This window comes from Rhinopithecus roxellana, chromosome 13 (genome assembly GCF_007565055.1).
Source record: "Rhinopithecus roxellana isolate Shanxi Qingling chromosome 13, ASM756505v1, whole genome shotgun sequence".
NCBI classification, from domain to species: domain Eukaryota; kingdom Metazoa; phylum Chordata; class Mammalia; order Primates; family Cercopithecidae; genus Rhinopithecus; species Rhinopithecus roxellana.
This window is the reverse complement of record NC_044561.1, coordinates 28635513-28774927: the sequence shown is the minus strand read 5'-3', so window position 1 is coordinate 28774927 and position 139415 is coordinate 28635513. Positions and strand designations below refer to the sequence as shown.

The 139415-nt window shown below is 49.3% G+C and overlaps 2 protein-coding genes across 9 annotated transcripts; one reads left to right on the top strand and one right to left on the bottom strand.

Moving 5' to 3' along the window:
- Positions 1 to 29120: 29120 nt before the first annotated feature.
- PPARA (peroxisome proliferator activated receptor alpha) lies at positions 29121 to 132189 on the top strand. Of its 5 annotated transcripts, none has more exons than XM_030915028.1 (8): positions 29121 to 29237; positions 30463 to 30544; positions 87966 to 88212; positions 102341 to 102501; positions 105463 to 105601; positions 107325 to 107527; positions 119675 to 120122; positions 123625 to 132189. In XM_030915028.1, exons 3-8 carry the CDS (start codon positions 88005 to 88007, stop codon positions 123870 to 123872), a joined length of 1407 nt encoding a protein of 468 aa, XP_030770888.1. In that variant the 5' UTR covers positions 29121 to 29237; positions 30463 to 30544; positions 87966 to 88004; the 3' UTR covers positions 123873 to 132189. The 5 variants fall into 5 exon arrangements, with proteins under 5 accessions (XP_030770888.1, XP_030770889.1, XP_030770891.1 ...); XM_030915029.1 differs by lacking the exon at positions 29121 to 29237 and adding an exon at positions 29596 to 29748; XM_030915031.1 differs by lacking the exons at positions 29121 to 29237; positions 30463 to 30544 and adding an exon at positions 31241 to 31355.
- Positions 132190 to 132445: 256 nt separating this feature from the next.
- On the bottom strand, positions 132446 to 138264 carry CDPF1 (cysteine rich DPF motif domain containing 1). Of its 4 annotated transcripts, XM_030915034.1 has the most exons (5): positions 138093 to 138264; positions 136601 to 136713; positions 135531 to 135646; positions 134327 to 134452; positions 133537 to 133669 (listed from the first exon to the last, which is right to left on the bottom strand). In XM_030915034.1, coding segments are annotated over exons 2-5 (357 nt in total). In that variant the 5' UTR covers positions 138093 to 138264; the 3' UTR covers positions 133537 to 133667. The 4 variants fall into 4 exon arrangements, with proteins under 4 accessions (XP_030770893.1, XP_010364843.2, XP_010364912.2 ...); XM_030915033.1 differs by lacking the exon at positions 134327 to 134452 and having other exon boundaries at positions 132446 to 133669; XM_010366541.2 differs by lacking the exon at positions 134327 to 134452 and having other exon boundaries at positions 132446 to 133669; positions 135535 to 135646.
- Between the last annotated feature and the right edge of the window lie 1151 nt (positions 138265 to 139415).

The following is a 139415-nucleotide window of genomic DNA, read 5'->3' as shown; positions in this document are numbered from 1 at the left end:
CCCTGCCCTCTGAGGAGATGAGGTCTCAGAGAGACTCGAGGGGGCTCCTGGGCTATCCGGAGTGGGCCCTTTGAGAGGCCCCTGAGCCCTAAGGTTCAAAAGGGCCACTGCTGACCTTGGGCTTCCTAGGAGGGATGCAGAGCCAGCCCACCTCTTGAACCCGGCAGCCTGAGCACCAAGGGACAGGGCCGCCATCTAGGGCCAGGGCTAGGACAAGGCCAGTGGGGTGGCGGCCAGTGGGGTGGCAGACAGGGAGCATCTTGGTGGGGGGCTTTCTCGGGTCACGCATCAGCACGGGGCACAGAGCTGAGGGCCCAGGAAGAGTCTTGTCTCCATTTCTTTTGAAACAGGAAGGGAAAATGGCCCCTGGAATATTGAATGTGGAATGTGGAATGAGTATGTTCTAGAATGGGGTGGATGACGGGTGAAGACAGCGCGAACCCAGCCTGGGCCCTGGGTGTCTTCTCACTACCCCGCACGGGGGTGCAGTTTGTGATTTTGTTGTGAATTGTGGAGGAAGGCCCAGGAGGGCCACGTGCCCTGCCAGGGAAGCCGTAAAGGACCTTGCCCCGGGAGGTCAGTGCCTCCTTCAATGGCTGCCATCTCTCACCCTGCCCTGCTTCCCCCACCATCCGCCCCTCCTGGGCAGCCTGGGCCCCTGCCTGCCAGCCACCCCCGCCATTGGACTGTGCATTTCCCGACAGCGACACTGTGTGGCAGCAGCCCCCACCTCCGAGGCCAACGCTGGGACTAGGGTGACCCCTTCTGGGCTGTGGAAGCCTTGGGTTTGAGGACAATCCTGGGGAGGGACACCAGGGCGCTTCCCGCTCCCCTGGCATGTATGTGATTGAAGGGGAGGTGTGAGGGCCTCTGTGCCCACCATAGCCAATGTCATTGTCCCGAGCCAGTGACATGCCTGGCAGCCTCCTGCCCGGGCGCCTGTAATACCAGCTACTCAGGAGGCTGAGGCAAGATAATCACTTGAGCCCAGGAGGTGGAGGTTGCAGTGAGGTGAGATCACGCCACTGCACTCCAGCCAGCCTGGTGACAGAGTGAGATGCCATCTCAAAAAAAAAAAAAAAAAAGGCCCACTGAATGAACAAACAGGTTAGAGTGAGGACTCAGTCAAGTGGAATAGGGTGGAACCTAGCACCATGGGGGCAAGTGGCAGAGGGGGCTGCAGGGCAGGCCAGCAGCAGGGGGCAGCCCCTGGGGGACCCTGGGGACCCAGGCTGAGGAGGTAGCTGGCTGGCTGTCCCTCTCAGGAGCCTGGGAAATACTCTTGGATGGCACGTTCCCTGGACAAATGCCCCACAGTTGCTGCTGACAATGCCCTCTCTTGGATCCATGCTGTGGTGAACCTATTGAAGGCTCTGACAAGGCCTGCAGGGAGGAAACAAGTCCATGTGACTTGGTTTACCCACAGTTTCCTGGGCTAGCCGGACTGTACCAGCTCTGGCTTTTTAAGTCAGACCCAGTGGCTGTCCCACAGTGCAGAGGCCAACACAGGACTTGAGCGCAGCCCGGGCTGGCAACCCTGCATTGGCCACCATGAAGAGAGAGGAGTTGTGGGGGTGTAGAGCTCTGAGAGGGTGGCTGCCTGGACTCAGACCAAAGGATATGTTGAGACGACAGTAATGACCAGGGAGTGTTGGAGGTGTCAGATTTGAGAGGCTGTTGAAGGGTGACATAGCTGGGACCTGGGGACCAGCTGGGGCAGAGACGGGGGTGGCGGGGAGGCCCAGGTCTCTCCAGGTGGGTGGGTGGGTGGATGGCCACTGGGACAGAGGAGTCAGGCTGGGGACAGGTCTGGGCAGGTGAGATTTAGGACCTGTCATGTGTGAGGTGCCCCAGGGACTGAACTTGAGGGCTGGAGGCCAGGCCTTTGCTAGCAGGGGAGCCACCTAGACCCACCCCGTGACACCAGACTCAGTAGCTGCCGGTACCCCCACCCTCCCTGCCCACCCTGCGCTAGGGGCTTCCAAAGAGAGGCCTGGCTTTCTTACCCTGTCGCCTGGGGCCGCAGAGTCAGAAAGCGCACCTCACACCCTGCCCCCATGGGACTCAGCGGGCTCCGGAGCAGCAAAGGGAACAGCAGCCAGGCCCCAGACAGGACTCAGAGCTGGGCAGTGCTCTGAGCTGCTCCGTGAGGCTGGCTCAGGGCTGGGACCTCTGAGGACAGGCACTGACACGTGGTTGTTGGTGCTGCCGCTCTAGGCAAAGCTCTGGGCCATTGTGGGCTCCCCCTCTCCCCAGCGAGGTGGACCTTGGGCCTGGGCAGGGTCTGGCTCCTAGGTGTGAACCCCAGACCTGATCCCATTTCCTTGCTATCAAGAGTGAGGCCAGTGTCTCCTACAAAGATGCTGCCGCACGTGGGCCCTGGGACCCGTGCTGGGGAAGCAGGTGGGACCTGCCAGTGTTCATGGCTCCCAGGCCTTGGCATGGCCAGGGCAAGTGCACTGGACCTCAGGCTCTGGGCTCTGTCCTCCATCCTTGCATGGCCAGGCCCCTACATCCCCTAAGCCACTTAAGCCCAGCTGCAGGCGTTGGACAGGCATCAGGAGCCCTGACCTCTGTCCCTAGTCCAGGCCCTGCCTCTATGAGGGACCTGGGGAGATCCGATCCCTCCCCAGCCTCAGTTTCCCCAAGCTCACAGGAAGAGGACATTGAGGGTTTGGGGATGCTTTCCACGCGGCTCCGGTAGCGGCGGCTTCTGGCTTGACCACCAGGTGGCGCCTGGCGCCCAATGAAACGCGTGGGTCTGGGAAGGGGCGGCCATGTGGACACCGCCCCCCGCTGGAGAATCAGTGTCAGGGAGGCCGGGCCCCGCCTACACTGGCCCCTAGGCTGAGCGGCCCTCCGGTCAAGAGCATGGAGGTGGTGGGGTGGGTGCACAGCGTTTCCAACACTGGCCTGGCCACCGCCACCACTGTGGGGGGCATCTCCGGCTCCAGCAGCAACATCCCCCGGTGGGCACGGTGCTGGGGAAGGCTGTGGGCTGTGGGTGGAGGGGTGTGCAGGAGGCTGGCCCCTCAACCCTCCAGTGGGGTTGCAGGAATTCTGGCGGACTGGGGTCTCACCCCACCTCCCTCTGTGCTCACTTCCACTTCACCCTGGGCTCCACTATCCTCTGCCTCTCCCAGCCTCAGTGTCCCCATATGTAAAACAGGTAATAATTCCACCCCTTCCGTGGGTGGGTGAGGCTGGCCACAGGCCAGACCAGGAGGCCCTGCCCATCCCCGTCCTGTTTGCACCACCCTCTGCTCCCACTGCCCCCACCGTGGTGCCAGCCACTGCACACAGGGTATCCCCACCAGGGCCGCCGGCAGAGCAGAGGGTACTGCCCCATGCCCGGCTGCAGAAGGTCGTGTGGCCCGAGGTCACACCTAGCAGATTAGATGGCGAGAGACAGGAGCAAAGAGGAAGCCCCGGTGGTCCGGCACTTGCCAGGTGTCAGGAGGCGTCTCCAGGCGTCTCCCGTGCTGTCATCTCATCCCAGGAGAGGCCGAGGTCCAGTGTCCCATCCCTGTGCTCTAGGTGAGAATACAAGACGCAGAGACGTGAGTCCAGGTCACACTGTGGTGTCCCTCAGGGATAGGGGCCTTCCCTGCTCCCCTCTGCCCTTGGGCCAGCCATAGGAGTGGGGGGCAGTAAACACTGTTGTCTGTTGTGCCCAGCACGGTGACAGCTGGGTGACCCTGGTCAAGTCTCCAACCTCCTAGAGCCTTGGGGAGACATCCTTAAGGGAGTCTCGGGGGGATCAGGGGCAGACAGCAGCAGGGAGGGGCCTGGGTGTGGGAATGGCTGTGGGCAGGAGGCCCTGGCAGCTGATGGGAGCTGGGACCCCAAGGGCAGGGAAACCACCGGCTCTTCCAGCTGGAACGACCCATGCCTCAGTGAGGGGCAGGTGGCCCAGGGGTGAGATTGCCTCATCAGCAGTGGGCAGGGTGGCTGCTGGCTGGCATAGCGGGAGCCTGGTGGCAGGCAGAGAAGTGGGCTAGGAGTTGCGGCCAGGCCTGGTGGGCACGCCCCCAGCTAGGCCGTGCGTCCTCAGGCAAGGCCCCCACTGTCTCTGGGCCTCTGCTGGAGTTAGTAGCCACACAGTGAAGGGTGGGGCTGGGGCTTGATAAAGCTTCAACACCGCAGCTGATGGGGGACAGGCCCCAGGTGCCCCTCCTCTGGTTCCCTGGCCCCAGATCACCTAAATCACTCCCTCCACTTCTCCTGGCACCGCAGCCCTGTGTCTCCACAGCCAGGATGGGCCTCTCCTGGAATCAGTTGAATCAGATGGAGCCCTATGGACAGGGCCAAGGCCAGGGCTTGGTGTGGTGCTGGGCCCACCTGGCCTTTGGTAAACAAAATAGTAGCGAGGGGAAGGAGATGGGGAAACTGAGGCACAGAGAGTGAAGTGCCCAGTCCAGGTCAGCATGGCCTCAGGTTCCACACGGCTGCTTTCATCCCTGATGCTCACTCGTGCACCCCAAGCCTGTGGTGGCCCCCAGTGTCTTGCCCCAGAGCCTGTGTCGCTGGAGGGGCTCTCAGCCTGGGCAGGGGCTGGCGACCAGCTACCTGAGGTGACCTGCAGCTGCAGAGGGGTGGTCTTGGTGCTTCTCTTGCTGCAGGAGGAGGAGGAGGAAGAGGAAGTGGCCTCTCTGCTTTACGGGACCGTAATTCCAGTGCTAAATGCAGAAATACGGCTTGGCTGAGTGCCGCGTTCAGCCAGGGCCAGCTCCCAGGAACAGCTGGGCTGCCAGGCCATGACCCGGGGCCTGGGAACACAGTGAGGCCTGGCCATGCTGCGAGGCCTCAGAGGGGCGGACTGCTCAGGAGGCCAACGACCTTCCCAAGGGTGGGCAGTCAGGGAAGGGCCAGCAGCATGCCCGCCGTGTCCTCATGCGGGCCCTCCTTCCCCTGGGACCCTCCCAGTGCCAGCCTCCCACCTGGGCTGGGAGCTCCCTGACTGCTCTGGTGCCTGGGCTGTTCCCGCGAGCCGGACTCTGACGGTGCATGCTGCACATCATCCGCATCATCCGCGGAGTCCCAAGTTCTGGCCCCTGCAGTCATCCCCATTTCACAGCCAGGAAACAGAGGATGGAGGAAGTCAACCCGAGGTCACGTGGTGGTGAGTGACAGAGTTGGTGTTGCAGGCAACCGCTGGACGGAGCCACAGCCACACTGTCCCCAGCACACCCCACTGCCCCTGTGCTGTGGAACTGCTCCCCATTTCACAGACGGGGAAACCAAGGCTGAGGGGAGGAGCAGCAGGAGCACATCCGTGGACTCTAAGCATCCGGCCTGGACCCGCAGCCCCAACTCCCGTAGTGAGGTTTGCCTCCCTGGCATGAATCAGGAATGTCCAGCCTTATCGGGAGGCTGGCACCAAAATCCATTCTGTGTGGGTGAAGGCACCCACAGGGAGCATGCATGGGCCATGGGAGGCATGCCCTCATCAGCCTGAGAATCACGGACTGTTTCCTGACCACTAACCTGAGTCCTGAAGGCAAAGAGCAGAGATAAAGCAGGGCTGTGGGGTGAGGAAAAGTGTGCACAACATGCACAGGTGAGGAAGCCCCTGCCAGGGACGGGGCCTGGGGCTCAGGGGAGGGTGGGCAGGCCACCAAGGGCCTTGGGCACCCGTGGGTCCCTGAGGGCCACGGGAAGTCATTGAAGGCTTTAGCAGGTGAGTGATGAGATGAGAGGAGTGTGGTTATGGTTGTTGTTGTTGTTGTTGCTTTTTTGAGAAGGAGTCTCACTCTTGTCACCCAGGCTGGAGTGCAGTGGCACAATCTCAGCTCACTGCAACCTCTGCCTCCCAGGTTCAAGCGATTCTCCTGCCTCAGCCTCCCAAGTAGCTGGAACTACAGGCGTGCACCACCACGCCCGGCTAATTTTTTTCGGCTAATTTTTTTGTTATTTTTAGTAGAGACGGGGTTTTACCATATTGGCCAGGCTGGTCTTGAACTCCTGGCTTCAAGTGCTCCACCCACCTGGGCCTCCCGAAGTGCTGGGATGACAGGTGTGAGCCCCACGCCTGGCCCAGAGGAGTGTTTCAAAGTTCCTTCTGATTGGGTGTAGATTCTGGATTGGGGTCACAAGGGTTGGGGCAGAGAGGACAGGGTGGTAGGTGGGGGCTTCCCCAGGCAGGTGCCCTGCAGTGTGGAGGGGCAGCCGGTGGAGATGGGACATGAGGGAGGGGCTACTCCCCACGGCCCTGAACTCTCTCTCCAGTGATGGATGAGGGGTGTGGACTCAGTGGCCCCCTGCCTCTGCCAGAGCCCAGATCTGGGGCTGGTGCTGCCGGGCCTCTGGCCCCCATTCCCACGCCCAGTCCCTCTGCCCTCCCGGGCTCAATCTGCTGTCAGCCCCCACACAGGGATTCACACCGGGAATGGGCCTGGCTCAGACTGTGCCCCGCTCCTAGCCCACATCTAAGCAAAGAGCCATAAGAGCAGTGAGAGCGTCCGCTCCTGGGAGGTGCCAGAGCTGATGCCACCCTAAGGGTGCAGGGCAGGGGTCACTCCTGCTAGGCCCCAGGGAAGCCCCTCCCTGCAAGTTGGGTCCCAGGAAGCAAGGGCAGGAAGGGTGTTTTGGGCACAGAGAACAGTATGTGTGAAGGCTGAGGTGGAGGGAAGTGGGTGGGTCCGGCAGGGGGCATTGGTGGATGTGGGGTTCAGAGAGGGAGCCCTGTGTTCAGTGTGGGCCATGGAAGGAGGGAAAGTGTTCCAGGCGGGCAGAGGGGAGGGAGGCAGCAGAGGCTGGGAAGAGACTTGGGCCCTGTGCACATGAGGGGAGGGGACAGAATGAAGATGCTGAGCTGGCCACAGAGGTCACCGAGGTTGTCCAGAACACGCCCGCCATATCTGTGTGACACCTCCTGAGACCCGCAGGCCTATTTCAGTGCAGGACCTTCAGTGCAGGACCCTGGGATCAGCAGCGAGCAGCACAAACGAGACCCTTAGTTCAGGGAGAAGCACAGGAGGGGAAGACGAGGTGTGGTTGGGGGCAGGCTTCCAGAAGCACCTCGCCTACAGGAGCGTGGGTTGGGGGACCGGGTGGAGACAGGTCCCAGACTGGGGCAGCAGTGGCAGGAGCTAAGAGTGTGGGTGGTCAGGGTGACTGGGCCAGGAGCAACCTCATCACCTCCAGGTTTCCCGAGAGCCATCAGCACCCACACCTGGGTACTTGTGGCTCCCATATCTCAGGACCAGCAGCAGGATTCAGACCCAGGGCGCTGGGGTCTGCAGCCCCACACTGGACGCTGAAATTTGCATGGCCTCAGCACTGGCTGCTCTCAGCCATCAGGTCACCCGTGAAGCGGTGTGCAGGGACCTGGCACTCTCCACCCGACAGAGTGGACTTAGGCTCCTGATCTGCTGATGGCCAGCCAGACCCAACACAGACACTCATCTTGTAGTTGTTTTTTTGTTGTTGTTTGTTTGTTTTGAGACGGAGTCTCACTCTGTTGCCCAGGTTGGAGTGCAGTGGGGTGATCTCGGCTCACTGCAAGCTTTGCCTCCCGGGTTCAAACGATTCTCCTGCCTCAGCCTCCCACGAAGCTGGGATTACAGGCATGTGCCACTAAACTCAGCTAAGCTTTTGTCTTTTTGGTAGAAATGGGGTTTTGCCATGTTGGCTAGGCTGGTCTTGAACTCCTGACCTCAAGTGATCCACCTGTCTCAGCCTCCCAAAGTGCTAGGATTACGGGCGTGAGCCACTATGCCCAGCCTCATCTTGTAATTAATGCTGTCTGTGTAGCTGGCCTGTGCTGGCTAGTGCCATGGTGGTAGCCACCCACCTGACAGCAGCTGGAAGGTCCCTGGGCACAGGGGGAAGAGGTGACCGGGTGGAGGAGCTTGGTCTTGCACAGTCCTGAGGTGACACAGCCACCCTGGGCTGCACACCATTGACCTGGCCCTGCAGTGGAGGCATTTACCCAAGTGCTGGCTGGTGCTCTGAGGCAGAGGGCATAGTGGGGTCCAGCTGGGTCGGGGGCCACTGAGGGCCAGGGAGCAACAGGGGGCTGGGTGGCTGTATTATCATGGGCACAGCCATCCCCTAAAGCCACTAGGCCAAAGGGCCTCCTCACTCCTGTGTGACGTGGCCCTGAGAGTCCAAAGGCCAGGCCAAGGTCATGCCATGGTCAGTGTCGGCCAGGGCTGGAAGCTGAGCCTCCTGACCCTTGCACTGAGCCCTCTCCTCTGTTCAGGCCACAGCTTCCAGGCCTGGGGCCATGAACCTGCAGTTTTCAGCTGCCAGGGCTGGGCTCCGAAGGGCTGTGGACTCATGGGAAGGAAATGTGAGCTCTGTGACATCCTAGCAGGAGTCCGTGGCATCCTCAGCTCTTTGGGTATGCTGGTTACAGGGGCAGATGGCTGGCATGCTGGGGGGCCTCTGGCTCTGGCAGGGTGACTGGGCACAGCCTAAGGGCCTGAGTGCCTGACCCCCAGGGAAGGGATGGCTTTGGACCACCTTTGAAGGCCTCCTGCCCCATAGATGATGCAGCCTGCAGCCACCTCGGTCCACTCAGCAGGCCCTTTCCAGCCTGGCACTGGGTCACAGGTCCCATTGGCCCCTGAAGTGCCAGCCCACAGCTCCAAAGAGGGCTACAGGGGAGCATTGGCTGGTTGGGAACTCACAGAGCCCCAGGCAGCACTCAGCTCCCTCCCTGGCCCTCCCACGGGGCCCTACTGGCCTCTTCACCCCAGACCTCCCTGTCTGTCCTCCTTCCAGGGCAAAGGCCCCAGTTCTCACTTGGGGCTCAAGCTATCCTGGGCTCCTCACTCTCTCTCGGTCACTGCCCTCCCCTCCCAGACACCTGTCTCCCAGTCACTTGTACCTCCCCAGCCCTGCAGTGCAGTGTGAAGCCGGCCCTGGCACCCTGTGGTTGTCCCGCCTCACCCTTGACCCCCCGAACCCCCCAAGTCCCAGAGGCAGGACTGCATGACCCTTAGGAGCCCAGCCTCCAGAGCTGAGTCCCTGGTTCAAATCCTGGCTCCACCAGTTTTATCTGTAACCCCTCTGCCTCATTTTTCTCACCCTCAGAGTGGGGATCACTGGTGCCATCCCACAGGGCCAGGATGGAGATTAAATGAGCAAGTTCTTACAAAACCTGAGAATGGAACACCGGCCATTGCTCCAGTCTGGTCTAGGTGTTTCTCCCTGCTAGAACATTCCTGGTGCTCCTTCTCCCCACAGTGCCTTCCCCACCCCACCCCTTCCACCTGGAAAGCAATGGGCCTCATGCCTGGGAGGGGCCTCCTGACCCCCAACCCCAACTGCCCAGGCCATGAGCCAGAGCACTCACCACTGGCCTGGTGATCCTGGGGTCAGGGCCAGAGATGGGGTCACCTCTGCGTCCCCCACCCAGAACAAACCTGGTCCCTGCCCAGCCCCGGCCAGCTCTGCAGTTCCCTCCTCCTGCAGAAGGCAATGGTAATCCTCAACGTGCCATTCTTCTGTCCTCTTAAGATTCTGTGGCCTGTGATGTCTGAAAAACTTTGAATTCCATGACAGGGGCCAAAAACAATGAGTGCACAACACCAAAACCCCCGCAGGAGGCCTGGGCAGCCAGGACACTCATCTGTGCAGGACCCTCAGCGGAGGTGGGGCCGGGGACCTGCACTACAGCTCCTGGCATGCCCAACCCTGCAGGTTCAGTGTCCTTGCATTCCCCACGAGCCAGAGGCATGTGACGCTGGGGGCTTCATCCTGCGGCCACAGGGAGGCTCCAGAACGTTTTAGGCAGAGTGACAGGGTCAGAGGTGTTTTTATTTTTATTTTTTAATTTTGTTCAAGATAGAGTCTCGCTCTATCACTCCGGCTGGAATGCAATGGCATGAACTCTATCCACTGCAACCTCTGCCTCCTGGGTTCAAGAAATTCTCCTGCCTCAGCCTAACAAGTAGCTGAGATTACAGGCATGCACCACTACGCCTGGCTAATTTTTGTATTTTTAGTAGAGACAGGGTTTTGCCATGTTGGTCAGGATGGTCTGAACTCCTGACCTCAAGTGATCCACCTGCCTTGGCCTCCCAAAGTGCTGGGGTTACAGGTGTGAGCCCCTGCGCCCAGCCCAGAGGCACTTTGCGAGAAGGGCTGGGAGGGGCAGGGGAGTGCAGTGGGGAGCTGTTTTGGGAGCAGGCAGCCTGCCAGGGCACAAGTGACAGTGATAGTGTCGAGGGTGGTGAGGTGTTGAGGAAGCCACTCCTAGGAGGTTGTCACAGGTGTGGAGGGCGAGGGGCTGTTAGGCCATGCACAGATTTCTGGCAGGCCATGCCCTACGCCAAGACGGGGAGCACTGAGAGAGGTCAGGCTTTAGGGCAGTTTGGGGGCTCCTGGGAGGCACCCCAGTTGGCAACTTGGGAGGTAAGGGGCAGCTGGAGGCAGCATAGGAGACACTGGTGCCCGGGGATTCGGAGAGCACCCAGGGAGGGTGGCAGGCCGGGAGGAGGCTGAAGCCAGCAAGGGGCCTGGAGAAGGAGATCAGGGAGGCTTGTGTCGGGAAGGGAGAAAGAGAGGCCAAGGGTGTCCCACACATGCACATGGGCCAGGCATGGGCCATGCAGGCTAGGATGGACACCCGGAGGCACTGCGGGGATGACCATCCCGCCCCCTGCCCCAGCTCCTCCCTGCAGCTTCGGAATTCCCAGGCAGCCCATGGGCCTGGTGACCCCGCTCGGATAAGGGAAGAAAAAATACATTCTTTGTGTCCCTTTCCCACAAGCCGCTACAATCATCATCTTTGTTCCCCAGTTGCAGCAAATGATAGGGAAATGGACGGCCGTTCAAATTCCTGTCGAGCCTTGAAGAGAAGTCCCCTCAGAGCCCTGGGGAAGGGCGGCAAGCTCCGGGTGATGGAGCCTGGCCGGCGGGGAAGGCTCCGTGGAGCGCTGGCCTGCATGCGTCCGTGGGGAGCTAACTGGAAAATGAAGCTTCCACAAGGCATGCGGCTGGCTTTTAGAATGGGCTTGAAACCAAAAGACACAAGCAAGACGCCCTCCATGGGGAGAAGTTGGGAAATAATTGTCAGAGAAGGACAAAGGTGCTGGCGCCATTGTCCTGGGACGCCTCCTGGCTCTGCTGACCTTGGCTCTGCCGACCTTGGCTTTGTGGAGCTCAAGGTCTCAAGGCCTTCCTGGTGCTGAGTTGGTGTAGGATGGGCCCCAGGCCTGGGACATCTGCTTCTCTCACTTCTGGCTTTATCTCCACCTCTACTGCTCCTGATTGTCCGAGGGAGTAACAAGAAACTCACACAGACACACACACACAGACATGTACATGTGTGCACACGAATAGCACACACACACCTATATGCGTACACAGAGACATGCACAGGTGCTTACTCACATATACATGCAACACACATGGGTGCATTCATCCGTGCACACACAGGCATGCGTGTACACAGATGTGTGCAAGCACATATGCATATTTGTACATGTGTATACACATGTGCTAACACAAGTGCCACATACGTACACACAATGCCTGCTCACATGTATGTATGTACACACACATGCCTGCTCACACGTATGTACACGCACGCCTGCTCACATGTATGTATATATACACACATGCCTGCTCACATGTACGTATATATACACACATGCCTGCTCACATGTACGTGTGTGCACACACATGCAGACACAAGCACACTCCCTTGTGCACACAGGTATGGCAGGCCCCAGGTGGCAGGCAGGCTTCACCAGAGACTTGAGGAGGTGGAGCTGTGGCCTTGGGGAACTCCCAACTCCCATCTGTGGGTGGCACACACACTCCTGCTGAAAGTCGGACAGATATGCTCACTCTGGTTTCCGGGATTCCAAGGGGAGACTGCAGGGTCCTCCCAGTGACGTGAGAGAACACAACCCTGACAGACACGCCAGTCCTCTTTCTGTCAACCAGCGGAATCCAAGCAAAAGCAGCCCCTTGCCAGCCATGTGGCCACGGCTGGCTTAGGCCACCTTCCTGCCCTCCTGTCCCTCTCTCCAGGGTGTGCCAGGCGTGTTCTGAGTGTGGGTGCAGGCAGCGCCGGGCTCGAGAAGGAGTAATGTACAGGTGGACAGCTGTCCTGTCTACTGGCCTAAGTGGTCAGTCCCTCAGCTACATGGGCCAAGGCCATGGGAGGCTCCAGAAACATGGCAACGGCCCACAGCACTGGCATTTGCAGTAGGTGTGTGGCAGTAGCTGCAGGCCAGAGGCGGGAGCCAGGGAAATGTGGCGCCCCAGGCCAGCTCGTGACCTCTGGGCCTCCATCTTCCCACCCACGCCATGGCTCAGTGGAGCAGGACATCTCCCTGTGGGTGGCAGCCATGCTGCCCTCCCACCAAGAGCCTCATGTGAGCCCCAGGGCACAGGCCGGCTTCCCTTCAGGACTGTACATTTGCCTTTCAGGGACCAGAGTTGAGCAGCCCTCTGGCTGCGTGTTGGGAACCTGCCCCAGGCCCATGGACAGCACAGCCAGCCTCTTGGAAGTCTCAGAAAATGTATCACCCATCACAGGGATGGTTTCCTGTCTCTGCAGATACTTCACTCTCCCCTCCCCCGACTCCTCCTCCTTGGGCCATTTCCTGGAAGTGCTCATCCCCATGCCCACCCAAACACAAACCTCCACCCAGCACTGATGAAGAGCCAGGCCCTACCCCAGGACCTCACAGATGTTACCTTAGCCATCCTTTCAGCAACCGAATGAGGTAGGACTATCATTATCCCCTCTTCACAGATGGGGAAACTGAGGCACGGAGCTGTGAAGTGACTTGCCCAAGGCCCCACTGGCAGCCAGTGGCAGAGCCAGGTGTCCCCAAGATGTTCGTGCCCTAATCCTCAGGATCTGCAAACATGTCACCTTTCATGGCAAAAGGACTTTGCAAATGTGATGAAGCATCTTAAGATGGCAAGATTCTCTTAGGTGATCTTGGTGTCCAAGGTAAGCACAGGGTCCTTATGAGAGGAAGACGGAGATCCAAGTGAGAAAGGGACACGGGCCAGGTGCAGTGGCTCACAGTTGTAACCCCAGCACTTTGGGAGGCCGAGGTGGAAGGATTGCTTGAGCCCAGGAGTTCGAGAACAAGCCAGGCAACATAGCAAAACCCCATTTCTCCAAAACTAAAAATAAAAAATAAACAAAAATTAGCTGGGCATGGTGGCACGTGCTTGTAGTCCTACTTACTTGGGAGGCTGAGGTGGGAGGATTGCTTGAGCCTGGGAGGTCAAAGCTGCAGTGAGCTGAGATCACACTGCTGCACTCCAGCCTCGGCAACACAGTGAGATCCTGTCTTGAAAGAAGGAAGGAAAGGAAGGAAAGGAAGGAAGGAAGGAAGGAAGGAAGGAAGGAAGGAAGGAAGGAAGGAAGGAAGGAAGGAGGGAGGGAGGGAGGGAGGGAGGGAGGGAGGGAGGGAGGGAGGGAAGGATGGAAGGAAGGAAGAAAGGAAGGAAGGAAGGAAGGAAAAGAGAGAAGGAGGGAGGGAGGGAACCTGAAGATGCCACACTGCTGGCTCTGAAGCTGGAGGAGGGACTCACAAGCCAAGGAACTAGGCAGCCCTAGAAGCTGGAAATTGAAGAAAACATCCTTCCCTGGAGCTTCCAGAAGGAACCAGCCCCACCAACACTTTAACCTTAGCTCTGGGAGACCACTCCAGGCTGTGACCTTTAGTACTGCAGGAGAATAACACTGGGGTGTTTGAAGCCACCAAGTCTGTGGTCATCTGTTACAGCAGCCACAGGGAATGCATGCGAACACCACAGTCCTGCCCGGCATTCCTCTCTCCCCTCTCACTTCACAACTTTCCCTTTCCCTTGTGCCTTCCCACAGTGCTCCAGGTGCTCCATATCCCATCTCAGTGGACAGGGTTGGCACTAAGGAGCTGGGCCCGGGGCACTGTCTCCCTCCACTGTGGGAAGCGATGCTGCTGGAACTCCTCCTCCCACGTGGTCTCAGGCAGGAGATTCCAAGAGGGGCTCTCAGCTCCCTGCTGTCTGTGGGGCTCGAGGACCCCTGCCTTCCTGGGAAGGAAAAGCGAAAGTACAGCCCTGGAGCTTCCTACCTCTCCATGGAGGCCCCTGCCCACTTATCCTCTCACCTGAGCAGACCCCAGGCTCAGCAAGTCCAAAAGGACCCAAACGAGGAGGTGTGGCACCTCCAAGCCATGGAGACCTGCCTTCTGGAGGCTGCTTGAAGGCCACCTCAGCCACCAGCCAGTGGAGACACCAAGCGTGCCCCTTCCTCACCGAGCCTCTGCTTTCTCGTCTGTGCCCCACGGTGCCAACAAGTCCTTCCAGGACGCTTGTGTGGACTGCATGAGAGAATGACCCAGAGAGCAGCCTGGCTTCTTAGCAAGGACCACGGTGCCATGGAGTAAATTCTTGGGGACAGCCACCCTCTGCTCAGCCAGCCCCTCTGCCACCTTCCTGTGTGGGGGGACAGCCACATGGCACCTCTCCTTCCATGGCGCCTTCCTCTGTGGGATGAGGGGCTTCCCTGATTTAACCCTGGCCTGAGCACCCTCCCTTCAGATGTGTCCTCAGGACCCCAGGGGAGAAGAGACAGTGGTACAGGCTGTTCAGTGCAAATGTGCTGAGCACCACTGAATTGTGCCCTGTAACAAGGTGAATTGCATGGTATGTGACTCACACTGCAAAAAAGCTGTTGTATTAAAGAAGGAAGAAACATCCACATGTTGAATCTGGAGGAAGGATCAAAGAATCCCCACGATGACCTGAAACCGGGGCTAAGATTCCTGCCCTCTCCTGCCCACCATGCGTATGAGGCTAGATTTCTTTTATAGATGTCAACCAAAACAACACATTGCGGCAGATGGAACGTCGAAACAGTTGTGAGAATCCAGCATCTTTGATTAAACCAGACATTAAAGAGATTTGCAAAAATGCTTTAAATTTTTTTTTTGCTTTAGGCTGGGCGCGGTGGCTCACGCCTGGAATCCCAGCACTTTGGGAGGCCGAGACAGGTGGATCACAAGGTCAGGAGATCGAGACCATCCTATCTAACACGGTGAAACCCCATCTCTACTAAAAATACAAAAAATTAGCCGGGCGTGGTGGCGGGCGCCTGTAGTCCCAGTTACTCAGGAGGCTGAGGCAGGAGAATGGCGTGAACCCGGGAGGCGGAGCTTGCAGTCAGCCGAGATCGCGCCACTGCACTCCCAGCCTGGGTGACAGAGGGAGACTCTGTCTCAAAAAAATAAAAATAATAAATAAATAAATAGAATGTATTTAAATATAGTTTATATTATATGTATTATAATAAAAACAAACAAAATTCAAGCACATATGTGATTTATTTAACTATAAAGTAATTTTGTATCCCATATAGTCCAGCAGCTAGGAAAAATACTAATAATATTACAGGATGAATAAAAGCAACCACTAAAGAATAATTTCCTGCACAAAATAGCTATGCTTGTTAAATCTGCACATGTAGGATTTAAAACACCAAACCAACCAACAAACAAAAAATGTTTGAAGGATCTGAATGATGTACTTGCATTCTGCTGTCATGATTTTTCATCTCCTTTAATCTGAAACAGCTCCTCAGCCTGTGTGTGTGTGTGTGTGTGTGTGTGTGTGTGTGTGTGTGTTTCATGACATTGACATGTCTGAGGAGTGCAAATCAGTTATTTTGCAGACTATCATGATGAGATCCGGTTACCGTGCTTGGCAGGAAGACCACAAAAGGACCTCAGGTTCTCAGTGCATCAAGCAGGAGGTATTTGTTGCTGTCTCTTTCATTCCTGGTGATCACTTGGTAAATTACCGAGTTGGCCAGATTTCTCCATTGAAAAGTTACTATGTTTCCTTTTGTCATTAACAAGTATCTTGTTGGGCGATACTTAGAGACTTTGTAAATATCCTATTACTCAAACTTTCACCCAGTAATTTTAGCATCCTTAGATGACTCTTGCCTGGATCAGTTATTATTATAATGGTTATTAAATGGTGATTCCATCAGTCCTGTAGTTATTGTTTTTAATCACCTCAGATGAGATCCAGATTCCCAAGAAGCTTCCAGTCTAGTGAGGGAGATGACTTAGTCAACAAATGTAATAAAGTGAAATCATCAGGAGACACTGGGCTGAGGGAGTCAGGAAGAGGAACACAACACAGGAAGGAGTGATCAGGGAGGCCTTTCTGGAGGAGGTGGTACCTGAAGTAAATCCTTAAAGGAAAAACAGAAGTGAAGGGTGGAGATGCCTTACAGAAGGAAAAGCAAGTGCAAAGCAATGGGATGGAAGTGGAGAGCTAGAGAGAGAGGAAGAGACATGACCATGGCCAACTCCAGGTGTTGGGCCCCCGGGCTCTGCCCAGGCCTGCGGAGCCATCAGCAGTGAAGGGGTTGGCCACGGGGGTGGGCTGTGCGGGTGAATAAATGAGAAATGGAAGGGCAGGGTGGGCAGAGCAGGGGCACAGCCAGGGCGACAGCTTGTTGACATGGGCCCCATTGACCTTCGTAACCTCTGACCCTCACAGTGACCCTCCGAAGGTAGCCTTCTTCTTCCTATGGAAAACAGGCGCAGAGAGGTGAGGCGATCTGTGCAGGTCCCCAGCAGAGCCAGGATTCCAGCTCAGACTCTCAGAACAAGGGGTGAAGGGGAGGTCGGGTGCGGTGGCTCATGCCTGTAAATGCCCGCACTTTGGGAGGCTGAGGCAGGCAGATCACTTGAGGTCAGGAGTTTCAGACCAGCCTTGCCAACATGGTGAAACCCCGTCTCTACTAAAAACACAAAAATTAGCAGGGTGTGGTGGTGCTTGCTCCCAGCTACTCAGGAGGCTGAGGCAGGAGAATCATTTGAACCCGGGAGAAGGAGGTTGCAGTGAGCCTGAGATTGTACCACTGCCCTCCAGCCAGGGTGACAGAGTGAGATTCTGTCTCAAAAAAAATAAAAAGAAAAAAGAAAAAGAGAAAGAAAGGAAAAAGGCAGGGAAGGGGAGAGGGTACCTCTCTCAGCTGCCCACATCTTTCTTATGGGCTTGAGCCTGGCCCTGAGTACCCAGAGAGGATTCCATGGGGTCCTGTCCCCAAGAAACCCCCCAGAAAGTTCCAGTCAGGCCTCAGGTCCCGCCAGGAGGTACCCTCCCTAGCTGACTTCTTGGGCTCCCTCCCAAAGCGGGCAGAAGGGACTGGGTGAGGGACCCGAGCCTGGTTTTCACTTCCCTAAGCCCGAAGGTCCTCTTCCTGGCACAAGGCCTCGAGGACGCATGGGGAGCCAGCCTTCAGGTCCTGCTGTTTTGGTATTTTGCCAAAGCATGTCCCATCCGTAAGTTTGCCCCGTCGGGTCACTTTCTTCACCTTATCAGCAGGGCCCATCATTCCTGCTGCTTTCCAACAAGACGCCAGAGCATATTTTTAGACCAACGAAGTCGGTGGGACAGTGGGTGGGACCCAGAGAGCAGCGGACAGTGAGTCGGCCTGGAGGGTGGGAAGGCAAAGTGAGTTCGCCTCCCAGGACGGGGCTGGAAGGGGACATAGAATGGCCTGTCAGCTATGAGTTTGTGGAAGGCAGAGTCGGTGACTTTCAGCTGACCTGCCTCGGCCTGGAAGATTCCGGTAGAGAAAGGGAGGGCCAGGGGCCTGGAGGCTGGTTCCAGGCCTGGGTGCTGGGCCTGAGAGCATTTTCAAAGCCCTGAACGTGGGACTGAAGGTAATTCACCACGAGGGCTCAGCTGGGGAGGACCATGTGTGTGCTTCCCCCACCTCCCAGTCCCTCAACTCACCCCCAATCCCCCCACTGGCCTTGACTCAGGAAAAAGGCTTCCCTCATGAGCACTGGCAGCTGCCTTCAGAGGCATGTCGCAGTCACACCCCAGGGCACAACGCAGAATCCCAGGCTGGCAGGGGATGTTTGAGATCAGCCAGCCCAGCCTCTCATTTTACAGCTGGGAATGGGCGCAGGACGGCCATGGCTGCCCAAGGTCACAGAGCCCAGGAGGGAGCAGCAGGCAGAGTGGAAAAAGCAAGGTCACGTGAGCCAGGTCTGGGCACCGGGTCCAGGCCTGCCACTCCTAGGCATGCGGCTCAGGGCGGTGGCTCAGCCTCTCAGCCTCAAGTTCACAGCTGGAAGGAGGCAGCGGAACAGCTGTTTGTGAGGCTGCCTGGGGAGGAGCGGGGCTGGGTGTCCTGTATGCACAGCGGACACTTCATTAGCCACTCTGCAGGCAGCCAAGCCAGGAGGGCCCTCCGGGCACCTGGGTCTCTCCCCAGGAAGAGGCGCAGGGACCCACTACCCTTTGGGTCAACGATGGCCTTAAGCAACAGGTTCGAAAATCCCTGATTAGTGACCACCTCCTGTTGCTAGGCAAGATGGGGACAAAGACAGGTCCAGTTCTCCAGCTGTTAAACATCTGTCTCATCTAAAAGATGGGGCAGCACGTGGAAAATAAATGTCTGTGGTTGTTATAAGCAGCTTCTCTGTGCAGTAATGGCAGACCCCCTTTCCTTCTGAAAACAAGCACGAATTTTGGATAAAACAATAATTTAACAAAATTATGTTAAAAGCATCAGAGGGCTGCTAAGCTGGTGGGAAACCTCCAGGCCAAGTTTTGGGGGGAAACCAAGAACCTTGACAGAAACGCTGGGGCCGTCATTGCCTGCAAGCATTTGCCAACCTGACAAGTTGGGCTTCGACCTTGGAGGGAATAGGGGGGTAGACAGAGGCCAAGGTATGAGGAGCCTGATAGGGGATTCACCCCCATATCAAGCTGGGAGCCTGAAAGGCCTCACCTAGGGTGCAGACTGAAGCAGAGATAACCCTGGCCCCTGCCCCAAAACAAGGAATTCATAAGCATTAAAAGGAGCAGAGGAAAAAAGGAAAGGAAACACACAGATTCGAGCACAAAGAGCCTCCGAGTTCCTGCGGACTTGGACCCTCGCCCGTCACACCTGGGAGGCCCGGGGATGGCGGGGCTTCTGTGCACTTGGTTCCAGGTGGTCCGGGCTGTCCATGTAAAAGCAAACACCAATCCTTGTGAGCAAGAACCTCTGTCCTTGGGCTCACGGAAACCACACTGACGCCCTTCTGAGGGCCCCGAGAAGCACACAAAGATATCCAAGTCTGAAAGGGAAGAAGGCATCATGAGTAAGAACCAACAGACAAGCTAGCAGACACCCGCACAGTCTCCCCATACGATTATAAAATTACTAGGCTGGGCGCGGTGGCTCACGCCTGTAATCCCAGCACTTTGGGAGGCCGAGGATGGGTGGATCACAAGGTCAGGAGATCAAGACCATCCTGGCTAACACAGTGAAGCCCCATCGCTACTAAAAAATACAAAAAATTAGCTGGGCGAGGTGGCGGGCGCTTGTAATCCCAGCACTTTGGGAGGCTGAGGTGGGTGGATCACAAGGTCAGGAGATCAAGACCATCCTGGCTAACACAGTGAAGCCCCATCGCTACTACAAAATACAAAAAATTAGCTGGGTGAGGTGGCGGGCGCTTGTAATCCCAGCACTTTGGGAGGCTGAGGTGGGTGGATCACAAGGTCAGGAGATCAAGACCATCCTGGCTAACACGGTGAAACCCCGTCTCTACTAAAAAATACAAAAAAACTAGCCGGGCGAGGTGACGGCGCCTGTAGTCCCAGCTACTCAGGAGGCTGAGGCAGGAGAATGGCGGGAACCCGGGGGGCGGAGCTTGCAGTGAGCCGAGATCGCGCCACTGCACTCCAGCCTGGGCGACAGAACGAGACTCCGTCTCAAATAAATAAATAAATAAATAAATAAACAATAAAATAAAATTACCAAACAAGACACTAGGGGACATTTCAAACCACAATAGAAGAGATGGCACATGTTTGGTGGCCAAGCATAGCACAGAGCTCCTCACTCCTCCGGGAATTCCACTGAAGGGTGGCCAGTTCTGGAGTTCGAGCCACTGGGGAGGCAACAGGAGTGCAAGTGGCCCCGATTCAGGCGCTGATGGGCAGAGGCGGGGAGGGGGCGCTCCCAAGGAGTCCACTGGGGACACAGGCAGGGGGCTGCCCAGGCAGCCTCACCAGCTTCCCCTCACACTGATCACCTGTAAAGGTGTGTCCAGCCTCAATGGAGGAGGAACAGGGAGAAACTGATCTGCTATTCATAAAATGCGTCTGCAGAAACGGATTAACTCATGATCCACTTTCATGGCTGAAGCAGAGTCTGCCTTCTAAAGCACATGGGCATTTTCCTTTAGCTGTTTTTCTGTCTTCAGTGTTGTTTGCCATTTCCTGAATCTAACACCTTCTGAGAGGGATGCAAAGAGTTTAGACTTTACATAATTACACGAGTCACTTGTTAACCCCCTTAAGCAGCACCCTCACTGATTTGATCACTTTTGCTTTGCCTTGCCTGCATAAGCTTGTCACTGAAATACTTTAAAAAGTGGACTTGAGGCCACACACAGTGGCTCACGCCAGTAATCCCAGTACTTTGGATGTCAAGGTGAGAGGATCACTGGAGGCTAGAAGTTCAAGATCACCCTGGGCAATATACCAAGATCCCTTCAGCAAATGATAATACAAATAGTAATAATATTTTTAATTAGCCAGTCATGGTGGTGTACACCCGTAGTCCCAGCTACTCAGGAGGCAGAGGCAGGAGGGTTACATGAGCCCGGCAGTTTGAGGCTGCAGTGAACTGTAATTGTGCCACTGTACTCCAGCCTGGGTGGCAGAGCAAGATCCCACCTCCCAAAAAAAAAGAAGGAAAGAAAGAAGCCGGGCTTGTGCCTACAGGTGGTACTTTTGAATTTCCACTCAAACTACTGTCTTTCGAGTAGGGCAAGACCACTTTCCATTTTGGTATCTTTGCAGCAGTGCCATTGTTCCTTATGGAACAGTGTCTCAGGACACTGCTCCTGCTCCTTCTGCCGCCTCCGAGTAGGTGAGGACAGGGGGCTGGGAAGGTCCCCTGTGTCTGAGCCCGCCGGTGCTTAAGCATCTTTCTTGGCTGCCCACTGTCTGCAGGACAATCCCAGCTCCTCAACCTGGGTCTTTGGCCCTCCAGGTGCCTGCTGCATATGCTTCTCAGCTACACCCCTGGCCTGCCTGGGCTCAGGGCTGACTCTTACTCCAACGGCCGGCAGCATGAAGCTGGAGCCATTTTGCAGCAGGAAGGGTTCTGCCTACTAGGAGCTGAGGCCGCATGGGGGGAAGGCGGGGTTCCTCTGCTGGAGCCCCTCCTGGTGTGATGAGGGAGGCAGGCACACAGAGAGGGAGTTAGAAGAATGGGGTTAGTGGGAAACTGAGGTCTGCCCCAGGCATGAGGAGGCAGTGAGGGCAGACTCCTAGCCCAGCAGGGAGGGGAGGTACTGAGAGCACCCAGCCCTGAGTGAACAGCAGCTAGACTAGGCCAGGCAGATGGCCAGTCCCTCCTGCAGCGCACTCCGAAGTCCCAGGGAGCCAGGGAATGAGCAGAGCTGAGAAAACGTCCTGGCAACTCCACAGGAGCCCAGAGCCCACCATGTTCTCTGAGAAAGTCAGCACTGGGCACACTGGACAGGGAAGCAGGGTCATGCTTGGAAAGGCCAACTCAGTCCTTGGGACCCACTGAGCACCCACTAGCTAGTTATTTGGTTTTGTTTTAAAAACTCAACTTAGCACGAACACTCACCAAGATGCTTTGATCTAATTTAATGCCTCCACCTGGAGAGGGGGAACGATGAATTGACAGTCTCCCAGCCTGTCTTCCCCACCAGCCATCCAAGAACCCTGCCTGCCAGGATGCTGGTCCTGTGTCTGCCTGCCCCATGCCACCGTCACCTTGCAGAGAAACACTGATTGCCTTCACACATCTGTCTCCAGCCAACTCCCTCCTCTGCACACCTCGAGGCTCCCAGGCAGAGAGGAGGCTCTTCCCCAGGCCGGGGCCCCCCTGGGAGGGTGCCCAATGGCATGCAAGCCAAGGCCCGTGTGGGCGTAGCTCCTGCAGGTTCTCAAGGTTGTAGCCCACACCCTGCTCCTTGGCTTTGTCAAAGATCAAAATCAGGGCCTCACAGAGAACTTTATATTCCAACATTGCAAGTCTCAACACAAACCAATGTGTTGACTTGAAAATAAATATCACTAATAAAATGGAGAAGAGAGCTGGCATGGAAATATTGGGAAAATGTCAGGCATTCTTGGTGCTGTGTGCTTATCAGTAAATAAAACACATCTGAGGGGTGAGGGGGCGGCCCCTGGACCTTGCGCTGTTACGGATGGGTGCCATTTTCAATAGCTTTGGGACAGACAGGGTGTGTGCCAATATCTTGGTTTTGCCAAGTCAAAGCTAACCAATCCCTACAACTACTATCAACACTTCATCTAAGCAATTCCCACTAAGGAAAGGTATTTTCTTTTTTCTTTTTTTTTTTTTTTTTGAGACGGAGTCTTGCTCTGTCGTCCAGGCTGGAGTGCAGTGGCCAGATCTCAGCTCACTGCAAGCTCCGCCTCCTGGGTTTACGCCATTCTCCTGCCTCAGCCTCCCGAGTAGCTGGGACTACAGGCGCCCGCCACCTCGCCCAGCTAGTTTTTTGTATTTTTTTAGTAGAGACGGGGTTTCACCATATTAGCCAGGATGGTCTCGATCTCCTGACCTCGTGATCCGCCCGTCTCGGCCTCCCAAAGTGCTGGGATTACAGGCTTGAGCCACCGCGCCCGGCCAGGAAAGGTATTTTCAACCACAAAAAAAGAACATAAAGGATATAGTCTTGAGAAGGAAAAGGATATTTTTCTGTTTTTCTTTGAGACAGGGTCTCTCAGTGTTGCTCAGGCTGAAGTACAGTGGTGTGATTACAGCTCATTGCAGCCTCAACCTCGCAGGCCCAAGTGATCTTTGCACCTCAGCCTCCTGAGTAGCTGGGACTATAGGCACATGCTACCATGCTTGGCTACTTTTTTTTTTTTTTTTTTTTCCACTTTTTGTAGAGATAGGGTCTCATTATGTTGCCCAGGCTGGTCTCAAACTCCTGGCCTCAAGCAATCCTCCCCGCTCTGCCTCCCAAAGTGCCAGGATTACAGGTGTGAGTCACTATGCCTGGCCTGAAAAAAAGGCTATTTCTTTCTTTTTTTTTTTTTTTTTTTTTTTTGAGATGGAGTCTCGCTCTTGTTGCCCAGGCTGGAGTGCAATGGCGCAATCTTGGCTCACTGCAACCTCTGCCTCCAGGGTTCAAGCAATTCTGCCTCAGCCTCCCAAGTAGCTGGGATTACAGGCATGCACCACCACACCCAGTTACTTTTTTGTATTTAGTAGAGACGGGCTTTACCATGTTGGTCAGGCTGGTCTTGAACTCCTGACCTCAGGTCATCCACTCACCTCGGCCTCCCAAATTGCTGGTATTACAGGCCCCCCATGCCCAGCCCAAGACTATTTCTTTTTTTCTTTTCTTTTTTAATTCCCCTTCCTTCCTTCCTTCCTTCCTTCCTTCCTTCCTTCCTTCCTTCCTTCCTTCCTTCCTTCCTTCCCTCCCTCCTTCCTTCCTTCCTTCTTTTCCTTCCCTCCTTCTCCTACCTTCCTTCCTTTCTTCCTTTTTTTCTTTGACAGAGTCTCACTCTGTCACCCAGGCTGATCTCCACTCACTGCAACCTCTGCATCCTGGGTTCAAGCGATTCTCCTGCCTCAGCCCCCAGAGTAGCTGGGACTACAGGCGTCTGCCACCACGCCTGGCTAATTTTTGTATTTTTAGTAGAGATGGGGTTTCACCATGTTGGTCTCGAACTCCTGGTCTCAGGTGGTCCACCTGCCTCGGCCTCCCAAAGTGCTGGCATTACAGGCATGAGCCACCATGCCCAGCCCTGAGGCTATTTCTTTAAATCAGCTAGTTGAAGTTCTATAGGAAACTCTTCACAATGTCAGTTTTTGTTTTGTTTTGTTTTGTTTTTTGTTTTCACTTTGCTGCAGACCTAGAAAACTTTGTTAAACGTGACCTGTCCCTTCCAGGAGATGAGGGACCATGGCCCAATCCCACATTTTAGTGAAACCCAAGGCAGAGCAATGCGATAGGGCAGCCTCCCCTCCACTCAGCTGCACGGGCTCCAGTTCAGATTGCCTTTCCTGGCTGGCAGGATTCTTTGGTGAAAGACAGATAACAGAGTGGGACAGGGGATCATGGGCGGGAGACACGTAGGCACTGGGGCTGGTGTCTGCGAGGCATCAGGGCTGCCTGTCGGCTGTCCTGAGTGGAGAGACAGGACCAGGCAGTGGGCCCTGTAAAGATGGTGCTGGATGCGACAAGAGCCACATGGAACACAGGAGGTGGTGGCCACACAAGGCAGAGGGCAGCTTTGGCAGGGGGACGGTTGCCAAGCAGGCTTCCTGTAGGCGGCAACTCTTGGCAGAGCCCTCAAGCTGGTGGTTACCATGTCCCAAATATGACCCACTCATCAGGCCCCACCCTGCACCACCCTCGTGCTCCCTCCTCAAACTCACACCAGGACCCATTGAGGCAGGCGTTCCTGCCCCACTTTAGAGATAAGGGGGCTCAGATAGCATCACCGGCTGGAGGTTGTAGTGTGAGGAAAAGATACAGGAGGATTTGAATCCAGTTCTGTTGAACTCCAAACCCCAGGCACTGCCCACTCGTTCTATGATGGAAAGTGGGGGGATAGTGCCCAGGCAGCAGGGTGCTGAAACGCACAAGCTTGCCTGCCTTGTGCGTTTCCAGGCCGCCATGCCAAGCCTCATCTCTGCACTTTCAGTCTGCCCTGCCTGCAGCAGTGCCACTCACTGCCAGCCACTGAGTCAGAGCATTGCAGAATCCAACTCCATGCAGAGCAGATCATCCTTTATGGACCAAATACGACTATCTGGCTGGGCGCAGTAGCTCACACCTGTGATCCCAGCACTTTAGGAGGCCAAGGCGAGCAGATCACCTGAGGTCAGGAGTTCGAGACCAGCCTGGTCAACATGGTGAAACCCCGTTTTTGTGAAAAATACAAAAAATTAGCTGAGTGTGGTGGTAGGTGCCTTTAATCCCAGCTACTCAGGAGGATGAATCAGGAGAATCGCTTGAACCTGGGAGATGGAGGTTGCAATGAACCGAGATCTCACCACTGCACTCCAACAAGTGCACAAGTGCAGAGCAAGACTCCATCTCAAAAAAAAAAAAAAAAAAAAAAAAAAAAAAAAGAAAGAAAAAAGAAAGAAAAGAAAATCCGTCAATCTTCACATCATGCTTTGCAGTGAGACTCCCACAGTACCTAGCATGACACAGGCAGGGGTTCTGCAGCTTCCAGTCCATGTCCCGGACTGGATAAACGACATCCATGATCCAGCCCTGGAGCTAGATCCTGTGTGATGAGGGGGGCACCTGTCCCTTTGGAGGTGCAAAGAAGGGAGGCAGTGCAGCTGCAGGTGGGCTGCCCTGGTCTTCTCAAGATCTACAGAGACAGACATCTGAGCCATGTCAAATGGGGCCTGCGGCAAAGCTGGGGACTGGTTAATTAACAAAGGGTAGAGTGTCATGACAGCAGCAGTTTCTGGACCTGCAGAAGCTTCCAGATCCTGCAAAGCTAGAATGGATGCACGGCTTAGGCCCCTCCCCCCCACTTCAGCTGTGACCACTGGTTAACCTGTAGCAAGCAGCACTTGGTGCTAATCTGATGGAGCCATGCCTCTGCTGACAACCCTCCATCGCAGGTGTCCTGCAGCCCTTTGGACCAAAGTCAAACTTCCCACTGGGCTGCAAGACCTGCCTGACCAGGGCCTTGCCCAGCTCTGCCCGCCTTATGTCATCTCCACACTCTCTCCCTGTGAACATGTCCCCTCTCTCCTGCCACAGGCTTCTGCACATGCTGCTGCCACCCCCCTGGAGCTGTGGGGCCAGGACCAGCCACCAGTGAAATCCCATCCTTGGCCCCAGGGTCCTGACTCTGCCAGAGGCTGCTGTATCAGCCAACAGACAGCTTCTGCAACAGACGACCGAACCCCGGGGGTACCCAGGGCCAGGTGCTGATGGACTGGGACTCGGGAGAGTTCTCACTCTCTGCTGGGGACCTTGGCCACATGCTGCCATTCCTGGCCCTTTGTTCCTCATCTGTAAGACGGGCATAAGCACAGCTGCCTTGTGGGACTCTTATAGATTCTGTCCCCTAGTGTGACAAGACTTCGTTACCTTGGACCCATGGGGTTTTGCTGTCAATACCAGGATGGCAACCAAGGACATGCCCATGGTTGGCCCTTAACGACAAGATCCAGCCTCAGGTCGCCAAGCAGTTCCCTGCTCGCTGCCAGTGAACCCTCCCTTTCTCAGCCCACAGCCCCTGGCCCGGTGGACTTCCACCACCTGACCCTGCAGGCGCGCTTCCAGGAACTCAGAGGCCACTGTCCCTGGTGGATGATGCCCTGGAAGCATACACTCCCCCTTGACAGAGAGCTTTGCACATCAGCAGAGGGCAAGCCAGCAGCAAACTTCGCAGGCCCTGCGTGGCAAACAGACTCCAGTCTGCACCCCAGGCCCATAGGAGAAGTTTCACCTGGCAGTGTCAGGGAAAGCACTTGGGTGCCTGAACACACATGACTGTCATCACCTGCTCTCAGCACTCAGGGTCTACCTGCTGCCCAGTACTGAGCAGCAAAGCCCTATCACTCCAGGCTGCCTCCTCCAGCAACCCTTTCCTCTCTGAATTCCCAGCTTCCCAATTCTTTCCCTGAGGCCGTGGGAGGGCCTCGACTTCTCTGGTTGGCTGGCTGGCAGGCCAGCACTTGCACGAGTGAGCGGCTCAGCAGGGCAGATGTGGGCTTTACAGACCTGCCTTCCGTCCCGCGCCCTGCCACTGGCCTGGGGGACCAAGTGCAGACGGGGCTTCTCTGTGCCTCAGTCTCCATCTGGTAATGTGGGCACAGTAATAATTACCCTCAGAACATCTTCCAGATCAGAAAATGTGAAACGGGACCTGAGATGGCATTGTCACCACATAAATGGTAGCTATGAACTAAGATCCTCAAGCACCAGATGCTCCCAGCAGTCGCTAAGGCTCCAGAGAGGAAACAGGTGGTACTCAGGGACATTTTCAAGAGCACTGATTTGTCCTCAAAGCTACAGATTTCTACTCAGTCCCTGCACCAGCGGTGTTTCTGTTCCTCATTTCATCAGCACTGAAGAAGGTAAAGAGAGACTTTCTGGAGCTGGGAGTGGGGGTGGCGGTGTGCCCTTTGTGACAGTTGCTCCCATGCTGGTTGTGTGACAAGGTCTCCGTGGCCAACAGAAAATTGCTTCATCTCTCTCATCTGAGCGTGGTTTCCCAAAAGAAACCTACCACCCCAGGAGGCAGTGGATGCGGGGCTGTTTCTGGCCAGGATACTCCCAAGAGAAGAGTCCTGAACTTGCTTCTACCCTCGGGATGCCTGCGGGAGACTGGCTGACAGCATTTGATTGAAAATGCTTATTTCTGGGACACATGGGTGAAAAACAAGTTTTCTCTCCCTAAAGCCTTGGGAGCCCCCAAAACCCAAGAATATCACTTTTCTGTGTCTGCTGAGTGTACGTGACCACTCTACAGACCCCCACACAGCCTTTGTCCTTGTTCATGAGAAGGTTCACCAGGTCTTTCAACACCTGGTTGACCTGGGTGGTGCATCTGGGAAAAGAAGCCAACACACCTGTGTGGACCCTGGTCCTTGAGAGCCTGGGATATGGGGACGCCAGGTAATATCTTTGAGTCCAGAGGTCCTCATGAGGATGTAGCCCCTGAGCTCTGTGTGGGCAGCCGAGGGTCAGCTTCCCTCACCAAACACAGCAGGATGACAAGCGTGGATGTGGCTGCCTGCACCCCTCACGAGATATCCAGGATATTACCTTTACGGATCACCCTGTAAACTTGAAACATAACATAGATCTTAGCTATTGCTGGCTAGCATGTGCAAGAGAAGGTGAGGTTGCGGTGTGCCAGTGGGAAGGATATCTGGGTGTCTGGAGGGTGGGACAAAGTTCACCATAGGTGCCTGGCTAATCAACAAGGGTGAGTTTAAGAGAAGTTTGTGAAAGGGCCAGTTCCCGCCTGGTCTCCAGTTCTCCTGCCTAATGAGATTTGTGTTTCCTTTCCGGAGTGGGTCCTCCTGGGCGCCGGCTGCCACAAATAGCACAGTGGCAGGCGCAGCTGGCAGTGGAGGGCAGGCAGTGGGGCGGGCATAGCACACATTGCGTTCCCAAGGAGGGGCGCCCTGATGTGCCGGCACCCAGGGGGTTTGTGCATTCCGCGCGGGGAGCTCGGGCGTCACGGCGCGAACAAAGCGGTTTTGCAGGGCGCTCTCCTACTCCTCGCCATTGGCCGCCGGGCCGCGACCTCCCCCTGCGCTGGCAGAGTCCCAGTGCCTTACGTGGGCACAAAGTCAGTCCCTCACCCCCCCAGCGCATGGAGTAGGGGGCGGGCATGGCTCTCGGGTTGCTGGAGAAGGGTGGGGTTGTGGGGTCGGAGCTGGCGGCGCCTCCCGGAGCCCGTCCGCGTTGCCCTTCACCCTCCTCGTTCCCCCGCCCGCCACACCGCCCTGGCACCTCTCGCCACCTGTTTCCTTGTCCTCCCAGCTCGCCTTCCCCTTCTCCTTATTTTGCATCCTGGGGTTCCAGGGACAAGGTCCTTCCCGGGCCGCCTCCCACCCCACGCACTTCTGAGACTCAAGAGCACCCGGTCCCGGGTCCCGGGTCTGGACCGGCTTATCGCACAGAGCGGCAGAGCCGGGCTCATCGAGAAGGCAGGAGGGGCTCGCCAGCGTGGCACAGGCGCCGGGCGAGAACCTCCACCCGCCCCGCGGCGGCGTGTCCACGCCTAGAATTCAGCCCCACCCCGGTGCCGCGGGCTGGAGGGGCGTCGGCGCTCAGCGGTGTCCCGTCGGTCACCTTGAACAGCCCCTCCACCTCTCCGGCCTCAGTTTCCCCCGGCTGCAGCGGCCGCGAGGCGCTAGGTGCGAGCCGCTGAGCGCTCCCGGGGCCCCGCCCACCGCGAGCAGCCAATCGGGCGCCGCCGTCCGGGGGGTGTGTCCCGGGGCCGCAGCCTGGGGCCCGGAGGGCGCGCTGGACGGGCGGGGCTTCCGGGTCGGGCCTCGGGACACTCGCCCGCGCGGACCGGGGCGGGGGGCGGGCCGAGGGGCGGCGCGTGTCGCGGGGGCGCGGCTGGCACGGACGCGCGGAGGCGGCGCCGGGCATGGGCCGTGGACGCGGCGGCCCCGCGGCGGGGGTAGCGGGCGGCGGGGACGCAGGCGGCCGCTAGCGCCCTGCCCGGCGCCGCCTCCTTCGGCGTTCGCCCCACGGACCAGCAGGCGGCGGATCGCGGCCCAGGTGCCCGGGGACGGGCGGGCGGGCACGCGCGCGGGGGTCTGCGGGCCGTGCTTTCCCGGTCCCGGGACCCGGAGGGCGGAGGACGGGGGAAGGGCCGAGGGTGGGCGGCGCATGCGCGGGGCCAGGGGTCTCGGGGTCCCAGGGACCTGAGGGCCCGGGGTGCGCGGCTGGGGACCTGAGGGCTAGGAGCGAGGACACACACCGAGGACTCGTGCAAGGGATCCCGGGGCCCAGCAGGGCCTCCCTCCTAGCGCTGGGGGCCTGCCCGGAACCCCAGAGTCCGCGGCTGTCCCTGGGGCTTGGCGCTGCGCGGAGGTCGAGTCTGGGGACCGCAGCGACTCTGGGTCTTCGTGTTGTCCCCTGGGAGGGAGGGCCCACGGGCAGGGACATCGGGGCTTGCCCTTCCCTCGGCGCGGTGGAGCTGGGGCGTCCCCAACTCAGAGGGTGCTTTCCGAGACCTCCAGGGATCCCCGAGGCGAGGAAACCCGGGCCCCGGACAGACCGACCCTGGGTGGGTGCGCCCGGCTGCTGCCGTCGGACGGAGCCGCGCGTGTTTGTTCGTCCAGCTGCGGCCACCTTTGAGGAACGGTTCCCACTTTGTGCCCCAGCGCGGCGGGGCGACCCCGGACAGGCTGTGCTGGGCCGGGTGGCTTCCCTGCGGAAGCCGCGCCACGTCGCTCCCGGTCGGGGCCGCTGCGGGTCGGGCGCCCAGGTCTTTCCGGAGTCCCGCGCTGCGCGGCCCGCGTGGTGCGGGTGAAGCCGGAGGGGCGCGGGGTGGTGCTAGCGGAAGTCCGGAGGGTCGGCTCTGTCCCCTCACGCACCCCAACTAACAGGGCACAACTGCACGCCTGTGCTTTTCTGAAGCCTTTTTTAAAAGTTAAAAGAGAGGAAGTGTGCTCCAAGTGTCAGGATTCTTTCCAAGAAAAACCCACAGTTGTCCAACGGCCTGGGCTTCGTGGGACCTCCGGGGCTGCACGCCCCAGCCGCCCCCGCCGACCCCTGCCAGGAAACCAGGGAGGCCCCTCCTCTCCCAGCCTCCTTGGGATAAGGGTGGCTTGAGGAACTGGGTCAGGGCAAGGACACGGGGTTTTCCTGAGAAGGACCCTGCGACACCCCTGTCGTTGCTGGGCAGGGTCAGGATGACTTTTCTCTTCCAAGGTGAAGAGTTGGGGGGCATCCAGAGAACATAGCATAATCACTTCCTCCTTCACCTTCTTACTGCCAGGCTGAAGCTCAGGGCCCCGTCTGCTCTGTGGACTCACAGTTTGTGGCAAGACAAGCTCAGAACTGAGAAGCTGTCACCACAGGTAAGTAGAAGGTTTAATTTACTGTTTCCAGATGGAAATATTTAAGTGTTTTCAGTGTTTACTGTTGTTGTACTACAGACCAGCAATCTGGGGGTTATTACTTTGTGATGCAAGGTTAGATACATTTTCAGACTGAAAGTAAGATACATGTGCATGGATTCAGCTTTTTTTTTTTTTGAGACGAAGTCTCCCTCGGTCGCCCAGGCTGGAGTGCAGTGGCCTGATCTCAGCTCACAGCAACCTGTGCTGCTGGGGTTCAAGCGATTCTCCTGCCTCAGCCTCCAGAGTAGCTGGGATTACAGGCACCTGCCACCACTCCCAGCTAATTTTTGCAGTTTTAGTAGAGATGGGGTTTCACCATCTTGGCCAGGCTGGTCTTGAACTCCTGACCTCGCGATCCACCTGCCTCAGCCTCCCAAAGTGCTGGGATTACAGGCGTGAGTCGCCGTGCCCAGCCTAGGATTCACTTTTAAGTTCTGAGTTATTGTGTGAGTTTTGCTGGGAACTTCATTGCCTCATGGCAGGCATGTTTTGTGTAATTTAAAACTTGAGAACATTAACTTTGAGAAATGTGCGTGCTTAGCAGACCCTTGGGGTGTCCACACTGACTGGTACCGAGCAGTATACCATCTCTGAGCTGTTTTCATTTTGATTTGAATATTAAGCAGATGGCTTGTTGAGATAGGCCAATGCCAGAACATGGCAAGGATAGGCTGAAGAAACGGCCAGATGATACGAATGTGTGTGGTCACCATCCATGAGAGACCAGGGACACTGGGGCTGATGATGACCTGTTAACTCTGAAGCAAAAGTAAGTTAATTGGCAAGCTGGGTGTGGTGGCTCACTCCTGTAATCCCAGCACTTTGGAAGCCGGAGTGGGCAGATCACTTGAGGCCAGGAATTTGAGACCAGCCTGGCCAACATGGTGAAACCCCATCTCTACAAAAGAAATAGAAAAATTAGCTGGACGTGGTGGCGGACACCTGTAATCCCAGCTACTCAAGAAGCTGAGGCAGGAGAATTGCTTGAGCCTGGGAGGTGAAGGTTTTAGTGAACTGAGATTGTGCCACTGCACTCCAGGATGGGTGACAGGGCAAGACTCCATCTCAAAAACAAATAAATAAAACAAAATTAATTAACCGACAGTAGGAAAAAATGTTTTTTCTTTCTTTTCCCATATCTGTTTTTGTTTTGTTTTGTTTTGTTTGTTTTTTGAGATGGAGTTTTGCTCTTGTCACCCAGGCTGGAGTGCAGTGGCACGATCTTGGCTCACTGCAACCTCTGCCTAACGGGTTCAAGTGATACTCCTGCCTCAGCCTCTCGAGTAGCTGGGATTACAGGTACTCACCACCACACCCAGCTAATTTTTGTAGTTTTAGTAGAGACAGAGTTTCGCCATGCTGGCCAGGCTGTTCTCAAACTCCTGACCTCAGGTGAACTGCCTGCCTTGGCCTCCCAAAGCGCTGGGATTACAGGCGCGAGCCACCGTGCCGGGCCCTTTTCCGACGTCTTAAACACAATGTAAGAGACATGCCACAATCATCAAATACTGCAGTGGTTTTCACTAGCTCCTGTTTATCAAACTTATGAACAGAGTTTTAAAAGTTGTGTATCAGCCAGGCACGGTGGCTCATACCTGTAATCCCAGCACTTTGGGAGGCTGAGGTGGGCAGATGACAAGATCAGGAGTTTGAGACCAGCCTGGCCAATATGGTGAAACCTTGTTTCTACAAAAAATACAAAAATTAGCTGGACATGGTGGCAGGCGCCTGTAGTCCCAGCTACTCAGGAGACTGAGGCAGGAGAATTGCTTGAACCCAGGAGGGAGGTTGCAGTGAGCTGAGATGGTACCACAGCACTCCAGCCTGGGTGACAGAGTGAGACTCCATCTCCAGAAAAAAAAGAAAAATTGTATGTGAGAGAGAGAGAGAACTAGAGAGAGAAGAAAGAGAAAACCTGTCTTCTTTATAAACTATTTTATAACTTTTTATTGATTAGGTTATGAAAAATCTTTCTATGTGGAAAACATTTCTTCATCATTTGAAATGTATATATAATATCCTATTGTGTTTAGATACAATAGTATTTAGCCAATCTCTTTATATATGTGTGTATATTTAATGCAGTCATTCTATAAATATTTACTGAGTAGCTGCTGTGGGCTACTGTCCCCAATGCTGAACAAGACAAGCATGGATCCATGAAACTGATTTTTACACCAGAAATAAAAAGGAAACGTAAAGATAATCCTCATGGTAAAAGATGAAGAACCTATTTTTGCCAGGACATCTTACTCTTTAGTAATTGGTGGTCAGTGTTCATTTTCTTGCGTGCTGTTTTGGAGAGTCTGTTTTTGTAATAAATATTTAAGTAGCCCAGGCACAGTGGCTCACGCCTGTGATTTCAGCACTTTGTGAGGCCGAAGGGGATGGATTGCTTGAGCCCAGGAGTTCAGGACCAGCCTGGGCAACCTGGCGAAACCCCGCCTCTGCTAAAAATACAAAAATTATCTGGGTGTAGTGGCGTGTGCCTGTGGCCCCATCTACTTGGGAGGCTGAGGTGGGAGGATCCCTTGAGCCTGGGAAGTGGAGGTTGCAGTGACTGAGATGGCACCACTGCACTCCAGCCTGGGTGACAGAGTGAGACCTGGTCTCAAAAAATAAATAAATATTTATGTAGTCATCATTAGGCAGTCTTTTAAATTTTATTTATTTACTTATTTTTGAGACAGAATCTCACTGTGTCACCTAGGCTAGAGCACAGGTGCGTGATAATGGCCTGATGCAGCCTCGACCTCCCTGGGCTCTGGCGATCCTCCCACCTCAGCCTCCCAAGCAGCTAGGACCACAGGCACACGCCACCATGCCTGACTAATTTTTGTATTTTTTGCAGAGACGGGGTCTTGCTATGTTGTTCAGGCCTGTCTCAAACTCCTGGGCTCAAGCCATCCTCCTGCCTCAGCCTCCCATAGGGCTGGGACTACAGCCATGAACCATTGCACCCGGCCTAAGTGGTCTTTTTTTTAAAAAAAAAAAAAAAAAACCACAATAATTTTAAAATATTTATTTGCTCAGTATAAATATATTTGAAATGTGCCAATTTTTTTTTTGTTGTTGTTTGTTTGTTTTCTCTCTTGGTTTCTGTGTGTGCATGGATATATATATATACATATATATATATTTTTTTTTTTCTTTTTTTTTTTTTTGAGGCAGAGTCTCGCTCTGTTGCCCGGACTGGAGTGCAGTGGCCGGATCTCAGCTCACTGCAAGCTCCGCCTCTCAGGTTTACGCCATTCTCCTGCCTCAGCCTCCCGAGTAGCTGGGACTACAGGCGCCCGCCACCTCGCCCGGCTAGTTTTTGTATTTTTAGTAGAGACGGGGTTTCACCGTGTTAGCCAGGATGGTCTCGATCTCCTGACCTCGTGATCCGCCCGTCTTGGCCTCCCAAAGTGCTGGGATTACAGGCTTGAGCCACCGCGCTCGGCCCATGGATATATTTTTAATGGCAAATAGGACGAGTGTCTTCACTTCCAAGCAGCCAGTGTTTTTCTTTAATGTTTGTACTAATTTTGTTACATTGCAGTTAGAGGTTGTGGCCTGTCTGATTTCTGCTTTTTTGGAACTTGAGAATCGCTGTTTTTGTTTGTTTTTGGTAGCTTGGCGTAGAGTCCATTTTTCTTTTTCTTTTTCTTTTCTTTTTTTTTTTTTTTTTTGAGATGGAGTTTAGCTCTTGTTGCCCAGGCTGGCGTGCAGTGGTGCAATCTCAGCTCACTGCAACCTCCGCCTTCCGGGTTCAAGTGCTTCTCCTGCCTCAGCCTCCCAAGTAGCTGGGATTACAGGTGCATGCCACCACGCCCGGCTAATGTTTGTATTTTTAGTAGAAACAGGGTTTTGCCATGTTGGCCAGGCTGGTCTTGAACTCCTGACCTCAGGTGATCCACCTGCCTTGGCCTCCCAAAGTGCTGGGATTACAGGTGTGAGCCACTGTGCCCAGCTCTAGATACTTTTTTAAAAGGTATGGTTTTTTATTATGGGGTAGAAATGTGCTATGTCTTATGAACTGCATAGAATAAGCTAGATCACCTTTAAGGCTGTGTGGTTAGGGAAACTTGGGCACAAAATTTACATTTCCAGCTTGGTGATAAGATGAGTTTAAGGTAAGAATCAAACAGGAAAAAGCCTTAGCTGTTCCAGTGGCCCATGTTTAAAAGAATGTGTTTCTTTTTCCAAGTATTTCTGCCGCTTGCATGCACTGAGCTTCTATGGAAAGGAGCACCATGCAGGCACATTTTCCAGACAGGACCTAGATTTGCTTGTTACCCAGAGGTGTGTGCACTCTTTGCTTTTAGGATATTTAATTCGTGTCTTTTAATAGTGATATTATGGTGTCTTGAAAGTTTATGCATTTGAAAAGAAAATAACTTACTCCTTGCTAGGTCTCACCCTGTCATGGTTATCTTTGCAGCTAAGCTGCATTTGTTTTGAGGCTCACATATGGTAAAAGTGGTTGAAAATTTGGAAATTTTGCTTTGTATCAGCAAAGCAGCTTGATATAGTGGAAAAGGTATTAGGTCATTAATCATGAGATTTGGATTCTGGCCCCTTAGCTGCTGCCTGCCAGGCCTAGAGACCTGTGTTCCCTTCTTTAAACTGCTGTTTTCTCATCAGAAAATGAAGTTCCTCTCCATGCTACCTCTCTGAAGGGCTTGTGAAGCTCAAAGCGGTGGCTTAAAAAACTGCCCATCTCAGGAGGTGTCTTAAGAAGGAGGACATACTGCTGGCTCCTGCATTTCTTACTTAGCCAGGTCTGATACCTGTATTGTTTTCACTCTGGCCATTTTAGGATTTTTCAAAGGCTTTTAGAAAGCAACATACTACCATCCCCCCTTATACACCAAAATTGTTTTTCATTTTGGAATATACAACTAAGAGTTCTCCACCAGTACAATAAAGTTGTTACAAGTGGTTCTTATGTGTTTTTTTTTTTGTTTGTTTGTTTCGTTTTTTTCTTTTTTTTTCGGACAGAGTCTTGCTCTGTCACCCAGGCTGGAGTGCAGTGGCACAATCTTGGCTCACTGCAACCTCCGCCTCCCAGGTTCAGGCAATTCTCCTGCCTCAGCCTCCCAAGTAGCTGGCACTATAGGCACCTGCCACCATGCCCAGCTAATTTTGTATTTTTAGTAGAGATGGGGTTTCACCATGTTGGCCAGTCTGGTTTTGAACTCCTGACCTCAGGTGATCCACCCACTTCAGCCTCCCAGAGTCTCGGGATTACAGGCGTGAGCCACCGCACCCGGCCTCCTGTGTGTTTTGAAGGTGATTGTGACCTCAGATTTTGGTGGGGCTACACCTTGCATTTGCTTTTACTCCAACTCCATGGCATACCTGAACCAGGCTTCTTCATCTTGAAGAGGGATCTGCTGAAATGCAGGCCCAGTGACTCTCCCTGTGCCCGGACCCAGTTCCATCAAACCATGGCCCGGTGCTGCCTGCACCCTGGTTCTTGGTTAGTCTGACTGTCCACACTGAGTCTAATTCCTTGAGGGCAGAGAGACTGTCTTATTTATTTCTGCCCTGCTAAACCTATAAACTGAGTAGGTACTTGTAAATGTTCATGGAATAAGTACATGATTAACAGGATTTAATTCTAGAAGAATGTATTGATGGGCCTCTGTGGTCACCACAGTACTGAGATGTGTGTGGGAGCTGGCTGGATGGGGGGGCACCTAAACAGGAGTGCAGACAGCAGCACCTACAGATGGTGGCCCGCTCCATCCCACCGCAGCAAAATTGCCCCAGGCCCCTGCAGCTTCCCCCACACCTAGACTGAGAGAGCTCTTTTTCCTTCTGTACTGACGGGGTGTTCCCTCCAGATGTCCAATATGTACTTCCTATTACAACGGTGTTAGGAAGGTGAGGGCTGCCACTGAAATGGTCCTCTTCGTAATCACCACTAGGTTTGGTGTATATTATGGATTAAATATAATTTTTATAAGATGGCCTGAGGATCTATTTAGATAAAATCCTCTTTCTTTCTGTAAGATCATGGATTTAAATTCCAAACAACTGACTTCATAGGGAAGCGATATGGCGAAAGGGAAGTGAGTTGGGCAGCACTGATATTTAACAAGGTGAGGGTCCTTCTCCCGCTGTGATTGTGAAGCTAAAATATTCCCAGGAGAAATTAGAGAAAACTCAGATGAAATATCGTTTGTGTTCTGGGAGGCAGGACTCGTCGAACTGCTTTTATTTTGCTCCATTTTAAGAGATTTGCAGATAAAGAGGAGTGAAGATTTCTATTCAGATTTACTTGCTTTATACTTTTAACTTATAGACCACAAGCCAGCCTTCGAAAGAGCATCATTTTGAATACTAAGAGTTAGGAAGGCAAATACAGGACTAATGGCTTCCAAGATTATGAGCTTCATGGAATGGTTTGAGATGAGGCTGTAGTAAGCAGAATGTTGAAGCTCCCCCACCCTTTTCATTTTTCATTTTTAAGAGTGAGCGAGGCCAGGCGTGGAGGCTCATACGTGTAATCCCAGCACTTTGGGAGGCCAAGGTGGGCGGATCACAAGATCAGGAGTTTGAGACCAGCCTGGCCATCATGGTGAAACCCTGTCTCTACTAAAAATACAAAAATTAGCCAGGCGTGGTGTCAGGTGCTTGTAATCCCAGTTACTCAGGAGGCTGAGGCAGGAACATTGCTTGAACCCAGGAGGCGGAGGTTGCAGTGAGCTGAGATCGCACCACTACACATCTCAGACAAAAAAAGAGTGAGTGAGGCCTCAAGTTTTTTTGCATCTATTTGTAACTGAATATGTCTGTGGTTATGTGATAACCACACCAAGGTGACAAATTGCCAAGTTTCAGTAAAAGAGACCCAGTTATTTAGAGGTTGACACGTGGATATGTCCCTTTCTAAGAAGTTCATCGTCAGCTTTATGTGAGTATTTAAATGCATGTTTATAATTCAGCAATATGGCTTGTAAAATACAGATTGTCCAATCAAGTGACATGCAATTCTTGATCTGAAACAAGTTTTCTTCTATTATCTGTGGAAGAAATGGTTATAGGGATGTTTAAATGGGATGAATTTTTTGAAGCATTTTCAGGCAGCTTTCCACATGGAATAAAATAACATCGAGTGGGCTGCTAACATGAGGAACATATTGCCTTCTGCCTAGGATTATGAGTAAATTTGATAATTCTAGATTGCAGTCTTATTTTAGCTCATTTTATGAGACAGCTTGATAACTGGGGTAGTGTCTCTTTTTTTGCAGGGGGGTGGGATTGGAGCTGGAGTCTCACTCTGCTGCCCAGGCTGGAGTGCACTGGCGTAGTCTCAGCTTACTGCAACCTCGGCCTCCCAGGTTCCAGTGATTCTCCTACCTCAGCCTCCTGAGTAGCTGGGATTACAGGCATGTGCCACCACACACTGCTAATTTTTGTATTTTTAGTAGAGATGGGCTTTCACCATGTTGGCTGGGCTGGTCTCAAACTCCTGACCTGAAGTGATCCGCGAGTGATCCGCCCGCCTCAGCCACCTAAAGTGCTGGGATTACAGGCATGAGCCACCACACCCGGCTTCTGTTTTTCTATCTGTGCATTGTGGATGAAATTAACACAAATGATGTTTAAAGAAAAAAAATGTTCAGAGAAGTTAGAAATTTGCTTTAAATTGGAATCATCTCTGAGTATGTGAAAGATATTTGTAACAGAAACAAACAGGGCGGTATTTGACCTGCTTGACAGTGTCCTTGGACTTTACAATTTGTGAAGCAGAGTATTTTGCTTGAGCAGGTACAATTGTCTTTTTCTTCCCCCCACTTTGACACATGTTACAGAACCTGCCACCAGATACAGGCAAAGGAGCGTGGGCTTCCCATCTCTGTGCGGCTCCCCTGTGATTCACAAGCAAGCAATCAGAAGTGCACAAAAGTTGAGAACGCGATTTTCATTCTCTTCTTTCCTTAGAAAAACTCACTTTGTTGAGAGCCTTTTCCAGAAAGGAAGGCACTCTATTGTTGTAATTTTCAAATCATAAAAATAAGCCTAATCAGCTGGGCGCGGTGGCTCAAGCCTGTAATCCCAGCACTTTGGGAGGCCGAGATGGGCAGATCACAAGGTCAGGAGATCGAGACCATCCTGGCTAACACAGTGAAACCCCGTCTCTACTAAAAAATACAAAAAAAGGCTGGGCGCGGTGGCTCACGCCTGTAATCCCAGCACTTTGGGAGGCCGAGGCGGGCGGATCAGGAGGTCAGGAGATCGAGACCATCCTGGCTAACACAGTGAAACCCCGTCTCTACTGAAAAAAAAATTAGCCGGGCGTGGTGGCGGGTGCCTGTAGTCCCAGCTACTCGGGAGGCTGAGGCAGGAGAATGGCGTGAACCTGGGAGGCAGAGCTTGTAGTGAGCCGAGATCGCGCCACTGCACTCCAGCCTGGGCGACATAGCGAGACTCCATCTCAAAAAAAAATAAAATACAAAATAAAAAATACAAAAAAATACAAAAAAAAAAACTAGCCAGACGAGGTGGCAGGTGTCTGTAGTCCCAGCTACTCGGGAGGCTGAGGCAGGAGAATGGCGTGAACCCGGGAGGCGGAGTTTGCAGTAAGCTGAGATCCGGCCACTGCACTCCAGCCTGGGCGACAGAGCGAGACTCCGTCTCAAAAAAAAAAAAAAATAAAATAAGCCTAATCTAGTCTATTCAGCGAGGTGTTCTGAAAGAGGGAATTTTTTTTTTTTTAAGTTCAATTATGTGAAGATCTTGAAGGCGGGACTCAAGGGAGAGTGCTATGCTGGGACGAAGGCTTTGGAAAATGAGAGGCATGAAGGGGAGAGGGTATTTAAATGTGTCTGAAGCCAAGGATCCTTGAGAGAAAAAGCTGGCACTAACAGGGTTCGACAAGTGATGACTAATGACACCGAGGGTGGGTTGTGGGTGCCTAGTGAATTCCTCCAAAGCCAAGATAGAGGATTTCAGACCCAGGGAAGAAGGGAAGAAAGTGTGTACACCCGGAAGTACTGTAGGGACAGAGATTCTGATCACAAGCTGTGAATGGAAGATGCCAACCACCACTGTAGCAGCCTGAAAACCACCGTTTGGAACCGCCAGTGAAGAGCTGGGAAGTGTGGATCCAGGGCTGATGCACTGAACCCAGAGGAGCAGGTTCCCATTCCCAGCTAAGGATGGCAGTCGGCGGGGATCCTTCCAGGAGAAAGTTGTAAGTGGAAGCTTTCAATTCAGAGCAGTAGCAATGCCTTCAAAGTCCCAGGCTTCACGTGGGAACAGAGAAATGTGAAGAGTATTTAGCAGAGTGCCAATATAAGAAATCTGTGTCGGTGTTTGTTTGTTTGTTTGTTTGTTTTTGAGATGAAGTCTTGCTCTGTCACTGCAATCTCTGCCTCCTGGGTTCAAGGTAATACACCACACCCGGCTAATTTTTTGTATTTTTAGTAGAGATAGGGTTTCCCCATATTGGCCAGGCTGGTCTCAAACTCCTGACCTCATGATCCGACCGCTGCACCTCCCAAACTGCTGGGATTACAGGCGTGAGCCACCGCACCCGGCCCAATATCGTATTTTTATTTATTTATGTATAGACAGAGTCTCACTCTGTTGCCAGGCTGGAGTGCAGTGGCGCGATCTCAGCTCACTGCAACCTCCACCTCTCGGGCTCAAGCAATCCTCCCACCTCAGCCTCCTGAGTAGCAGGGACTACAGGTGTGCGTTACCACACCCAACTAGATTTTGTGTTTTTTGTAGAGATGGGGTTTAGCCATGTTCAGCTCGTCTCAAACTCCTGGGCTCAAGTGATCTGCCTGCCTCAGCCTCCCAAAGTCCTGGGATTACAGGTGTGATTCATCATGTCCAGCCCAGTATTTTTCTTTCACTCTGGAAACCAGAAATTATTGGCTTTTTTGCCCTGCTGCATTCTCTTTACTTAGATGAATCTAGTAAGGTTAGCTATTAGTGTCTAGGTCAGAAGTCTAAGTGAAAGTGAATATTTAACCACACTTAAGCACAGCTGATGATTTTTAATACTAATAGAGGTGTAAGACTTAAAAGAAACAAGAACCCAGATGGAAAACATGGCCATGGATGCAGAGAAAACTATGGCAGCTTCCATGGACTCATAAAATAGAGCTCAAAACCTAGGAAGTGGACCGAGACTTTTTTTGGAATGAATGAATTCAAATGTGGGCTTTCTTAGTAGGTTAAATCATATTCTAGAAGGGATTTCAGAAGGATGTATGCCCAATTATGGTATCAGGTCTGCTGTAGACTCTTCAAGGAGGAAGCCTCTGAAAGACAAGAAGGAACAATTAAAAATTAGAACTCAGGTGAGTGGATCGCAAGGTCAAGAGATTGAGACCATCCTGGCCAACATGGTGAAACCCTGTCTCTGCTAAAAATACAAAATTTAGCTGGGCATGGTGTGGCTGTAATCGCAGCTACTCAGAAGGCTGAGGCAGGAGAATCGCTTAAGCCCAGGAGGCAGAGGCTGCAGTGAGCCGACATTGCACCACTGCACTCCAGCCTGGCAACAGCGAGACTCGGACTCAAAATAATAATAAATAAATAAATAAAAGTAGAACTCAGAAAAGGAATTAATTTCTTCCGAGAGACAAAAAGATGAGATTCTAGCCTAAGGTGTAACACATCCATCCACCAAGTATCATTTTTATACACATGACGTTAAATCACCGCAGGCCCAGGCGAGCAGACGTGGACTTTCCCACTGTGCGTGTGTGCTTTCCTCGGAGCCCTCAGCGGCGTTCCCTTTTCCGTGCTAGCATTCAATCCCTTTGCTTTTCTGGATGACCCCAGCCCCTCTGGCTCCACAAGGCCCCCTGCACATCACCATCACCCTTGTGAGCTTCAAACCTGTCACCCACCCGCCTTCCAGATGTCACCTGGGCCCTCCCAGAGGTCCTCGCGCTCAGTGTGTCTGATTCTGAGCTGTCCTGCGTTTTCCCCTCCCCTGACCCTGGCGACCCTTTTCGGTCTCAGTTGCCAGCCTCCTGCTAGGGCTGGGGCAGGGTCCTGACCCACCCCTTAGCAGCTCTCAGATGTGCATGGGTTTTTCAGCTGGCCTGTGGCTCAGTTTCCCTCAGCTGCAAGAGGGGTGCATACTAGTGTTTCTCTGGATTGCTGCACCTGGCAGGTAGTGTGGGCTTGGTAGGTGCTACCTTGCTTATCATTGCCTCTTCCATCTTAATGTTGTCCCGTCCATCCCATGTTTATGGGATGAGAGGTTGATAGAAGGGCACGGCCCTGACATTCCAAGGACCAACCGACACGCTTTCTACACAAGCCCCTTCCAGTTCTTCTCATGAACTAGGCGTGCCAGAGACACACTCCCTTACCCTCATACCCTGCCGCACCCCCATGACCTCTACCTTTGAGACCTCAGCTTAAACTCACTCTTAGGAAGGCTCCCTGAACCACCTGCCAGGGTTGTATGCTGAGGCAGGTTCTTGTAACACCTGGTGCTTTTCCTCCAATGCACTCAGGCAGTGTTTATTCAGGTGGTAGCTTGGTGACAGTGGCTCTCCCCGAGACCCCGCCAGGCCAGAATCCTTGGCTCATCACTCATGGTTGAACCCAGAGCCTCAGCCTGTGGTAATTTAATGTCATGTGTATAAAAATGATACCTGGTGGATGGATGTGTTACACCTTAGGCTAGAATCTTATCTTTTTGTCTCTCGGAAGAAATTAATTCCTTTTCTGAGTTCTACTTTTATTTATTTATTTATTATTTTTGAGTCGGAGTCTTGCTGTTGCCAGGCTGGAGTGCAGTGGTGCAATGTCGGCTCACTGCAGCCTCTGCCTCCCGGGTTTAAGCGATTCTCCTGCCTCAGCCTTCTGAGTAGCTCACGGTTGAACCGGCAAGGTAGGTGCTTCAGGACTGGCTGTGGGAGCCTGCGACTCCTGCTGGGCACCCACCACTTGAGATTCCTCAAGTCTTAAATGCCACCTCCTTCCTGAAGCCTTCCTTGCTGTTTCCCCAAACTAGAGGCAGGAGTTTTGTCCTTCAGACACCCTATAGCATTTGAGTCACTCTGATTTGATGAGTTCTGCCTTCACTTGAGCAGCTATTAGGGGCATTTGTCAGTCATTCATTCCTGAGTTCATTTATTCAGCAAATATTTACTGAGCACCTACTGCATGCCATGCGCTGTCCTGCCATGTAAAACAGTGGGCACGATTCCCTGCTACTACCAACCACGGCCTCACATAACTGGCAGACTCCCAGCTTGAAGGAGAGGCACGGAGGGAAACTGAGGGCAGCCCACAGCGTGGAAAGAGCGGGGACAGAGGGTCACGGGGGTCACCGGGGCGTGTGTGCTGCATCTACCAGTGAACGGAACCTGCGGCTCCAGATGTGGTTGTCTTTAAACTTCGGAATTTCCTTTCACTGAAGAACCAATTCCAGGGCCGGGTGCGGTGGCTCACGCCTGTAATCCCAGCACTTTGGGAGGCCGAGGCGGGCGGATCATGAGGTCAGGAGATCGAGACCATCCTGGCTAACACGGTGAAACCCCGTCTCTACTAAAAAATGCAAAAAACTAGCCGGGCGAGGTGGCGGGTGCCTGTAGTCCCAGCTACTTGGGAGGCTGAGGCAGGAGAATGGCGTGAACCCGGGAGGCGGAGCTTGCAGTGAACTGAGATCCAGCCACTGCACTCCAGCCTGGGCGACAGAGCAAGACTCCACCTCAAAAAAAAAAAAAAAAAAAAAAGAACAAAGTCCAGAGAGAGGAAAGAGTGAATACAAATTATCCAAGAAACTTGAGAGCTCATTTTAGTTCTCCTGATTATGATCTTAAAGGCATTAAGTGCTCAAGTTAAACTCCTTTTGACCCACATAGGTTAGCAGAATTTAAATCCTAGGTGATTATTAACTCTAATCATGCATCTAATGACCTGTATTGAAGACACACTGCCTGCTTAGTTGTGGCCTCAGCCTTTGCTCTGTCACTGCTGGTTCCAGCCTGAAAAGCAGATGAGCCCTCACGGCCACAATTCCACCACAGTCACATAAGCGGGACAGTGGCTCCCTGAAAACCAGCCGTGGAGCAAGAAGAGCAGGCTCCTGGCTGTTGCGAGCTTGACTCCATTTGGTCTGATAGAAATGAGAGGTAGATGATTCCCTAGACAAATGCAGGCCTTTCTCGAAGCCCCTTTCCCAGGGTGATGTGACATGAGTGGTCTGTGCCTTCCAGGGCAGCCAGGTCCTGCTTTGCCCAGCCAGGGCGGTGGGGAGGGAGACAGCCGCATCCTGCCCGGGGCTCCTGGGCCCCGCTACATCAGATGGGAGCAGGGCTGGCTCCCTGATGTCCTTGGAGAAGTTGTCCACACTGCCTTCCCCTGTGGGAGTGACGACGATGTGTCCTGCCAGCCTTGCATGGCTGACTCCCCACTCTATTAATTCCCAAGAAATCAGGCCGTGGAGGTGGGTTTGAGGGTTGTATTGGTGTTTTTTAAAGTCGGGTTGGCCGAGTGCAGTGGTTCACACTTGTAATCCCAGCACTTTGGGAGGCTGAGGCGGGCGGATTACATGAGGTCAAGAGTTTAAGACCAGCCTGGCCACCATGGTGAAACCCTGTCTGTACTAAAACTACAAAAAAATTAGCTGGGCGTAGTGGTGGGCGCCTGTAATCCCAGCTACTCAGGAGGCTGAGACAGAGAACCTCTTGAACTAGGGAGGTTTCAGTGAGCCGAGATCGTGCCACTCCAGCCTGGGTGACAAGAGTGTGATTCTACCTCAAAATAAATAAATAAATAAAGTCGGGTTTATTAAGATATAATTTACATACAGTAAAATTCTTTTTTTTTTTTTTTTTTTTTTGAGACGGAGTCTCGCTCTTGCCCACGCTAGAGTGCAATGGCACAATCTTGGCTCACTGCAACCTCCACCTCCTGGGTTCAAGCGATTCTCCTGCCTCAGCCTCTCGAGTAGCTGGGACTATAGGTATGCGCCACAATGCTGAGCTAATTTTTGTATTTTTAGTAGAGATGGGGTTTCGCCATGTTGGCCAGGTTGGTCTCGAACTCCTGACCTCAGGTGATCCACCCACCTTGGCCTCCCAAAGTGCTGGGATTATAGGTGTGAGCCGGGAGGCGGAGCTTGCAGTGAACTGAGATCCAGCCTAAAATTCTTTTTTTCAGGCATACAGTTTTACAAGTTTTGAAAATACGCAGTCCCGTCTCCTGGCCATTCTCAGCTGCCAGGACTTGTGTGCATTCCCTGGCTTGCAGCCGCACAGGTAGAGTCCTCTTGCGTCTGATCTCTGACCTCGCCTTCACCACCTCACTCCTGCCATTTCTTTTGCTGCATCTTTCTGACTCCAGCCAGAGAAAGTTCTCTGCTTTTAAGAGCTCAGGTGATCAGACTGGGCCCACCTGGATCACCCAGGGTGTTCTCCCCTCCCAGAGCCTGTACCCTCTCCTGTGTCCCAGGGCTGCTATAACAAAGTACCATGAACTGGGTAGCTTCAACAACAGGCATTTATTCCCTCTTCAGGAGGACAGCAGTTCCCAATCAAGGCATCAGTACAGCCACACTCCCTCCAAAGGCTCTGGTAGCCTTCTTCCTTGCCTTTCCTGGCTTCCGGTTGTGGCTGTCAGTTGTTGGCTCTCCTTGGCTTGTGGCCACATCCCTCCAAGCTCTGCCTTCGTCTTCATGTGGCCTGCTCCCTGTGTGTCTGAGTCTGGATCCAAGTTTCCTTTTGATAAGGGCACCAGTCATATTGGCTTAGGGCCCAACCCACTCCATGACCTCATCTCAACTGCTCACATCTGCAGTGACCCTGTTTCCAAATAAGCTCATAATCTGAAGTATGGGGAGGGGTAGGGCTTCAACACATCTTTTTTGAGGGGACACAAGTCGACCCACAGCAGTACCCTCTGTTAAATCTGTAGAGCTCCTTTTGCACATAGGGTAACACATCCACCAGCCCCAGGACTGGGGAGTGGACATCTTTGGGGGCCATGGTCTGGCTTCCACACGAGGAAGTCCACAGTCTAGTAGCAACTCACACTTGCTCAGGGAAGTGTGATGCATGGAGGTAACTGAGTGTGGTCTGTTCATGCTCAAATGTGAGAAGCTGGTCAGCATCCAGCTGTGTCAATCAAGGATGGCTCTGTAACAACCAGGATGAGCAGCCGTGCCTAGTTGCCCGGGACGTTAGGCAGCTGGCGTAGGGCTGGAGTGCTGGCCTCATGTCGTGGGTGAGTGTGTAGGGGAGTGATACGTCTGACAGGCAGCGTGTGAGTGGCTGAGTGTGGCAGCTGCCTCCTTTTCCCTGCATTAGGATGGTGTTGGGGGGAAAGCCGTGATCATGGCTGCCCAGGGTCCAAGTGAGTGGAAGGGTGCTGGGAGTACTGGGAGGCAGCGGGCCTCATGGGACCATCACAGCTTGGTGCCCTGTTTATAGGTGGGAAGGCTGTCATGACTGCACCCCATTCCCCCTGCCCCCTGTGCAAAGACCCTCCCTGAACACCTTATTTATACTTTCAGCCCTTCCCTCTACCTGTCACCATGTAGTACATGCTTTCTTCTTCTTTTTTTTTTTTTTTGAGACAGAGTCTTACTCTGTCACCCATGCTGGAGTGCGGTGGTGCAATCTCGGCTCACTGCAACCTCTACCTCCTGGGTACAAGCCATTCTCCTGCCTCAGCCTCCTGAGTAGCTGGGATTACAGGCGCCCACCGCCATGCCTGGCTAATTTTTGTATTCTTAGTAGAGGTGGGGTTTCACTATGTTGGCTAAGCTGGTCTTGAACTCCTGACCTCAGGTGATCCACTGGCCTCGGCCTCCCAAAGTGCTGGGATTACAGGCGCGAGCCACCGCGCCCGGCCGGCACATGCTTTTGTGATTTGTCTGTTTTCCACCTGTCTCCCCTCCCTAGAATGGCGGCTCCATGACAACAGAGATGTTTCTCTGTTTTCTCCCCGGCTACACCCTCAGCTGCTAGAAGGTGGCCCAGCATAGGAGGTATTTAATGAAGCCTTCCTCTCCACTTAAATCTGTACTCTTGTGCTTATTACAAGGTGACAGTTTTCTGTTTGAAAATTGTATTAGTGTTGTAATGAGAAAGTTATTTGGGTAATGTTGTCTGAATATGAGGAAAACATTAAGGATAGAAATGTAATTGTTTTCCTATTCCAGTCTATGGATTTTATTTATTTATTTATTTACTTTATTTATTATTATTATTATTATTTGAGACTGAGTCTCGCTTTATCGCCCAGGCTAGAGTGCAGTGGCACAATCTCGGCTCACTGCCAGCTCCGCCTCCTGGGTTCACACCATTCTCCTGCCTCAGCCTCCTGAGTAGCTGGGACTACAGGCACCCGCCACCACGCTTGGCTAATTTTTTGTATTTTTAATAGAGACAGGGTTTCACCGTCTTAGCCAGGATGGTCTCGATCTCCTGACCTCGTGATCCGCCTGCCTCGGCCTCCCAAAGTGCTGGGATTATAGGTGTGAGCCACCACGCCTGGTCAGATTTTATTGAAGTTTACAGAATTACTTCTTTGTAGCCATGGAAGTAAAAAAAATAATGAGACAAGTAGCTATTTCAAAATGTAGGGCTGATAAATTTGGGATGGTTTGAGAATGTTAAGATGGGGAACTCCATTTCTTTTTTTAAATTTTCATTTGTTTATTTATTTTTTTGAGACAGAGTTTCACTCTGTTGCCCAGGCTGGAGTGCAGTGGCGTAATCTCAGCTCACTGCAACCTCCACCTCCTGGTCATAAATGATTCTCCCACATCAGCCTCCCGAGAAACTGGGACTACAGGTGCCCACCACCATACCTGGCTAGTTTTTGTGTTTTTAGTAGAGATGGGATTTCATCATATTGGCCAGGCTGGCCTCGAACTCCTGACCTCAGGTGATCCTCCCGCCTTGGCCTCCCAAAGTGGTGGGATTACATGTGTGAGCCACCGCACCCAGCCAGGAAACTCCATTTCTGACAGTGGCTCAGTAGTTTGGAAGTTAACTGGCAAAGGTGGACGGAATCTTTAAACATATGTGGAGGAATTGGAGAGTTTACAAGATAGTGAAGAACTGCCAGGCCATGTCTGGAGAAGATGAAAACTTGACATTTGGAGCCATTGTGTCCCTGGGGTGTTGGCCAATTTATGAAAGAAGCAGTTAAGGGCCTGAGTGGCACTTTTGAGGGGCTAGAGTCAAATGCTCGTACATAAAGCCTACTAAGAAGGGAAGACCCTGGTCAACATCCCAAACTTTGGAATGGGACCCAAAAAAACTCCATCCTAGGAGTACAGGTGACCTGGAAACAGATCAGCTTAATCAAGGACTGAAGTCCAGTTCTAGCTACGCCCAATCCTTGAGACTGATTAAGGTGATCTCAGATTGCAAGGACCTCAAATACCTAGCAGAAGCAAGTGAATATCCTTCTGGAGGAACAGAGCCTTATCCTAGGCCTCTAATTTTTAAGGACAATTTTTCAAATGCAGGCTTTCCTCCCTTTGCACAGTTCCATTATGCGTAAATTTCAGTCAGTGACTGGCTGCAGTGGCTCATGCGTGTAATCCCAGCACTTTGGGAGGCCAAGGTAGGCGAATTGCTTGAGTCTGGGAGTTTGACACCAGCCTGAGCAACATAGTGAAACCCCATCTCTGTTTTTAAAAATAAAAAAATTAATTGTCACTGTTTAGTTAAATTATAGTGGTCTCCCAACAATACAGATCAGATCCCAGCTCCCATGGTGTGTGCACTGTGAGTGCTGTATGAAGTACAAGCTCTGCCGCCAGTTCTTCAGCCTACAAATCACAATATAGATAACAGATGTGCTTGATGATTACTGACCAATTGCATCACGTCTCTCAAAGTCGGTCTGTGATTGGTCCCTGAGCATCTGTTGGTCAGTTTCATGCACAGACTGCAAAGCGTGTGGTTGTGTCACCTCCTTGTCTCTCAGTGACAAACCCACATGGCATTTTATAAAAGTGGATATACCAGGCCGGTGAGGTGGCTCATGCCTGTAATCCTAGCACTTTGGGAGGCCGAGGCAGATGGATTATTTGGGGTTAGGAGTTTAAGACCAGTCTGGCCAACATGGTGAAACCCCATCTCTACTAAAAATACAAAACTTAGCTGGTTGTGGTGGCGGGCGCCTGTAATCCCAGCTACTGGGGAGGCTGAGACAGGAGAATCGCTTGAACCCAGGAGGCAGAGCTTGCAGTGAGCCGAGATTATGCCACTGCACTCCAACCTGGGTGACACAGCAAGACTACCATCTCAAAAAAAAAAAAAAAAAAAAGTAAGCATGAAAATTATGAAATGCTCAGAGATAAAATATGTGAGGCCTGTATACTGGAATCTACAAAACACCACTGAGAGAAATTTTAAAAGACCTAAATAAATGGCAAGTTATAACATGCTCTTGGATCAGAAGACTCAGTATCATTAGGATGGCGATTCTTCCCAAAATGATCTACAGATTCAAAGCAATCAGAATCAGACCTCAGCATGCCTATTTGTAGAATTTGATAACCTGATTCTAAAGTTTATATGGAAATGTAAAGGACCTTGAGTTGCTAAAATAACTTTGAAAAAGAACAACCTAATTGAAGGACTTAGACTACATGATTTCAAGAATTATTATAAAGCTACAGTAATCAAGACAGTATGGTATTGATATGAAAATAGATAATTAGATGAATGGAACAGAATAGCAAGTCCCAGAAATAGATCCACACATATAGGGTCAATTGATTTTCAGCAAAGTGCCAAGTCATTTAAGTGGGGAAAAGGTAATCTTTTCAACAAATGATACTGGAACAACTGGATAGCCATATGCAAAAGAACCTCAACCTGGCCGGGCGTAGTGGCTCATGCCTGTAATCCCAGCACTTTGGGAGGCCGAGGCGGGTGGATCACAAGGTCAGGAGATCGAGACCATCCTGGCTAGCACACTGAAACCTTGTCTCTACTAAAAATACAAAAAATTAGCCAGGCGTGGTGGTGGGCGCCTGTAGTCCCAGCTACTCAGGAGGCTGAGGCAGGAGAATGGCATGAACCCAGGAGGCAGAGCTTGCAGTGAGCCAAGATCGCGCCACTGCACTCTAGTATGGGCGACAGAGTGAGACTCCGTCCAAAAAAAAAACAAAAAAAAAGAACCTTAACCCTCAGTTCACAGTACTACAAACTCATAATTATTATCATTGTATTATACTATTATGTAATAGTATATACAATATATATTATGTAATATACATCGTATTATATGATAGTGTATTATATTGTCATATAATAATTATTATTGAAATGGGTCATACACCTAATTGTAAGAGTTAAAACTGGCCAGGTGCAGTGGCTCATGCTTGTAATCCTGCACTTTGAGAGGCCAAGGTGGGTGGATCACTTGGGTCCAGGAGTTCAAGACCAGCATGGGCAACATAGCAAAACACCATCTCTACAAAAAAATCAAAAAATTAGCTGAGCTTGATGGCACTCACCTGTAGTCCCAGCTACACAAGAGTCTGAGGTGGGAGGATCACCTGAGCCCAGAGAGGTCAAGGCTACAGTGAGCCGTGATTGTACCACTGCACTCCAGACTGGGTGACAAAGTGAGACCCTGTGTTAAAAAAAAGAGTTAAAACTATAAAACCTCCAGAAGAAAAAATATGGGAAAATTCTTGTGATTTGGAGTTTGGCAAAGATTTCTTAAACATGATTTTTTTTTTTTTTTTTTTTTTTTGAGGCGGAGTCTCGCTCTGTCGCCCGGACTGGAGTGCAGTGGCCAGATCTCAGCTCACTGCAAGCTCCGCCTCCCGGGTTTACGCCATTCTCCTGCCTCAGCCTCCCGAGTAGCTGGGACTACAGGCGCCCGCCACTTCGCCCGGCTAGTTTTTGTATTTTTAGTAGAGACGGGGTTTCACCATGTTAGCCAGGATGGTCTCGATCTCCTGACCTCGTGATCCGCCCGTCTCGGCCTCCCAAAGTGCTGGGATTACAGGCTTGAGCCACCGCGCCCGGCCAAACATGATTTAAAAAGCATTAACCAGGCCAGGTATGCTGGCTTACACCTGTCATCCCAATGCTTTGAGGGACTGAGGTGGGAGGATAGCTTGAGGCCAGGAGTCCAAGAGCAGCCTGGGCAACATGAGTGGGTCTCTACAAAAAAAAAAAAAAAAAAAAAAAAAAAAACTGTGCCAGGCACAGTGGCACATGTCTGTAGTCCTAACTACTCAGGAGGTTGTGGCAGGAGGATCACTTGAGCCCAGGAGTTGAAGCTTGCAGTGAATTATGACCATGCCACTGCACTCCAGCCTGGGCCACAGAGTAAGACTCAGTCGCTTAAAGAAGAAAGCATAAACTATGAAAGAAAAAATTAATAAATTAGCCATCCTCAAAATTAGACACGTTTACTCATCAGAAAACACTTAATAAAATGAAAAGTCAAGCCATAGACTTAGAGAAAATATTTGCAAAACATATATCCGACAAAGGACTTGGATATGGGTTATATAAAGAACTATTATAATTCAATAAGATGTCAAGCAGACCAATTAAAAATGGGCAAAAGATGAACTAACTCTTCAACAAAGGGCATGTCCGTTTGAATGGATGGTAAGCAAGCACATGAAAAGATGTTCGTGTGCCTTTCCCTCATTAGTCATTAGGGAGATGCAAGTTAATAGACATCTCTCTTGGTAGAAAGATATCGCTACACACCCACAAGAGTGGCTGTAATTAAGCAGTGTGACCAACTATGCATAAGAGTGTGGAATAAGAACTCTCATACACTGCTGATGGGAATGTAAAATGATAGCAGCCAGTTTGGAAAACATTTTGGCAAATAATACCACTTATTATCAAAAATGTTAGATACCTGAAAGAACTCAAAGTGAAAAAGCTATATACTGTCTGCTCCCAACGCTAGACATTATGGGAAAGGCAAAACTATGGAGACAGTTAAAAGATGCGTCAGTGGTTGCCAGGGGCTCACGGGGAGGGAAAGAGGAATGAGTAGGTGGAACACAGGGATTTTTAGGGCAGTGAAACTATTCTGTATGGTACTATAATGATGAATACGTGTTATTAGGCATTTGTCAATACCCATTTCACAAAGAGTGAAAATGAAAACTGTGGACTTCACTTAGCAATAATATGTCAATATTGGCTCATCAATGGCAACAAATTACCTCACCAATGCAAGATGTTAATAACAGGGAAGCTGTGGTGGGAGCGAGGTGGTATATGGGACTTCTTTGTACTTTCCACTCAATTTTTCTGTAAGCCCAAAACTGCTCTAAATAAGAAAGTTTATTAATTAAAAGTTACATTTATAATGTATCTCTATCTAGGAATAAATCTGAAAAAGATATGTAAGGTCTCTACTCAGAAAACTGATTATGTTATTAAGAGAGCTTAAATATAGCCCAAATAAATAGATGGATATACTATGTTCATGGAAGGTACAACTCAGTATTGGGAAGGTGTCAGTCGTCTTAAGAAAGGCCTTATGTGTCACACAAGGGATACTGACATCTGACACCGAGCACATGTAGGCATCCTGATTATGTTTACTTGAATGATGTGGACTTTACAGAGCTGACTTACAGACAATTTAAATGGCCCGAAAACTGTTCAATGCACTCTCTCCCAGGCTGTCACAGGATGCACTTCAGGAACTTTACTTTTTAACAAGAAAATTCAGTTTTTCTCTTAAACAGCTTGCTTCTGTTCCATTAGCATTCTCATCACTTTAAGTTGCATTCATCTTTGTTTTTTTTTTTAGAAAAACATTTGTTCTGCAACCAGCCTTGTCCTTTAAATACTTGTACTATATACAGGCTCTTTTCATAGGTTCGTTACTTGAAATGATTTAAGTGTGTTTTTGGTGGCAGGGGGGTGGTAGTTGTTTTGTTTTGTTGAGACGGTCTTACTCTGTCACCCAGGCTGGAGTGCAGTGGCATGATTTTGGCTCACTCCTGGCCTTGAGTGATTCACCTACCTCAGCTTGCTAAGCAGCTGGGACCACAGGCATGTACAACCACGCCTGGCTAATTTTTTTTTTTTTTTTTTTTTTTTTTTTTTTTGTAGAGACGGGGTTTTGTCTTATCACCCAGGCTGGTCTCAAACTCCTGGACTCAAGGGATCAGCCTGTCTCAGCCTCCCAAAGTACTGGGATTACAGGCGTGAGCCACTGCACCAGTCCTGATTTGAGTTTTTGTAAGACAGGGAACAATGTTCGGAATTTAGCACCAATGTCAGATTCATTCTGTAAATTTTCACTGAACATCTGCCTTGTGTAGGACAGGAAGATGACAGACAAGAATTCTTCCTCCAAGAGGTACAGGTCAGTTGAGCAGAAAAGGCATATATCAATACCCACAATGAGAGCTGTGGTGATTCAGAGGAGAGATGAAGTCCTTCCCCTGGAGGGATCCTGAGCACTTTGAGGAGGAAAGGCATCTGTACCGCCCCCCAAATGTGTAGAATGGGGATGCATTCCTGGCAGAAAGAAGTAGGATAAAGTACAGAGGCCAGGGCCTAGTGCAATGGCTCATACCTGTAATCCCAGCAGTTTGGGAGGCCGAGACAGGCGGATCACCTGAGGTCAGGAGTTCAAGACCAGCCTGGCCAACATGGCAAAACCCCGTCTGTACTAAAAATACAAAAATTAGCCAGGCACGGTGGCAGGTTCCTGTAATCCCAGCTACTTGGGAGGGTGAGGCAGGAGAATTGTTTGAGCCCAGGAGGCAGAGGTTGCAGTGAGCCAAGATTGCGCCACTGCACTCCAGCCTGGGCAACAGAGTGAGACTCTGTCTCATAAAGAAAAAAAAAAAAAAAGTACAGAGTCCAGGAAGCCTGGGGTGGGGTTGGCAGATGCCGAGTCATCTATTTTGGCCAGAGTCCAGGGCCTACAAGGGGACATGAGGAGGAGATTCATGCATTCTGGTTCAAACTCCATCAGATATTTATTGAGCTCCTTCTCTGTACCAGGCATTGTTCTAAGATACATAATGAACAAAACCCATGACACCCTCGTCTGTGAGAGCTGATGCTGTGGCAGGGACAGACAGGTCATGAGTGGAGTGATGGAGCAGCTGGCCTGGTGAGTTAGCTGCCTCCAGGTACAGTAGGAGGAGCAAGCCCAGAGCGGGCAAGTGGGTCAGGGGTGCCAGAAGGGGCGAGGGTGCCAGGAGGCTGGTCCAGGCTGGCCTCCCTGAGGTGGTGGCCAGGACCTAGCATCTGAGGAAGGGCTGGAAACAGGTGAGGACAGGTGGAACAGACATCAGGATGGGAGCATCCTGACAGGGAGGGCGGCAGGGTGAGCTCATGGGGGGAGCAGCCAGGAAGTATGACTGGAGCAGTGTCCTGGAGAGGGGGAGAAGGAGGTCAGGAGGTCCCAGGGGAGAGGCAGGACTAGTCTCGTGGAGGCCGGGGCCATTGTGAGGACTCTGGTTTGTGTTGTGTGTGAAAGGCCATGGGATGGGGACCAGTGGGGGCGTCTTAGGGGACTGGATATGCTCCGACCTAGCTGCTAAAAGGCCCCCTCGGGCAGCTTTCAGGGCCCAGGCAGAAGCTGTAGGTGGTTCTGAGGTTTGCAGAGGGGCCTGAAGGGGTGCGACCCAGCCAAGCAAGGTGGCTAAGTGGGAAAGGCTCTACCGCATTGGGGGTAGGAAGACCTTGACCTTAGCTCCAGCCAGCCACTGAGCAGCCATGTGGCCTTGGGTGATACCCGTCCCTGGTCGGTTTCCCTACCTGTGAATCCAGGTACTTGGAAGCCATGCTCGAGAACAGCCCATCCACAGGAGGTGATCAGGGCTGTCCTCCGGGCGAGGAACCTGGCAGCCGTGCATGAGAACCTTGGAAAAGGGAGAGGGAGGAGGCTGTGGCAGGAGGTGAAGAGGGAGGGAGTGATGCCCTGGGCAGGATGCCATGAGCTGGGATGGAAACCACAGGATGAATGCAAGTAATTTAAAAAAAAAAAAAAAAAAAGCCTTGGGCCGGGTGCGGTGGCTCACGCCTACAATCCCAGCACTTTGGGAGGCCGAGGCAGGCGGATCACCTGAAGTCAGGAGTTGGAGACCAGCCTGGCCAACATGGTGAAACTGAAAATACAAAAATTAGCTGGGTATGGTGGCGTGCGCCTATAGTCCCAGCTACTCAGGAAGCTGAGGCAGGAGAATCACTTGAACCTGGGAGGTGGAGGTTGCAGTGAGCTGAGATCGTGCCACTGCACTCAGCCTGGGTGAGAGGGCAAGACCCCATCTCAAAAAAAGAAGAAAACAGTCTTTCAGACCAAAGGATCAACAAACAAACCAGACTGTCCAAACAACCATAAGCCGTAACTTTGTGCAGAGGTAAAAGACCGAGGTCACATCAGGACCTGTTGGATTCAAGGCATGTTGACAGCTGTTCAAGGCTTCAGATAGACCCTCCGGCTGGCAGGGTGGCCACAGGGCATATTGAGTAGGAAGCCTTGTTGCTTTGACAGGTTACTTGGCCCCATGAGGGACAATCCCATAGTCAGTTACGCCAGAAACGTGACTGTCTCCTTGAAATCCTCAGCATGGGGTCTTATGAATAAACCCTTACTAGATCTCCTGTTTTGTCTTATTTTTATGCAGAGCTTTACTTTATAGCAGAAAATTCCATTTTTACCCTTAAATGGCTTCTGTCCCCTTAGTGTTCTTGTCACTTTAAGTTGCATTCATCTTTGTCTCTTCAGAAAAGGATTTGTTCTACAACCAGCGCTTGCAGAGGGTGCTTGGTTTATGGTTACCGGTGTTCGCTGAATGTCTGAATTATGTTGAGTTGCTTAAAGTCATGCTATCAGGTAGACGTTGTGGCTGTTCTTTTCACTCTCTTATTTGGGGATTTACAAAACAGTTATGTTTTTAGTTTTCTTTTATTTGTTGTGTTGAATAGGAATGTAGCTGTGGGAACCTCTAGTTCCAAGTAGGAAAGCCTTGGACACATTTCCAGCTGGCAAACTGGCAAAATGGAGGGCATGCAAGTTGCTAGAGAGGCTGGGAGCCAATTTAAGAACCCAGCTTCAGGATGGGACATGGGATATACCTCAAGTTAGAGGTTCTTATTCAGTGTGGATTTTTCTAAGCAGATATCTGTCACAATATAAGTTACTATACGTCTGTACTAAGGCAGCTGCTACAGTCCATTTGAAAAGAGAGAAAGACAGCTTGGAAATGGTATTCCATAAAAATGTCAGTATCATAAAAGACAAAAGCTGTGGAGATGTTTCAGATTAAAAGAGAAAAGACAACAAAATGTAATACCTGACTCTAAACAGCATCTTGTACTGAAGGAGGAAAAATGCCATCAAGGACATTATTGGGTCAACTAACAAAATTTGAATACGAATCATAGATTGAAGTGTACCTGATAAGTGTATGGAAGTGAAGTGTTCTGTGCTGTGTAAGAGCACACTGCCATTCTCAGCAAACACGTAGTTTAGTATTTAGGAGAATGGGCCATGACGTATGCAACTCACCCTCAAATACACACACACATACACACATATACATACATACCTATAAAGAAAGAAATTAGGGGCTAGGTGCAGTGGCTCATGCCTGTAATACCAGCACTTTGGGAGGCCAAGGCGGGCAGATTACGAGGTCAGGAGATCAATACCATCCTGGCCAACGTGGTGAAACCCCGTCTCTACTAAAATACAAAAAATTAGCTGGGCATGGTGGTGCATGTCTGTAGTCCCAGCTACTCAGGAGGCTGAGGCAGGAGAATTGCTTGAACCCAGGAGGCGGAGGTTACAGTGAGCCGAGATCGTGCCGCTGCACTGCGGCTTGGCAACAGAGTGAGACTCCATCTCGAAAAAAAAAAGAAAGAAATTGTAATAAAGCAAATGGTTAAATTGGTAACCACCAGTGAATATGGGTAAAGTTGTGGTGTTCTTTATACTGTTTTTGGGGTACAACTTTTCTGTAAGTGAAAGTACTTCCAAATAAAAAGTTAAAAGGCAAGGAAATAAATAAAAGAGACAGTTTCTGTATCTTCTATATCCTAGCTATGTTTACCACGTTTGGATTCTGAAAGCTGCAGAGCAGAAAACATGAAGAACAGATCACCTGTTCTTAAAATACCACTGGTGGCCAGACATAGTAACTCCCTCCTGTAATCCCAGCACTTTGGGAAGCTGAGGGGGGTAGGATGACCTGAGCTCAGGAGTTCGAGAACAGCCTGGGAAACATAGTGAGACCCTGTCTGTACAGAAATTTAAAAAATTAGCCAGGCATCATGGTTCATGCCTGTAGTCCTAGCTACTCAGAAGGCTGAGGCAGGAGGCTTGCTTGAGCCTGCGATTTTGAGGACTTCAGTGAGCCATGATCACACTACTGTACTCTAGCCTGGGCAACAGAGCGAGACCCTGTCTCAAAACAAACAGACAAACACACAAAAAATCACTCCTAATTTGCCTCCCTTTTAGTACTTTAAAAAAATTAACTTAAAACATTTTTTGGATAATTGTACTTTTTTTGTTTGTTTTGCTTTGTTTTGTTTTTTCAAGACAGAGTCTCATTCTGTCACCTAGGCTGGAGTGCACTGGTGCAATCTCAGGTCTCTGCAACCTCTGTCTCCTGGATCCAAGTGATTCTCCTGCCTCAGCCTCCTGAGTAGCTGGGATTACAGGCGTGCACCACGCCTGGCTCATTTTTATATTTTTAGTAGAGATGGGGTTTCACCTTGTTGGCCAGGCTGGTCTCGAACTCCTGACTTCAAGTGATCTGCCTGCCTTGGCCTCACATGCAGTTTTAGGAAATAATACAGAGATCCCCAGCACTCTTTCCACTTTTCCCCAAGGGTAACATCTTGCAAAGCTAGAGGACGATATCACAGTCGGAAGACTGACATTGATACCATCAAGATGCAGAATATTTCCATCACCAATCAGCTGTCATGGTGCCTTTTATAGCCAAACCCACTTCTTTCCTACCTTCCCATCCCTTTTTTAATTTTCCAGTCATTAATCTGTTGTCCATTTCTGTCATTTTACGAACGTCACATAGGCCGGGCGAGGTGGCTCACGCCTGTAATCCCAGCACTTTGGGAGGCTGAGGTGGGTGGATCACGACGAGGTCAGGAGATTGAGACCATCCTGGCCAACATGGTGAAACCCCGTCTCTACTAAAAAATACAAAAACTTAGCTGGGCATGGTGGCGGGCGCCTGTAGTGCCAGCTACTCGGGAGGCTGAGGCAGGAGAATGGCGTGAACCCAGGAGGCGAAGCTTGTAATGAGCCGAAATCATGCCACTGCACTCCAGCCTGGGTGACAGAGCGAGACTCTATCTTAAAAAAAAAAAAAAAAAAGACTGTCACATAATGAATTATATGGCATATAACCTTTCGGGACTCAGGGTAATTCTCATGAGATTGATCCAGGTTGTTGGTGCATCAATAGTTTATTCCTTTCTATTGCTGAGTAATTTCCATGGTGTGGAGGAGCCATGGTTTAACTGTTCACCCCATTGGAGGACATCTAGCTTGTTTCCAGTTTGGAGGTACTGTGAATCAAGTTGCTGTGAACATTTGTTTACAGCTTTCTTGGTTTTCTGGTTTGTTTTAAACAGTTCTAGCCAGGCACGGTGGCTTATGCCTGTAATCCTAACACTTTGGAAGGCTGAGGCAGGAGGATTGTTTGAGCTCAGAAGTTTTAGGCCAGCCTGGGTAACAAAGCGAGACTCCGACTCTACAACAAAAATAAAAAAATTGGCCCTGCATGATGATGTGCGCCTGTAATCCTAGGTACTTGAGAGGTTGAGGTAGAAGGTCTGCTTGATCCTAGGAGGCAGAGGTTGCAAGCAGCCGAGATTGTGCCACTGTCTCCAGCCTGGGCAACAGAGCAAGACCCTGTCATTCATAGATAGGTAGGTGGATGGGTGGACGGATGGATAGACGGATAGATTCATTGATAGATAGATAGATAGATAGATAGATAGATAGATAGATAGATAGATAGATAGATAGATAGAAATGTAAATTATAGGGTCACGCTCAGTGGCTCATGCCTGTAATCTCAGCACTTTGGGAGGCCAAGGCAGGTGGATCACTGGAAGTCAGCAGTTTGAGACCAGCCTGGCCAACATAGCAAAACCCCGTCTCTACTAAAAATACAAAAATTAGCCAAGCATGCTGGCATGCGCCTGCAATCCCAGCTACTCTGGAGGCTGAGGCAGAAGAATCACTTGAACCCAGGAGGTGGAGGTTACAATGAGCCAAGATCATGCCACTGCACTGCAGCCTGGGCCACAGAGTGAGACTCTGTCGAAAGAAAGAAAGAGAGAGAGAGAGAGAGAGAGAAAAGAAAGGAAGGAAGGAAGGAAGGAAGGAAGGAAGGAAGGAAGGAAGGAAGGAAGGAAGGAAGGAAGGAAGGAAGGAAGGAAGGAAGGAAGGAAGGAAGGAAGGAAGGAAGGGAAGGGAGAAGGGAAGGGAGAAGGGAAGGGAGAAGGGAAGGGAGAAGGGAAGGGAGAAGGGAAGGGAAGGGAGAAGGGAAGGGAAGGAGAAGGGAAGGGAGAAGGGAAGGGAAGGGAAGGGAGAAGGGAAGGGAGGGAGGGAGGGAGGGCGAATGGAAGAAAGGAAGAAAGGAAGAAAGAAAGAAAGGAAGGAAGAAAGAAAGAAGAGATACGTAGATTATATACCATATGACATTGATTTACAATATATATGCCATACATAGCTTTTGGTATACTCACAAGAGTGTGTAACCAAACCATCACTGCAACTTAGATGTCCTCCAATGGATGCAAACATTCATTGCCTCTGAAAGAAACCCCGTAGCCATTAATAATCACTGCCTGTTCCTTCCAAATCTCCTCCCTTCCCCCATCTAGCCCTACACAACCACTCATCTACTTTCTGTCTCTACAATTTGCCTATTCTGGACATTTCATATTATGGAATCACACAATATGTAGTCTTTTGTGACTACCTTTTTTCATTTTGCATAATGTTTTCAAGGGTCATCCATGTTTTAGCATGTATCAGTACTTTATTTCTTTTTATTGCCAAAAACATTCTATTGTATGGATATAACACATATTATTTATCCAATTTTTAGTTGTGGACATTGTGTTTTAACTTTCTGGTTATTACGAAGAATGCTTCTATGAACATTCACATACAAGTTTTTGTGTAGATGTATGTTTTCATTTATTTCTTTCTCTCTCTCTCTCTTTCTTTCTGAGACAGGGTCTCTCATTCTGTCACCCAGGCTGGAGTGCAGTGTCGTGATCTCGGCTCACTGCAACCTCCCTCTCCCAGGTTTGAGTGATTCTCCTGCCTTAGCCTCCCCAATAACTGGGATTACAGGCACATGCCACCACGCCCAGCTCATTTTTTGTCTTTTTAGTAGAGATAAGGTTTCACCATGTTGACCAGGCTGGTCTCGAATTTCTGACCTCAAGGGATCCACCCGCCTCAGACTCCCAAAGTGCTGGGATTATAGGCGTGAGCCACTGCACCCGGCCTGTTTCATTTCTTTAGGAGTGGAATTACGGGTCATATAATGAATCTATGTTTAACTTCTTGAGGACTGCCAAACTGTTCCAAAAGCCTATACCATTTCCCACTGGCAACATGTGAAGGTTCTAATTTCTCCACATCTCTGTCAGCACTTGTTATTGTCTGTCTTTTTAATTAGTTAATTTATTTATTTATTTTGAGATGGAGTCTGAATTGTAGCCATTCCAGTGGGTGTCAAGTGGTGTTTCATTCTGGTTTTGATTTGCATTTCCCTAATGACCAGTGACACTCAAGCTCCTTTTCATGTGGTTATTGACCATTTGTGTATCTTCTTTAGAAAAATGTCTATTCAAATCCTTAGTCCATTTTTAAATTGAGATAGTTATATTTTTATTGTTGAGTTTAAGAGTTCTTGGCCGGGCGCGGTGGTTCAAGCCTGTAATCCCAGCACTTTGGGAGGCCGAGACGGGTGGATCACGAGGTCAGGAGATCGAGACCATCCTGGCTAACACGGTGAAACCCCGTCTCTACTAAAAAAATACAGAAAAACTAGCCGGGCGAGGTGGCGGGCGCCTGTAGTCCCAGCTACTCGGGAGGCTGAGGCATGAGAATGGCATAAACCCGGGAGGCGGAGCTTGCAGTGAGCTGAGATCTGGCCACTGTACCCCAGCCTGGGAGACAGAGCAAGACTCCGTCTCAAAAAAAAAAAAAAAAAGAGTTCTTTATACATTCTGATACAAGTCCCTTATCAGAGATATGATTTGTAAATATTTTCTTTTTTTTTTTTTTTTTGACATGGAGTCTCTCTCTGTTGCCCAGGCTGGAGTGCAATGGCACAACCTCAGCTCACTGCAACCTCCACCTCCCTGGTTCAAGCGATTCTGCTGCCTCAGCCTCCTGAGTAGCTGGCACTACAGGCACATGCCACCACGCCCGGCTACTGTTTTGTATTTTTGGTAGAGACGGGGTTTCACCATGTTGGTCCGGCTGGTCTCGAACTCCTGACCTTGTGATCCACCCGCCTCGGCCTCCCAAAGTGCTGGGATTACAGGCATGAGCCACCGCACCCGGCCTTTTTCTCGCATTTTTGTGGGTTGTCTTTTTCACTTTCTTGATGGTAGTGTTTGTGGCACAAAAGCTTTAAATTTTGAGTCCAATTTATTTGCCTTTATTTGTTATCTGTTCTCTTGGTGTGTATACAAGTTTTCGTGTGAACATAAGTTTCATTTCACTCGGATAACTGCCCAAGAGTGTACTTGCTGGATCATATGGTAGTTTCATGTTTAGTTTTATTTTTAAAAACTGCCAAACTTTTCTAGAGTGGCTGTACTATTTTACATTCCCACCAGGAATGTATGTCTAGGTCCTTTCCAGCGTTTGGTGTTATCACTATTCTTTATTTTAGCCATTTGATAGGTGTGCAGTGATACCTCATCGTGGTTCTAGTTTGCCTTTCCCCAGTGGCTTATGGTGTTAAATATCTTTTCATGTACTTATTTGCCATTTGTGTATCCTCGTGAGCAATGTCTTTTGCTCATTATCTAATTGGATTGTTTGGGGTTTTTTTTATTGTTTAGTCTTGAAAATTTTTACATACGCAAGATACTGTCCTTTGTCAGATATTTAGGTCCATGATCCATTTTAAATTAATTCTTTTTAAGATGTAAGACTTAGTTTGAGGTTCTTTTCCTGCTACCCCAATGGATATCCAGTTGCTCCAGCAGCAGTTTTTGAAAGGTTATCATTCCTTAGGGAATTTTGCACCTCTGTCCAAAATCAGTTGGGTCTATTTGTGTTGATCTGTTTGAGGGTTTTTAGTGTGTTCCATTGATGTATGTGTCTGTTCCTTCACCAGTACCACGCTGTCTTTATTACTGAGCAGGTCTTACTATTTAGTAGAGTGGTTTCTCCCACTTTATACTTCTTTGCTGATTGTTTTAGCCCTTCTAGGGCTTGTGCCATGCCTTTCTGTGTAAATTTAAGAGTAAGCTTATCTAGATCTATAAAAACTATTACTGGGATTTTGATAGGAATTACACTAAACCTACAGATCAACTTGAGGAGAATTAACATCTTTATTATGTTGAGTCTTTCAGTCCATGAGCATGGTAGTTTCTTTTTTGATTTTTTTTTTTTTTAGTTTGAGGCAGGATCTCACTCCCTCACCCAGGCTAGAGTACAGTGGTATGATCGTGGCTCACTGCAGCCTTGAACTCTTGGGCTGAAGTAACCCTCCTGCCTCAGTCTCCTGAGTAACTGGAGCTACAGGTACACTCTACCACACCTGGCTAATTTTTTTTCCTATTTATTTATTTATTTTGTAGAGATGGGGTCTCGTTTGTCGCCCAAGCTGGTCTTAAACTCATGGCCTTAAAGGATCCTCCCAAAGTGCTGGGATTATAGGCATGAGCCATCACACCCAGCTTTCTTTGATTTTTTTCCAGCAGCATTTTGTAATTTTCAGTATACAGATCCTGTATACTGTATATAGATCCCTCTATATGTTTTGTTAGGTAATAAATACCTAAATATTTCATTTTCTTTGGAGTGATTGCAAATGATGTTGTTTTTAACTTTTATGTCTGCATGTTTGTTGTTAGTAGATAGAAATGCAATTTATTTTTGCATGCTGATCTTACAGTCTTGCTGTATTCATTTCTTAGTTCCAAGAGGGTTTTTGTAGATTCCTAAGGATTTTCATGTCATTGCCAATGGGGACTTTCATTTCTTTCTTCTTATCGATGTGCCTTTTATTCCTGCCTTATTACAGTAGTTAGAACTTCCATCACTATGTTGAGGAAGAGTGGTGAAGGTGGATATCCTGGCCCTGCTCCTGATCTTACTAGGAAAACATTCAGTCTTTCTTCGTTGAGGATACGTTAGCTGTAGGTTTTTGCAGATGTTCTTTTTCTAGTTGAGAGAAAGCTTTTCCAAACATGTTGAGAGTTTTTATCATGAGTGGGTATTATAGTTTGTCAAATACCTTTTCTGTGTCAATGAGTATGATCAAATGATTTTTCTTCTGTAGCCTGTTGACATGGTGGATTACATTGATTGATTTTCCAATGTTAAAGTAGCCTTGCATACCTGGAATGAGTCTTAGTTGGTCATGGTAAATAATTCTTTTTATACATTGTTGGATTTGATTTGTTCATATTTTGTTGAATACTTTCATGTCTAAGTTCTTGAGCAAAATTGGTCTGTCGTTTTCTCTATTTTCTATTGGCTTTGTCGAGTTTTGTTGTCAGAGTAATATTAGTTTCATGAAAATAAATTGGGAAGTATTTCCTCCTCTTCCACTTTTTTTGGAAGAGATTATATACAACTGGTGTGGTGGTATTTCTTCTTTACGTGTTTGGTAGAATTCTTCCATCTGGGCCTGGGAATTTATTTTTTAAGAGATTTTAAAATCACAGATTCAACTTTTAAATGGTTATAAAGCTATTAAAACTATTTATTTTATCTTGGTTAAATTGGGTAGTTAGTAGCTTTTGAGTAATTGATCTATTTCTTATTTGTAGAATTCACTAGCTCAAATTTGTTTGTATAGTTTCTTATACTGATTGCAGGATCTGTAGTAATATCCTGTTTCATTCTTGATGTTGGTGATTTATGTCTTGTCTGTTTTTATTTTTGTCAGTTTTGCTGCAGTTTTATCAATTTTAATGTTTTTTTTCAAAAAACCAGCTTTTCGTTTCATTTATTCTCTCAATTGTTCTCTCAATTTCCATTTCATTGATTGTTCTTCTTTATTATTTCCTTCCTTCTGTTTGCTTTGGTTTATTTTGCTATTATTTTTCTAGTTTCTTGATGTAGGAATTTAGATTATTGTTTTGAGATTGTTCGTCTTCCCTATTGCAAACATTTAGTAATACAAATTTCTCTCTCGGTGCTGCTCTTGCCGCATCCCATATGCTGTTGTATGTTGTAGCTTTATTTTTATTCAGTTCTGTTTTTTGTTTTTTAATGTTTTTTGTTTTGGGTTTTTTGTTTTTGTTTTTTGTTTTTTGTTTTTTTTGAGACAGTCTCGCTGTGTCACCCAGGCTGAAGTGCAACGGTGCGATCTCAACTCACTGCAATGTCTGCCTCCTGGGTCCAAACAATCCTCCTGTCTCTGCCTCCCAGGTAACTGGGATTACAGGTGTGCACCACCACACCTGGTTAATTTTTGTATTTTTAGTAGAGACGGAGTTTCACCATGTTAGCCAGGCTGGTCTCAAACTCCTGATCTCAGGTGATCCACCCGCCTCAGCCTCCCAAAGTACTGGGATTACAGGCGTGAGCTACCATCGCCAGCCCAGTTCTATGTATTTTAAAATTTTCCTTGAGACTTCACTCTTTTTTTTTCTTTTTTTTTTTTTTTTTTTTTTTTTGAGACGGAGTCTTGCTCTGCCGCCCAGGCTGGAGTGCAGTGGCCGGATCTCAGCTCACTGCAAGCTCCACCTCCCGGGTTCACGCCATTCTCCTGCCTCAGCCTCCCGAGTAGCTGGGACTACAGGCGCCCGCCTCATCGCCCGGCTAGTTTTTTGTATTTTTTAGTAGAGACGGGGTTTCACCGTATTAGCCAGGATGGTCTCGATCTCCTGACCTCGTGATCCGCCCGTCTCGGCCTCCCAAAGTGCTGGGATTACAGGCTTGAGCCACCGCGCCCGGCCGAGACTTCACTCTTGACCCATGGATTATTTAGAAGTGTATTGTTGAATTTTAAAACATTTAGAGATGGTCCTATTGTTTTCCTGTTATTATCATTTAAGTTCATTGTTATTAGATTATATACTCTGTATGGCTTCAATTCTTTTAAATTGAAAATTATTTTCTTTGTTGAGGTTTGTTTAATGGCCAAAGATGTGGTCTGTCTAGGTGAATGTTCCATGGGCTTTTAGGGAAAAAAGTATATTCTGGTTGTTGAATGGTGTCTTAGTCCATTCAAGCTGCTATAACAAAATACCATAAACTGGGTGATTTGTAAACGACAGAAATTTCTCTCTCACAGTTCTGGAGACTGGGAAGTTCAAGACCAAAGTGCCAGCAGATTCAGTGTCAGGTGAGGACTTGCTTCCTGGTTCATAGATAAGAGGTACATACACATTTAGGACCATCATGTCTTCCTAGTGGATGAATTCTGTTATCATTAGGTGATCCTTTTAACACTTTTAAAAAGAATCTGTTTAGTAGCCTATTAGAGTTCTTCCTTTACTATTTTATTGAGCATTAATTAATCCTAACATTGTGTCTATGTCAGGACGGATGGCAATATTTTGTGTGAAAATTTGATAGTATCGGAGGCGGAGGTAGGATAATTGCTTGAACCCGGGAGGCAGAGGTTGCAGTGAGCCGAGATCATGCCACTGCAGTCCAGCCGGGACAACAGAACAAGACTCCACCTCAAAAAAAATATATATATATAGTATCATATCCTCCAAGATTCAAAGTGAACTTCAAACAGTCTTATATAGTCTTAGTTTTGGAATACATCCCAGTATTGAGTTGCAGCAGGGATTTGAGTTTTTATGAAGAGAGAGCAGTATATCAGAATCTTGGGCATAAACTAAGGAGCCATATCAGAACCTCAGGTGTACACCAATGAGATAGATCAGAACCTCAGGCATGTACCCAGTGAGACAGGTCAGAACCACAGGTGTGTACCCAGTGAGACAGATGAGAACCTCAGGTGTGTAACCAGTGAGGTATATCAGAATCTTGGGTATTTACCCAAAGAGGTATAGCAGAGTCTCAGGTACGTACTCAAGAAGGCATATTAGGGCTTTAAGTATCTAGCTAAGGATTTATATCAGGATCTCAGGTTTATACCCAGGGAGGTATAGCAGAATTTTGGGTATAGATCTAAGGAGGTCTATCACAGTCCAGGGCATATAGCCAAGGAGCTGTATCAGAACCTCAGGCACATACCCAAAGAGGCATTTTAGGACTCGTAAGGAGGTGGTAGATTTCAAAAGTATAGTCTAACAGTTCATCTGCTTTGAAATTTAAAACAATATTAAATGAAAACATGAAATCCTTCTATCTGTCAGAAGGTGACATGAGTTTTAAACGATTAAGAAATATACTGTCTGTGGCCTTGTAACCAATTTATTATGCCTATAGAAATTACAGACTCCCTCATCCAGGATAGAATAACAGGCAATGACTTATCTTCTCATCTGAGACAACCAAACCTGCATACAAAGACATGAAACAATGTTCTTCAAGATGCTGGACATCAGGCAGTGAAGGGCACTGATGGTTGTAAGACAAACAAGGTGAGAGGAGTGGCTTGAGAGTTTCCAGGCTGCAGTGCAGGGAGAGGGGAAACTGAGGCAGATCTTGGCAGACTTCTTCAGCTGACAAAATAGAGCTGAGAGTCCAGGGAGACCATGGTGTGTAGATTATCCAAGGCAAAGTATTAGAGGTGCAAACCATATACAGAGGGACTTCAGAGATCTACCAAAGTACTGCTTGGTGCGTGCATATGAGCAGAACTACTTGAGGCCAGGAAAAGAAGCATCTGAGAAGGTTAGAAGGAACAGTGCCCAGCACTTGTGCCAGCCAAGAAGGGTGCCTGGTGCTCACACAGAGCCAGGAACAGTGCAGGAATTTGAGTGTTTGTTAGGAGAGGAAGGTATATCAGAATCTTGGGCATAAACACAAGAAGCCATATCAGATTATCAGGTATGTACCAATGAGATAGATCAGAAGCTCGGGTGTATACACAGTGAGATAGATCAGAATCTCAGAGGTATATACAGTGAGATAGATCGGAATCTCAGGTATGTACCTAATGAGTCCGAGAGCATGGTACTGGCATCCGGTTAGGGCCTTCCTGCTGGATCGTGACGTGAAGCAAGGCAAAGAGCCTGTCAGGTCAGGGCTTCCTCTTCTTATAAAGTCACCAGTCCTATCATGGGGACCCCACCCTGATGATCTTATAATTCTCCCAAAGGCTACCTTCAAATGCTGTCAACATGTGAATTTGGAAACTAAGTTTCCAGCACATGAAATGTGGGGGACACATTCAAAGTACAGCAAATATTACACATAACCAGTAGGGTTCATCCCAGGAAATGCCAAATGGCTTGATAATCAAAAATTAATGTAACTCACCATGTTAACAGGATGAAAAAGAAAAACCATATGATCATCTTAGTAGATGCAGAAAAAGCATTTGATTAAATCCCACATTTTTTTTTTTTTTTTTTTTTTTTTTTGAGACGGAGTCTCGCTCTGTCGCCCAGGCTGGAGTGCAGCAGCTTGATCTCGGCTCACTACAAGCTCCGCCTCCCAGATTCACGCCATTCTCCTGCCTCAGCCTCCCAAGTAGGCTGGGACTACAGGTGCCTGCCACCACACCTGGCTAATTTTCTTTGTATTTTTTTCAGTAGAGTCAGAGTTTCACAGTGTTAGCCAGGACGGTCTCAATCTCCTGACCTCGTGATCTGCCCATCTCGGCCTCCCAAAGTGCTGGGATTATAGGCATGAGCCACTGCACCCGGCCACCCCACATTCATTTCTTACTTAAAAAAACAACTGGATTTTGACACAGGTACAAAGACAATTTGGTAGAGAAAGGACAGTCTTTTCAATAAATGGTGCTGGTACAATTGGTTATCCATGTGCCCAAAATGAACTTTGACCCATGCCTCATGTCGTACACAAAAATTAACTCAAAATAGATCAGAGATCTAAAGGTAAAACGTAAAATTATAAAACTTCTAGAAGAAAACACAGGAGAAAAATCTTTGTGACCTTGGGTTAGGCAAAGATTTCATAGATATGACACCAAGAACACAATCTATGTATAAAGAAAAAAAATCAATAAATTGAACTTCATCAAAATGAAACTTTTACTGTTTAAAAGACAGTTTTAGGAGAATGAAAACACAAGTTACTCATTGGGAAGAAATATTCGAAAAGCATTTGCCTGATCAAGGTATTGTAGCTGGAAGACAGACAGAAGTCTCAAAACTCACCTGGAAGGAAATAACCCAGTTTTAAAAATGGGCAAGAGATCTGAACAAGCAGATCATCAAAGAAGATAGATGAATAGCAAATAAGCATGTGAAAAATTCTCAATGTTATCAGTCATCAGGGCAATGCAGATGAAACCTGCAGTCCCCATGCTAATGTTCTACAACTTACACAGTGGTGGTATGATACCGCTACATGCCCATGTGAATGGTCAAAATTAGAAAGGTTGACCATACCAAACATTAGCCATGAGGTGCAGGAACTAGAACTCTCATCCCTGCTGATAGGAAGGTAAAATGATACAAACACATTGAAAAACAGGTTGGCAGTTTCCTTCTTTCTTTCTTTCTTTTTTTTTTTTTTTTTTTGAGATGGAGTCTTGCTCTGTCTTCCAGGCTGGAGTGCAGTGGCCGGATCTCAGCTCACTGCAACCTCTGCCTCCCAGTGAAGTAGAAAAATGATAATTAAGGTAACAATAGCATTAATAGTAATAGAAATAATGATAGTTTCTTTAATAAGAATGCTGTTTAGGCCCAGACTGAAAGGTTTTAAGTAACCACCCCCTGACTGAAGTTAGACTTAAGAAAGAATATTAATTTTCCTTGTGTGAAACATTAACCTTATCTAACCTCCACATATTTTGTAAATTCTGTAAATTCCTGTTTTTCCCACACAGCTGCAAGTTCACAAGGCAGATAAGCTTAAGCTGCAAAACGTGTTTTTCTTAAGATGTAAGGCATGTCAGAAGAATATCACAAGATGGTAATGGCCTTTATTCTCACTTCTGTATGCTTGCTTCCTGCCTCACATATTTACCGCCTCAAGATGCATAAAAGGCACTTGCCTTCTTTGTTTGGTGCTCGGATTTTCTGGATGCAAGTCCACTGAGCCAGTGTACACCTTAACTAAATCCTCCTGAACCCCATCGATCGTTCTAGTTCTCTGATTTCCCACTACATTTTCTGGGGGCTCGTCCAGGATTGGAGATGGCAGATTTTCTGTCTGCCTTGCCTGTGGGACTGGAGCCCCAGGTCGAGGGAGGACTGGGACTTTGGTACCAACAGGAGGACTTCAGCCCAGAAAGGAGATCGGCTTTCCCGCGTCCTGGTGTCTTTCCCAGACGGCGAAATGGAACCTATAAAGGGGTTGCAGGATGGTTCCAGCAGGGGCTGGGGATGGCGAGAGTAGCTCACCAATTTGGATGACAGGGTTTCGCCACGTTGCCTAGACCCAGAGGGGCTGGGGACAGTGAGAGTAGCTCACTTATTCGGATGACAGGGTTTCGCCATGTTGCCTCGACCCAGAGGGGCTGGGGACAGTGAGAGTGGCTAACTGATTCGGATGAAACTTACACCTTAGCCAATGCAGGACGTGAGAATGGCTTGCTAAGGTGGTCAGGAAAGAAACCAAAAGTGGCAAGAGTGGCTTGCTGCCTTGACTAAGGATTGGGAACTGGGAGCAGTGAGGTGTGTGAAAGAGTGTGAAAGAGATGGTTCTGGGAGGGACCAATATGGGGCGTGACATGGGGAGACAGATCTCTTAGCATGGACTGTGTGCTTTGAGGCAAGTGTGGGATTGACCAGAACTAGGGCATCGCATACGGCTGACAGGAGCTGCCCCATGGCTGCAGCAGTCTGTGGCGGGAGTAAGGTACTCTCCCTAGCTAAGCAACACCTGAAACTCCCATACTAGGACCCAGTCTGGTCAGTCTGGAACGAAAGTGAGTGTGAGTGTGCATCGCAAAGGGTGGGATGGGAGGAAAAGCATCGAAACTGGAGTGCATGTTAAAGAATTTTAAGAAAGGTTTTGCTGGGGATTATGGAATTAAGTTGTCCCCCCAAAGATTGAGGGTTCTGTGTGAAGTGGAATGGCCTTCTTTTAATGTCGGCTGGCCAGCCAAGGGGACAATAGATAGGGAAATGATTGGCCATGTATTTAGGGTAGTGACCACAGTTGGAGGACAGCCTGGGCATCCAGATCAGTTCCCATACATCAGTTCCTGGATGATCGCAGTCCAAACATGCCCCAAATGGTTCCAGCCTTGTCTGGCAACTTACTGTAAGACTCTAGTGACCCGAGCCGAACCTAAGGTAGTTAGAGGGCCCCCTTCACCAGACACCTCAGGTGGAAAGAAAAAGCCACAGGAAAATTAGGAAAAGCCTGTTCTACTTCACCGGGATCAAGTGATTCTCCTGCCTCAGCTTCCTGAGTAGCTGGGACTACAAGTGTGTACCACCACACCTGGCTAATTTTTTTTTTTTAACTTTTAGTAGAGATGGGGTTTTGCCACGTTGGCCAGGCTGGTCTTGAACTCCTGACCTCAGACAATCCGCCCACCTCAGCCTCCCAAAGTGCTGGGATTCCAGGCGTGAACCACCATGCCCAGCAGGCAGTTTCTTTTTTTTTTTTTTTTTTTTTTTTGAGGCAGAGTCTCACTCTGTCGCCGGGGCTGGAGTGCAGTGGCCGGATCTCAGCTCACTGCAAGCTCCGCCTCCCGGGTTTACGCCATTCTCCTGCCTCAGCCTCCCGAGTAGCTGGGACCACAGGCGCCCGCCACTTCGCCCGGCTAGTTTTTGTATTTTTAGTAGAGACGGGGTTTCACCGTGTTAGCCAGGATGGTCTCGATCTCCTGACCTCGTGATCCACCCGTCTCGGCCTCCCAAAGTGCTGGGATTACAGGCTTGAGCCACCGCGCCCGGCCATGTTTCTTATAAAGTTAAACAAATGCCTACTGTGAGATCTGGCAATCCCACTCCTAAGTATTTGGCCAAGAAAAAAGAAAGCATATATTCCATACAGAACCTAGTCCTGAATGTCTATAACTGCTTTATTTATAATAGCCCAGACTGGGAAACAATTCAGATGCCATTAATAGGTGAATACATTCTCAAACTGTGGTTATCTATACAATGGAGTATTACTTTGCAATAAAAAGGAATGACCTATGAATACCCATAACAACATGGATGAATGCTGAAATAATTGTGAGAAGTGAAAGAAGCCAGGATAAACAAGTATAATACATACTGCTTGATTCTATTTATATAAAACTATTTATATATACAAACTATTCTATTTATATACAAACTAATATGTAATGACAGGAAGCAGACCACTGACAGTGGGCATGGAGGGGCAAGAGGGAGAGATTAGACAGGCACAGGAGCACTTTGAGGATGATAGGTCTGTGTACTGTCTTGGCTGTGATGGTGGTTTCACAGGTTTATACATATGGCCATAAAAAAATCAAATTTGTACACTTTAAATATGTACAGATTATTGTATGCTAGTTACATGTCCGTAAAGCTGTTTCTTTTGTTGTTTTATTTTTATTTTCTTGCTCAGTCGTCCAGGCTGGAGCGCAGTGGCACAATCTCAGCTCACTGCAACCTCTGCCTCCTGGGTTCAAGTGATTCTCGTGCCTCAGCCTACCAAGTAGCTGAGACTACAGGCATACGCCACCATGCCCAGCTAATTTTTGTATTTTTAGTAAAGACGGGGTTCCACCGTGATAGCCAGTCTGGTCTCGAACTCCTGACCTCAGGTGATTCACCCACCTTGACCTCCCAAAGTGTTGGGATTACAGGCATGAGCCACCGCACTGGGCCCATAAAGCTGTTTTTTAAATGAAAAAAGTTGGCTTGGAATAAGCACTAGAACTGGGGCCTTGGCTCTGAGATCCTCATCTGAGGATCCAGACTCTGGTGCCCCAATGCGGCGATGCTTACAGAAATGACTCCATCTGCTAAATGAGTAGACAGGTAATTCTCCACTGAACACACACTCGTTTAGCAGCATGAGCAGCAAGAGTTCAGGAAATCCTCACATTTCAATTTGTCATTAGTTTAAACTTCTAGTCTTTGCTTTAAAAACACATTAGAATAATACTACATTTTCCCTCATCTCTAAACTTTACTAAAGACTCCAACAGAGAGTTATATTCACTGAGAGGAGCATCTACTCAACACAGATAAACTGGGAAGGAAAAACAACTTGTGGGTAATTCAGAATCTGGATTATCGTGTCAGGCGCAATGGTTCACGCCTGTGGTCCCAGCACTTTGCGGGGCCAAGGAGGGCAGATCACTTGAGTTCAGGAGTTTGAGACCAGCCTGGGCAGCACAGTGAAACCCTGTCTATACAAAAAATAGAAAAATTAGCCGGGCATGGTGGTGTGTGCCTGTGGTCCCAGTTACCCGGGAGGCTGAGGTGGGAGGATCACCTGAGCCTGTGAGGTCGACATTGCATTGAGCTGTGATTGCACCATGGCCCTCCAGCCTAAGTGAAAGAGTGAAACCCTGTCTCAAAAAAAAAAAAAAAAAAAGCTAAATTATCACATGTCTAGATCATTGACGGTTGGATGTAAAGTTGAGAAATGTGAGAAATGTTCACACTGGGAGATGACATACAGTAAACCACACAGAGGATTATAACGTGGTAGTTAGAAGCAGAAACTAGAGGCTTGCTGCCTGAGATCAAAACCTGGTTCCGGTGGTTCTGTGCCCCAGGGCATGTTGTGGTAACCTGTCTGTGCTTCAGTTTTCTCATCTGTAAAGTAAACATAATGGTAATGCCTGCTTCATGGGATTGCTGTTACTAGGAAGTGAGTTAATGTGCATTAGGTGCTTATTTATGACAGTTCCTGGCATATGATAAGGGCTCAAAAAGTGTTAGCTGGCACCACTATCATTATCAATATCTCTAATTTATTGCAGGGTTGGAGCTGAAAAATGGCTGAAGATGATTTGATGATGACTTGCTTGTTATATAACAATAATATTGTAGTGCAAATTAAATACAAGCAACCTGTAACACACCACTGCAAGTTGGATGTCTAGAAAAGGTGCCATGAGGCTGGGCGCGGTGGCTCACGTCTGTAATCCCAGCACTTTGGGAGGCCGAGGCGGGTGGATCACGAGGTCAGGAGATCGAGGCCATCCTGGCTAACACTGTGAAACCCCGTCTCTACTAAAAAAATACAAAACAAAACTAGCCGGGCGAGGTGGCGGGCGCCTGTGGTCCCAGCTACTCGGGAGGCTGAGGCAGGAGAATGCCGTGAACCCGGGAGGCGGAGCTTGCAGTGAGCCAAGATCGGGCCACTGCACTCCAGCCTGGGCGACAGAGCGAGACTCCATCTCAAAAACAAAACAAAACAAAACAAAACAAAACAAAAAAGGTGCCATGAGTTACCTTCTAAAACATCGTAAGAAACCATGTTCACCAATAATTACCACAATAGGAGAGAAGTACCGAGTACCATGGGGAGACGGAGTCCAGAATCTCAGAGAGAGAGACACAGTTATCTTTTAGTTACGCTAATGGGGAAAACAGGAGCTTTGCTACCCTTGCACCTAATGGAGGGCCTCTCTGAATATAGGTCTATGGGGTCAGAAGCCAGTTTCCTCTCACATTTAGAAGGTTTCCAACTGTTGTCTTTCACTTCCTATGTTGCTGTTGGGAAATTCAAAAGTATTCTATTTGGCCAGGCACGGTGGCTCTCACCTGTAATCTCAGCAATTTGGGAGGCTGAGGCAGGTGGGTTACCTGAGGTCAGGAGTTCAAGACCAGCCTGGCCAATATGGTGAAACCCCTTCTCTACAAAAAATATAAAAATTAGCCAGGTGTGGTGGTGCATGCCTGTAGTCCCAGCTACTAGGGAGGCTGAGGCATGAGAATTGCTTGAACCTGAGAGGCGGAGGTTGCAGTGAGCTGAGATTATGTCACTGTACTCCAGCCTACGTGACAGAGCAAGACTCCATCTCAAAAAAATAAAAATAAAAAAGTTTTCTATTGGATCCTTTGTGTGCAACATGTTTTTCCCTCTCAGAAAGCTTGTAGGATCTTCTCTTTGTCTCCAGCATCATCTGGAATTTCCCAGTGAGTGACCATCTGTGTGTGTGTATTCATCCATTCTGTTGAGTCCCTGGTGGGCCCTTGCAACCTGGAAATTCATGCCCATCGTTTCTGAGAAATTATCTTGAATGCATTGGTTGGTGGTTTCCCCTGCTCCGTGTTCTTGCTTCCTGCTCTTTGGAGCTCTTGTTACTTGGATGAGTTTGCCTCCGGGACTGGTCCTCTCTTACTTCTCTTGCTTCTCCCATGTTCCATCTGTTTTCACTCTACTTTCTGTGAGATTGGGGCCATTATCTTCCAACCCTTCTATTAGGTTTGCAATTGGTTGTGTAATTCCCTAGAAAAGTTCTTGTTCTCTGAATGTCTCTTTTGATAGCATACTCTTCCTTTTTCATGAGTGCCGTATTTCTACATGACTCTCATCAGAACGTGCTGATGTCTCCCATTTCTCGTAACTTTCTAGAGCGAGGATCATTTGAACTTGGAGTGGCCTCATTTTAAAACTCTGTGGTTGACCCTGTTCCCCTCTGTTGTTGTTGTTTTTCATCAGACTTTGAAGAAGCCAAAGTACGTTCAGAACTTGTCTGCTCTGGCAAAAGACGATACTGTTGGCTTAATCTAAAAACTGAACAAGAAAGCTCAAGGAGAGAGGTTTAAAAATATACCATCTCTGGCCGGGCGCGGTGGCTCACATCTGTAATTCCGGCACTTTGGGAAGCTGAGGCGGGTGGATCGCCTGAGGTCAGCAGTTCAAGACCAGCCTAACCAACATGGTAAAACCCCATCTCTACTAAAAATACAAAAATCAGCCAGGTATGCTGGTGGCCGCCTGTAATGCCAGCTACTCGGGAGGCTGAGGCAGGAGAATCACTTGAACCCAGGAGGCAGAGGTTGCAGTAAGCTGAGATCACGCCACTACACTACAGCCTGGGCAGCAAAGTGTGTTTCCGTCTCAAAAAAATAAAAAAATAAAAAATATATATATATATACACACACACACATCTCTTATCCCTGAAACCATAAAACAAAACTAACCTTCAGCATATAGGACTATTGCAGAAGGGATTATCTTTCTACTTGGTTGGTTCCTCTTGGTCTTGAGCAAATTTTGACTTCCCTGAGTTGGTCCCTAGAAGTTAAAGGGAAAGGGCCTTTTCTCTTTCCTTTAAAACCAATGTGGCGGCCGGGCGCGGTGGCTCAAGCCTGTAATCCCAGCACTTTGGGAGGCCGAGGCGGGCGGATCACGAGGTCAGGAGATCGAGACCATCCTGGCTAACACGGTGAAACCCTGTCTCTACTAAAAATACGAAAAATTAGCCGGGCATGGTGGCGGGCGCCTGTAGTCCCAGCTACTCGGAGGCTGAGGCGGGAGAATGGCATGAACCCGGGAGGCGGAGCTTGCAGTGAGCTGAGATCACACCACTGCACTCCACTCCAGCCTGGGCGACAGAGCGAGACTCCGTCTCAAAATAAATAAATAAATAAATAAAACCAATGTGGCATATTTGTTGAGAATTTAGATACCACAGGATTGGCAGTGTAGACTTACATTTGTAGACCGATGCCATCAGCCAACCTTGAATAATTTGCAGCACATTGCATCATTTTTTTTTTGTTTTGTTTTGTTTTTTGTTTTTTTTTTGAGACGGAGTCTCGCTCTGTCGCCCGGGCTGGAGTGCAGTGGCCCGATCTCGGCTCACTGCAAGCTCCGCCTCCCGGGTTTATGCCATTCTCCTGCCTCAGCCTCCCGAGTAGCTGGGACTACAGGCGCCCGCCACCTCGCCCGGGTAGTTTTTGTATTTTGTAGTAGAGACGGGGTTTCACCGTGTTAGCCAGGATGGTCTCGATCTCCTGACCTCGTGATCCACCCGTCTCGGCCTCCCAGAGTGCTGGGATTACAGGCTTGAGCCACCGCACCCGGCCATCATTTTGTTTTAAGTAATGTGAAGTCCTTGACATGTCTCAGGCATTGTCTTGGTTACTCGTGAGGTCTCACATAAGTCTAATTTTCCTCTTCCTCTGCGCTTTCTGGTTCAGCTCAATTTATTCAGGGGTGTATTTGTGTAACACACTTGAAGAAGGTGTGGTCCTGCCTTTGTAGATGTTATCGTTTAGGAAGACCAGCCGGGTAGGGAGAAGAGCATGGTTCAAGGATGAAGGCGTGGGCTGGGGGCTGGGAGAGCAAGAAGGGAGGAAGGGGCAGCACCATGTGACCATTACTCGGTAGACATCTTGAACCACCTGGCCATGTAGCTGTCATTAACCTAAGTTTACAGTTATTGAAACTGAGGTTCAGCCAGGCGTAGTGGCTCACGCCTGAACCCAGGAGGCGGAGGTTTCAGTGAGCTGAGATCACGCCACTGCACTCCAGGGTAGGCGAGAGAACAAGACTCTGTCTCAAAAAAAAAAAAAAAAAAGAAAAGAAAAGAAAGAAAAAGGAAAAAGAAAAGAAAGAAACTGAGGTTCAAAGAAATGTGCAGTGCGTCCCCCTTATCCAAGGAGGATATATTCCAAGCCCCCACAGTGGATACCTAAAGCCTCAGATAGTATCAAACCCTATATATGCTATGTTTTTCCCTATATATGCATATCTATGATAAAGTTAATCTATAAATTAGGCACAGTAGGAGACTAACAACAATGATAATAAAATAGAACAATTATAACATACACTGTAACAAAAGGGTTTCTTCCTCTCTCTCTCTCAGAATATCTCATTGTACTGTACTGGGGGTAACTAAAACCAAGGAAAGTGAAATCATGGATAAGGGATATCTACTGTATGTGGTGACGTTTTCAAGGTCATAGCACTGCCTTCCCCTGAGGTTGGCCTTGCAGCCTCTCTAGGCACTGCTGCTGCTGCTAAGAACCCCTATGAGGTGAACACTGTGAGCATCATCATTGCTTCTCAGAAGAGAAGACCTGGCTTACAGAGGCCAAGCCTCAGGTACCTTAAACACCTGTTTAAAGCTGAACTCATGGCCAGCTGCAGTGGCTCATACCTGTAATCCCTTCTCTCCAAGCTCAAAACCTGCCCTCCTTCTCTTTCTATTCCGAATTTCGTGGGTACCACCTCCTCTGCCCAGTGACCCAAGCCAGAGCATACATTCATCCTAGACTCTGTCCCAGGTCCCTGGTCCAGGCAGCTGCCAGTTGTCAGGGTCAGCTCTTCATCTCGCAGTCCTCCTGCCTCTTGTGTCAGTCCCCAGGGCTGTCATCATCTCTTATTGGGACAGTTACAACAGCCCCGTAAGGAGTTTTCCTGCTTCTAATCTTGTTCCCTTTGAGTCTGGATTCCTCCTTGCCATCCAGACAATCCTGATGCAAATCTGATCACGTCACACTTCCCCTCAATAGTCTTCTGTAGCTCCTCATTGTTTTAGGATGAAATTGAAACTCCTAAACATGGGGATTAACAACGCACCATGATTGGCACTGCCGGCCTCTCCTACCTCTGCAGACTCACCTCTTGCCACTTCTCCCTTGAGGTGGATCAAAAATGATCACAAGTTCTTTGAGTCTCTTCCCATCAAGAGGTAGAGTTTGTTTCCCCACCCCTTGGATCTGGGCTTGCCTTGTGACTTGCTTTGACTCAGAGAATGTAATAGAAAGGACACTGCCTAACTTACAAATGAGGTCTACCTTAAGAGACCTTGCAGAGTCCACATTCACCCTCTTGGAATGCTGCCACCATCTGAGAAGCCTGAGGTGGCCTCTGTGAGGATGAAAAACTTCATGGTGAGAAATGCCTAACCAGCAGCCTGGCACCAGCCACCAGACATGTGACTGAGGCCATCCAGCCATAGCTGAGCCACCAAATGACCACAGCTATGTGAATTATCCCAGGATCCCAGGTCAGACCAGCAGAAGAGCCACCTGGCTGAGCTCAGCCAAATTTGCTGACCCACAGAATTGTGAACACATAAAATGGTTGTAGTTATAAGCCATTAAGTTTCAGAGTTTGTTACACAGTAACATGTAACTGATACAACTCTTGGAGCCAGTTGTCCAGCCATTTTCAACCACTTATTCAATGATGTTTGGGGTCATATATGCAGATGTGGTGTTCCCTTTTCCTTGAAATGGTCCTTTCCCTCCTTTCTGTTGGGTTTTCCTATGGAATATCTAGTCAGCCTTTAGGATTCATCTCGGGTGTCCCTTCCTGTATGTAGGCTCCCTGGCCCTCCAGGATTCCCCTAGTAACAGCCCTCATCACGCTGCCTTTGCAACCATTTGCTTATTTGTACCTCTTACCTCTGTCAACCTCTGCATTTTTCTTCTCTATAAATGGAACCAATAATACCTACCCTGCCCTGGCATGGATCGATTAAAGAAAAAAAATACGTGCAGCTGCCATTGAGGGCCTGGCCCAAGTGCGATGTTCAATAATATTCTTTCTCCTTGTTTTCCTTCCTGTGCCAGTGCCACACCCCCCTGTCCCCATGCACTGGGGCTTGCATCCCTCAAAGCTAAGATTGCCTGTCTGTGGTCTCCAGTGTTAAGCACAGTCGTTAGCTCAGGTGCATGCTCAAGTGTTGCATGAAGTTCAAGCCTCAACCCTATAAAGTTGGCCTGCCATATATCTGATATATTTCTGCTAAAACCCATTAGGCCTTCCTTGTTCTGAAATGTCATCGTTAGTTGTGTGTCACTTCAGTTTTGTAACTGGACAGGCCACTGCGCCCGGGCTGCTTCCTCGTCATCTGGCTGCTAAATTTTTCAACCTTACCCGCCTTGCTATGCGTCCCATCCTGTATCAGGTTAGAGCTCTTGATTGGTGAATACAAATTTCATTTTAGTTGACTTTTTATTCTTGTGGCAGGCCTCTCGCTTTACTCAAATTTGATTGCAACAGACACAAAATGTGTCCAAACTTGCAGCTTTTCTTCTCTTGTTTTGGTATCACCATCCACAAAGGTAAGATATTTTAAAACAATAACTACAAACTTTCTGAAAATTATAAAGTGCTGGGTTTTAAACGGAAGTCATGTAGTGTGAACTTCATGTAAAGTCTGTAGGGAGTTTTCTTGGAAATGACTGGGAATATTCTTTTTGGACCTTTGAAGATAAAGGTGGAGGAGCTCACAGCTCTTGTGCCATGTTGGGCTTGTCACTCTTTTTTACGTGCCAAATTCCTTTGATTACAAAATTTTAAGTTTAATGCTTTAGGTATTGTTGGGCAATATCTAGATGTGTCTAGTTAAATGTAGGTGATATGCAAACTCTTTATGATGCATTTGATTTAAATTCATTAAGATAGAATGTCTTTACCACCGTTATAGTCTGGGCCTTTTCCTTCTGTTTTAAATGTGTTTCCGTAGGCATTTTCTATACTGACTTTGTTAACATGTTAATCATTGGGCACTGGTAATGATTAATCTATTTCTTTCTTTCTTTTTCTTTTTCTTTTTCTTTTTTTGAGACAGAGTTTTGCTCTGTCAGCAGGCTGGAGTGTAGTGGCACAATCTCAGCTCACTGCAACCTCTGCCTCCCGGGTTCAAGCGATTCTCCTGCCTCAGCCTCCCAAGTAGCTAGGTACTACAGGCACGTGCCACCACACCCAACTAATTTTTGTATTTTTAGTAGAGATGGGGTTTCACCATGTTGGCCAGGATGGTCTCAATCTCTTGACCTTGTGATCCGCCCGCTCGGCCTCCCAAAGTGCTGGGATTACAGGCATGAGCCATTGTACCTGGCCGTGTTCATCTATTTCTGTGAACCAATGCTAAGTGAAGGTACAGAGGGCTTTCTAGCTTCTGTGCTTGTTTATTCTGAAATGTTATTTTAAATCTTAGCCCAACAAATTTAGCTAAAAGACTCCTAGATGTTAAATATGATATTCAAAAACTATGAAGACAAGGTGATGACTTAGAATTGGTGGGAAAGAGAAAAATCTGTTGTCTGATAGTCACCTGCCACAGCAATGCTACTCTTCTGAGAAGACTTCCATCGTTTGCCCTGAAAGTGCTCCATGAGGTTGGATCAGACCTCATTTAGCAAAGGAAGATGTAAATAGATTTCTGTAGTGTGGCATTATTAAGCATATTGAGTGGTTACAATACAGTAAATTAGAGTGAGTAGTACAGAGGCATAAGCAGTCGAAAAAGTGAAAGTCTAATGTTCGTAACTATTGTTCTGGAGGCTTTTGTGTCAAATATAAGTTCCAGGCTGGGTATGATGGCTCACACCAGTAATTCTAACACTTAGAGGCCAAGCGGGGTGGATCGCTTGAGCCCAGGATTTCGAGACCAGGCTGGGCAACATAGCGAAACCTATCTCTACAAAAAATACAAAAATTAGCTGGAGGTGGTGTTAGCACCTGTAGTCCAAGCCACTTGGGAGCCTGAGGTGAGAGGATCACCTGAGCCCGGGATATCAAGGCTGCAGTGAGCCATTATCTTGCTGTTGCACTCCAGCCTGAGTGACAGAGAGAGACTGTCTCAAAAACAAAAAAGTTATGAGTGTGAAAATTCAAGCTCAATTCCATTTGTTGGTTGTCTTGAGTGTCTGATCACATAGAATATAAAGATGTTTTGATAGTTGGGACAGTATTCAGCTACCTGCTATTTAATACATTATTTCAGAAAATATTTACAAAGGGGGCTGGGCATGGTGGCTCATGCCTGTAATCCCAGCACTTTGGGAGGCCGAGGTGGGCAGATACCTGAGATCAGGAGTTCAAAACCAGCCTGGCCAAACATGGCGAAACCACATCTCTACTAAAAATACAAAAAATTAGCCGGACATGGTGGTGTGCACCTGTAGTCTCAGCTACTCAGGAGGCTGAGGCAGGAGAATCGCTTGAACCCGGGAGGCGTGAGGTTTCAGTGAGCCGAGATCGCACCACCGCACTCCAGCCTGGGTGACAGAGTGAGACTGCATCTAAAAAACACCAACAACAAAAAGAAAATATTTCCAAAGGACCTTCTGGATCCAAGAACCTCCATGTCCAATAGAGGGTTGCACACGTGGGTGAGACACAGCAGCTGCCCTCCGGGAGCCCACAGCAGAGGGGTTTCCCTTCAGTCTTCTTTTATTCCAAGCAAGTGGTAAAACTACATTACTCTTAATACAAACCACTTCCTTTTAGCACACGACACTTCCCAAGCTCTGCAACTGTTGCTCCTGAGGAAGGGAGTGAAACTGATAATCTGTTCCTCCCTATTGTGTTCAGATGGCTTTTTTTTTCCCTCCCCTTTCGTTGGCTGTGTTTTCCTGTCCCTATGATGATTATAATTCCCTCTGCAAATTGGATCACCTTTCCCACACAGAATCCCTTTGACTTCTGTTCTAGATATCCATTACATTTTTGTAGTCTTTGGACACACTGTGTGTGCCGCTTTGCCCTCTGGGTGACAAGGCTGTGGCTGCGGAGACAGAGCTGAGGTGAATTCTCACGGACTGTCACCAGGTTACTCCTGGAGTAAGTAATTCCCGAGAGCTCCTTCTGTGCCGATCGTTAGAAATAGAGGCCAGGCGCGGTGGCTCATGCCTGTAAACCCAGCACTTTGGGAGGCTGAGGCGGGCAGATCATGAAGTCAAGAGATCGAGACCATCCTGGCTAACATGGTGAAACCTTGTCTCTACTAAAAATACAAAAATTGGCCGGGCACGATGGCTCACGCCTGTAATCCCAGCGCTTTGGGAGGCCGAGGTGAGCAGATCATGAGTTCAGGAGATTGAGACCATCCTGGCTAACACAGTGAAACCCCATCTCTACTAAAAAATAGAAAAAATTAGCTGAGCATGGTGGTGGACGCCTGTAGTCCCAGCTACTCAGGAGGCTGAGGCAGAAGAATGGTGTGAACCCAAAAGGCAGAGCTTGCAGTGAGCCAAGATCGTGCCACTGCACTCCAGCCTGGGCGACAGAGCGAGACCCCGTCTCAAAAAAAAAAAAAAAACAAAAATTAACCAGGTGTGGTGGCACGCGCCAGTAGTCCCAGCTACTCAGGAGGCTGAGGCAGCAGAATCACTTGGACCCATGAAATGGCAGCAGAATCACTTGAACCCGAGTGAGCCGAGATTGGGCCACTGCACTCCAGCCTGGCAACAGAGCAAGACTCCGTCTCAAAAACAAAGAAAAAAAGAAATAGATACTGAACACCTGCTACATAGCAGGGATTGTGCTAGACGTATGGATGCGAAGATCAGGCAAATACATTCCTTGCCTCACAAAGCATATAGTCTAGTAGGAGAGACAGGCATGTAAAAAGTTTCAACAGCACAGATAATCAGGACTATACCAGAATTGGGCCCAAGATGCTGTGGGAATCTAGAGGTGAAAGGGTTTCATGAAGGAGGAGCTTCTTCTCCCATTTATAACTCATTTTAGCCTAATCTTCCAAACAGTCCTGCATCTAAGAGCTGGTGATACAGAAAATACCTTGGTGTTAGTTAGGAGTTACTGTTAGAATCCTTCCAGTGTTTGCACCTGCCCTGTGCTCAGGGAACATAAAACAGTGATATAATTCGATGTCTACTTCTTCTTGTATTTGTCTATTTTTAAATGTTCTACAATTTTCATATACTCTGTTTCATAGTTCTCAAAGGAATATTTTGATTGATAAATGTTTAGTTAGTAAGACCTAACAATAGAATCTCAGTAGTTGGAGCTTATGATATATACAAGATGCAGCTCTAACATTTAAATTGGAAGGGAAATATCAAAAAGATACGTGCACTCCTATGTTTGTTGCAACACTGTTTACAATAGCTAAGATTTGGAAGCAATCTAAGTGTCCATCACCAGACAAATAAAGAAAATGTGATATATATACACAATGCGGTACTATTCAGCCGTAAAAATGAATGAGATCCTGTCATTTACAACAATATGGGTGGAACTGGAAATCATTATGTTAAGTGAAATAAGCCAGGCACAGAAAGACAAACTTCACATGTTCTCACTTATTTGTGGGCTCTAAAAATCAAATCGGTTGAACTCAGAGAGAGTAGAAGGTTGGTTACCAGTGGCTGGAAAGGGTGGTAAGGGGTTAGGGGGCAGTGAAGATGGTTAATAGGTATGAAAAACTAGAAAGAATGAATAAGACCCACTAGGTTTTTGTTGTTGCTGTTGTTGTTTTGAGGTAGGGTCTTACTCTGTCGCCCAGGCTGGAGTGCAGTGGCATGATCTTGGTTCACTGCAACCTCCGCCTCCTGGGTTCAAGTGATTCTTCTGCCTCAGCCTCCCAAATAGCTGGGATTATAGGCACGTGCCACCACACCCGGCTAATGTTTGTATTTTTAGTAGAGACCAGGTTTCACCATGTTGACCAGACTGGTCTCGAACTCCTGACCTCAAGTGATCCACCCGCCTTGGCCTCCCAAAGTGCTCAGATTATAGGCGTGAGCCACTGCGCCTGGCCACTATTTGATAGCATAATAGGGTGACTATAGTCAATAATAACTTAATTGTATATTTTTAAATAAAGAGTATAATTGGATTGTTTGTAACTGAAAGGATCAATGCCTGAGGGCACAGCTACCCCATTCCCCATGATGTGCTTAGTTCACATTACATGCCTATACCAAAACATCTCATGTACCCCATACATATATACACCTAGTATGTACCACAAATATTTTAAATAGTTTTTAAAATAAAAAATAAATTGTAAGGGAAAGAAAATTATGAATTTAGAAACGTAAAAGGTCTCAGGTAAGGAAGGCATGAGAGGATCAGGCAGAACCTTCCATCCCTGCTGGGACGAGAAGAGAAGCCCTACCTTTTCCCAACACCCTATCCACTCCACCTGTCCCTCACCTCTCAGCTTATTGAGACTTTATCTGTGCTATGAAACTGAAGATCTAATTCAGTGCTGTTTGCATTGTCTTGCCTCCTGGACCAGAGTTTGCAGTTGTTGAGAAAAGAGATGGTTGGTTATGTCTTGATCCCCCGCCCCCGCCTCCCCTTGAGCATTTGGGGCACAGGACACAGGAACTGGCCAGCCTGGTTCACTCTTCTAGATGAGCTGGGCAGTGGCATGTCATGTGGGTAATAGCAAGGGGTGGGGACTTCCCCGGGATATTCTGCTCCTGATCAGAAGCTCCAGTGGTGTAAGGGGAGCATGCTGGGAGGGTGTGCAGGGTGGAGCGGGTGCCCGCTTGGCCTCTGCTATCTATCTGGGGGATGCATCCAAAGGCAACTGTTCCTTATCTGCTCTTGTTGGGAGCAAGGAAGGGCCCATTTGTTCAATGATCTGTACAAAGCCAGTCCCTCTGGCCAGAGTTGCCTCACTATATAGAGATTGTATCTTGGTGAGCTCTTCATTCATGGCAAGACCAATGTTTCTCTAAATTAATCCCAGGTATTGTTTAAAAGCAGCTAAAAATGATGAAATTGTGAAACTTTGAAACTCCCTGAATGTAATGACAAGGAAACTAACATTGTTATATTGGTCGATGCTCCTGGCCAGAAGAGAGAATATTAGCAGGGATAAAAGGGATAGGCCGCACGTATTTTCTACCCCAGTGCTGAGAACACAATGGGGGAAAAAGGGAGGTGGCCACAGCCCACACAGTCTCTGCCAAGCTACTGTCTTTCTTTTTTTTTTTTTTTTTGAGACAGACTCTTGCTCTGTCACCCAGGCTGGAGTGCAGCAGTGCGATCTCAGCTCACTGCAACCTCCACCTCCCAGGTTCAAGCGATTCTCCTGCCTCAGCCTCCGGAGTAGCTGGGATTACAGGCACCTGCCACCAAGCGCAGCTAATTTGTTTGTATTTTTAGTAGAGATGGGGTTTCACCATGTTGGCCAGGCTGGTTTCGAACTCCTGACCTTAAGTGATACGCCCGCCTCAGCCTCCCAAAGTGCTGGGATTACAGGTGCGAGCCACCACTCCTGGCCCCAGCTCCGTCCTTCCTTCCTTCCTTCCTTCCTTCCTTCCTTCCTTCCTTCCTTCCTTCCTTCTTCTCTCTCTCCCTCCCTCCCTCCCTCCCTCCCTCCCTCCCTTCCTTCCTTCCTTCCTTCTTCTCTCTCTCCCTCCCTCCCTCCCTCCCTCCCTCCCTCCCTCCCTTCCTTCCTTCCTTCCTTCCTTCCTTCCTTCCTTCCTTCCTTCCTTCCTTCCTTTCTCTCTCTCTCTCTCTTTCTTTCTTTCTTTCTTTCCTTTATTTTCTTTCTTTCAACAAAGTCTTGTTCTTAGCTCCCAGCCTGGAGTGCGACAGCACGATCTTGGCTCACTCCAACCTCCGCCTCCTGGGTTTAAGCAATTCTCTTGCCTCAGTCTCCTGAGTAGCTGGGATTACAGGCACCTACCATCACGCCTGGCTAATTTTTGTATTTTTAGTAGAGACGGGGTTTCACCATGTTGGCCAGGCTGGTTTCGAACTCCTGACCTTAAGTGATCTGCCCACCTCAGCCTTCCAAAGTGCTGGGATTACAGGCGTGAGCCACCATGCCCAGCCCCAGCTACTTGCTTTCTATTGGAATGAACTTCATGGTTAATAGTCAGTTAGTGACTGCAACTTTTGAACTTTTTGTTCATAGTGAAAAACATTTTAAGTAATGCTTACCCCATTATGTTTCTTGCCATTTGAAAAAAATCTCCCTTCAGACAGAATGCAGAATAAAATACGACAGAAAATCTGTACAGATTCACAGCCTGATTTAGGTTATAGAGAAAGAAAGTCTTCTAAACCCTGTGAAAGGTTAACAGTTCTCTGTTATTTTTCCCCGTGTGCTGTTTGATGATTTCCCTGTGAACGCTGATGATTTATTGCTAGAATTCCAAACAGAAGATGTGAATTTCACAAAAATGGATGAAAGGTATCTATTTTTCATTGGTAAAGGAAGCCAAAACATCCCTTCTTCACCGCACTAAAAGCTGTTGTTTACATTAAGCAAACCTCAAATGTGAACGTATTTTTACGCAAATGCATTTAATGGATGAATATTGTCTTTGGGACAGTATTCTTCACTCCATCTGGAGAGTCTGGCGTTCCGTAATCACCGTGTGATGACTGCTGCCCTGACGGTGGCTGGTGGCAGCACCTACCCGCTGAGCCTCTCCATGATGTGATCTGTGGGCATCATGTGACCATTTTCAGAAGGGAAGACAGTTCTGGAAGTTAAAGGTCACCTAGTCAGCCTCATTGGGCGATTGATGACTCAGTTGGGTTCAGAGAGGTGGACCCGAGGCAGAGCCTCTAGAAGGCAGTGGTGGGCAGGGCGGTTCAGGCAGGTGGCACCTGGGCAAAGGTGCAGACGTGACATCCTGAAAGCAATTCTCAGTGCTGCTGGGTTTCCAGGAGGTAGAAGAATGGTGACAAGTGCACCATCAGGTAGGGACAGATGTGGAAGGGCTGGAACAGCATGATACAGACTAACCTGGGAAGAACCACTGCTTTGTCACTGTACCCCTATGGAAATGCTGTTCGCTTTGCTGGTTGAGACAGCCTACCATTGTCTGAGACTCACCCAGTTAGATTTGTTTGGACTCCACAAAGTATTCTTGACCATACCATCACAGTCGAGGACCACCTGCATGAGCTGCCTTCATGGCTACAGGGAGAGCACACCAAAGTGGATGTCACACCCAGTACACATGCCACCGGCTTGGCCCTGCTCCCTGCGCCCCACAGCCTGAGCCACACTGGATGCCTGTTCCTGGAGTGTGCCAGCATGTTTCAGTCCTGGCTGGAGCCTTTGCACTTGGTGTTCTCTTTGCTGGAACATTCTCCCCCAAGACATTTACACAGCTTGCCCCCTCATTCCCGGAGGTTATCTCCTGCCCCCTAATCAGTGCGACCTTCCCTGGCCTCATCCCGGACACTCCACATGTGTATTCGTTCCTTTGTTCACCATCTGTGTCCCAGTTACAAGGGAGGCTCCCTGAGAGCAGGGATCTGGTTTTAGTTTGTTGTTGTCGTTTTGAGGTGGAGTCTCACTCTGTCGCCCAGGCTGGAGTGCAGTGGTGCAATCTCAGCTCACTGCAACCTCCACCTCCCATGTTCAAGGGATTCTCCTGCCTCAGCCTCCTGAGTAGCTGGAATTACAGGCACCCGCCACCAAGTCTGGCTAATTTTTGTATTTTTAGTAGAGACGGGGTTTCATCGTGTTGGTCAGGCTGCTCTTCAACTCCTGACCTCGTGATCCGCCTGCCTCAGCCTCCCAAAGTGCTGGGATTACAGGCATGAGCCACCGCACCCGGCCCTGTTTTTTTTGTTAGTTTTTGTTTGTTGGTTTGTTTGTTTTTGAGACACAGTCTCACTCTGTTGTCCAGGCTAGAGTGTAATGGCACGATCTCGGCTCACTGCAACCTCCACCTCCCAGGTTTCAAGCGATTTTCCTGCCTCAGGAGTAGCTGGGATTACAGGCTCCTGCCACCGCGCCCGGCTAATTTTTGTATTTTTAGTAGAGACGGGCTTTCGCCATGTTGGCCAGGCTGGTCTCAAACTCCTGACCTCAAGTGATCCACCCGCCTCAGCCTTCCAAAGTGCTGGGATTACTGGCACGAGCTACCGTGCCCAGCCCAGGGATCTGTGTCTCCGCTGTGTCCTCAGCACCTCAAGCACATTGTATGGAGCTCGGCACAGCTGCTGAGTCGGTGATGGCTGAGTGAGTCCTGGCCCTCGGGCTGCGGCTCCTACAACATTTTGCTTAAAGGTTTTCACTTTCACAGCGTACTGATCAATAGCCAAGCCCAGAGGAGAGGCTCAGCACTGTTCCTGTTTAGATGATGAATTCAGGCGTATCTTCGATGATAAATGACGTTGCATTTCAAAACAAGCAAGTGACCAGGCGCAGTGGCTCACACCTCTAATCCAAGCACTTTAGAAGGCCAAGGCAGGCGGATCACCTGACGTCAGAAGTTCGAGACCAGCCTGGCCAATGTGGTGAAACCCCGTCTCTACTAATAATACAAAAAAATTAGCCAGACGTGCTGGCGGGCGCCTGTAGTCCCAGCCACTCAGGAGGCTGAGGCAGGAGAATGGCGTGAACCCAGGAGGCGGAGCTTGCAGTGAGCCCAGATCGCATCACTGCACTCCAGCCTGGGCAACAGAGCGAGACTCCGTCAATCAATCAATCAGTCAATCAATCAATCAATCAATCAAACAAGTGAATGTTGTTATATGTCAATCTTACCAATTGTTCCTCTTTCCTCCCGGTAGCTTGGAGCTCAGCTGCGCAACCAGCACCATCCAGTCACGATGGTGGACACAGAAAGCCCACTCTGTCCCCTCTCCCCACTCGAGGCTGGTGATCTAGAGAGCCCGTTATCTGAAGAATTCCTGCAAGAAATGGGAAACATCCAAGAGATTTCGCAGTCCATCGGCGAGGATAGTTCTGGAAGCTTTGGTTTTACAGAATACCAGTATTTAGGAAGCTGTCCTGGCTCAGACGGCTCGGTCATCACGGGTAAGTGTGCTGTTTCCTAGAAAGTTGTATTTAGAAATGTGTCTTCCTAAAGAAAGCTGTCCTTTTTAGCTGGAAAATAAGTCACACTTTTTTGCAAGGAAACCTTCGGAGGTGGTAAGGCATCACCTGCAGTGCCACTGGGCCCTGGAAGGCACGTGTCACGGCTCACAGTGCTCCCTCTTGTGAAAACCATGCGTGTATCAAACAATGCTTGAGATTCAGTCACGGGGAGCAGCTAAAGTACACAGACCCTAACCCCAGCAAGCCCATGGGGGACAGCTAGACATTTTTTTTTTTTTTTTTTGAGACAGAGTCTCCTCTGTCACCCAGGCTGGAGTGCAGTGGCGCGATCTCGGCTCACTGCAAGCTCCGCCTCCCGGGTTCACGCCATTCTCCTGCCTCAGCCTCCCCGAGTAGCTGGAACTACAGGCGCCCTCCACTACGCCCGGCTAATTTTTGTATTTTTAGTAGAGACGGGTTTCACTGTGTTAGCCAGGGTGGTCTCCATCTCCTGACCTCCTGATCCGCCTGCCTCGGCCTCCCAAAGTGCTGGGATTACAGGCGTGAGCCACTGCGCCCGGCTGACAGCTAGACATTTTTAAGAGGAGACGTGTGCAAGGGTCTGCATAGAGGCATTGTTGGTAAGAGGGAAGGATGGGAAACAAGCTGGACATGCGTCAGAGGGAAACAGATAAACTGGGATGCGTTTATACAGTGGCATACTTCACAGCAATTTAAAAGAACAGACTAGGCCAGGCGCGGTGGCTCACGCCTATAATCCCAGCACTTTGGAAGGCTGAGACAGGTGGATCACTTGAGGTCAGGAGTTCGAGACCAGCCTAACCAACATGGTGAGGCCCCATCTATACAAAAACTTTTTTTTTTTTTTTTTTTTTTGAGACGGAGTCTCGCTCTGTCGCCCAGGCTGGAGTGCAGTGGCCGGATCTCAGCTCACTGCAAGCTCCGCCTCCCGGGTTCACGCCATTCTCCTGCCTCAGCCTCCTGAGTAGCTGGGACTACAGGCGCCCGCCACCTCGCCTGGCTAGTTTTTTGTATTTTTTAGTAGAGACGGGGTTTCACCGTGTTAGTCCGGATGGTCTCGATCTCCTGACCTCATGATCCGCCCGTCTCAGCCTCCCAAAGTGCTGGGATTATAGGCTTGAGTCACCGCGCCCGGCCACAAAAACATCTTTTAATTAAAAAAAAATTAGCCAGGCATAGTGGCGCATGCCTGTGGTCCTAGCTACTCAGGATGCTGAGGCAGGAGGACCATTTGAACCCAGGAGCTCAAGACTGCCATGAGCTATGATTGCCACTGCACTCCAGCCTGGGTGACAGTGAGACCTTGTCTTTAAAACAAACAAACAAAAAATTAAGAAACATCAAATGAAAATAAACAAGCTTAATGATATATTTAAGATCCAATTAATGTAAAATCTTTCATTTGCTTTTTTTATTTTTTGAGACAGAGTTTTGCTCTTGTTGCCCAGGCTGGAGTGCAGTGGTATGATCTCAGCCCACTGCAACCTCCATCTCCCGGGTTCTAGCAGTTCTTCTGTCTCAGCCTCCCTAGTAGCTAGGATTACAGGCGTCCGTCAACACGCCTGGCTAATTTTTGTATTTTTAGTAGAGATGGGGTTTCACCATGTTGGCCAGGCTGGTCTCAAACTCCTGACCTCAGGTGGTCCGCCCGCCTCAGCCTCCCAAAGTGCAGGGATTACAGGCCTGAGCCACCGCACCCGGCCCACATAAAATCTTTAACACTAAACAATCCAGTACATCACTGTTGGAAACAGACATAAACATATTGCAAGCTTTAAGGACTCAGTCGCCTCCTGAACGAGACAGAGGGAGAATTGGGGAGGGCTCCCTTGGGGACTGTAATTCTCTCTAGGTTGTATATTTTTAAAAGACTCCAGCAGTGTGATAAACCTGGGTGGTGTGTACATGGGTATTACAGTCATGTTGCTTAATGACAGGGACAGGTTGTGAGAAATGCATCCTTAGCAATTTCATCATTGTGTGAAAGTCATAGAGTACACTTAAACAAACCCTCATGCCTGTAATCCCAACACTTTGGGAGACTGAGGCGGGCAGATCACCTGAGGTCAGGAGTTCAAAACCAGTCTAACCAACATGACGAAACACCGTCTCTACTAAAGAATACAAAAAATTACCCAGGTGTGGTGGCAGGCACCTGTAATCCCAGCTACTCTTCTCAGGAGGCTGAGGCAGGAGAATCGTTTGAACCCAGGAGGCAGAGGTTGCAGTGAGCGGAGATCATGCCACTGCATTCTAGCTTTGGCCACAGAGTGAGACTCCGTCTTAAAAAAAACAAAAAAGTCCAGGCGTGGTGGCTCACACCTGTAATCCCAGCACTTTGGGAGGCCAAGGCGGGCAGATCACTTGAGGTCAGGAGTTAAAGACCAGTCTGGCCAACACGGTGAAACCCCATCTCTACTGAAAATATAAAAATTAGCCAGGCGTGGTGGTGTACACCTGTAATGCCTGGGCAACAGAGCAAGACTCCATCTCAAAAAAAAAAAAAACAAACAAGGCAAATTAAGTAACTTGCCACTGTTCATACAGCCAGAAAGACACAGTGCCCGGGCCTGGACCCTGCCTCTCAGCTGGCTCTAGAGGGCTGTTCTCTGCATGCTGGCATGATCGTGCCTTGTAAAAGGTGGCAGTGTTCTCAGCTTAGTCAATCAGGAATTGCAAGAGGCTAGTGAGCCCCTGAGGACTCTGGGGGGCCTTTGTGACTGAGCAGCTTTGGGAGTGACCCTGGCAGACCTTTAAAGATGGTGCAAGTTTTGACTCCCTTTCTCCTGGCACATTAAGCAGAGGATAAGCACTGTGGAGAGAGTGAAGGTTTAGGGAGATGATGGCCCCCAGAGCAGTGCAGGAGGGGACGGGGAGGCTGGAGGAGAGCAAGAAAAAGGCTCCGCGTCAGGTGGCGCCTTGAGTGGCCTGGGTAGGTAGCTTGCCGCGAACCCGGGTTAATGGCTTTGACAATGACCGCCATTGCTTCCTGAGCACTGCAGGCTGCCCACACACCTCACACCTTGGCTTGCCTAAGCCCAAGAGCAGCCTTGTGAGGTCATTGTTATGTTTATTTAAGGAAGGAGGAAAGGAGGCAGGCCCCAGGACATCCTGACTGGCCGGAGATCACCAGCCCAGAACCCAGCCCTTAACCCCACAACGCGTGACCTTTCTTTACCCATCGCAGACACACCCCATGCTGGTTCACTCTTTTCCTATAATGACTATTTGTGCTATTTATCAGAACAATTTTTTCCTTATGGGTTTGAAAAGATTTATTTTGCTTTTGTTTGTTTTTCTGTTTTGCCTTTCTTTTTTAAGGAAGGCAGGCTCCCCCAGCCCCACCCCCAGGGTGAAAAATATAGTTCATTGTCTAGTAAAAGAGTTCAAAGATACACTTTTTTCTTTGGATAAAATATACTCTAGAGCTTGTTCTGAAATACGGAATTAGTGTGAGCTGCGGGAGTGGGTGGGTGTGTGGCTCTAGCTCTGGAAAGTTCTTTCCCAGCAGTGGCTAGTGGGCTGCCCAGCCCCCTCTCGCCTCCCCCGGCAGCTTAAACACAGGACCCCTTATTCTGTGCTCTCTTCTGACCCCTGGTCCTCATGCAGGAGGGAACCCTTCTCTTCTAATTAGATTCAGGGATCCTTTTCTAAAAGTAGTGTATTTTAGGTCATTGTTAAGAACTATAATCTAAAATGTATTTTTAAGTCATCTGAAAGTTCTGACAGAGGTAAGGCTTGAGAATTTCCTGAAACCCCATTCTCCCAGTGCCCAGGTGGGTCCCCGTCCCTTGCGGGCCTGTCCAGACGAGGGAACCCTGGGCAGGTTCCCTCATCTGCACAAAAGCATCTGATGTAAACACTTATGGGGCAGGTTGCAGATTCTCTGGGGACTCCCCCCCATCTGCCTCCTGCATCTATCAGTAGTGCCTCTGTCTGTCACCCCTGAAGTTTACTTGTGGTGTGTTTTTTTTTTTTTTTTTTTTTTTGAGGTGGAGTGCAGTGGTGCGATCTTGACTCACTGCAACCTCCGCCTTCCGGGTTCACTCCATTCTCCTGCCGCGTAGCTGGGACTACAGGCGCCTGCCACAACGCCCAGCTAATTTTTTGTGTTTTTGGTAGAGACAGGGTTTCACCGGGTTAGCCAGGATGGTCTCGATCTCCTGATCTCGTGATCCGCCTACCTTGGCCTCCCCAAGTGCTGGGATTACAGGTGTGAGCCACTGCGCCCGGCCACTTGTGCTGTTTTCTAATTCCTTTTTCCCCAGCCCCATACCTCCCTGCCTCCCTCCCCCAGTAAACCACTGGTCCACTTTCTATCATTCTAGGTTGCTTTATATTTCCTAGAATTTTATATAAATGGAATCATACAGCACGTACTCTTTCTAGGCTGGCTTCTTTCACTCTACAGAATGGCTGTGAGACTCATCTGCATTGCAGCAAGCATCAGTAGTTCATTCTTCTTCATCCATCGCGTGGACATAGCACAGTTTGCTGATTCACGCACCTGTTGATGAGCATTGAGTTTCTAGCTTGTGGCTATTACAAATAAAGCTGCTATGAACATTCATGTACAAGTCTGTGTATGGACCTCTGCTTTCATTTCTCTTGAATAAATACCTGGGAGTATGATGGCTGGAACAGATGGTAGGTGTTTGTGTAACTTTTTAAGAAACTGCCAAAATCTTTTCCAACATTTCAGAAAAATCTTAGAAAATGCTATACTATTTTATATTCCCACTGGCAGTATATGGGGAAGTTCCAGTTCCTCCATACCCTCATCAACATGAGACATGATCAGTCTTTTTAATTTTAACCGTGTCAGTAGGTGTGCAATGGTCTCTCACTGTGGTGGTTTTTATTTGCACTTCCCTGGTGATGTTGAGCATCTTTTTGTATGCTTATTTGCCATGTATCTTCTTTGGTGACATTTCTGTTCAAATCTTTTGCTTATTTTTTAATTGAGTTGCTTGTTTTTCCACTATTCACTATTGAACACTATTTATATATTTTGAATACAAATACTTTACCAGACATGTGATCTACCAATATTTTCCCCAGTATGTGGTTTTTCTTTTCTTTCTACTAATAGTATCTTTAAAAAAAAAAAAAAAGAGGGCTGGGCGTGGTGGCTTAAGCCTGTAATCCCAGCACTTTGGGAGGCCGAGACGGGCGGATCACGAGGTCAGGAGATCGAGACCATCCGAGCTAACATAGTGAAACCCCGTCTCTACTAAAAATACAAAAAACTAGCCGGGCGAGGTGGCGGGCGCCTGTAGTCCCAGCTACTCGGGAGGCTGAGGCAGGAGAATGGCGTGAACCCGGGAGGCGGAGCTTGAGTGAGCTGAGATCCAACCACTGCACTCCAGCCTGGGCGACAGCGAGACTCCGTCTCAAAAAAAAAAAAAAAAAAAAAGTTTTTTTGTTTGTTTTGTTTTGTTTTTGAGATAGGGTCTCAATCTATTGGCCAGGCTACAGTACAGTGTTGCAATCATGGCTTACTGCAGCCTTGATCTCTTGGGCTCAGGAGACCGTCCGACCTCAGCCTCCCGTGTAGCTGGGACCACAGGTGTGTACCACCTGTTTGGCTAATTTTTTTATTTTTTATTTTTGTAGATATGGAGACTCGTTATGTGGCCAGGGGTGGTCTTGAACTCCTGAACTCAAGCGACCCTCCCACCTCTGCCTCCCAAAGTGCTGGGATTACAGGTGTGAGCTGTCATGCCAGACCAGTTCTTAATTTTGATGAAGTCCAATTTATCAATGTTCTTTTTTTATGGATACTTCATATTTTTTTTTATTTATTTATTTGAGAGAGGGTCTCACTCTGAGCCCAGACTGGAATTCAGTGGCATGATCTCAGCTCACTGCAGCCTCAACCTCCCAGGCCCAGGTAATCCTCCTACCTCAGCCTCCCAAGTAGCTGAGACTACAGGTACCCGCCACCATGCCCAGGTAAATTTCTTGTAGTTTTTGTAGAGACGGGGTTTCACCACGTTGCCCAGGTTGGTCTCAAACTCCTGGGCTCAAGCGATCCGCCCATCTCAGCCTTCCGAAGTGCTGGGATTACAGGCATGAGCCACCATACCCAGCCATATATATACACACACACATACACATATATATATATATATATATATGGTTGTTTATATATTTATATATGTATATTTATATTTATATCTATTTTTGAGACAGAGTCTCACTCTGTTGCCCAGGCTGCAGTGCAGTGGTGTAATCTTAGCTCACTGAGATTAATTTTAGTTTTAATTTTTTTTTTTTTTTTTTTTTTTTTTTTTGAGACGGAGTCTCGCTCTGTTGCCCAGGCTGGAGTGCAGTGGCCAGATCTCAGCTCACTGCAAGCTCCGCCTCCCGGGTTCACGCCATTCTCCTGCCTCAGCCTCCTGAGTAGCTGGGACTACAGGCGCCTGCCACCTCGCCCGGCTAGTTTTTTTTTGTGTATGTTAGTAGAGACGGGGTTTCACCATGTTAGCCAGGATGGTCTCGATCTCCTGACCTCGTGATCCACCCATCTCGGCCTCCCAAAGTGCTGGGATTACAGGCTTGAGCCACCGCGCCCGGCCTAGTTTTAATTTTTAATTGACAAATAATAATTGTATTTTTATGGGGCACAATGTGATGTTTTGGTCTATGTTTACATTGGGGAATGTGTAAATCAAGCTAATGAACATATCCACCACCTCACCAACTTACCATTTTTTGTGTGTGGTGAGAACACTTAAAGGCTGCTCCTTAAGGCCAGGTCCAATCCCAGCACTCTGGGAGGCTGAGGCGGGTGGATCACTTGAGGTCAGGAGTTTCAGACCAGCCTGGCCAACATGGTGAAACCCTGTACCTACTAAAAACACAAAAATTAGCCAGGCATGGTGGTACACACCTGTAGTCCTAGCTACTCAGGAGGCTGAGGCAGGAGAATCACTTGAACCCAAGAGGCAGAGGCTGCAGTGAGCTGAGATCATGCTACTGCACTCCAGCCTGGGCAACAGAGCAAGACTCCGTCTCAAAAAAAAAAAAAAGTCTATTTCTTGAGCAATTTTGAAATATACAACACATCATTGTTAATTATAGTCACCATACTGGGTAGTAGATCACTAAATCTTATTCTTCCTGTGTAACTAAAACTTTGTTCACTTTGTTCCTTTTGACCAGCATCTCCCCGTTCCCCCCATCAACCTTAGCCCCTGATAACCACCATTGCACTCTCTACTGCTGTGAGTTTGATCTTTTTAGATTTCACATATGAGATCACAAGGTATTTGTCTTTCTGTGCCTGGCTTATTTTACTTAGCGTAATACTTTCCAGATTTACCCATGTTGTTGCAAATGGAATTTCCTTCTTTTTTAAGGCTGAATAGTATCCGTGTGTGTGTGTGTGTGTGTGTGTGTGTGTGTGTGTGTGTGTGTGTGTGTCTCAGTCATTTTCTTTATCTCTTCATTCATTAATGATCATTTAGGATGATTCCACATCAGGCTGCTGTGTATGGTGCCGCAGTGAACATGGAGGTGTAGACATCTCCTCAGTGTACTGCTTCCAGTCTCTTTGGATATAAACCTGGAAGTGGGATTGCTAGATCATATGTAGTGCTATTTTTGTTTTTTTGAGGAACCTCCATACTTACTTTCCATAATGCTATTCTAATTCACAATACTACCAACATTGGACGTGGGTTCTTTTTTCTCTACATCCTTGCCAACCACTTGTTATCTTTTATCTTTTTATATATCTGGCTGCTTCTCCATTTTTTTCTTTCTCACCAATTCTGAACCATTTGATGGTTTCTTCCTTTATGCTTCTTGTGCTTGAGGTTCATTGAGCATCTGGGATCAGTGCACTTACTGTTTTCAGCAAATTCAGAAGGTTAGGCCATTATTTCTTCAAATTTGTTTTGCCCTTCTCTCTCTACCTTTGGGAGCTCCAATTATATGTCCATTAGACCATTTCAAGTTGTCATACAGTTCACTAATGCTAAGTTCTTTTTTTAAGTTTTGTTTCTGTGTTTCATTTTGGACAGTTTCTACTGCTACATCTTCAAATTTACTAATTTTTTCTTCTAAAATATCTAATCTGCTCCTAATCCCATCCAGTGTATTTTCCATATTAGGTATTGTAGTTTTCATCACTAGAAGCATGATTTGGTTCTGTTTTCACCCATGCATCTATATAACATGTCCAGTCTTTCACTCAGCTTCTTAAACATTTAGAATATGGTCAGAATAACTTTTTTTGCTGTTGTGTTTTAGAGACAGGGTCTCACTTTGTTGCCCAGGCTGGAGTGCAGTGGCGTGATCACAGCTCACTGCAGCCCAGACCTGGGCTCAAGGAATCCTCCCACCTTAGCCTCCTATGTAGCTGGGACCACAGGAACACACCACCACACCTGGCTAATTTTTAAATTTTTTGTAGAGACAGGGGTCTCACTTTGTTGCCCAGACTGGTCTCAAACTCCTGGGTTCAAGCAATTCTCCCGCCTTGGCCTCCCAAAGTGTTGGGATTACAGGCATGAGCCTCTGAACCCAGCCCAGAATAACTTTTTAAAAATGTCTTGAGGCTGAGGTGGGCAGATCATCTGAGGTCAGGAGTTCGAGACCAGCCTGACCAACATGGAGAAACCCCACCTGTACTAAAAATACCAAGTTAGCCAGGCATGGTGGCATGTGCCTGTAATCCCAGCTACTAGGGAAGCTGAGGCAAGAGAATCACTTGAACCCGGGAGGCGGAGGTTGCGGGGAGCCGAGATCACACCACTCCAGCCTGGGCATCAAGAGCAAAACTCCATCTCAAACACACACACACACACACACACACACACACACACACAAAACCACAAAAAAACAAAAAACAACTCAGCCACAATTTCTGTCATCTGTGTCACTTCTGAGTCCCTTTCCATTTATTTTTCTCCTCGTCATGGGTCATATTTTTCTGATTCTTCATGTGTCCTGTAATTTTTTTTCTTTTTCTTTTTCTTTTTTTTTCCTTTTCCTTGGAGATGGAGTCTTGCTTTGTCACCCAGGCTGGAGTGCAGTGGCACAATCTCAGCTCACTGCAACCTCCACCTCCCAGGTTCAAGTGATTCTCCTGCTTCAGCCTCCCAAGTAGCTGGGATTACAGGTGCCCACCACCATGCCCAGATAATTTTTTGTATTTTTAGCAGAGACAGGGTTTCACCATGATGGCCAAGCTGCTTTTGAACTCCTGACCTCAAGTGATCCGCCCACCTCGGCCTCCCAAAGTGCTGGGATTACAGGTGTGAACCACCGCGTCCGGTCCATTGTTTTCATTGGATGCCATATGTTGGGAACTTTATTGGGTGATGGATATTTTTGACTTCCTATAAATATTCCTGAACTTTGTTCTGGGATGCAGTTAAGTGACCTGGAAAATGTTCGATCCTTCCAGGTCCTGTTTTTCAGCTTCATTAGATGGGACGATCACAGTGTTTATTTTAGAGATAACTTTGCCCCACTGCTGAGGCAAAACCACTTTGAGCTCTTTGCCTGATGCTCCATGACTTCAGTGATCTTCCACTGTGAGAGGTGAGAACAGGACTGTATCCAACTCCATGTGGGTCCCAGGCAGCGTTCACTATCATCATTTCAGGATGCTACTGAAGTATCCCTTTTTTAGGCTCTCTCAGTTGACAGAGCAAATACATATACGTGTCCATACTCACCTATGTATATACAGGAATCTGTCAGTATTTCAGCCCGTGGGCATCTGTAGCTGTAGTAAGCCAAACATGAGTGCGTGCTGATGTCTACAGCCCTCATCTCTTATCAGATGAATCGTTCTAGCCTCCTCCACTTGCCTACCTGTCAACTTCACCATTCCTTGAATTCGTTGTTCATTTTCCGTATACCTGGACAGCGGCATCAGAATTGTTAACCCACACCCTGTGGGAAAAAAACTTCATCAGCTAGAGCACAGTGTTTATGGGCAGATCCTTTTGCCTTTAGTCTTATAGATTCCAGTCGTTCCAAATTATTCAGTGCAGCGCCTTTCTGTACCTGCCCCTACTTTTGTCCCTGAGATTGTTTCCTACATTCGTAGCACAGTTAGATTGTTTTGTTACATTCTGCATTCCACCCTGGGATCCTCCAACCTCCTAAATTATTTTTGTTTTATTTGCACACATTAGGTTCAATCTGATCTATAAAGTTCTGTGGGTTTTCACAAATGCATAGTGTCATATATCCACCACTACATTTTCCTTCTCTCTCTTTCTTGCTTTCTTGCCTTCTTGTCTCACTCTGTCACCCAGGCTGGAGTGCAGTGGCACAATCTCGGCTCACTGTAACCTCCACCTCCTGGGTTCAAGCCATTCTGCTGCCTCAGCTTCCCGAGTAGCTGGGACTACAGGCATGCACCACCATACCTGGCTAATTTTTTTGTATTTTTAGTAGAGACAACATTTCACTATGTGGGCCAGGCTGGTCTCAAACTCCTGACCTCATGATCCACCCACCTCGGCCTCCCAAAGTGCTGAGATTACAGGCATGAGCCACCATGCCCGGTCTCTCTTTTTCTTTCTTTCCTTCTTTCCTTCTTTTCTTCTTTCCTTCTTTCTTTCTCTTTCTCTTTCTTTCTCTCTTTTCTTTTTTTCTTTTCTATTCTATTCTATTCTATTCTATTCTATTCTATTCTATTCTATTCTATTCTATTCTATTCTATTCTATTCTATTCTTTTTTTAGATGGAGGTCTCACTGTGACACCCAGACTGGAGTACAGTGGCAGCACAATCTCAGCTCCCTGCAGCCTCAGCCTCCCAGGGCTCAGGTGATCCTCCCACCTCAGCTTCCCAAGCAGCTGGGATTAGAGGTGCACACTGCCACGCCCAGCAAATTTATGTATTTTTTGTAAAGACAGAGTTTGACCATGTTGCCCAGGCTGGTCTCAAACTCTTGAGCTCAAGTGATCTGCAGACCTCAGCCTCCCAAAGTGCTGGGATGACAGGCATGACCCACCGTACCCAGACCACTGTTACATTTTCATATGAATAGTCTCACCACATCAAAAAACCCCATGCTTCACCTATTCAACCCTGCCTCTCCCACCCCTAGCCAGCTCAGAAATGGTTCTTTTCACTGTTGTTATAATTTTGCCTTTTCCAGAATGCCATGAATTTGAAGTCATATAGTATGTAGCCTTTTCAGACTGGTTTCTTTTATGACAATATGCATTTAAGAGTCATTCATGTCTTTCCATGGCTCAATATCTCATTTCTTTTTACACTGAATGAGGTCCCACTGTCTGTTTGTACCACAGTTTGTGTATCTATTCACCTATCTAAGGGCATCTTGGTTGCTTCCAATTTTTGGCAATTAAGAATAAAGCTGGCTAGGCACAGTGGCTCACACCTGTAATCACAGCACATTGGGAGGCCAAGGGGGGCAGATCACTTGAGGTCAGGAGTTTGAGGCCAGCCTGGCCAACATGGTGAAACCCTGTCTCTATTAAAAATACAGAAATTAGCTGGGCATGGTGACGGGTGCCTGTAATCCCAGCTACTTGGAAGGCTGAGGCAGGAGAATCACTTGAACCCGGAGGCAGAGGTTGCAGTGCGCTGAGATTGCGCCACTGCACTCCAGCCTGGGTGACAGAGTGAGACTCTGTCTCAAAAAAAAAAAAAAAAAAAAAAAAAAAAAAAAAAAAAAAAAAAAGCTGCTCTAAACATGTGTAGGTTTTGTGTGAACAGAAGTTTTCAAATCAATTGGACAAATACCTAGGAGTGTAATTCCATCATACAGTAAAACTGCTTTGCTTTGCCAGAAACTGCCAGAATGTCCTCCAAGGGGGCTGTCTCATGTTGCACTCCCACCAGCAATGAATGGGGGTTCCTGTTGCTCCACATCCTCACCAAATTTGATGATGTCAGTTTTGTGGATTTTAGTCATCCTAGTAGGTGTGTGGTGACACCATATTGTCGTTCTCATTCTCAGTGCCCCAATGACATATGATGCTGAGCATCGTTTCATATGCTTACTTGCCATCTGTATATCATCTTTGCTGAAGTGACTGTTCAGATCTTTTGCCCATTTTTTTTCCTTTTGAGATGAAGTCTCGCTCTGTCGCCCAGGCTGGAGAGCAGTGGTGTGATCTCAGCTCACTGCAAGCTCCACCTCCTGGGTTCACGCCATTCTCCTGCCTCAGCCTCCCGAGTAGCTGGGACTACAGGTGCCCGCCACCACACCAGGCTAATTTTTGTTATTTTTAGTAGAGATGGGGTTTCACCGTGTTAGTCAGGATGGTCTCCATCTCCTGACTTCGTGATTGCCCTCCTCGGCCTCCCAAAGTGCTGGGATTACAGGCTTGAGCCACCGCGTCCGGCCCCCATTTTTCAATTGAGTTGTTTGTTTTCTTATTGTTGTTTTAAGACCTCTTTGTATATTACCACATGTGTATTGAAAATATTTTCTCCCAGTCTGTGGCTTGTCTTTAATTTTCTTAGCAATGTGTTTTGCAGAGCAGAAGGTTTAATTAGCTTTCATAAATTCCAACTTACATTTTCTCTTTCATGGATTATGCATTTGGTGTTACCCACACAGATTTTTATACTGTATTCTGGTGCCATTTACTGAGTTAACAATTGTGGAAGAACTGGAAGGAAGGAAGCAAACAAAAAGAGTTCTGCGTGGCGCTGTCAGCTCGGGGGCACGGGGAGTCCTGCAGGGTGAGGTATGGGCGAGATGGTCTGGTGATGTGTGCAGCGGAGATGTGCGGTCCCGAGATGTGCGGATCAGGAGATGTGCGGGTCTGGAGAAGTGCAGTTCCCAAGATGTGCGGTCCGGAGATGTGCGGGTACCCAGAGGTGCAGATCAGAGATGTGGGGGTCCGGAGATATGCGGATCAGGAGATGTGCCAGTCCCGAGATGTGCGGATCAGAGATGTGAGGGTCCCAAGATGTATGGAGCAGGAGATGAGGGAGTCCGGAGATGTGCGGAGCGGAGATGTGGGGATCAGGAGATGTGGGGGGTCAGGAGATGCGCGGGTCCAGAGATGCAGGGGTCCGGAGATATGCGGATCTGGAGATATGCAGAACAGAGATGAGCAGATCGGAAATGCACGGGTCCAGAGATCCACGGGCCCAGAGATCCACGGGTCCGGAGATGCGCGGGTCCGGAGATGCGCGGGTCCGGAGATGCGCGGGTCCGGAGATGCGCGGGTTCGGAGATGCGCGGGTTCGGAGATGCGAATCTGAAGATGTGTGGATGGGAGATGTGCAGGTCCAGAGATCCACGGGTCCGGAGATGCGCGGGTCCGGAGATGCGCGGGTTCGGAGATGCGCGGGTTCGGAGATGCGAATCTGAAGATGTGTGGATGGGAGATGTGCAGGTCCAGAGATCCACGGGTCCGGAGATGCGCGGGTCCGGAGATGCGCAGGTCCGGAGATGCGCGAGTCCGGAGATGCGCGGGTCCGGAGATGCGCGGGTCCGGAGATGCGCGAGTCCGGAGATGCGCGGGTCCGGAGATGCGCGAGTCCGGAGATGCGCGGGTCCGGAGATGCGCGGGTCCGGAGATGCGCGGGTCCGGAGATGCGCGGGTCCGGAGATGCGCGAGTCCGGAGATGCGCGGGTCCGGAGATGCGCGGGTTCGGAGATGCGCGGGTTCGGAGACGCGAATCTGAAGATGTGTGGATGGGAGATGTGCAGGTCCAGAGATGCACGGGGCGGCAATGCGCAGATCGGAGATGCTCGGATCAGAGATGCTCAGATCGAAGATGTGGGAATGAAGAGATGTGGGGATTGGAGACACGCGAGTCCAGAAATATGCGGGGCGGAGATGCGCGGGTCTAGGGATGCGTGATCTGAGATGTGTGGGTCCGGAGCTCGGGGTCAGCTCAGCAGCAGTCGGAGCGAGCATGCTGGCTTTGGGAGCACAGCACAACGGCAGCTGTAGGAGTGCAAGAGGGTGTGACCGAGAGGCAGGACCCGGCCCTGCATGGGTGTTCTGAGGTTTACGCCTCAGCATTAGATGCCTCATATGCGAAATCACATGCTCGTAGACCCGGTTCAGACACAGGATAGTGATGCCTGGACTATTCATCCATCTCTCCTCTTTTTCCCCAGACACGCTTTCACCAGCTTCGAGCCCCTCCTCGGTAACTTATCCTGTGGTCCCCGGCAGCGTGGACGAGTCTCCCAGTGGAGCATTGAACATCGAATGTAGAATCTGCGGGGACAAGGCCTCAGGCTACCATTACGGAGTCCACGCGTGTGAAGGCTGCAAGGTAGAGGGGACCTGGAACAGGGCCCGGTGGCTGCCACCATCAACCACTTGTGGTTACTTTTATAGCAAAAGGCAGTCATTACTGAGAGATTGCAGAAAGTCCCGGATAAGAAACTGACCTCAGGCCAGGCGCCGTATCTCACGCCTATAATTCCAGCACTTTGGGAAGCCCAGGCGAGTGGATCACCTGAGATCAGGAGTTCGAAACCAGCCTGGTCAACATGGTGAAATGCTGTCTCTACTAAAAATACAAAAAAATTAGCCAGGCATGGTGGTGGGCGCCTGTAATCCCAGCTACTGGGGAGGCCGGGGCAAGAGAATCTCTTGAACCCAGGAGCCAGAGGTTGCAGTGAGCCAAGATTGTGCCACTGCACTCCAGCCTCGACAACAAGAATGAGACTCCGTCTCAAAAAAAAAAAAAAAAAAAAGAAAAAAGAAAAGAAAAGAAAAGAAAAAAAGAAAAAGAAACTGACCTCAGTAATAGATTAGCCTCTCTCTTTAGAGCATAGAACCCCCCAAGAGCATGAACCCTATTTTGAACTGTGCATTTGAGGGATATAGCTTGTATGCCCCTTGTGAGAATCTACTACCTGATGCTCCGAGGTAGAACAGTTTCATCCTGAAACCGTCCCTCCTCATCCCCCATCTGTGGAAAAATTGTCTTATATGAAACCAGTCCCTGGTGCCAAAAAGGTTGGGAATTGCTGCTTTAGAGAGTCTAGGACAAATGGTTCCTCTGTGCTTTGTAAATACTTAGAGAAGTGTGTTCTTTAAAAGAAAATAAGCCACATTGGGCTGGGCGTGGTGGCTCATGCCTGTAATCCCAGCACTTTGGGAGGCCAAGGCGGGTAGATCACCTGAGGTCGGGAGTTCAAGAGCAGCCTGGCCAACATGGCGAAACCCTGTCTCTACTAAAAATACAAAAATTAGCCAGGTATGGTGGCAGGTGCCTGTAATCCCAGCTACTTGGGAGGCTGAGGCATGAGAATTGCTTGAACCCAGGAGGTGGAGGTTGCAGTGAGCCAAGATCAAGCCATTGCACTCCAACCTGGGAGACAAGAGTAAAACTTCGTCTCAAAAAAAAAACAAAAGAGAAAAGAAAATAAGCCACATTAAGAATATCACTTCATTCTAATACAAGACAGAGAGCCATTACCGTTGATCTCTGGACCCTCCCTGAAGGCCAGGTGGGGCAGGTGTTCTCATGCTCCTGCCGGGGGAATTGGCCATCAGAAACACAGAGTATCTTGCTTAGGGTCCCCTAGCTCCCAGAAGCAGAGACTGGAACCACAGACTGGCTGCTCCTGCGCCCTGGCAGTTCCTTCCTGCACATCAGGGGCTTCTCCACCCCATTCGAGCCACAGGAACCCCCCGTGTATCTTCATCCTCCTGCTGGCTCAGCCTGCCCTAAACAGATGTGACCCGGGCCAGGAGTGCATGAAGACAGGCCCTGTTGTCCCACATGCTGCCAGCTGGACTGGTGGTCCTTCCATGTTTGCCAGCGTAGTGATGAGGAGAGCCCCTGCAGCAGCGTCCCTTTAGGGTTGCACAGCCGTGCTCAAGTCTGGCACCTTATGTACATGATATGTGGGATATCATCATCTGAATGTTTGGTTTGAATCAGAAATCCCTTCTCACGGTGCATACTGCAGGTGTTAACTAACTTGGAAAATGCTACTGCCTTTCCAGCACAATGTATGATCTTGGAACACCAGCATTCTGCCCAGAGTCAGGCCTGGCCTCAGAGGCCTGGGCCACAGGGAGAACCTCACGGCCAGAACATTGTGTCATTCTGTCATCTAGAACCCTCTCTCCCCACCCTTCTCATTCTAACCCCATGTGTTCCTTAGCCTCCCCACTGTGCAAGCCTAGGTAAAGACATTATAAAGACGTCAGCCTGCCCCTCACATTCCCCAGCACACTGCTGTCCCTCTCCTGCGGGCCAAGCATACCCCACTGTGGCAAAAATATAGAAGAATGACTTAAAACAAAGAGGAAAAAGAACCCAAAGCAAAAATGAACTCCTTCGCAAGTTTTCTAACCACATACCTTTGAAAAAGCTCCGTATAAAGTGGCCTTTTCCTTAGGGCCATGATTAATTACTGATTTAGTTTTGTTTTTTATGGACTATTTAGTAACATTGTTTCTTGCTGGGTAGAGTTTAAGATGCTTTTACCAAGCAAGAAAATTGTTTACAAACAGCTGGCTTTTATTATAATTTTTGTCTTTGAGGGAGTTAATATACTCTTACAAAAATTCCTAGAAACTCTTTAGGCACAAATATGGAAATGTCACAATGCTGGGGATAGTTACATTCATATACATTGTAACCAGGCTGAGTAACTCTTTGGAAAACTGTAATTGTGTTTTCCCAAGTCAGATAAGGGCATTTTGAAATGACTTTGAATGCTGCCTCATTTTTTGTTTTTCACATTAAATGTAATGATATTTAAAGTTCTGTATTTGTCCCAATCTTTTCAGACTTTTTAGAAGAACTATTTTTCTTTTTTTCTTTTTCTTTTTCTTTTTTTTTTTTTTTTTTTTTTTTGAGACAGAGTCTCACTCTGTCGCCCAGGCTAAAGTGCAGTGGAGTGATCTCGGCTCACTGCAACCTCTGCCTCCCGGGTTCAAGCAATTCTCCTGCCTCAGCCTCTGGAGTAGCTGGGATTACAGGCGCGTGCCACCACACTCGACTAATTTTTGTATTTTTAGTAGAGACAGGGTTTCGCCATGTTGGCCAGGCTGGTCTCGAACTCCTGACCTCAAGTGATCCACCTGCCTTGGCCTCCCAAAGTGCTAGGATTACAGGCGTGATCACCATGCCTGGCCTAGAATAACTTTTCCCTAAATTTCGTTCATTTTAAAAGAAACAATAAATGAGCAACAAAAAAGGTGAGTAAAGCAAGTGTGCTGGTTTCTCAGTGGCCCAGGTCTTTAAATCCACTGCGTGTTACCCTCACAGGGCTTCTTTCGGCGAACGATTCGGCTCAAGCTGGTGTATGACAAGTGCGACCGCAGCTGCAAGATCCAGAAGAAGAATAGAAACAAATGCCAGTATTGTCGCTTTCACAAGTGCCTTTCCGTCGGGATGTCACACAACGGTAGGTAAGGTGGCCCCACACATTTTCCCAGTTCGTTCCTCGGTTCCCCTTCTTTGTTCCAAGGGAACAGACCAAGCTATGGATGAATGTGCTTCAACATTTCACACCCAAGTCATTTTGTAATCAGAGTGGCCTAAGAAAATAAAAGTCGCCCAGGCGTGGTGGTTCACGCCTGTAATCCCAGCACTTTGGGAGGCTGAGGTGGGTGGATCACTTCAGGTCAGGAGTTTGAGACCAGCCTGGCCAATATGGTGAAACCCCTTCTCTACTAAGAATACAAAAATTAACTGGGTGTGGTGGTGGGCACCTGTAGTCCCAGCTACTCAGGAGGCTGAGGCAGAAGAATCGCTTGAACCTGGGAGGCGGAGGTTGCAGTGAGTCGAGATTGTGCCACTGCACTCCAGCCTGGGTGACAGAGGGAGATTCCATCAAAAAAAAAAAAAGAAAAAAAAAAAAATAGAGAGAGAAAGAGAGAGAGAAAGAAAGAAAATAAAAGTCTCCCAGGCTTGGTGATTCACACATGTGATCCTAGCACTTTGGGAGGCCGAGGTGAGTGGATCACTTGAGGTCAGGAGTTTGAGACCAGCCTGGCCAACATGGCAAAACCCCTGTCTCTACTAAAAATACAAAAATTAGCTGGGTGTGGTAGTGCACACCTGTAATCCCAGCTACTTGGGAGGCTAAGAGAGAAGAATAGCTTGAATCCGGGAGGTGGAGGTTGCAGTGAGCTGAGATCACACCACTGCACTCCAGTCTGGGCAACAGAGTAAGACTCTGTCTCAAAAAAAAAAGAAAAAAAGAAAAGAAAAGAAAAGTCTCAAATAGCTGAGATTCGATGGCACATTGGACTTGCTGTTAGAAACTTCAAATGGTAAGACTTTGATACAGAATTGAAAAACCAAGTGGAAGGCACCAAAATGACAGAATGTTCGCCTCGTCCATAGGAAGGGTGTGCCACCTCAAACATCTCGCCACATTATGAATTTCCTTCTAGCCAATCATGTAATAGTTTTAGAACATGCTAATTGTGATGTGAGTGTAACGAAAGTAAGTCGTTTGTAAGACTTGCATGTCTACCTTCTGGAAAAAGAAGCAGTTATTACATAAACTCACCCTGAAGCCCCGTTCACCTCCTTCACTCAAAGGTTGATGATGCACCTGATGGTGGTGTGCACCCTACTAATGAGACGAACAATGGTGTCACCTTCAGCCTGCACCTGTTTAAAAGTCTACAGTGGGCCAGGCGCGGTGGCTCAGGCCTGTAATCCCAGCACTTTGGGAGGCCGAGACGGGCAGAGCACGAGGTCAGGAGATCAAGACCATTCTGGCTAACACGCTGAAACCCCGTCTCTACTAAAAAATACAAAAAACTAGCCAGGCGAGGTGGCGGGCGCCTGTAGTCCCAGCTACTCAGGAGGCTGAGGCAGGAGAATGGCTTAAACCCGGGAGGCGGAGCTTGCAGCGAGCTGAGATCCAGCCACTGCACTCCAGCCTGGGCAACAGAGCGAGACTCCGTCTCAAAAAAAAAAAACAAAAGTCTACAGTGTATGGAGTTTGAGTTTCTCATCTCTCCATAGTAGAAAGCCGAATAGTAATCAAGGATGGGTCTGAACTGCCTGTGAATTTTCATTCCTGGTTTAAGTCCTGGGGGAGCCCCTCGTCCAGCCCTGCCTGCGCAGTCATGACCTCACTGCTCATGCCTGTTTCCCCCTCCAAACTCTAGCGATTCGTTTTGGACGAATGCCAAGATCTGAAAAAGCAAAACTGAAAGCAGAAATTCTTACCTGCGAACCTGACACAGGAGATTCTGAAACCGCAGATCTCAAATCTCTGGCCAAGAGAATCTACGAGGCCTACTTGAAGAACTTCAACATGAACAAGGTCAAAGCCCGGGTCATCCTCTCAGGAAAGGCCAGTAACAATCCAGTAGGTGTTTGCGGCCGTTCTGGGTTCTCTTGGCAACGTGGAACCAGTGTCGTAGAGAATGATTAAGGACACACGTGTTGAATGTTGAGAAAATTATATTTATCCCACAGTTAAGCAAAGGACAGCAACAATAGAATAGTTCGTTCTGAGACTCTGAGCTATAGCTTAACAACAACTCCTTTCTTCTTGCTTGGAATCACCTCAAAGATCTTAGCCACCATATTATATTGGCTATGTAATTAATACACTTAGAAAAAAAAAAACAAAACCTTAATAGCTTACCAAGCACTAAGGTGATTTCTTAGGTGCATTTTTCTTTTCTTTTTTTTTTTTGTGAGAGAGTCTCGCTCTGTCGCCCAGGCTGGAGTGCAGTGGCCGGATCTCAGCTCACTGCAAGCTCTGCCTCCCGGGTTTACGCCATTCTCCTGCCTCAGCCTCCCGAGTAACTGGGACTACAGGCGCCCGCCACCTCGCCTGGCTAGTTTTTTGTATTTTTTTTAGTAGAGACGGGGTTTCACCATGTTAGCCAGGATGGTCTCGATCTCCTGACTTCGTGATCTGCCCGTCTCGGCCTCCCAAAGTGCTGGGATTACAGGCTTGAGCCACCGCGCCCGGCCGGTGCATTTTTCTTAAATAGAGATAGGATCTTGCTCTGTCACCCAGGCTGGAGTGCAGTGGTGCAATCATAGTTCGCTGCAGCCTTGAACTCCTGGGCTCAAGCAGTCCTCCTGCCTCAGCCTCCCAAGGAGCTGGGACCGCACATGTGCACCACCACACCTGGCTGCTTTTGTTGTTGTTGTTGTTTTGGTTTTGGTTTTGTTTCTTGGTAGAGAGGAGATGTTTCCCAGGCTGGTCTCAAACTCCTGGCCTCAAAATCTTCCCACCTTGGCCTCCCAAAGCACTGGGATTAAATGTGCAAGTCATGGCACCCAGCATTAACTGGATTTATTAAAAAAAAAAAAAAAAAGCTGACCAGGCTAGGTGGGTCACGCCTGTAATCCTAGCACTCTGGGGAGGCCAAGGTGGGCAGATTGCTTGAGTCCAGGCAATACCAGCCTGGCCAACATGGAGAAACCCCATCTCTACTAAAAATACAAAAATTAGCTGAGCAGGGTGGCACACGCCTGTAATTCCAGCTACTTGGGTGGCTGAGGCATGAGAATCGCTTCAACCCAGGAGGCAGAGGTTGCAGTAAGCTGAGATCATGCCACGGCACTCCAGCCTGGGTGACAGATCGAGACCCTATCTCAAAAACATAAAATAGAATAATAAAGTAAATCCCTATTTTAAGGTGTATTAGTCTGTTCTCACACTGCTATAAAGAAATACCTGAGGCCGGGCGCGGTGGCTCAAGCCTGTAATCCCAGTACTTTGGGAGGCCGAGACGGGTGGATCACGAGGTCAGGAGATCGAGACCATCCTGGCTAACACGGTGAAACCCCGTCTCTACTAAAAAATACAAAAAACTAGCCGGGCGAGGTGGTGGCGCCTGTAGTCCCAGCTACTCAGGAGGCTGAGGACAGGAGAATGGCGTAAACCCGGGAGGCAGAGTTTGCAGTGAGCTGAGATCCGGCCACTACACTCCAGCCTGGGCGACAGAGCGAGACTCCATCTCAAAAAAAAAAAAAAAAAGAAATACCTGAGACTGGGTAATTTATAAAGAAAAGAGGTTTAATTGGCTCGTGGCCCACAAGCTGTACAGGAAGCTTCTACTTCTGGGGAGGCCTCAGGGAACTTTGACTCATAGCAGAAGGTGAAGTGGGAGCAGGCGTCTTACATGGCAGGAGCAGAAACAAGAGACGGGAGGTGCTGCACACTTTTCACCGACCAGATCTTGTGAGAACGCTATCACTAGAGTAACACCAACAGGATGATGCTAAACCATTCATGAAGATCACCCCCATGATGCAATCCCTCCCCCCAGGCCCCACCTCCAGTACTGGGGATTACAGTTCACCATGACATTTGAGTGGGGACACAGAGCCAAACCATGTCGTAAGGCTAGAAAATGAAACCACTCACTTCCCACTCAAAATGTGCTCTTGGTCCTTTCTCTTAAAACTATCCCTTACTCTCAGACAAACATGCCTACATTCTTTTTCTGCCTTCAGTGAAAAGGCAGTGACATCTCGGGGCTTAGAAAGGGCCACCTGTAAGCCAGGTGCAGTGGCTCACGCCTGTAATCTCAGCACTTTGGGAGGCCAAAATGGGCGGATTATGAGGTCAGGAGATCGAGACCATCCTGGCTGACACGGTGAAACCCCGTCTCCACTAAAAACACAAAAAATTAGCCAGGCGTGGTGGTAGTTGCCTGTAATCCCAGCTACTTGCGAGGCTGAGGCAGGAGAATTGCTTGAACCTAGGAGCTAGAGGTGGCAGTAAGCTAAGATCGCACCACTGCACTCCAGCCTGGGCAACAGAGTGAGACTCCGTCTCCAAAAAAAAGAAAGGAAAGAAAAGAAAGGACCACTTGTTATAGAAACCCTGTCTTTTAAGGTAGCTCTGGACCTTTTCAGAGGCACCTAAGTTGCCCCTCACAGCTCATCCTCCATGTCCCCACCTGCCTGGCCCAAGTCTTCCTTCCCCCTCCCCAACAGTTAAATAAGCCTTTGTCTCCATTACAAAACAAATCTCAGAGCTACCTTCAAAGAAGCGCCAGCCCTCAGTTGGTGAATGAAGATACTTTTTTTTTTTTTTTTTTTTTTTTTTGCCATTTTCCTATGAACATGGTGAAACAGGTTTAATTTGTATTAATGAATAGCTTGAAGCAATCCTTACTGGGAATTACAAGGTGGAATTTTAGTCACAGGAAAATAAAGCATTTCACAAGCTACTTACTTTCATGAACAAACCAAACCTCTTCTTTAGTGAGTCCTTTAATTCTTCAGTGAATTCTCCAGTTAAACAGGCTGAGACATTTGAGAAGTTTCCAGCAGACACCCACGCTAGCCAGCCCCAGAGACTTCTCCCAATTAGACACTTCCTGGATCATGAGAGTGAAAGACAATGTAACTTTTAGCTTGGAGTCTCTATCCTGGAGATGATTAGTACAACCCCAAATTGGGAAGACTAAAACTTTTGTTTGCCAGCTTATATTTCTCCCTTGGATTTACGAATTGAAAGCAGGCTGGGCATAGTGGCTCACACTGTAATCCCAGCACTTTGGGAGGCTGAGGCAGGAGGATCACTTGAGGCAATCCAAGAGTTCGAGACCAGGCAACACAAGGAGACCTCGTCTCTACAAGAAACGATTTTTTTTTTTTTAAGTAGCTGGGCATGGTGGCATGTGCCTGTGGTCCCAGCTACTTGGGAAGCTGAGGCAGGAGGATGGCTTGAGCCCAGGAGTTCAAGACCAACCTGGGCAACATGGCAAGACCATATCTCTACACAAAATAAAAACATTAGCCAGGCATGGTGGCACATGCCTGTAGTCCCTGCGACTTGGGAGTTTGAGGCAGGAGGATGCCTTGAGGCCAGGAGTTCAAGGCTGCAGCGAGCCATGATTGCGCCACTGCACTCCAGCCTAGGCAACAGGGGAGACTCTCTAAAAAAATTCAAAGCAGAGTTAAGTTGTCTTTGTCCCTAATGACCTGCCCCCAGCATTGGGTGCAAATGGTACTCCTGGCGTCCTCCTGCACCTCCCCTTGGAGACCCCCAAGCTCTAGGAACCCCATCACCCTCAGCTGAGGGTCACATGCAGCAACTTGCAGGCAGGAATCTATTTGCATTTTAACCTTAAAGAAATAAATAATAGGCCAGGTGCGGGGGCTCACGGCTGTAATCCCAGCACTTTGCGAGGCTGAGGCAGGTGGATCACCTGAGGTCAGGAGTTGGAGACCAGCCTGACCAATATGGTGAAACCCCGTCTCTACTAAAAATATAAAAATTATCCAGGCATGGTGGTGGGCACCTGTAATCCCAGCTACTTGGGAGGCTGAGACAGGAGAATTGCTTGAACATGTGAGGCGGAGGTTGCAGTGAACCGAGATCGCTCCACTGCACTCCAGCCTGGGTGACTCTGTCTCAAAAAAAAAAAAAAAAACTAAATAAGAGGGCAGGGCACGGTGGCTCACGCCTGTAATCCCAGCACTTTGGGAGGCAGAGGAGGGCAGATTGCCTGAGCTCAGGAGTTCGAGATCAGCCTGGGCAACATGGTGAAGCCCTGTCTCTACCAAAATACAAAAATTTAGCTGGGCATGGCAGTGTGTGCCTGTAGTCCCAGCTACGTGGGAGGCTGAGGCAGGAGAATTGCTTGAACCTGGGAAACGGAGGTTGCAGTGAGCTGAGATCGCACCACTGCACTCCAGCCTGGGCGACAGAGCGAGACTCCGTCTCAAAAAAAGAGAAAGAAATGATAGATGAATAGTCTAGGATTGGGGTTCACAGTTTGGTTTTCTGTAGAAAAAGAGAACCGTGCACTCTTCTAAGAGTCAGATGCCTCCTTCCACCCACACCCCCAAAGCCAGAGCACCATAGGTACCAGTTATCAAGACAACCTCCAACCTTCATGCAACTCTTTGTGTTTGATCACATTGTTTGCTCCAAACCAGGGTCCCACCCCATGTCCTTTCTGCACGCAGGACATTGGAGGCATGGCCCCCTCCTCTCTGCCTGGCCTGCTGATGGGCTTTCCAGAGCTGGCTCCTTCCAGTGCAGGATACCCTCTCTGCTTAGTCTGGGAAAAGGCCCATTGGCAGGATGCCCACCACCAGGCCACACAGCCCGAATCTCTTGGCCAAGCTCTGGTTTTGTGGCCATAGTAGGTATTGGAAGACCATAGCCCGTGTCCCTTACACATCTCAGAAAGCAGCCCCATCTGTGGGTGAGAAATCTGTTAGGGAGACCAAGCATCGGGCTGGAAACACACACCTTGGTCTCTGCCCAGTGGCCCACATCCAGTCCCCATTTCATCACTTTCCAGCCTGGGTGATCTCACAGCCCCAGCCACGCCCCGCAGAGCCTCAGGAAGGCACATGACCTCAGGGCTGGCTGCTGACTTCATTTCTGTTTGGGGATGGGAGGCGGCACAGTGAATTGTCCAGGCTGGTAAACTGATGGATTCACACGAACCGTAATGGGCTATGTGCTGAGGAAGGCAGGCTTGCCTCCTCCCTGCAGAGGCCGCTGGGGTGAAAGCAACCCTGAAATGTTCAAAGCCTTGATGGGGAAGCACAGGGGATGGATAGATTTTAATTTAATTTTATTTATTTTATTTTTTATTTTATTTTATTTTTTTTGAGATGGAGTTTTGCTCTTGTTGCCCAGGCTGGAGTGCAGTGGTGCAATCTTGGCTCACCATAACCTCGACCTCCCAAGTTCAAGCAATTCTCCTGCCTCAGCCTCCCAAGTAGCTGGGACCACAGGCATGCACCACCATGCCCAGCTAATTTTGTGTTTTTAGTAGAGACGGAATTTCTTCATGTTGAGGCTGGTCTCGAACTCCTGACCTCAGGTGATCCACCCACCTCGGCCTCCCAAAGTGCTGGGATTACAGGCATGAGCCACCATGCCCAGCCTAGACTTTAATTTTAAAGCAGCCCTCTGGTTTGCTAGAAGAGGGGAACTGAATTTCTCTTTGCGGTGGCCAATGCCTTTCTTCTGTCAAGAGCAGCTCATGGTCTTCAGATCAGATGACACAAAGCCCCATGACTGAGCTGGAATGGGCTAGAATGCTGGGGGGCCTGAAGCCGGTAGGGGAGTTGTGGGGGACCTAGAATCGGCCAGGAGGCTTGGGTTGGGGCTGGAACTGGCCAGGGTGCACGGAGGAGGCTGTGAGGGCAGGGGGAGGCCGCTGCATGGAGCAGAACGTAGATGCCATTGATTGAGGAGAGGTGGGTTTAGCTGAGGGGAGGAGTGAGGGGTGGATGGAGAATGTCTATATCCATCTGGACACTGGGACTGTTTGAGCCCCTGAGATTTCAGAACCGTGGGCCAGAAAATGGTCAGGGCCCTTGGTGATGGGGCAGAGCGCCTCTGAGGAACTCACTGCCCCTTGATTTGAGGGTGACAGGGATGGAAGCAGAGCCAGGGGGCCGAGGGAGGCAATAAAAATGGGTGCTTTTCAACGGCGTCTAAAAAGGTAAGATGCTGATCTGTCAGGGGTTGAGAATGTCGTCAGAAGACTTTGGAGGAAGCAACAGAAAATGAGACTGAGGGGCTTGGGCAGAGTCAGTGCCCTCCGTGTGATGTCTATTTCCTCATTCCCCTGCAGCCGAGAGTTCAGCCCCCAACATGCAGCATGCTCATGCACAAATGCACACACACACACACCCATGTGCACATGGGTACACAAACATACACATGTGCACCCGCATGCATGCTCACACACATGCACCCACACTCACACATCCATGCATGCACATGTACACACGCACTCACACATACACATGCACCCCACATGTGTACACAGATGCACCTCCACCCCCACACATGCACATGCACACACACATGCACCCACCCATGGATACATGCACACTCACACATGTACCCACACCTGTGTACACACACATACATGCTCATACACATGCATCCACACACACACTACAAACCCATGCATTCACACACGTATACAGACACGCACTTACTGCACATATGTACATAGACATGCTCACATGCATGCATATGCACACATATGTACCCTCACATCATGCACACATGTACCCACACACATGCACACGTGTACACATGTATATACACTGCTCGCACGCATACCCACACTCACATGTGTACACATATGCCCATACACATACACACATGTGCACACGCTTGCTCTCACACACACACTCTTACTGTTTTGGGCTTAAGAAGCTGCTTTGGGCTTAAGAAGCAAACTGCACCTTCCAAAAAATGAGTGAGGTGTTCAGTTAAACAAGCAAACAATTCTTAGCACTGAATATGTGGACTTTAGAAATTCAAAGTATACGGTGATAATAACAGTGTACTGCTACTTTTTCCTCTAACAAACGTATCAGAACTGACATTCAGTTCAAATGAAGAAAGCAGGAATTGGGTGTATCATGTGTTTATTTCAAAGATTCTCCTATTACTCCCAATTGTTGGGGATTATCTTTAGAGTCTTTGAATAGCTTCAGTTATGGAAGATTTTACCCTCTGAGAATATAAGTGAATTTTAGGCAAACCATGAGTCCATTGTAGCTAGTCTGGCAGGCAAGTTGGGATTAAACAGAGTAAAATGTCTTGTTTGAAAAAACAAGAAAGACCCGCTTGGGCAACATAGCGAGACCTCCTCTATGAAAAGTCAGCTGGGCATGGTGGTGTGCGCCTGTGGTTCCAGCTATTCAGGAGGCTGAGGCAGGAGGATGAGGTCAAGACTGCAGTGGACTGTGATTGCGCCACTACTCCAGCCTGGGTGACAGAGCAAGACCCTGTCTCAAAAAAAAAAAAAAGAAAAAGAAAAAAGAAAGAAAAGTTAAGCAAGGAAGCTAATTTGTGACATGCAGCTGAGCATGTTTTTAAGACCAGTTTCGAAAGAGGAATTCCAACATTATTCTTAACATTTCAGAAGCTCGGGAATAAGGGTGACCTCCAGGCCGGGCACGGTGGCTCAAGCCTGTAATCCCAGCACTTTGGGAGGCCGAGACAGGCGGATCACGAGGTCAGGAGATCGAGACCATCCTGGCTAACACGGTGAAACCCCATCTCTACTAAAAATGCAAAAAACTAGCCGGGCGAGGTGGCGGGCGCCTGTAGTCCCAGCTACTCTGGAGGCTGAGGCAGGAGAATGGCGTAAACCCGGGAGGCGGAGCTTGCAGTGAGCTGAGATCCGGCCACTGCACTCCAGCCTGGGCGACAGAGCAAGACTCCGTCTCAAAAAAAAAAAAAAAGAGTGACCTCCAGGGTGCCGTGTTATAAATAGGACTGCTCCTTTCAACAGCTGTGACCTTATACCATGTCTTGGGGTGTTGCCTGCCGTGTGACAGTCCAGTATTATACCTACTGCTTAAGTTGTCTTTAGATTAAAAAATGTGCTTCATATTTTGTGCCACTTCAACAAATGTATAGTAAAACATAACCGAGAGAGCTTATTAAATCATGTCATCCAAAGCAGCTCTACTAGTGATTCACGTTTAATTTTTTTTTTTGAGACTGAGTCTCACTCTGTCACCCAGGCTGGAGTGCAGTGGCATGATCTCGGCTCACTACAACCTCCCCCTCCTGGGTTCAAGCAATTCTCCCGCCTCAGCCTCCCAAGTAGCTGGGATTACAGGTGCCCGCCACCACGCCTGGCTAATTTTTGTATTTTTAGTAGAGACGGGGTTTTGCCATGTTGGCCAGGCTGGTCTCGAACTCCTGACCTCAGGTGATCCACCTACCTCGGCCTCCCAAAGTGCTGGAATTGCAGGCCTGAGCTACTGCGCCTGGTCCACATTTAATTTTTTGCTAAAAGATGACAGCTGCTAACAGAGATGAATTCTCATGAGAGATATCATTGAGCATCACAGGCCACACGAGTGTGTGCAGGGACCAGCGTGGCAGCAAGCGGGGCGTTCTGCTCTCGGCATGGAGTGATTGGGGAAAATCTAGGCAGCTTCCTGCCTCACGCTGTTTAAAATCTTTATAATGTGCTTTATTTCATTTACTTGAAATGACTGCCTGTCATGTCAGATATATTCATAGTCAAACTTGAGTATAAAAGGCATATTCCAAAGTTATAAGCTGCTGCATAGATTTTTTGTAAAATGATCTTACTAAGAATGCTTGTCAATGAAGTTTAGCGAATTTGCAAATGTGTTTTACAACACCATTTCTCTTTAGCTTTAATCAACACTGGTTTCTTCATGGTAGCACTCATTTTGAATTCAGTGATCTCCAGTTTTCCCTGTTAAATGAGGCCCACTTTCTAAAGCCCAAGTGATAATTTTATAAAAATGAAATGAGATATTTGTTACCACATAAGTCCTCATTTATGAGAGTACATCCCCCATAAAACTAGTCCGGGCAGGCCTCAGGGGCGTGCAAGCTGTTTCATGACGCCCCAAGCCTAGAAAGGCCCAGGCTTGGGTGTTCACGCTCCGCTGTTGCCTTCTTGAAATTCATAATCATCTTTGAACAAGGGGTCCCACAGGGTGCGGTGACTCACACCTGTCATCCCAACACTTTGGGAGGCTGAAGCGGACAGATTGCCTGAGCTCAGGAGTTCAAGACCAGCCTGGGTAACACGGTGAAACCCCGTCTCTACTAAAATACAAAAAATTAGCTGGACGTGGTGGTCTGTGCTTGTAATCCCAGCTACTCGGGAGGCTGAGGCAGGAGAATCACTTGAACCCAGGAGGCAGAGGCAGAAGATGCAATGAGCCGGGATTGCACCACTGCATTCCAGCCTGGGCGATATGACAGAGCAAGACTCCGTCTCAAAAAAATAAAAAAATAAAAAAATTAGCCCCTCCTAGAAATGTTAATTCCTCAAATCTGAGCTTCAACTTTCTGTGAAGCAGAATTATCTCCAAACTTTACCAAACAATGGTCGTCTGAACTGTTTTTAAGGTCTTTAGAGAGAGATCATTTTCAGTCTTCGTTAATCGGACTTGAGATTATTTAGAAACTTGGCTCTGAATATTGTATTCAGAATGTTTTCACTCATTTGTGAGTAATTTTTAAAATATCCCCTTTCCTCAGATGCAGAATCAGGGTTTTCTATCCAGCATTATGTTGCAAGTCCTGGTTCTGTTGAAACGTTCCATACAATCTGTGTGATGGTTATCGGCACCTCCACCGGTGCCCTGAAGACAGTTTTGTGCTGTGAGCCCAGAAACAGGAAACACTTCAGGCTGTGGGTCAGAAGCATTGTCAGTGGTTGTGTTTTGCCCACTGGCAGGGGGCATTCTTTAAATCCCTGGGATGCTTCTGCACTCTGGGCTCCACTGTTCCAGCAGCGATTAGAAATAACGCCTTAGGCCGGGCGCAGTGGCTCACCCCTGTAATCCCAGCACTTTGGGAGGCTGAGGTGGGCAGATTACCTGAGGTCAGGAGTTCGACACCAGCCTGACCAACATGGTGTAACCCTGTCTCTACTAAAAATACAAAATTAACTGGGCGTGGTGGCGCATGCCTGTAATCCCAGCTACTCAGGAGGCTGAGGCAGGAGAATCGCTTGAACCCGGGAGGCCGAGGTCACAGTGAGCCGAGATTGTGTCATTGCACTCCAGCCTGGGCAACAAGAGCAAAACTCCATCTCAAAAAAAAAGAAAAGAAAAGAAAAGAAATAACACCGTATTATTGCATTAATTAAAACCACTGCATTATTGACCTTGTCTGCATAAGCCATGGACCACATTATAAACAGAGATCCCTCAGATGCTGTCACTTTCCTGCTCTGCCCACAGACGTAAATTTCAGCCAACAGCAGTGTTTGTGCTCATTCTCCCCCGCCCTCCCACACGTCATCCCTTCTGAGCATGTTGGCTTCAAATAATATCACCCAGCCACCTCTTCCGCCATGAGATCTTCAGGAAATGGCAGGCCACTGGGTTTAGATGCAGAGGGCATGGGATCACACCAGGCACGGCTGTGGGGACTTGGCACTTGCTCCAGAACGTGGAGCACTGAGTGAAGGTTTCAGTCTCCTGCACCGAGAGAAACAAGGGCATTCTGAGGCTTTTCCACTTTATCCCTAAAGAGTTTAACAACGCTTGTTTGCTGATTTCTACATAGACACCAACTTTATGAGTTTTATGTATTTACATGCCAAATTTATTCACTGAGCAGCGTGAAATAATGGTGTTCGCCCCTAAAGCGCATATACTGGTAAAATTAAGAATTATCGTAAGGAAGCCTCTTGCAGTAGTCGTTAGGAGTTCAGAGAATCTTTAAGAATATTAAAGGTGTGGCCGGGCGCGGTGGCTCAAGCCTGTAATCCCAGCACTTTGGGAGGCCGAGACGGGCAGATCACGAGGTCAGGAGATCGAGACCATCCTGGCTAACACGGTGAAACCCTGTCTCTACTAAAAAAAAAAATACAAAAAACTAGCCGGGCGAGGTGGCGGGCGCCTGTAGTCCCAGCTACTCGGGAGGCTGAGGCAGGAGAATGGCGTGAACCCGGGAGGCGGAGCTTGCAGTGAGCTGAGATCCAGCCACTGCACTCCAGCCTGGGCGACAAAGCAAGACTCTGTCTCAAAAAAAAAAAAAAAAAAAAAAGAATTATCGTAATTAAGCCCTTGCAGTAGTCGTTAGGAGTTCAGAGAATCTTTAAGAATATTAAAGGTGCTTTGCTAATATCCTTGTTAGTTTTGTGGACAAAATCAGTACTTCAGTTTCTTGTTTCTTTTTTTTTTTTGAGACGGAGTCTTGCTCTGTCACCCAGACTGGAGTGCAGTGGCACGATCTCGGCTCACTGCAAGCTCCGCCTCCCAGGTTCAAGAGATTCTCCTGCCTCAGCCTCCCCAGTAGCTGGGGTTACAGGCACACCCCATGCCTGGCTAATTTTGTTTTGTTTTGTTTTTGAGATGGAGTCTTGCTCTGTCACCCAGGCTGGAGTGCAGTGGCACCACCTCGGCTCACTGCAAGCTCCGCCTCCTGGTTTCACGCCATTCTTCTACCTCAGCCTCCCAAGTAGCTGGAACTACAGCACCCGCCACCACACTCGGCTAATTTTTTGTATTTTTAGTAGAGATGGGGTTTCACCATGTTAGGCAGGATGGTCTCCATCTCCTGACCTCATGATCTTCCCGCCTCGGCCTCCCAAAGTGCTAGGATTATAGGCGTGAGCCACCGCGCCTGGCCACATTTTTCTGTATTTTTAGTAGAGACGGGGTTTCACCATGTTGGCCAGGCTGGTCTCAAACTCTTGACCTCAGGTGATCCACCCACCTCAGCCTCCCAAAGTGCTGGGATTACAGGCGTGAGCCACCATACCCAGGCCAGTGCTTCAGTTTCTTAGCAATGAAATCCACGCAATGTCAGGCGATGATGATGATTATTTTACTGATCTATACTGTTCGTTCTCTATTAATGTCTTATCTTCCCCAACCGATTTTGAAGTTGAGTGAGGACTGTGTTCTGCGGGTGTCTTGAGTCCTCCGAGGCACCGAGCTTGGTGATGTGGACGCAGGAGTGCTCGTTAGTGAACTGATGGCTGGGAGCGTGGCGCATCCCGCATCACCTGACTTACCTTGGTGTCCTTCTTTGTAGCCTTTTGTCATACACGATATGGAGACACTGTGTATGGCTGAGAAGACGCTGGTGGCCAAGCTGGTGGCCAATGGCATCCAGAACAAGGAGGCGGAGGTCCGCATCTTTCACTGCTGCCAGTGCACATCGGTGGAGACCGTCACGGAGCTCACGGAATTCGCCAAGGCCATCCCAGGCTTCGCAAACTTGGACCTGAACGATCAAGTGACACTGCTAAAATACGGAGTTTACGAGGCCATATTTGCCATGCTGTCTTCTGTGATGAACAAAGACGGGATGCTGGTAGCATATGGAAATGGCTTTATAACTCGTGAATTCCTAAAAAGCCTAAGGAAACCGTTTTGTGATATCATGGAACCCAAGTTTGATTTTGCCATGAAGTTCAATGCACTGGAACTGGATGACAGCGATATCTCCCTTTTCGTGGCTGCTATCATTTGCTGTGGAGGTGAGTGGTTGATTTAATCTGCCGGTGTCATGTCACTGACAGGCTCCTGTCTTGAAAATTTTGACAATGGGAAATGCAGTACCAGCTTGAGCTGTTCCAGTGGAGGGGATGCTCCCAGGGTGGGAAGAAGGCTGACCTCCAGTCACTGCTGAGTAGAATTCAGTGGGAATTATATCAATATTGTACAATATTATAGTATATATTGTTATTATCTATAAAGACATATTTAATATTATGTAAATGTATGACATTTTAATTATAATATTAGCCAGGTGTGATGGTGCACACCTTTAGTCCCAGCTACTCAGTAGACTGAGGCAAAAGGATCTCTTGAGCCCAGGAGTTCAAGGTTGCAATGAGTTATGAATGCATCCCTGCACTCTAGCCTGGGCAACAGAACAAGACCCTATGTCTTTTAAAAAAAAAAATTATATATTTTGCACAAATATATATATAGAGAGAAAAAGAGGTCGGACATGGGCCTGTAATCTCAGCACTTTGGGAGGTCAAGGTGGGTGGATCGCTTGAGCCCAGGAGTTTGAGACCAGCCTGGGCAACATGGCAAGACCCTGTCTCTACAAAAAAAAGTACAAAAAATTGGTCTTGTATGGTGGCATGTACCTGTAGTCCCAGCTACCTGGGAGGCTGAGGTGGGAGGATTACTTGAGCTCAGGAGACAAGGGTTGCAGTGAGCTGAGGTCGTGCCACTGCACTCCAGCCTGGGCGACGGAGGAAGACCCTGTCTCAGGAAAAAAAAATTATATGCGTATATATATATATATATATATACACACACACACATTTCATTTATATTATAATTATGTCTAATATTCTAAGCAGATATAATTTGTATATTATATTCCTATATGTATTATATAATGATGTTGTATTCATATTATAGACAATATTGTATGAAGTTCAATACAGATGTCAATATAGTTGCTGTCACAATCGGTTATGTTGATGAAAAGTATATTTCCTAATGCAAAGTATAATATCAGTCAGTAGCCAAGTGGCAGTGACTGCAAGTGTTGCTTTGCCTGAGGAAGCAGATCCCAGGGAAGGCCAATCTGGTCCTCTGTGTGGAAGCTGGCTCTGCAGCCCCCCCATTTTTGGCTCGGTGTCACGTTCCTTTAAATAGCCCCGTCTCAGGTCTAGGAAGGTCATCCATCTACTGTAAACTCAGCTGACCTTACCCAGGCTTGGTGGAGACGGATGGGGTCTCCCACACTGCCTGCAGCCATACTGCACCCCGGGGATTGACTCACTGTCAGCATGGAGCTGACTCAGCCCTACCAGCCATGCCTGTTACCGTCTGGCTGGGCACAAGTCAGATGAAAGAAGTCCTTGCGCTCTGGCGTAAAGTGTACAAGGGCAAAGCAGTCACGCATAATTTGTCCTTTAGTATGGTCAGGATGTAGCATTGTGGGCAATATGCAATTGCAGAACTATTTATATGTAGCATGATCACAGTTTTATAAAGGAAATTATAATCCTATATCAATCCTAGGTATATAGAAAATGTCCAGTGAGATAGCTGTTAAGCCTATTATGGTGGGATTAAAATTATGAGGGGGGATTTCTTTCTAATTTTCAAAAAATTCCTCTTTTTTTTTTGAGACAGAGTCTTGGTCACCCTGGAGTGCAGTGGCACGATCTCAGGTCACTGCAACTTCTGCCTCCCGGGTTCAAGTGATTCGCCTGCCTCAGCCTCCTGAGTAGCTGAGATTACAGGAACATGCCACCACACCTGGCTAATTTTTGTATTTTTAGTAAAGATGGGGTTTCACCATATTGGCCAGGCTGGTCTCAAACTCCTGACTCAGGGTGACCCACCCACCTTGGCCTCCCAAAGTGCTGGGATTACAGGCGTGAGCCACCGCACCCGGCAATAATTCCTCTCTTTAGAGACTTAATAGTTATAGCCCCAGCCACTCTGGAGGCCCCGGCAGGAGGATTGCTTGAGCCTAGGAGTTCCAGTCCAGCCTAGGCAACATAGCAAGACCCCTTCACTAAAACAACACAAAAACAAGAACTTTATAAATAAAAACTTAATAGGCCGGGCACGGTGGCTCAAGCCTGTAATCCCAGCACTTAGGGAGGCCGAGACGGGCGGATCACAAGGTCAGGAGATCGAGACCACCCTGGCTAACACGGTGAAACCCCGTCTCTACTAAAGAATACAAAAAAAAAAAAAACTAGCCAGGCGACGAGGCGGGCGCCTGTAGTCCCAGCTACTTGGGAGGCGGAGGCAGGAGAATGGCATAAACCCAGGAGGCGGAGCTTGCAGTGAGCTGAGATCCGGCCACCGCACTCCAGCCTGAGCGACAGAGCCAGACTCCGTCTCAAAAATAAGTAAATAAAAATAAAAAAAATAAAAACTTAATAATTATATTTACAACCAAAAACAATGAAGATTTTAAAATCCTCATCACTAGCAACACTGTTAAGAATCATAGCAATGGCTGGGTCTGTAAGGGAGCACCGCCTGCTGAATATGGCTCAGGGCAGTATTTTCTGGACCAAGAATCAGGTCTTATGCTGTGAGACTGTCCCAGGAAGTCTAGTGCCAGCTACCCCAGGCAAGTCATCTGGTGTGAATGCTGGCTCTTCCTGCACCAAGTCTCAGACCTGCCCCATCTTCCTCCCCACTCCGGGGTCTCCTGAGCGTCCTTTCCAGCCAGTACGCACCCCCAATCCCGTCCCTGCTTCATTTCCCACTCCAGGGTCTCCTGAGCGTCCTTTCCAGCCAGTACGCACCTCCATCCCATCCCCCCTTCATTTCCCACTCTACTTTCTTTTCACCTGACTCATATTAGAAGGCTCCGTAACAGAGCTATATACACCACAAAACCTAGTTCTTTTTTATTTTTTATTTATTTTTTTTAAGACAGAGTCTTGCTCTGTCACCCAGGCTAGAGTGCAGTGGCGTGATCTTGGCTCAATGCAACCTCCGTCTCCCAGGTTCAAGCCATTCTCCAACCTCAGCCTCCCGAGTATCTGGTATTATAGGCGTGAGCCACCGTGCCCGGCCTGCAAAACCTAGTTCTAACACAATCACACTCCTTAAATATGGTGGAACACTTGAAGCTGAATATCTAGTTTCGACTCAAGAGCTTCATTTCCCATATTATGCAAAACTGGTGGTGGTTATCTCCAGAATGTACTGTTCCTCCTAATAGCTCTAATTTTCCTCCCTGACAGGTGGTCGTCAGGTAAATCACAAGTGAAAGGGCCATACCATAAGGTGTACTTAGGGCGTTATTGCCGCCTCGTAGTGTGAATATTTAGGAAAGACTACTGGTCCTGTCTGTCCCTACTTCACCTATTGACTTTGGAAAAACCCATGTTTATCTTCCAGTCAAGTTGACAACATCCAAAGGCAGCTCAGTTTTTTTTCTAAGAAAGGCCACATAAAATAGGCATGTTTGGTTCCTGAAACTGATAAGCAGTTCTTAGGTGATTACCACACTCAAACCTCTCTCTCTTCTTTCGAGACTAGATCGCCCTGGCCTTCTAAACGTAGGACACATTGAAAAAATGCAGGAGGGTATTGTGCATGTGCTCAGACTCCACCTGCAGAGCAACCACCCGGATGATATCTTTCTCTTCCCAAAACTGCTTCAAAAAATGGCAGACCTCCGGCAACTGGTCACGGAACATGCGCAGCTGGTGCAGATCATCAAGAAGACGGAGTCGGATGCTGCGTTGCACCCACTGCTGCAGGAGATATACAGGGACATGTACTGAGTTCCTTCAGACCAGCCACACCTTTTCCAGGAGTTCTGAAGCTGACAGCACTACAAAGGAGACAGGGGAGCGGCACAATTTTGCACAAATATCCACCACTTTAACCTTAGAGCTTGGACAGTCTGAGCTGTAGGTAACCGGCATATTATTCCACGTCTTTGTTTTAACCAGTACTTCTGAGAGTGTAGAACTCAAATGCTGGGGGTAGGTGGCTAATCTCAGGACTGGGAAGATTAAGGAGAGTGATGCTCAATGGGCTGATTTTAACTCACCCGATGTTAATCAATGCACATTGCTTTAGATCACATTCGTGATTTGCCATTTAATTAACTGGTAACCTCCAAATTCATGGTCTGTCTTCCCATACACCCTGCTTTTGACTATTGTGCTCCATTATAATTCTGAAAACTAATCAGCACTTTTTAACAATGTTTATAATCCTATAAGTCTAGATGTATCCAAAGGCAAAGTATGTAAAAAGCAGCAAAATATTTATTTCAAAGACTTTACTTCTGTTTCCTGAATCTAAAAAAAGACAACATGCTGCTTTTTAATCATAGGATGGAGAATTTTAAAAAACTGTCGGGGCAGGCACAGTGGCTCATGCTGGTAATCCCAGCACTTTGGGAGGCCAAGGCAGGTGGATCACGAGGTCAGGAGATCGAGACCATCCTGACCAGCATGGTGAAACCTTGTCTCTACTAAAAATACAAAAATTAGCCAGGCATGGTGGCACGTGCCTGTAATCCCAGCTACTCGGGAGGCTGACGCAGGAGAATCGCTTGAACCAGGGAGTTGGAGGTTGCAGTGAGCTAAGATCGCACCACTGTGCTCCAGCCTGGTGACAGAATGAGACTCTGTCTTAAAAAAAAAAAAAAAAAAAAAAAAAACTGTTGGATAAGCTATCAAAATGCAGCTGTTGTTTTGTTTTTGGTTCACTGTTTTCGTGGTTGTAACTAATATGTGGAAAGGCCCATTTCCAGGTTTGTGTAGAAGAGCCCAGAAAACGGAGTCTGAAGACCCCGGCTCTGGACTGTCATAAGCTAGCGCCCGTGGTAAGCGGGATGAGACAAGCTCCCGAAGCCCACCAGCTTCCTGCTCCACTCGGCTCCATCCAGTCGATCTGAACCCACCCAGTCCGGCTGTCTGTGGGAATGGTGACGTTCTCATGGAAAGACTGACACCTTACTTGTCAATGTTCCTCCAGGCCCCATTTGGCAGCTCCCATATCTTTTGTTATGTTGCTTTTAAATAGATGATGCTTTATTGTTTTAACTCTTGGTGAGAGTAGATGCTCTCTGGAGCGGAGAAGAGGCACATGTGACCTGAAAGCCTGGGCTGGGTGGGAGCTGGTCACCCTGGGGATGGAGAGGGGGGTGGGGTCTCCTTCAAATGGCAGTTTTACTTCAAATGGCAGATTTCATAAGAGTTAGTTATTTTTTACAACGGTTTAGGTTAAGTCTCCTTTGTATGTCAGGTAGTTTTTTCAACATCTAAAATATTTGTTTTAGCCATCAAAACCAACTTATCAACCTCAGTCCAACTGCGAAGGCAGCGTTGATTATGGCAGTTTGTCAAGAATACATGGACCTGGAAACACTTTTTCTCTCTGTCTACCTGCTAGATAAAGTGTCCCGTCGAGAATTTTCAGATCTGGACTGGAAATGCCAGGCCCATTGCCTCCAGGGAGTCGCCGTGCACCTGGAGGTATCGTCGATGCCTCTCCCCCCATGGTTAGAAAATTTGGCTCTTCTGAGGTCATTATTATTTTGAGAATGATTAGGATTGATAAAGGTCCCATGACCAGCAATATGGAAATGCAAGAGTGGAAAGGATACAGTGTGAAACTTCCTCTAGAAAAATGTGAAAGTTAGGAGCAGCACATCCTTTTTTAAAAATTACAAATTTAGTCCTGTTTTGGTTTTTGCAATCAGGCCAGGCGCAGTGGCTCACACATGCAATCCCAGCACTTTGGGAGGCCGAGGTGGGAGGATCCCTTGAGCCCAGGAGTTCAAGACCAGCCTAGGCAACATAGCAAGACCCTGTCTGTATACGAAATTTAAAAATTAGTTCATCATGGTGGCATACACCTATAGTCCCAGCTACTCTGCAGGCTGAGGTGGGAGGATTGCTTGAGCCCAGGAGGTCGAGGCTGCAGTGAGCTGTGATCTCACCACTGCATTCCAGCCTTGGTGACAGAGTTAGATTCTACCCCTCCAATCCCTGCAAAAAAAAATGTAATCAAAGGGCCTGTTGGCCAGCAATGGCAGCAGCAGCGGCAGGCAGTCTGCACAAGTGTCTTAGGAACCAGAAGCAAATAAAAGTGTTTCCATATATGCCACCAGCCAAGTGGCCATCGTAATTGAGAAAGAAGCTAGCCTTTGAGTGGCATGGTCCATCCGTTTCAATATTATTTCCTAAAATGAGAAGCCCCTGTGTTGATGAGACCCAGGGGCTGGAGGCCAATGCCACACTTGTGTTATCCACCGCGACCCTGCAGCTGCTCGCTCTGATGTGCCCTGTGCCATTCAAAGAGATGTGGCCCAGGAAAGTGAGCCTCACGTTTTTCAGAGAAGTCATTGTTCTGTTTACATTTTCATAAAACCTGTTCAAAATAGCCCCCCGTCTCAGACTTTCAGCAGTAACAGTAAGCTGACTGACACATTCGAAGTTAGCTCCCGGGACACTCAGCAGCAATGGTGAGCATTTGGTTTTCTTAAGGCCCAACAAGACTTCCAGGGACATCTCTGATGAAGCCAGAATGGAGACACCAGTGACCTCAGGCTGAAAGTCACTCAACATTGGTCTCTTGTGTTGATAGGGAAGGAAATCACACATTCCTATTTCTTTAAATAACAAAACCACTAATTGCCACTCAATGCTCGAATATTTTGGGTCACCTAATCATAGATTTCTCAGGGCATCAATACTCAAATATAGGTGCCCCAGTTCAAATGGGAACTATTAACAGAGTGCATTTCTTGCTTGCTGGGTTTCAACAGACATCAGCCAAAAGAACAAGAGAGATGTCAGGACAGATTCCGGAGTGTCGAAGCGCATGTGTGGCACCCGCTCCCCCTGGCAGCAAATGCAGGAAGTTGAAATTTTACCCACTCTTCAACAAGTCATTGTTTAAACACAGTTCTTCATTTTCTCAACTTTTAATAGCAAAAAGTGCCAAAGTCTTCAGAGACCAAACAGCCTTGGTCTATTGTGCTGACCAGGCTTCACATGGCACGGGGCTCCTCCCAGATGTGGCTCTCGTGTGCCAGCCGGCTGTGGCTCGGGAGCAGACAGACGCAGCCCTCTCCACTGTCCAGGGGAGCCTGGCGGCTCATCCCTCCTCTCCCACCTCCTGGCACTTCCAGCTGGGTGTCCTACATGCTGGATTCTGTCCCCACCACACTTCCAGAGGCTGGAGAACTGCACAGGCCTAAGGCCGTTTGGATGAATTGTCAAAACAAGATGCTTCCAGTTATAGCAGCAGGAGCGGGACTGGGAGCATGGGCTGACGGTTGCTGGTGCCTTTCTTTCCATCTCGCTTGCCTGTTTCCCCTTGACCTTTCCTCCATCTGTAATGAGAAGAGTATAAAGCATCTTCCTAATGGGTGTGTTTGCTATACAAACATAACAGATGTGAAGTGGGGCAGAAACCCAGAACTCGGCATTCAAGGATACCCAGGAGAGCTGTCCATGTTTTAAAGAGCTGTGTTTTGTTTTGTTTTGTTTTGCATTTTAAGAGCAGAGAAGGTACCTTTCTGCTGCGCTGATGCATTTCTTACACTGGGCCATTTAAGACCCCAAGGGAAACAGCCTTCCTGGAGCATTCATTGTCTGGAGGTTCCAGGGACAGGGACAGGGCAGCCTCCCAGAGCTGAGCAAGAGCTCAAGGCACAAATGAGAGATTTGCTACACCATGAAAAGTCAACAACTTAGCCACCACTTCCCCGCAACGGACCACGAAACAAATACCTCAGCAGGCCCTGCGGGAGTGCTAGAGCTGAGGTGCACACACCGCGGCGTCTGTAGTTAGGGCAGGTGGGATGGAGACTCCTTGAGTGCGCACACCTGAGCCTGCCCGCACACAGGGGAGCAGCATCTCGTATGACATCTGGTAGGAACTTCGGTTGTGTAAAGGGAGCCTTGAAGATACGTGCAAAAGGTGCTACCCCAATTTGGTGAAACTGATATTGGGCACATCCTGGGCTTAGGAGAAGCGGCCGATGGTCCTGGCCTGCAGTGACACACAGCCCCCACTGCCCCCAGCAACCCCTCTCCTCTTCACCTCTTCCTGCTGGCCATGCGGAAGCCGCTTCCTCAGAGAGACCCTACCAGATGTGGATGGAAACAGATGCATCAAAGCAAACTTTGATGAAACCGTGACCTCCTAAGGTCTGTCTCCTCTGAACTTGCACCTGTGCCTTTCTGTGTTTGGTTCCCAGCGCTTCCCACCTCGAACTCCCATTTTCAAACCACTGTAGCTCTGGGCACTTTCGATACTTACCAGCTGTATACACAATGGAGGGTTTTTTGGTCCTGATCCAGTGGCCACACCTGTCTCTGGAATGTCCCATTCAACTCCAGTTTTAAAATGGATTCATTGTTTCAACCCAGCAAGCCCAATGCACCCAGCTAAGACTGGCTTGACCGACAGCCTGGCCTTTGGTGGGGGGCTTCCTGGGACCTGGGAAAAGCTGGCTACCTTCAACAGCTAGTACCTCTTCAACAGTGTGGCCTTTCAAAATGCAGATGCCACCAGGAGAACGTGCCAGGTGCCCACAGCTCACCACCTATGGATGCCATGGCTCTGGGCAGCTTTCAAAGCAGGTTCCTGTGGTCTCCTCAGCTGTCTGAGGGGCTAACAGCAAATCAGCCTCCATGTTAAAATGAAAACACCAGCCTCCAGATGTAGGGCCTGCTGGGTGTTGCTAGCGCTGGGCCCCAGGCATGGTGCACTTTCTCCACCTCCTGCAGCCTCCCTATTGTTTAGAGACACTTACACCTGGTGAGTGCAAGGACAGGTGACCCAGGGGCCTGCAGCCTTGTCCTCAGCTCCCATTTCCTGGACTGCCAGCCTCGCCCTCTGCAATTAGCATGGTTGGCCTGATGCAGGGGTCCTAAGGGATTACTTTTTAGACTTTCTTTCATGTTCAGAACAGTCGTATAGATTCAGGAGAGGCAAGGAAATGATGCTGTCCATAGAAGTCACCCATGAAGACTGATGCCACCACCTGAGGGCTCATGATTATTAGAAAGTGTCCACGGGAACCTCTCAACCACAGGAGGTTTGTCTCAACACTGCTCATTTTTACGGCACTGGCATTGCCAAGCATGGGGAAGTATCTGCTCTTCTCATGTTAAAAGTGGCCCAGCTTCTCTTAACTCGGTCCAAGCTGACTTGTTCAGTTGTACTGGAACTTCTTACCAATCAAATATTTACATGGAGCAAAGGGGACTGTGTGCACCTCCCTAATGGCAGGGATGATGGCAGCTGTCATTCAAGCCTACCTTCAGACGTCACAGTCTGGAAGTGAAATGTCCACAAATATCTGCAGCAGAAACGGGTGTAAGGACCACCCAGCTGTGAGGCAGCTTTATAGACCAAGGAAGGGTTGTGGCAAATAAATGATTAACCTGCCTCCACTGTGCTGAGGGCAACCAAGGCCATCTCACCAAAGGATTACTCGATGCCATTAAATCATCCCGTGAACTTCCTGCTTCCGAGTCCAAGGCCTTTGCCCAGGGCACGTACTCCTCTGAGAGGCCTTCTGCCTAGAAAGATCTAAGACTGGGTTCCAACGGCTGAGATCTAGGTTTTTGCTGGGATTTACATATTTTCAGGTGCCATTTTGACAGCATTCAGGAAAACGGTCCTTGACCCCATAGACTAGGGTAAGAATAAAGGCAATAAATTTGGTCTGACTCAGAATATAGGAGATCCATATATTTCTCTGGAAACCACAGTACACACTAAAATGTGAAATTGAAGGTTTTGTTAAAAAGAAAAAGATAATAAGCTTCATGCTTTGTTTAATTACATAATGATTTCCGTTACACTATTTCTGTGAAATGCAGCAGGTTCTTAAACGTTATTTCAGTGGCATGGGCTGGAAGCTTATCACAAAAAGCCATGTGTGTGGCCTTCTTATTAGAACTGAAAGAGAGAGGCTGGTGCCCAAGGCTGCTGCCTGCTCCACCTTTGCCAGCTCTGGACATCTGGGGACGTCCCTGCAGATCTGGAATGGGGCCGTCAACTGACCATTTGCTTCTCAGAATTTCAGTTTGAGACATGAGAGGTATAATCAGTTGCTTTTCTCCCCACAGAGAACCCCTTTTGTGAGGGGAGAGGAGCTATGGAATGTGGTTCAGCTGAAACACATACAACTGCATCCTTTTGGAGTCCTTTGCCAACAAAAACAGACCAACAGACCAGATCGTGTCCATGTTCAATGTCATGTCTTGATGGACACAGCTGACGACCTCAAGTACATGAGTAGTCTCATGGCTATTAGATGGATTATTTGCAAAAAAAAAAAAGAAATAATTGATTTTTACATCATAGACAGCAAACTAAGACCTGGGGAGGGGGTCATTTTTTTTTTTTTTTTAATTTGCTAGTTGGGTCAAATGTGACAAGAAGGGAGTCTACCTGCCACCTCTTCTCTTGCCCCTCTTCCGCCCACATCCAGCATTAAAAATCCATTCATTTAATGAACGGATACAGTGCCACGCAAACTGGCGCACAAGCAGGCCCCCAGCCCACGCACCCTGGCTCCTGGGAAAAGTGGTGACCCGGGTGCAGGGGCATGCTGCAGGCCGGGGACATAGTCGGGCACCTTCCCCGGACCCCCAGGCCTTGGCTCTGCCTCAAGTCAGAGAGGGTCAGCCTTCAGGCCCTGGAGAGGAGTGACTGGCCGATCGTTTCACAATAAAATCACTCGCTTTTGGCAACTTCACTTTTTTTAAGGCACAGTCAGTTCCTTTTTCATGTACCTCACAAAAGATGAAGACCACGTAGTACTCTTTTTGGTAAGATTACAGTGTTCATGTTAAATATCACTATTTTTTCTACATTGTGTGGTAAAAAGAACTATGTTAATAGCTATATCTTAAATACTGTGATTTGAGTTTTTAAAAAATATCCTAATACAAATATTTTACTAACAGAATCATGCATCTAATAACAAATATTTGGATTCTTCTGAAATCAGTGTTGACTCATATTCTTAAAAGCCTGGCTCTTGACCCTACTGGAAACACAAAGGAAGCGGAAATCAAACAACTAAAATACACTGCGCACACGTGTGTATGCACACGCACACAGTTTTTCATTTCTCTTGAGCCACGCAGAATTTACTTTCAATGTGGAAATCTCTTCCCATTACCACACTGTATGTGCACAGAGCACAAGAGAGGCTATCTTTAGACACTTGCACCAGCGAGGCCTTAGACTCCAGGTTAGAGGCCACCGAGTTCATACAACAGTGTTTCCCTAAAGAACCTTCACTGTTCCTGTTTAGTAAATAGCTGTCTGCGGTTCAGGGAACTCTTACCTATGGGTTATTACCAAAGAACTTTGGCAATTGGAAATGTCCTGATGGAAATTCTTTGCACGTGCCGGTTCTCTGGCATCTTCCAGGTGGCCCAACCCAAAGCATAAAGCAGAAACCACAGACCCCGTGAGTCTCCCCATACCCTGTTTCCAATACCTTGGCAAAACTTCTCGGTGCATATTGGTTACACCCTCTGGGATCCATAATGCCATTAGGCTAAAACCCTAGGGGAGAGGGCTGACAGACACACACGCGACAATGAGGCAGATCCCAGAGCAAGGACTGGGCCCAGTCTCTCCATGTGTGCTCTGTTAGTGAGTGCCTCATACTCTCAGTATTTTGGGGCTTACAGCTTCTTACTTGTGCTAAACAGGTGCAGTTCCAAAGTAGGAACTGCCACACAGGCCCCAGCATCCTCTCTCCAACTTCATACCTCTCTCCTGGTGGGGGGAGCGGGCATCCAGGACCTCCGGAATCAAGGGTGTGCAGAGAAGGGTGAAAGTAATTTTTCTAGTCACATGAACTGATTGATTCCAAGCAATTAGAAAATGGCTATAAAATAACCTTAATTTTTAAAAAAATCTTGGGTCTTCATTTTCCTATTAGGAGACTGAACTGACCACATGTATTGATTTATATCCTGAATATATGGGAACTTCTGTGTTTGGGATGTCCTACTGTAAGACTGATGAATGTACAGAGTTAATTTCAGGGTACAGTTTTGCCTTAATGGTTTTAAAAAATAAACTATTTTTTAAAATTTTTGGTGAGTTTTGAGTGATGCTGCGAGATGAACTGTTTGGTCTAAAAGAACCAAGTCCTCAGCTGTGGGGTCCGCCCTCCGCCAGAACAGGCCCTGCGCCCCTCATGGAGGCTCTCCACCTGCAGAATCCCTTTTGTGTCCTTCAGCGTACAGCATGGATCAAGTACCATGTGGCTCCAGAACATGACATCCTTTTGTCTGACGTCACATACAACAGGAACTTTTAAAGCAATGGGCATCTTAAAATCCATCAGTGTACAAGTCAGTAAAAACTCTTTATTCATTTCTTCATGTGACAGTTAGCCTTGAGTAGTTCCAAAGACAGAGCAGTTCCTGCCTCTCAGAACTCTAAGCTGACATTCCAGAGCTCACAGATCAATGTCCCACCAGCTGCTACCCTGGAAGGTTCAAGGAGATGGGGAGCCTGGAGGAGGGGGTGCTGCAGGAACCCCTGGCAGGCAATGGGGTCAGGCTTCGCAGGCACCCAGGACTGAGTTTGAGATGGCAGGGGGCAAGCAGACAGGCAGGCAGCGGGATGGTCTTGAGGTGTGGGGTGAGGGCAGGAAGCCCACGGCATTCCTGACTTGGGGTCGAGGAAGACAGAATGGAGGGGCCAGAGCTGAAGCCAGAGCCTGAGGGAACTGGAAAGGCTAGTAAGCCAGCACTCAGCTTCCCAGGAGACCCCAACCATTGCCGGGTCAAGTGCCCAGGGAGAAGGTCGGGTATCCAAACGTTTCAGTGGGAGATTCCTTTCCATACATGAGCTGGTTATTTGGGTTTTTAATTATAACCATAATACATGGTCAAGGTTAAAAACATTTTCCAAGCATCACATAAGGATATGAAGTAAAAATTCTATCCCCCTCTAGACCTTCCAGACTGGCTCCAGAAGGCAGCTGCTGCCACTGATTTTCCTTACAGAGAGACCACTGCAGCCACCTACCATGCATCATGGCCCCGATACAGTGTGGCATCTCCCCTGACATGCACCTGCACGTGGCCTCTTAGGAGCTGCCCCACTGAAGGTCATCCTTCTCAGTCACATCTGAGCAGCACTCATTCAGGCCTGGGCCCTGAGGGGCATGTGGGGACACCTGGCCAGGTTCCTGGCTGTGTCTTGTCTGGCATCTGCCTTTGGGCTACCCTCTTGCTACAGCTCCCTGGGCCTGTGGCTGCTCCAAACTGGACTCCAGCTCCCCTGGGCTACAGTGCTGCTCCCAGTGGTCCAGAAACAAGGCCAGGCATGGCAGCTCCCAGCTCAGCAGCATCCCTGGCGCAGGCTGGCCCAGGAGCTCTGTGCAGGGTGCTGCCCGATGACCCAGCCCTGGCTGCACTCACGTCCGAGAACCGGGCTGGCTGGGGGTCCTCTTTGATGGAGCTTTCCTTTTCTCCAAGTCTTGCCGAATTTCCTGAGGAAAAGCACTGATGTTCTCCTGGACACAAGGGAGGCAGAATCTCTTGGAGTAGAATAAGCTGCACTCCTGAAAGAAGGGGACAAGGATGGAGACTGAGTGAGTATCCTGGGAACACGGTGCAGCTCCTCCCAGGGTCTAGCCCACACTTGGGGGGCTGGGCTGGGGCTCCAGCATGCACAGTGTGGGCAGGTGGCCAGAGCTAGACCAGCAAGAGGGAGAGCCAGGCCTGAGGGCCTGGCAGGGTGTCCAGGAGAAAAGCAATGCAGGCCTGGGCTACCCGGGGTGGGAACAGCTGGGATGAGACAGAAAGGCTCTGGGGCCTGCTCTGGTCCATCACGGGGCAGTGATAATAATGAAAAGCTGGAGCACAGGCCATGCCCAGAAAATCCCAGAGTCCTCCCCTCCCAGCTATCACAGCAGGAACAGTGGCCACCTGGTGCTGGGAGCGGCAGGGGACAGGAAGGACAGCCCCACAGACCAAAGAGGCCATGGACGAGCCAGCTAGTCTGGGCAGGAGGCCAGAACTTTCCAACCATGTCCTCTCTCCTCTCCCTTACACGCTAGAACTCCCGAGATTCATCACGGTGCACAGCACATGGCTAAGGATGACATTCCCCAGCCCCCTCTGTAACTGGGCATGTGAGTCAGGCTGCTCAGGGGTGTCAGCAACTGTGTGTGCCACCTCCTGCTCATGCCCTTTGAAGGAATGGACTGTGCTCTCACATCTCTTCCTGCTGCCTGGGATGCAGATACAATGGTGGGAGCTGCCACAGCCACAAGGGACCCAAATGGAGACTATGCTGAAGACAACAGGGGTGCGCTTCCAGCTGAGGCCACCAGTTCTGGACTCTTATATGGGAGAAAATAAGTAAGTAAGTATCTGCTTTACTTAGGCCACTCTTATTTTTGGTGTCTGCCTGTTCTTAAAGCTTAGTGTGCTCGCAAACACAAGGCTGCCCTCCTGCAGTTCTTAGAAAAGACCCTCAGCCATGTAGATCGCTCACGAACAACTTCCTGTTTTAACAAAGAAAGCTGCAGACTCGTGGTACCTGCGTGGGCCCCCACCTCTGCCACCCCGCTGCTCACGAAGAGCAGCCCAAGGCCAAGGTGTTGCATTCAAGACCTCCACCTCCTCACCCGGCCCACACACCTCTGCAGTCTTCCTTTCCCAGCTTCTCCTGGACCGCCAGCTCCTCCATAAGCCTCGATACTCCCATGCCACACTGCGGAGGTTCCTCCCACCCTGGCCCATCTCGTCCCCCTGGCTGTTGATACAGCTCCCCTTTGTGTGTGTCGCCCTGTGGCAGATGCTCAGGGACTTCTCAGACTCCAGGGTCACTCTGAGTACACTGGTCACGCTGGAAAAGCCACACTGCTCCACTTCCATCCGTCCTTGGGTTTTCAGCTACCCAGGTGAACCTGGCCCACCCAGCCTCTCTGAAGCTCAGTTCCCTCATCTATAAAATGGGTGGAATATAATACTGCTTTACTTGACTAAGTTAGGGGCAGGACTGAATGAAGCTTCCGCAGGAAAACAGGTCCCAAGCACAGGACCTGGCACACAATAAGTGCTCAAGAAAGGACAGTCCCTTCTCCTGGGAGATCCCTCCAAGAACATCTAGAAAGTAAGTCACCATCCTGGTGAGAGGGAGCACAAGGACTGTCTGCACGGTTGGTGGGAAGGGGAGGAACCCTGAGGGGCCACTGGGTGGATGCAGAGCCACCAAGAACCTATTTCCATTCCTACACCAGGCTGAGACCCTCTAACTGACCCTAGCTTGCCCTCTCACCTCTCCCTTTCATCAGTTGGGGGGCCCCATCTAAAATGGGGTGAACCAGCTGGTCCCTCCCTCCCAGTCCTCCCTACCCAGTGAGAGCTCCAGGATAACCACAGCAAGGACAGGCGGCCCCAGCCCACACTGCTTACCCACCGGGCCCACACACACCAGCCTGCTGCACAAACTGCAGCGCGAGCCGAGGACCAGGAATCTGTCCTTGTGGGAGGTGAAGGGATCCTTCATGACATAGCTTTCCTCCAGGAGGCTGCAGGAGAGTGATGCCAGCGTCAGAACAGCCCAAATCTCTGCTGTCAAAAAATCAGCCACGAGCTATGGCCGGGCAGCAGCGGCCCGGACCTCCGCAGGGCCTGTACACCTGTGTGGGCTCATCAGGGCAGGAGACTAGGCCACCTGTGCTGCAGGGCACTGACAGAAAGGATCAGCAATTGGGGGCCACACTGGCATTGAAATTGAACCTGCTCTCACCTCTGTAACAGCCATGGTAGAGAGAACCCCTTGTTCTCAGCCAAAAGCAGGGCTGCTGCAACATGGGTCCCCAGACCCTGACTGATTCACCGGGTGGGGGCACAAGGCCACCATTTGAATACCCCAGGCCTCCCTACACTCCAAGCCACACCCTCACAGTCCCTGGAAGCCAGCTGGCCTCACGCTACACATCACAATGAGACCACAGGGTGACATGATGACACTCAGGCTCCTGGTCAGCAGAAGGACCACAGCCAGAAGGAAAAAGCCATGCTCCCCGCCGCCCCACTGCATCCCATGTGAGTAACACACCGGCCGGCTTGCCAACAAAGTGGCATTTGATGAAGGACAAGCTGGAGGTCAAGAGATAAGCCCCTGGACCCACTGGCTCTAGTCCAGTCTGCAAGGGAGAAACACCTCCCATTAAGAAAGTGTTACGGCAAGGGCGCAGCCCCAAAGTGGGAGGCCACCATAGGTCCCCCAGCTGCTGAACTGCTCCCCCACAGCTAGAGCAGATGTTGGACTCTGGGCTAGGTGTGGAGGAAGGTTCTGGAAGAGTCAGACCCCAAGCCTTGCCCAGGCCTCCAGAGATTACACCAGCAGCATCCAGAGGCTGGCCAGGCTGGGGCCTAAAGCTCCACACCCGAGCCAGTTGTCAGACCTAGGTGCAGCACCCACCAACCAGCACTGGGCACAGGCCTCCCTGGCTCTGGCCCAAAAGGCATGGACTCACACCATCGACTGGGTGTTGGGGGGCTTCTGTCCCACATAGCTGTACGGAGCTGTCAAGGCACAGAGTTCACACTCAAACATTCCCAGAGGCCGGCACTCTGCATGGGACGCCATCTGCAAGATCAAGAGATGGGGTGTCCCTGGGTCACAGGCTTTCTCAGAAATCCTGCCCCTTTCCCAGCTATGAAGACCCTAATGATATAGTCCTAGGACAGCTTCCTGCCTCCCCACCGTACCCTTTTCTGTATCCCCAGCTGAAACAGGTTTTCACCGGTGCCCAGAGTGACAGGATTTGCTGTCCATATTCCAGTGGCTTAAGGTGTTTGTACTACTAGAGAGAAGGATCCAGCCAGTATCCAGCCAGAGCAGTCATCTCTTCCTCCAGGTCTGCACCACAGTAAAAGCTTTCTGGTCTCCCACTCTGCCCCATTCTTAACCACAAGCCCCCAGTGAGCGCTGGTGGAGAAGAGGCCAGAGTGGGTGCAGACTCTCCTGTTTCTCCTGCTCCCAGCTGCTCTATGCCCTCACACTAGTCCACACGTGGTATACAGCATTTCATTAAAACTGTTTTCTTATCTGCTTGTATGGAACCCTCTTCTCATGTTCATGGTTGGGTCTTGGAGGCCTCTCTTTCCTTAGATTTCTGGCTAAATGGCTGCCATCTGATGGGTTCATCAAAAGTTACGATTTTGCTGATTACCCAGTTCCTTCTTTGACTATGGAATCAAGTACGACATTATCAGCTGGCCCCTAGCTCTTGGCTGTGAACTCCCCTCGCTCAGGCGTGGTGTATAAAGGCATATCAAATGCGTGGGATTCCCCGCTGGGTAACCCCAGATGCAACTCCAGGAAGCATGGGTTACCAATGACTTTAAAAATTACAATCTGCCCAGGCGCGGTTGCTCATGCCTGTAATCCCAGCACTCCGGGAGGCAGAGGCGGGCGGATTACCTAAGGTCAGGAGTTCGAGATCAACCTGGCCAAAATGGTGAAACCCCATCTCTACTAAAAGTACAAAAATTAACCGAGCATAGTGGTGGGTGCCTGCAATCCCAGCTACTTAGGAAGCTGAGGCAGGGGAAGAATCACTTGAACCCAGGAGGCGGAAGTTACAGTGAGCAGAGATTGTGCCACTGAACTCCAGCTGGACTACAGAGCGAAACTCCTTCTCGGCTGCGGTGAGCCGAGATCGCGCCACTGCATTCCAACCCGGGCGACAGAGCGAGACTCTGTCTCAAAACAAAACAAAACAGAAGTTACGATCCCGTCGCGGTTGTGCGTGAACCTGATCCCGCTTCTCCTCTGCACACCGGGGCGTCCTAAGCCCCGGCCGAGGCTCCTGGGGGCGGCGCCTGTGATCAGGGACGGCTGAATTGGTCCGGGGGTTGCTGGTGGTCCCCGCGAGCCTCCGCATGCCCTCTCTCGCCCCAGCGCTGCCTGAGGTCGGGGGGGACAGTTCCGTGAGTCCCACACCCCGCTCCTCGGTCCCGTACCCAAAGCTGAGAGCTGCAGAGCCGACCCCTGGCGCTTGGAACCCAGCAGGCCACGCCGGCGCGGAACTCAGTCCCGGCGAGCGGGAGGCGCCCTGAAGAAGCGCAGGGCGGACCCACAGCGCGCTCGCCCCCGGCCAGGCCGCCTCCTCGAACTCACCGCCGCCAGCGTCGCACGGCTTCGCGTCCAACGCGCCTGCGCGGCCCCGCCCCACGGCGGCCCGACCAACCCCGGTGCAGTCGTAGACGCAGGCGCAGGCGCGGAGCGGAAGGCAGGACCTCGAGGTGGTTTTCCGCCTCCGCGTTGCTTTTCTGGTAGGGCGATCCACTGCTTGGTTTTTGGCTCTAAGCTTCGAGGCCGTCTGCGGGGTTGGGCTCCGTGCTGAGGGGCGTCCCGTCTGGCCGTGCGCTGCGGGAGCGCGCGGGCCTGGCCTGCTGTCCTGGCCGCTGCGAGGCGCTCAGCTTCTTTCTGAGTGTTCCACCGGGTTCGACAGGGTCGAGGTCGCCGGCGCGAGGCCCCGGGATAGCTGAGGGGCGCGAGGGCGCCTCCAGTCTTCCACCCGCTCTCCGGCGCTGCGGGCTAGACTGCCCGTCTATCCCACCGGGACGTCTGCCCCCGTACGCAGGAGGGGATGTGTCGGCCAAACGGGGGTCTCAGGACCTGTCCTTACTCCTCCAAAGCCCGCGTGGCCTGCGGCGCCCCTCGGGTCTGCGCCGCGTTCTCCTTTAGCCTCCCGGGCCTCTCTGCTGCCCCTCGCCCCCAGGCACCCGGCACACCTGCTTGCCTCTGTTCCCGCCCGTGGCCTCTGACACACCGTGCCCTAGACCCAAAATGACCGCCCTACTCCTGGAGCCTCCGGTGTGTGAGAGGCACCTTTCCCTGGGGTCAGGGGCCCGGACTCTGAAACCGGTCTGGGTTTGCCTGTGAGCCCCAGTCCTCCCAGCTGGAGTCTCTTGCCCCAGCCGCAGCGGGCCTTCACCTGTGCTTTGGGGACGACAGGGTGGCCGCCCTCCTTCCCACAAAGATTTGAGGGTTTTGCTCCACGCGGGAGGTCTGCCTGTGCCAGCAGCCCGCAGCCTTTCACGTGCTGTTGCGTTACAGGGCCCTCTGTGACCTTTCCCTATGCCGAGGGCTGCTTCGTCTCTGTTCCTGAGAGACCAGAATTTATTCTTGGCTTGTCAAGCCACATTTGTAGGAATGTTGCCAAGTTGCAGCAGGCTGGGGTCTGGGACTTGCTCCTTTGGCGAATTGCGAAGTAAGAATGTAGAAGGCATTTTAGCAGTAATGGAAACCAGAACCACTCTTAGACCTGGGCAAGAGCGGCC

Coding starts and splice junctions, on each gene's coding strand:
- CDPF1 (XM_030915033.1), bottom strand. CDS start 136,713: ATGGCGTCCCATGCAGAGTGCCGGCCTCTGGGAATGTTTGAGTGTGAA. Junction 135,647..136,600: donor CCCAACACCCAGTCGATGGT/GTGAGTCCATGC, acceptor ACTCTCCTGCAG/CCTCCTGGAGGAAAGCTATG. Junction 133,670..135,530: donor GGTGTGTGTGGGCCCGGTGG/GTAAGCAGTGTG, acceptor CCCTTCTTTCAG/GAGTGCAGCTTATTCTACTC.
- PPARA (XM_030915028.1), top strand. CDS start 88,005: ATGGTGGACACAGAAAGCCCACTCTGTCCCCTCTCCCCACTCGAGGCT. Junction 107,528..119,674: donor GAAAGGCCAGTAACAATCCA/GTAGGTGTTTGC, acceptor CCTTCTTTGTAG/CCTTTTGTCATACACGATAT. Junction 120,123..123,624: donor TGCTATCATTTGCTGTGGAG/GTGAGTGGTTGA, acceptor TTTCGAGACTAG/ATCGCCCTGGCCTTCTAAAC.